General features: G+C 35.4%; 1 long non-coding RNA gene across 1 annotated transcript; it reads right to left on the bottom strand.

Annotated features, from left to right (window-relative positions):
* Positions 1-65,159: 65,159 nt before the first annotated feature.
* On the bottom strand, positions 65,160-130,367 carry LOC129143796 (uncharacterized). The gene is made up of 3 exons (XR_008547673.2): positions 130,213-130,367; positions 100,491-100,627; positions 65,160-65,605 (listed from the first exon to the last, which is right to left on the bottom strand). It is a non-coding gene; the product is annotated as an uncharacterized LOC129143796 (long non-coding RNA).
* Positions 130,368-144,179: the final 13,812 nt, after the last annotated feature.

Genomic DNA, 144,179 nt, shown 5'->3' with positions numbered 1-144,179 from the left:
CCTTGAAAAAAAATGTGTTTATATATTCAAACATTTTCGTAAAAATAATTTCTGGTGCAATTCAAATTTTAAAATACTTACTTAATGAAGTTATTTTGTGAGGACAACTTTTAAACCACTGTAAAGGAAGAATTTTCATTTTAAAAAATTATATATTTCCTACTTTAAAAAAGACTTTAAGACCCTTAAATAAGTCATTCTTTAATTATAATTAAAGTAGCAAAGCAATAGTTTTAGACAAGGTAATGTCTTTTTTAAAATGCTATCACTTTTCCTTCTTTTCCTACAATCAATTAAATAGAAGTATTATCTTTTGTAGAGATAATATCACTTCATAGTAGATAAATGCAAGAATACAATTTAGATTTAGTTAATGAGGCATGACTGCTCAACTAGCGAATGGATTCTATTTTCACTTAAATTTTTTTTAGTTTTCTAATCTACAGTTTGTAATTTGTTTTACAACTTATTTTTCGAAGTAACGTATCTATTAAACTTACTAAAAGAAGAGAAAAAAACAAGAATCGGATCTTCCGATTTAACTCTGGATAAAGTTAAATTTAGAAACAGCTTGAGAAGAAGGATTTTAAATCAGCTAAGCTAAGATATATTTAACAAGGAATATTTGTTGTTTTTGTTCACATTTAATTAAAATAAAATAAATTATTTTTCACCACCTTCATTTCCATCTGACTTTGTGTTTCTTTCAGACCTGTGGCCAAACAAGGTACTATCACATTGCACAGAACTACTACATAAGAAATATTTTCAATTCTAATATTTTTACACTCTGAATGAAACCTTCTGTTTTCACACCTCCAATTCTATTTCTTAATTTCAACCTAAGCACTAGTCACCAAAACATCCAAACCAGTATAGTAAACGCATTCCTGCTGGTTCAATTTCCTTTCTCTTCTCCTCCTGGTTCACTTTCTTATACAATGTAAATTTCAAGATTTGCCATTTCTATGATCCTTTAGTTATTCCCCATAATATCTTTAGAGAAATATCACAGTGTTGGTAGAAAATATCTTCTAGCATGAACAAACAGTGAGTCTAAGTATAATGATATCACAGTGGGGCTAAGTATAATTGTATCAATATATGGATCTGTGCTATACAGGTTCTTTACATCTATTTACTTTTTTGTTGGTTTCCCAATAGATTGGAATAATATCTAAACAGAGAATGTTGATCTTGTTTGCTATTGACATTTGAATATTTACCCAAATAACTAAAATGTAGCAGACTCTTTATAAGTTTCTCCATAAATGTATTTTTATTCTAATAAATGTTAGTGAGGCTGAATATTTTGTATGCCTATGATTCATCTTTTATTTATTAATTTTTAGATTGTCTTTTCTTGGAGCACACATGTAAAATATGATAGGACACTTGATATTTTGTCATGAATATTTTCACATTATGAAGCTTAAAATATAGACTATAATATTATTACCTTTATTTACTTATTATTTTATGTGCAGAAGTTTATTTTTATTTTTTAAATAGTCAAATATGTTCATTGTCCTTTTCCTGTGGTTTGGTGAATTAGTTATATAATGAAAAAATCTATTCTTATCTAGATACAATATGAATACTCCATATTATTTCTTGAATTATTTATAGTTTACTCTTCTTAGATGTAATAATTCAGTGAATTCAAAAAGTATTTTATGTAAACTCTGTATTAAAAATATTATTTTTACCCCAAAGGTTATATTTTCAAATAATAAATATATATATATTTTTCTCTATCTTGGAAATGCCTAATCTTAGAAATGATCAAATAATATTTATTGAGAAATAGTTTCTTTAACATCGATTCAAGTTGCTTTAGACATTATTATTTTGCCTATCATTCATCCCTCAGGTTTCTGTTTGGATGCTAATTCTTCTTTACCATCTTCCTGGACTTTTACTTCCTTCTTCCCCATGTGCAGGACGACTTGGCACAGAGACCTTTTATTGTAAAATATACCTCTAACAGTTCATTTAACCCAATGTGTAACGCTAGTGTTTTTATGTTTCTGTCTCCACTGAATATATTTTGAAAGCAGGAAGTGTGCAGATTTATCGCTTTTTCCCATTTTCTAGAATAGTGACTACCATGCAACAGATCAGTAAGTGCTTCATGAATGGAGGGCAATATGAAATCTAGCTATAATTTATCATCAATTGAATAACACATAGGCACCTCAAAATTAACTTAAAACAGAATTCATACTTCACTCAAAGACCTATTTCTTCTAAAAAATCTTCCTTGTGGGATGTAATAGCCCAAATTACAGTTACTTTTCTAAAGCTGAGGACTGTAACTCAACTTTGCTCCCCATCTTTCTTTACAACATGTGCCCATTCACTTTCCAAGTATTACCTCTCTGATCTATGTGGATATTTTTTTTTCTGTCTTATCCACCCAATTCTCTTCATCTCCATCATTATTGCTTTATTGCAACTATTGTCTTTTCTGGTCTGGATTACAGCAATGAGCCTTTAAACTAGGCTTTTTTCCTTCCTAGTACCATAACGTCCATGCTGACATAGAATTACTCTTCTAAATAATTTTCATGCCACTTGTCTCTCAATTACTACTATTTACCATGTGCATGCCTGCATCTTTATATTACTTAATGCATTGAACAGAATCCAAAGCATTAATACACTGTTACACTTTAAATTAAAACCTACTTGAGGCATAAAAAAATTTATTTATCTTTGTAATCCCAAGTCTTAGCACAATGACAAGACATGATACCTGCTTTGTATGTGCTTCTGACGTAAATTAACACGGAAGAAAATCCACCAGTTATAAATATACATATGCGTACCTTAATTATTCATCCCTATAAAATTCATTCAATTAATATTTGTTGATCTTCTTTGATATTTAAAGCAGTGTGTTAATAACGTAGTATTGACAACAGTGAATGACATTTGATGCACACCATGCACCCAGTGAGAGAGATTAAACAAAAATTCATAACTTGAATAGAGTATGAGGAGGTCTATGATTTGAACTGCAGAGAGTGCTAAGGGAGAATATCAGAAGAGTCACTAATCAGGTCTTTTTTGGGTTTCTTTGAGACAGAGTCCCGCTCTGTCACCAGGTTGGAGTGCAGTGGTGCGATCTCAGCTCACTGCAACCACCTCCTTCCAGGTTCAAGAGATTTTCCTGCCTTAGCCTCCCGAGTAGCTGGGACTACAGGCATGCACCACCATGCCCAGCTAATTTTTGTATTTTAGTAGAGATGAGGTTTCTCCATGTTGGTCTTGATCTTGGTGGTCTTGATCCTGGTGAACATCCTTGATCATTCTTGATCACCAGGATGGTCTTGATCTCTTGGCCTCATGATCCCCTCAACTCGGCCTTCCAAAGTACTGGGATTACAGGATCACCTTGATCACCAGGATGGTCTTGATCTCTTGGCCTCATGACCCCCTCAACTCGGCCTTCCAAAGTGCTGGGATTACAGGCAAGAGCCACCACTCCCAGCAGATCAGGTCTTTTAGTGTTATGCTCAAAGAAATGTAGGCATTTTAGTATGGCCAGAGAATGGAGTGCACTATGGGCACTGTGGAGATTTACTTGGAGTTCATATAGTTTACAGCCTTGTAAGCCGTGTTAAAGAGTGTGATTGTCAACTACAGTATCAATGCAGAGCCACTGAACAAGAAAGACTTCAGTAGGTGAGTAGCGGCTGACTGAATATGGGTTTTTATTAGCTGGTTTTTCCAAAAAATAGGCTCTGAGATGGAGAGATGTCTTAGAAAGTTGTGGATTATGTGAAGTCGTGAAGAAAGCAAATCAAGGAGAATAAAATTTTAGAGCCTATTAAAGCTTTAGAGATAAGATGACCCTTCAGCATTTTCTGAATGGGAGGATTTGGCCTTTGTACCTATCCAGTTGGAGGTGGACTGATGATGCCAGAGAGAAGGCATAATGTTCAGCTGGAGGCTGTTCCTGGAGAGGGACTCAGTTTCCTGCTATGAGCAAGCAACACTTCTAGAAGCTGGGAAATGATCACCTCTTTCATTGTCAGTGGAGTGTGGAAAGAGGAGATCTGGGTGGCAATTTGTGAAATAGTTTACACAACAACCTCATATTCACTCCCAGTACATGGTCAGAGTCACTTAACATAACAACAAAGGTCTCAGTTAAAACCATCAGGAGTGCTAGAGCTGGCATGGATCTTCACTCTTGTCTCAAAATGAGGCAAGGAGGTCAGAAGGACAAATAGATGCATCAACTATTCAAGTAGACATAGGCTGCTTCCAGCAAAGGGGCTTAATATTGGGAGAGGCAGTTCCTTTGAATAGTCAGAAAGCTATTTCCCAAAAAGATGGTTAGCTGCGAGGAGGCAGCAGGCAATAATCCTGGAAGCAGGAATAATGGGCTCTTTGGTTTCAGAAGGGAAATGGGGGCAGCGCACTACAGCACCCACTGCAGATTGGATGGGTCATCTACGGGGCAGGTCCATTTCAAAATGAGAAAACAAAAACTGCAGAGTGGATAGATCAAATATAGACACTTCTTTAATGAATTGTTAATATAAAATAGGATAAATACATATTTTTCAAAAATAGTAAAAAAAACGTGGATAGAATTAATGAATTTCTAAATCTATTTTTAATTGTAAGAATGGATGAGATAAGATGTGTAGGGACTGGCTGTGAATAGCTCAGAGAAGCTGAAACTATCAGTGTCTTTTGAGAGGAGCGTGGTAGTGACAATGAGTCACTCTTGGAACCCTGTGAGTCACTCTTGGAAAAAGGAGGTGATGCAAAGAATTGGTTTGCAATTTGCTTTTAGAGTACAGTTGATTTTGAAGAACAGTGTGTGCCATGGCATAAAACGTGTGCCGCTGCTGTGATTTTTTTTTTTTTTAAATGGAGTCTCACTTTGTTGCCCAGGCTAGAGTGCAATGGCGCAATCTTGGCTTACTGCAACCTCCGCCTCCTGGGTGCAAGTGATTCTCCTGCCTCAGCCTCCTGAGTAGCTGGGATTACAGGCATCCACCACCACACCCAGCTAATTTTGTATTTTTAGTAGAGTCAGGGTTTCTCCACATTGGTCAGGCTGGTCTCAAACTCCCGACCTCAGGTGATCTGCCCTCCTTGGCCTCCCAAAGTGCTAGGATTACAGGCATGAGCCACCACACTCGGCCCTGTGATTTTTTTTGTATCTTAAATAACTTTGGTTAATGTTGTTATACAAGCATAGAATCAAATGATTGGATTGACTCAGGATGAGATTTGACAAAACACATGAGAAGGTCCAATAATGAGCTACAGTAGTTGACTTACTGACAAAAATAGAGCTGGATGAAGCTTGAGTAGGGAAGGAAAGAAAAGCCAGAAGAACACTGAGAAATTCTGAGGAAATATACAGGTTAAGAGACTGAGAATTCAATGACATTTTTAAAATGTAGTAGGAGCAATAGTTCACAAAATCACAGATTGAACACCTTTGTTTTCTTCTTATTGATGGTGACAATGATAACAGGATGACCTACGTAAAAACGCTTAACCAGGCCAGGCGCGGTGGCTGACGCCTGTAATCCCAGCACTTTGGGAGGCCAAGGTGGGCAGATCATGAGGTCAGGAGTTCGAGACTAGCCTGACCAACATGGTGAAACCTTGTCTCTACTAAAAATACAAAAATTAGCCAGGCGTGGTGGCGGATGCCTGTAATCTCAACTACTCAAGAGGCTGAGTCAGGAGAATCACTTGAACCCAGGAGGCAGAGGTTGCAGTGAGCTGAGATCATGCCATTGCACTCCAGCCTGGGCAACAGAGCAAGACTGTCTCAAAAAATAAATAAATAAATAAAAAAGAATACTTAACCAAAACTATATGTAAATAAAATCTCCTCTTTACATATATGGGAGAAATTAGTCAGTTATACAAAATGTTGACTGAAAGAGAGACAAAAGTAGAACAAGAATTTTGTGTGGACATTTAATGGAAATATGCTAGAATATGCTCAAGTGAGCTGAAAGATAAACAGGACTTGGATATTACAAAGTATTCAACATGGATTATCACTTTTATCACTACATATTCTTCATTTTTATAGTTCAAGGTACAATTACTTGTCTCATAAAAGAGTATAATTTAGGATAATATTAACCTGAATTACATAAGAAACTGCAAATATAATTGCATTTTATTCTTCAATATCTACTTGATTTCTGCTCTGAAAAGATGTTAAGGATAGAAATTTTAGGTTTATAAACTCTGAAGAAGTTATTATGAATATGAATAAGTTATTACTAGCTAAATTTAAAGAAAAAATAAATTGAATTAATTTTGATACCAGTTCCTTTATGGTAAAAATATTGGTTAATGTATTGGATGCTAGTGTTGACTATGTCAAAATCCTGTTGTGTAAATGAGTTTCTATGACATTAATGGGATATAATAGAATTTGATAAATGATAAATAATAAAAATGAACAAAAATGGGGAATTTATGGTCAGGTAGATCTCTAACCAATGAGTTATAGCCATTACATATATATGGTTTGCTCCACACTGTCAATCAGTTCTGTGTTGTATGGTGATAGGAAATAATGGCTGCTTTTGGAAAGGTAACACATACATGGGGTATATGTATATCGCATTTGTAACATCACTTTGAATCTATTTATAGCTTTTCCAGAGTTTCATTAAGCATCTCTTCACAAAATAAAATAAATAATAACTGTCTTCATTTCTCACAAATGCCTTTTGGTAATTGTTTCTCTCTAGGAACTTAACAGGATCTTCTCATAGGTTTTATGAACAATGCCTTCCTTCTTTCATTGGGCTAGTTCTGTGTCATCTTTGCTCCAGCACAGGAAGCTCATATTTTTTACAAATTGCCTATACTCTGTTAAGGTCTACAAATGTATGACATGTGTAACAAGCCCACGTATGCTCTTTGTAGTTGTGCTGGGTGGGTTTGCAGAATTTCCTGGACTGATGTAAATAAATTGTAAAGTAGAATTCTACTGTTGATTATACACCATTATACTATATTGAATTTCCCATCATAGCATCCAGGATTTTGCTCCTTCTTTCATGTCATAATATTTCATTGATTAATTTATTCTCTTATTTGTTACAAATTAATTGAATATCTAAATGTCTCAGGCATGTTCTTAGGCACTTTTAAAAAACTGACAAGTGAAGACAGATATACCAGCCTTTGGGAAACTTATAAAGTAATAAATATTCTAGATAAATTCTAGATAAAAGCAAATAAAAGTGGAAATTTCCACTGCAATAAATTCCACAAAAGATAAGTATATGGTGCTATCAGATAATGCAATTAGCAAATTTCGCCAAATCATGGAGATTCAGGGAAGGATAGAAGGGGAAGAAGGAGAAGGGAAATGAGAAGGAGAAAGGATTAACCTGTAGTAGAACTCTATGATGGTAGAAACATGTCTTGTACAGAAGTAAGAAGGTGAGTGTGAAATGAACTTACAAAGTGCAGGTAGCATAATGTGATATAAGAACAAAACCCAAAAGTTCTAGTGTAGTAGTGGAGTGAAGAGTGCATATTGCCTTACAGGCCTTGATAAAAAATTTTATGACTACGTTAAGAAAAACAGGAAGCTATTAAATGTTTTTCAAAAGAGGCAGGAAGAATCTTTATGATTTTTAACGAATAGATTATTCTGGCTGCCTGTGAAGAGTGGAAGAAAATCAGAGAGAATGGAGGCAATTCAGCTAAAGTATTACTGCACCAGTTAACAACAGAAAAAAAGTACTTGGACTAAGTGGGAGTGATAGAAATGAAGTGGAAGATTTTAATAAATATTCAGGAGAAACGAAAGACAAAATTGGTGATTGAGTAGAAAAATAGAGTGACGAGAATGGAGGATTTAAGAATGAGGCCTAGGGACAGTGGTGAATTCACAAAAAGTAATCTGCAAGAGAATCACATTTGATTAAAAAGCTAATGAGTTTGATTTTTTATTTACTCTAAGGCTTCTATGGGATATTTAAGAGTGGGTATAAAATGATATAAAAGGAATTTGTAAACAACATAGAAAGTAAAGATATTGTACCATGAAAACCACAGAAACACAGAAATAATATTTTGAAAGAGGCAGGCTGGGCGCGGTGGCTCATGCCTGTAATCCCCGCACTTTGGGAGGCTGAGGCAGGTGGATCACTTGAGGTCAGGAGTTTGAGACCAGCCTGGCCAACATGGTGAAACCCTGTGTCTACAAAAAATATAAAATTTGCCAGGTGTGGTTTAGTGTGCCTGTAGTCCTAGCTACTCGGGAGGCTGAGGCACGAGAATCGTTTGAACCCAGGAGAGTTGCAGTGAGCCGAGATCATACCACTGCATTCTAGCTTGGGCGACAAGAGCAAAACTCCATCTCAAAAACAAAAAAAAATATTTTGAAAGAGGCCACAATATTGGATGCCATGGTAGCTCCAACAGCGTGATGACCCATTGCATTAAATGACATGGAGGTCATGGTTCACCTTAGCAGGGTTGCATGTTGAAATGAAAGCAGTGAAACTCAGACAAAATCGGTTAAAAGTAAATGTTTGAGGATTTCATTCCCACTAACACCAATGTTTTATTACTAATGTGTCTAATGAAATGGAAGAGCAAGTAGACATATTGTCACTAATATTATCAGCTTGTGTCATGTGTCACATTCCAAAATCATAGATAACTGGTAGGAAAATATACATATTTTGATACTACAGATGAGAAATCTGAAGTTGAGATAAATTAATTAAATTTCCTGAATTTCTTTTTGGTTTTAGCTACTTACAAAGCTAGAATTTAAATACAGATCTATCTGGTTTTAAATAGTCTGCCTTCAATATGCCTTTTGACCTCTCTGTTAATTAAATGAAATTCTGAAACATTTGAAACATTGCTGTAGTAGCAGAAGTTGATATTCTTAAGCAGAATAACTCACACATTTTTGTTATATATTAGTCTCCTTCCATTTCTTTTGTGTGTGTGTGTGTGTGTGTGCATGTTAATTACAGCCCCACTCTTCAATGCCGTCTTAAGAATTAAAGAATAATGAAATTCATATCATATACTTAGGAATAGAGAGTATGCAATAGGCCATGCATCACATAGAAAATAAATTACAGATAAAAATATTTACTAATAAGAAAAATAGCAGAAACACTCCAAGCAGTTATGAGCAAGGGTGGTAAAATCAAAGTTTTAAAGGATTTAAATTTCACTTAGCCTGAGGTTCCATGGCTTGACTTATTGAGCAGGGATTATGACTTTATCACTGACATTTTTGTGATTATGTATTAAAGGTGGCAGTAGAAGCATGAAATCATTTCTGATGACCAGTCTAGAAATATGTATTTCTTAAATTCTCAATCCTTTATAAAATCCCATTTGACAGATGCTGCTTAAGTTTAGACACTATCTTTTCATAATAACTTTGATTTTTTAAAGGTACATAGATTATACAAATGTAGCAATCTAAAGCTTTCTCTTTATACTTATAGAAGAGTAGTACTGAAAGAAAGAGGAAATGTGCTTCAGATATAATCTTTAAAATCTTCAAAGGGAAATAATTTTAAACATTATTATAATTTAAATCATGGTTACACTACCATTTTTAGTAACTTGTATTTAAAAAACTATTTCATGGAATGGATTTGTTTTTTCATCTCAATACTGCAAAAACTGCTTATTTACATTTTATCTGAGTTGTAGAGTGTGATTTTGGAAGGCATTTTAATGTAATCTTTAGGCTGTTTCTTAAATAGTTACGAAAGTTGGCATCTATCTTTATTGAGTTTATATTTCATGAATCACTGATTTATTATAAAATGGTCCAGTGCAAACCATCTCACAAATTTCATTGGTGCATTTCTAAATGGCACCATTTTGTGTTGTATTCTATAGCCTCTTCTTACAGAAAACATCATGTACTGTATTTGTGGGTGCCTACCCAATATAAATCAGCAAATTTATTGGTCCAAAATAGACTCTTGATGACTATTAATTATACCTGAATGTATCAAATATACTTATCACTTACTAGTACCGAAGTTTGTGCTTCTATTTGGAAGACTGTAAGATAGCTATCAACAAAATTATAAAGCAATTTAACATATGAAAATTAATAATAAGCCCTCCCACCATTTGAGAGACAATGTCTATACTTCTTTCTAAATGATTATAGTCTATTTTGCATTTGACTTGTGTTTTGTTGATGAGAAGAGCAAAATCTGTAAAATATTTGAAGAGATTTATTCTGAGCCAAACATAAGTGACCATGGCATGAGGCAGAGTGTCTGAGAACATGTGCGCAAGGTGGTTGGGTTGCAGTTTGGTTGTATATGTTTTAGGGAAACCTAAGACATCAATCAATACATGTGAGGTATACATTGGTTTGGTCTGGGAAGGCGGGAGAACTCGAAGTCAGGGTGGGTTGAGGAGGCTTAGAGATCATCAGTGGATTCAAAGATTTTCTTATTGGCAATTGGTTGAACAAGTTATTATTTAAAACTTCAATCAATAGAAAGGAATTTCTGGGTTAAGATAAGGGGTCTTGAAGATCAAAGTTCTTATTATGTAGATGAAATATCATAGGTGGTCACCCTTAGAAATAATAGATGGCAAATGTTTTCTATTCTCACTTTTTCAGGTGTTAGACTATCAGTCAGTTTCTTCAGGACTGCGAGGATCTGGAAGAGAAAAGACCTAGTTATGTTAAGAGATTCTTTACAAATGCAAATCTTCTCCCAATAAAAATAAAAATGGCTTTTCAGGGCCACTTCAAAATATGGCAAAGAAACATATTTTGGGGCTAAATATTTTGATTTCCTTCTTTATCTGTCATGTGATGTGATGTGATGCCAGAGTCAGCCTGGAAAGTAAGCCACTTTATATAAGGTTAGATAGAACCATCTGATGAGATTTTCTGATTTTTAGGGCATGACTCCCCAAGCCCCTTAGATGGGAATTTGGGCAAGAGAGAAAAAAGGTCAGAATTTAGTACTTGGATTTATAGTTTGCGTATTAGTTATCTCATCTGATTCTCAAACAACTCTGGGACACAGGGAGATGGAAATTAACTCCTTTACAGATGCGGTAAAAGAGGTTTAGAAAGTTCATATTTAAATTTGCTTATGTGTGTGTGTGTGTGGGTGTATCTGTGTGTGTATGTATGTGGGTGTAATTATGCTTCTTAAAAGTTAGAATTAAGATTTGTAGGGAACAAGACTGCTCTAGTCAGCATTTTTTCAGGAGAAATAAAAACATAAGCAAAAGTTATTAGTAAATTAGCTTTTGTTTTGTTTTGTTTTGTTTTAGCATTACTATACAAAATATTTTTTCTTATTATGTTTTATGCAACTTTAGTGACTCTCAAAGCGTTGATGTTTTTTCTCTAACCAGGTTTCTGCCACAAAATCAACTTGGGAAACTGAGTTCAGAAATATCTCAGTCCCGTGGAATTCTAAATACTAAGACTGGATGGGGGAAAATGGTGAAATGTTAGTCAAAGACGAACAAGTGAGACACGCGAGACAAGATGAATAAACTCTGGGTATCTATTGTACAGCATAAAGACAATAGCTAATAATGTATTGTATACATGAAAGTTGTTAACAGAGTAGATGTTCAATGTTCTCACCTCCAAAAATTTGTAAATATGTGAGGGGATGTATATGTTAATTATCTTGATTTAATTATTTCACAATGTGTACACATATCCAAACATCACATTTTACATACTAAATAGATATAATTTTTACTTGTCAATTTTACCATAATAAAGCTAGGAAGAATAAAAAACAAAAATAAACTAAACCCCACATAAACTAAACTGGAGTAAAAATGAAGACTACAAATGAAGAGCAATATTGACTACTTGAAATTAATCTAATAGACAGCAGAGTCAGTTATTTTCTCAATTGCTGTTTGAGCCTCCATAAACAGAAAAAGGCTTTACAGTAAGAAAACAAACTATGTTATGATCTACCAAACACTTTCTTCTTTTCTTATGAATGTCTGAAGTCCAAATATATTTACGGTGTTCTAAAAAAGAATTACTTCCTAAAGGTAAAAATGCTGATTGACAAATGTTATATTGACAGTATGTTTTAGTTTTGCAATTGCCTTGGAAATACTGCATAACTACAATAATTAATGTTTATATTTAAAAACATTTATTTCATAGACATGCACAGTGAAATTTTAACATCCTCTTTAGAAAAAAGCAGTGCAACTATGACAAGTCTCTGAAAAAGTTATTTTAAAAAGTAACAGTGTAGCATCATGTTTTATATGCTGCTTTGAAACATATCACTAGGGTCTCAACCTACTGGTCAGTTTACATGAAACTTACTTCTGAAAAGCAGTGAAGATGACTAAATGCAACAATGCTATCAATATTTTTAACTATCAATATTTTTAACTGTCAAGATTACATAAGAAACAACAAGGAAGCATTGGATATCTGTCCCTGAGTGTGTGAAGTAAAAATTTTTTGGCAGTGAAAACAAGATAATGTTATAGCTATATCATTACTCATCATACAACCTTATCTACCACTGGTTATATATTATCTACAAGACACTAAATCAATGTTCACATGTAGCTAGGAAGTAAGTATAGATGTTTTACTTTTAAGAAGAGTGAAAATTAGTACATATATAAAAAGCAAATATCATGAAATGGAGTAACACTTTATGAAAATGTTGGAAAAAATAGCATTTTTTCCCAAATATCTATTGAATCCAGACACCATTTCAAGTATTAGTAAATAAAAGTTTAAAATTTCAAAACAATTCTTAATGGAAACATATTTTTGACCAAAAAAAAATGGCTAGAAAAAACAACAAGAAGAGAGTAAAATATATTATTAAATTAATTTTGATATCTTAAAAATAGAGGAAAATTCTGCATAGCATACTCATCTACCCAAACAAAAAAAGATAAAAGTAAAAATTTTCGAATTTTGATCAGATTGCCTGTCATAACTTTCTACTGTTTTGCTTTATCTCTTTAAAATGTTAAATGGGTAAAGATATGAGTTTTCCTAAGTCTTTAGAGAATTTTCATATTGGCCATAGAAACATTTCTCAAATGTCGAATTTTTCAGGCTATTCTTGATATTCCCATTTGTGAAAATATGGGAAAACAATCAATCTCTCCTCTCAGCATAAGCATTAAAATAACCAATAGTTTTAGAATAAAGGAAGGACAAAGATTTCAGTAAAAGAATAAAACAGGAGGTAAATAAAAGAAAATGGTTTCCTAATTTCTAGCAAAAGAAATTATATATATCTAAAAAGTGAGCTGGTGCTAAATCTTGTCTATATTGTAGGATTATCACCAAGAAAACTGAGAATGAAATATTTTCATAATTGATAAATAAACTATATAAATTTATTTGGAGATTTGGATATGTTTTTTAATGTGTCTTGTATAGTTTAATTTTAGAAAATTTTCAGATGTCTCAAGACATACTAAATAAGATTATAGGCCAGGCGTGGTGGCTCACACCTATAATCTCAGCACTTTGGAACACAAAGGTGGATGGATCCCTGGAGCCCATGACTTTGAGACCAGCATGGGCAAAATATTAAGACCCCCATCTCTACAAAATAAAAATTAAAAAATTAGCCCAGCATAGTGCCACACACTTGTAGTTCCAGCTACTTGGGGGTGCTGAGGATCACTTGAGCCCAGGAGGTTGAGGCTGTAGTGGGCTTCGATTGTGCTACTGCACTCCAGCCTGGGTGACAGAGCAAGACCCTGTCTCTAAAAATAAATAAATAAATAAATAACATTATCTGAAATCATGTATTCTTGAATTATTACTGTACTTGGAATTATTCTAATGGTTTGTTTTGCCTGTGTGTTGACTGTGTATCTTCCAGTCTTACAAAACTCACTTATTAGTTCTGGAGGTATTCTGTAGATTCTTTTGGGTTTTCTACATATACAGCCATGATGTATAAATAGAGTCTGTTTTATTTTTTGTTTTGCAATCTGCAAAACTCACTTATTAGTTCTGGAGGTATTCTGTAGATTCTTTTGGGTTTTCTACATATACAGCTATGATGTATAAATAGAGTCTGTTTTATTTTTTGTTTTGCAATCTGCAATTCATTTTTATTACCTGACTGCACTGGTTAGAATTTTCAGTGACAGATCTAAAGCTGGAGAATTTAATGTCAGCAAAGGATAGTTTGATAATTTTGGAAAGAGGTTTGGCTTAAATTTTTTTTCAAGAAAACTTTTCAAGAAAAGTTTCTGCCAATCAAGAGGCACAGAATTCTCAGATGCCATTAAGAAAATCTCTGAGAAGAATGAATATCTGCCTGCATAGGTTATTAATGCAGACGTAAGTGACCTATTCTGGGGGAAAAAAATTCTACAAAGGGTATGTATTAGTAAGGAAGAGAAGTGAGCACCAGGATTTAAGGCAGAAAGGGATACGCTAACTCTACTGCTTTGTTCAAATGCAGTGAGGATTATGATTAGGACTACCCTTATCTATAAAGCTGCAAATTTTTGAGCGCTGAAAGAAAAAAGTTAAATACCAGCTGCCAGTCTTTTGGTTGTACAACAAGAAGTCCTCAACAACCAGAACACGTTTTCTGGATTGGTTCCACCGATGCTTTGTTCCTGAAGTCAGGATGTACCCTGCCGGTAAAGGACTGCCTTCTGAAGCTCTTTTGATATTGGACAATGCCCCTGGCCACCCAGAACCCCATGAGTTCAACACCAAAGTCAACAAAGTGGTCTACTTGACCTCAAACACAATGTTTCTAATTCAGCCTCTAGATCAGAAGGTAATATAGAACTTTAAGGCTCATTACGCATGATACTTTACAGTGAAGGCTTGTCAATCATATGGAAGAGAATCCTAATAGAGAGAATATTATGAAAATCTGGAAGGATTGCAACACTGAAGATGTCATCATTGTTATAGAATGTCTACGAAAGACATGAAGCCCCAAACAATAAATTCCTGCTGGAGAAAGCTGTGTCCAGATATTGTGCGTGAATTCACAGGATTTATGACAGAGTCAATCGAGGAAATAATGAAAGAGATTGTAAATGTGGCAAAAAACGACTGGGTTATAAGTTTCAAGATATGAATCATGGAGAAATTTGAAAGCTATTAGACACCACAGCACAGGAATTAACAAAAGATGACTTGATGGAGACAAGTACTTCCAAAACAGTGCCAGAAGTTGAAGAAGACATAGAGGAACCAGGGCCAGAAAACAAGTTGACATTAGACAATCTGGCAGAAGGCTTTTGATTTTCAAGACTGCTTTTGATTTATTTTACAATATGGATTCTTCTATGATATGGGCACCAAAATTAAAGCAAATGGTAAAAAGATTAGTACTCTATAGAAACATATTTAGAGAAACGAAAAGGCAAAAAAATCAGACATAATTTGCAATGTATTTTTGTAAAGTTACACCAAGTGTGCCTGACTCTCCTGCCTCCCCTTCCACCTCCTCCACCTATTCCACTTCTGCCACCCCTGAGTCAACGAGACCAACCCCTCCTCTTCCTCCTCCTCTGCCTAGTCAGTGTGAAGACTGTGAGGATGAAGACCTTTTGATGATCCACTTCCACTTAATGAATAGTAAATGTTTCATTTTCCCTGTGATTTTCTTAATAACATTTTCTTTTTTCTAGCTTACTTTATTGTAAGAATACAGTATATGATACATTTAACACAAAAAAAAGTTAATCAACTCTTTATGTTATTGGTAAAACTTCCAGTCAATAGTAGGCTACTCAGTAGTTATGTTTTGGTATAGTCAAAAATCATAAGCAGATCTTTAACTTTGTGTGGGGTCAGTTTCTTTAGCCTCTGTCTTATTCAAAAGTCCACTGTATGCATATTTTTTTCTCTTTCTTTATTCTTAATATTCAAGTTTCCTGCTGGTATCATGTCTATTCTGTATGAAGAACTTCCGTTAATTTTTTAAAATTTTTAATTTTTTTAAATTTTACTTTAAGTTCTGGGATACATGTGCTGAATGTGGTGGTTTGTTATATAGGTTTACATGTGCCATGGTGGTTTGCTGCACCTATCAACCCGTCATCTAGGCTTTAAGCCCCACATGTTTTAGGCATTTGTCCTAATGCTTTCCCTCCCCTTGCCCTCACCCATGACAGGCCCAGTGTGTGATGTTCCCCTCCCTGTGTCCATGTGTTCTCATTGTTCAGCTCCCACTTATTAGTGAGAACATGTGGTGTTTGGTTTTCTGTTCCTGTGTTAGTTTGCTGAGAATGATGGCTTCCAGCTTCATCCATGTCCCTGCAAAGGACATGAACTCATTCTTTTTTAAGGCTGTATTGTATTCCTTGGTGTATATGTGCCATATTTTCTTTATCCAGTCTATCAATGATGGGCATTTGGGTTGATTCCAAGTCTTTGCGATAGTGCTGCAATAAACATATGTGTGCATGTGTCTTTATAGCAGAATGATTTATAATACTTTGTGTATATACCCAGTAATGGGATTGCTGGGTAATAATTCTTTAAAACAAGTCTGCTCACTAAAGATTCTCTGAGTTTTCTTCTATCAGAGAATGTTTTAATTACCTTTACTCCTGAAAAATATTTTGTGCTGGATATAGAGTTATGGGTTGAGAGTTCTATTTTGTTTTTCTTTGAGTACTTTAAAATACTATGCTAATTCCTTCTGGCCTACATACTTTTAAATTATGAGTCCACAGAAATTCAAATAATTGGAACCCTACAGCAAATATGTCATTTTCCTTTGGCTGTCTTTAAAACTGTCTTATTGTTAAATTTTCGCCCGTTTGATTGTGATGTGTCTGCATGTACAGTTTTGGGCCCCTTCAGCTTCTGGAGTATGTGAGATTATGCCTTTTGCCAAACTTAGAAATATTTCCTCATACTTAACTTTTTTCAGTCCTACATTGTTTTCCTCTCCTTCTGGGACTCTGAGACACAAATTTCACAGCATTTGCTATGGTTCCATAGCTCATTTTTATTCAATATGTTTTGTCTGTCTTGTTAAATTGAATACTTTCTGTTGACTTCTCTTCAATTTGACTGGCTCATTCCTCCTACTTTCTGTTACTGAGTTTATTTAGTGAGTTATTTTTTAATTTAGTTGTATTTTTTCAGTTCTAAATTTTTTTTCCTCTTTATACCTATTTTAATTACTTTTTCTATTTTGACATTTGTTTTCAGGATTGGTCAAACATTTTTGTAAAAAATTGAAGTCTGTGTAAGATATTGCCAACATCTCTGTCTATTTGTGGGTATCCATTATCTTTTCCCATGCAAGTGGAGACTGTCATGGTTCTATTCTATGGCTGTGATTCCAACGGCAATTCAGTTTTTAGGCTGTGCTGTTATCTCTCTTCCACCATGCATGCTACCCAGTGGTCAGCCTTATCTCTGTGTGGAGGTCTATCTGCTACCACAGTTTTCAGTGTCTATTGTATTCTAAGTATTGACATAGTCACACATGGGCAGCTTGTGTTGAGCCTAAGAATTCATAAACAGCCTCGCTTTCCCAAGCTCTTCTCTCTGCTGCCTCCTAGCACTGTCTAGTTGGCTGGAAGCTAATGAAAAAGTTAAATATGCTAAAATCACCACTGCCTTTTTTTTTTTTTTTTTTTTTTTTGAGACAGAGTCTTGCTCTGTTGCCCAGGCTGGAGTGCAATGGCATGATGTCAGCTCACTGCAACCTTCACCTCCCAGGTTCAAGCAATTCTCCTGCCTCAGCCTCTCAAGTAGCTGGGATTATAGGCGTCTACCACCATCCCCAGCTAATTTTTGTATTCTTAGTAGAGACGGGGTTTCACCATGTTGGCCAGGCTGGCTAAAACCATCAGTTCTCTGATTGTCCCGTAATTTTTGAAGACAAAAACAAAGGAAGAAAAAGAATCAATGGGTTTGACCCCACTCTGAGAGCCACGGCTCCATCTAACAGAGGAAATTTCAACTCCTATGCCATTGCTGCCTCTACAGTTGGCTACTTTTGTTGCCATCTTGCTCCCAGCTTAAGGTGGCCTGGGGCATGGAATGTAAGTGAGTGAAAACGTGAAAAATTTTCCCAAATCTTTCTGAGCCTAGAAGTCTCCATTTTTAACTCCTCAAGCCAGAACTAGAGAGTTTCTCTCTCTGTGTGTATCACAGTGCTCACTTCTCAGTTCCAGGGTAGTGAATACCCAAGGAACAACAACAATAAAAAGTCAAATTAGCTGCTATTTCTTTAGTATTTTGAATTTTGGTGCTTCTCCTGAGTCTACCTACTTATATTTATGTTAGCAAGACCTCAAATAGTTATTCCACATATTTTATCTAGGTTTTCTAGATGTAGTGTTTTCTAGATTAGTGGGAGAGAACTGTCGATGCATGTTTGCTTTATTTTACCCAGAATGGGTACTTCTGGTTCAATAATTTCTTTAAGAAAAAACTTTTTTAAAGGTTTTATGAAATCCAATCTGTATGTTTAAAATTGATATCATTCTTCTAAGTCACAATATAAACAAGTTCTTGATCCTATATAATAGTTCTTGGCATTCCCATGTTCTTATGGGAGAAGATATTTCAAATCACAACTACGAAAGACACAAGAGGCTTGTTTTAGTCACCAAACTGTAAATTTCTCTCAGATATTTTACAACTCTTCTCAACTTTAGTTTCTCTTTGCAACACTTCTCATTTGCAATAGATGACCTAGCTTAATGAGAGGCACAATTTCACCAACTGTGAGTTTATGTTTTGTTTCGTTTTTAATCATTCTCTTGAGGTAACTTTATTTTTCTCTACATTTCCACCTCTTTCAGAGAAAGTTTCTTAAACTTAATCTGCCTAAGATTTTGATTCCTTCCCTGATGCCTACCTTGGTCCCCTGATATGTGATTATTACCGTTTCACCATATCTTCCTTGTTACCCATGTCACAGAATCCTTGGACTGTCACTTCACGAGCTAGAAACCTCTGTGGCCAGCAGCATGTCTGCCTGAGTAATTGATTGTGCCCCCGGGCTTGTTATGTCCACTCATCCCAGCAGGCTGTGCTCAGCTTGTGCTACCAGCCAGAATCACACACCTGCCAAGGGTGCACCAGGCACGTAGTGGAGAGGAGTGTGTTGGCAAGCAAGCGCATGGTCTGGCTACTGTGCACAGCGAGGTGGGAAGCTACAGGTGCTGGCACAGGTACCAGTTCTGTGCCAAGCTGTGTCTAGACCAGATGTATTGCACGTGGCTTCCACCTTGGGCACCCATGTCTGGATGAGGAGAATGTGGTGGCACCTGGAAGTTTGGAGATGCCAGGAACTGCAGAGCCCAAAGAGAGTGTCACAGGTCTAGCTTGGGGAGCTCCTAGGTCTAGGCACCCTGAAGGGCTAAAGCTCTTCTCTCCTTCTCCTCATCTACAATGTGGCAAGCAGGGGGCATGTTTCAGGCCTGTTTGTGTTACAGCTCTTTTAGTCCTGCCATTTAGGAGTTCCCAAGTTCTTGTCCCACATCCAGGAAGAATGAGGTACACAGACAACTGGAGTGAAGGGTGAGCAAGGTGTAGAGGAGCTTCATTGAGTGGCAGAGCAGTTTTCAGGAGACCCAAAGTGGGTAGCTCCTTTCCACAGGCAGGTCATCCTGATGAGCGTCCAGCTCTCAGCAGACAGAAGACCCACAGTGGGTAGCTCCTTTCTGCAGGCAGGTCGTTCTGACTGGCTGAGGAGATGCCAAATGGGTAGCTCCTTCCCACAGTTGGTAGTCCCCTCTGTGTAAGTCTGGCTGGGTCTGGGGGTTTTTATGGGCTCAGAAGGTAGGAAGTGCCTTCTGATTGGTCCATGGGCAGCCAAGACTGGGCACAGAAAAAGCACCATAAGTGGCTGACTTCCCCAGAACTGACAACTTGCCCCTGGGCTTCAGGCCATCCCTGGCTTGAAGGTGGAGCTTCACCAAGGATCCATGCCTTTCCATCCAGGAACGTTTCTGCCTCCTGCTGCCATTAATCATGTCATTCATGGGGCCCAGGCTGTTTGCATCAAGGGAGTCCAGAAGTCCTGTGCAGAGCCATCCTCAGCACCCCCTTGACTGCCCTCTTGTGCTCGTCAGTGCCCAAATTCCAGAGAAAGCCAAGGCAGCCGGGGGCTGGCATGTCAGTGCCTCCTCAAGCACACACCTGGCCAGGTTGGGGCAGCACCCATGCTTGGCTTTAACTTTGCTACGAAATCACAGTGGGTGCTGGGAGTTGGGGAGAGACAAGGCAGTGGCAGCAGACACTTCTGAGCCTGTGAGGGAAGCGGGGCTTCCCAGGCCCTTCAGAGCACAGGAATGCTTGGGTCCTTAAGTTGGCAGCCATAGCTAGGGGGCTGCAGCTGTACCCAGGAGTGCAGCGCTCCACCTGCCAACTTGGAAAGGGTCAGGGCTCCCACCTGCTCCGGGCTCCCTCCAACTCCACGGAGCATGCAGCCCCAGCCACACCTCCCCAGCTGCAGCAGGAATCCCCACAGAGGCTGCTCCAGATGGGCCACCACTGCCATCCATCATATATATTTAAGTTTCTATCTATCTATCTATCTATCTATCTATCTATCTATCTATCTATCTGACTGTCTGTTTCTCTACCTGATGTATCTTGAGGTAGACATAGAGAGATCTTAATCTCTACATCTCTACTGTCATTTAGCTAATTTTCTATGCAGAACATTCTAACAAAACCTTTATTTATTCAACGATCTCAGCTGCCACCTACCAGCTAAGAACTTTTCTAACCTTGATCCTCCAAATTCCATGATATTAAAACCAAATATAAATTACTTAGCTCCCAAATTTCATTTTCAGAGAAAGAGAAACTCTTACTTTTTTTTTTTTTCTTTCTTTCTTTTTTTTTTTTTTTTTTTTTTTTTGGAGGGGGGGCCAAGTCTGGCTCTGTCGCCCAGGCTGGAGTGCAGTGGCGCAATCTCGGCTCACTGCAAGCTCAGCCTCGTGGGTTCACACCATTCTCCTGCCTCAGCCTCCCGAGTAGCTGGGACTACAGGCACCCGCCACCACGCCCGGCTAATTTTTTTGTATTTTTAGTAGAGACGGAGTTTCACCGTGTTAGCCAGGATAGTCTCGATCTCCTGACGTCGTGATCCGCCCGCCTCAGCCTCCCAAAGTGCTGGGATTACAGGCTTGAGCCACTGCACCCGGCCAACTCTTACCTCTTGGTGTTTAATTTTATGTCATATATGTTCCATGTTATTGCTCTTACACCTCTTCTGGGTAAAATTTTCTTAGAATATTTATGTTTTCTTGACTTTTACCAGTTTATCATTCATATTTAAGAAGTCTCTTTGTGTATAAAGTTATATAGGAATCTGTGAAACTATGAAAATAACTATGAAAATAAAAGCAGACAGGTATGGTGGCTCAGGCGTGGAAGCTGGCGCCTGTAATTCAGCTACGTGAGAGGCTGAGGCAGGAGAATTACTTGAAGCCGGGAGGTGGAGGTTGCAGTGAGCCGAGATCGCACCACTGCACTCTAGCCTGGGCTAGAGAGCGGGACTCTGTCTTAAAAAGAAAAAGAGAAGAGAGGAGAGGAGAGGAGGGGAGGAGAGGGGAGGGGAAGGGAGGGGAGGGGAGGGGAGGGGAGCATACAAGCATCCAGTTCTTTCTTATGCCCCTTCCCTCACAGGTTCGGAAGTGCCTTCTGTATGACTATAAATTTTAAAGGAGATTACTTCTTTCCTTTTTTCTTAGTTGAAGCCAAATCTTTATTTTTTAGTACCCCATTCCTTCTTATTCTACTAATCATGAAGTCTAGTCTAGCTATTTGATTTATTTCTTTATTATAGATAAGAAGATTTCTAAAAAATATTCTTACTGCATGTTTAGGACATCATATTTTAAGTTCTAATTTGTAATTAGCTTTCACATTAGATCCCGTTACATACACAAACATATAGTAATTAGAGATAAGTAGTTAAACTGTTAAATGAATTGTTGAAAACTACATGCTCCTACTTACAAGTTCAGTAGTATTCGTAAATAAATAATGTGGACAATAAAGTCCTATAAACAAATAAATAAATATATACATATATATTTTTTCCTATTCAAACAGATTTGGGAAAGTATCTGTTCCTGAGGGAGACACTAAGGCTCAAACAAATAGTGTCTTCATATTTTGCCATTATAAATATTTTGGTATCAAAAATTATTTAAACTTATTATTACTTTATAAAGAAAAAAAGTTGCTCTTAAAGTTTATCTCTTCAAACTATATGAGATGAAAACTGCAGTATTTGCATTTCTGCAAATCTGGTCAGAATCAGCACATTAATTTTGCTAGTTTTGCTGGCTGTGCATAATTTTTGTGCCACTATTAATTTTGTAGGTATATGCGATGAGGTTGTTCTTTGCTTGGCTTTGAAAACTACATTCATTTGGTATACATTTTTAAAAGATGTATTGTGAAAGAGAATACATTTAAAGGAAACAGAAATATAAGTTAAAAAAATAGAAATTTATGTACAATTACCCTAAGTCAACCTTGACTGTAATAAGAGTAATACAATACAAAAAATGTACTAATCATTAAATATTTAAAACTTCATAGGAAAAATATGAAAGTAGCAAGGCTTATCTTGTTTACTGCTATTACCTCTATACAGAGAAAATATAACTGGTACATTATAAGTGGTCAATAAATATTTGGTAAATGAAAGAAAAAATGAGTTAATGATATTTATAAAAATAATGTATTTTAAATGTAAAAATAGGTATCAAGATATTCATACATACATTAAAAACTAACTCAGTGACTATTATTTAATCACAATATCAAATAGAGCAAAATATTTGAGGTTCAGAACATTATTCCCAATTGAAAATAAATCTATTTTATTTTATAATTTAAGAACTAATTCAATTTTAATTTTTGGAACTTAGGAATTGAATATAATAAAATAAATAATTCTAGATCTGAGCCTTCTTTAGAGATGAGTGCCCATAATAATCAGACTTTTGATGTTTTCTAAGATATACTTTGTGTAAATACAAGAGTAGAAAATATTGAATTCTTAAATAATATACTTGGCTGGCAAGTGAAATGAGTTCTCTGGACTATATTGAAATCAATATTTTCAGAAATGTGTTCAGGAGAAAGTGTCAAATATTTTAAAAACTATATGCAATATAAACTATTTCTATACAATCTATGGACCTAATTAGTGTTAAAAAAAATGGTCAACAATGAAGATTGAAGAGAATTGACAGAAATGAAATAAGACAAATAATTAAAATCCCAAAAGGGCACATGTTTTAGGAAACAAATCTATTTCTTAATAAAGTTGAACTTATTGATAGAGAAAGATGAGAAATTGATTGACAAGAAGGGAACCAAAGCCCTATATTAATCCCTAGAATTCATAGAGGGATGGAGAGACATCCACGTTGACTTGTCAAAACCAGCACTGACAATAGTAGTAGTATCTTTAAACTTTTTCTACTACAAGTCCCTACAGAAATCACCTAAATACTGCAAATTAACAACACAATTATAATTTCTCATACTTAGTACAATTATAATATAAATACAAAGTCAAGCTTTTTAATTTTTGAATATGTGGTTAAATGTTTTAGTTGAAAATTACTTTTTAATTCTTAATGTATAAATGCTTTTTGTGAAAGTCTTATACAAACAGAAATTTTCTGATTTTCTTAGTAATTACTTATTGTTTGATGAATTTTGGTAAATGAATTTGCATTGTAAGGTTTAGGTGACTTCTAGCCATATTTTATAGCCATAATACATTATAAAGTATGTGTGTGTGTGTGTATGCACGTTGGGGTGTGTGTGTGTGTGTGGGTGGGTGGGTGTGTGAATGGTTCAGCATCAGTACATGGGAAACAAACCAAATAGAATTTTAAGTTGTGGCAATATTTGAAGGAATACCTGAGTTAATAGAATATCTTAATTCTTAGATTCTATGTTTATAATTTTATAAACATCTGGTAACAAATTTCAAAACTAATCGGTCTTTCCGTTGCTTTCTGTCTTAGTATGTTTAGTGCTGCTATAAAAAAAATACCTGAGGCTAGTTAATTTACAAAGAAAAGTTTATTTGGCTTTTCTGTATTCTGTAGGCTAGAAGATTGGACATCAGGTGAAAGCCTCAGGTTGCTCTCACTCATGGCAGGATGTTTAAGCCAGCATGTGCAGAGATCATATGGTGAGAGAGAAAGCAAGAGAGAGAGACAGCAGGGAGGTGCCAGGCTCTCTTTAACAACCTGTTCTCAAGGGAAGTAATAGAATGAGAACACACCTCTTACTGTGAGAAAGGCATCAAGCTATTCATGGGGGATCTGTCACAAACCTCCCACAAGGTTCCACCTCCAACACCGGGGATCAAATTTCAACCTAAGGTTTTGGGAACAAATATCCAAACTGTAGAATTTTCAATTGGTAAAGCATTCTCTCCCAAAACCTAAAAAATGCCTCATCAACATTTTCACCAGTCATGTTTTTAGTAGCCACACAATTTTAGGGATCTCACACTAAATTAAAAAGTATTGTTATAAATTCATTTTCATTAACGGTAATCCTCTTTTCATTATCCTTGCATGTTTTTCCGATTTTTCTCTCACTAAGAAATGTGCTAAAACTGTATTTTCATAACTGTACTTTCCATTGCTTCAAATAATAATTTGGTGAATGCTACATCAAATCACTAGCCTTTATTTTATTATGTAATTAGGAAAGAAATCCAGTTATAACGAAATGGGCTTGATCTTTTCTTCAGTGTTTAGAAATGTGTGTGTATGTATATTATTATGTGTGTGTATGTATGTTACTAAGAAAATCACAAGAAAGAGAAAATACATTGAATATTCATTCGATGGAAGTGGATTATCATAAAGGTGTTCACCCTCATCATCTTCACACTGAGTAGGATGAGGGAAAAGAGGAAGTGGGGTTGGTCTTGCTGTCTCAGGGGTGGCAGAGGCAGAAGAAAACTCATGTATAAGTGAATGTGCACAGTTCAAATTCATGTTGTTCAAGGGGCAACTGTATACTCTCTATATACATATTTCTGCATAGATAACATTCTATATATTTCTAGACATTATTTATATTTATTTCTAGCATACGTTTTCTAACATAAAATCTTTCTAATTGGAATTTTACAATGGTGAATAGTTATAGTTTTATCAGCAGAAATTATATTTTAGTAGAAATACCAAAATATTATGGCCAATTCTATCAGCTCTCTATAAAAAGAATGATAGTAGATTAATGCTCCAATGTTATTACTTATAGTTTTGTCCCTGAAACTCATGCTTAGTGATAAGCTTTTGCACAAAATGGAAAAATCAATTTTACGGCCACATACACTACAGGGTAGGCCACTTATTCTCACTCAGCCGATGTTTAGTGTCGTTGTCCAAGGCATTCCATTTTCTTAGTTTAAAATTTATGTACTTCAGCTCACTATATAATATAATGCATAGTATCCATCCCTTTCAAAATTACATGACGCGTTTCTGTATCATATCACTTTACTTAGATTTTCTTTGTTCTAATATCACTGTTACTCTCTCAATGATCATCATGGTGCAAAGGAAGCCATGGTAAACCCATGTGACTCTCAATTCCCAATTACAGTCAAAACTTCCTGGATTTTAAAAAATATTAATTAATTTAATGGGAGAATAAGTAATCCAATACAGTCCCCAGTATATAGCAGTGTTTAACAAATATCAGTTTTATTATTTAACTATTTAATGTAATTAATGAGGTTTGCTACCCCTTACAAATTAAGATGTGTGAAATATATTCAAAAGATAGTAGCTACCAGTGTAATAAAAAAGTTGACAAAATAAAGAAAGACAATAGGAGGAAAAATATTTAAACAAAACAAAAATAGACCATGTGTGTTCATTTCTTATACACAATCCATGGTCTCTGTTAATGTCAAAAGACATTTATTTGCAGTGAGTTACAAGCAAAAGAGTTAAACTACTGAGCTCTGTGATAAATCAAATATGAGACTTAATTGGAAGGTTCAGTGTACATAATGCATAGATTACTTGTGTTCAAAGAATAAGAATTTAATAACATATTAAACTCTACTGATTTATATTTTCTGTGATGAGTATAAACAAATGTTAGTTTTTTACAGCATCTCCTTTGATTGATAGAACATTAGCTTTACTTTGAATTGAAACTGCTATAATACTGTTATACCGCAGAAGCACTGGTTGATGGTAATAGTTGGTAACATCTAAGGTAATGGATGTTATTATTCAAGGAAAATAGCAGTGAAAATTAAAATATTAATATATCTTAAACTTTAAAATACTAATGTTTAGCTATAAAAACTAAACATTATGTGTCAAATCCAAATATATTATTGTTAAAAACAATTATAAGCTGACTTCATCAGATATAATTGTTATACAGAATATTTTGTTTTGGTTATGCATTTAAAAAAATATTATATAATGGAAAATATCTAATTGCAAAAATGAGAAAATGAATATGTGCCAATATACTCTACATGAAGAGTTAGTACTTAGTAGATATGTAATATTTTAATTAAGATGTTGTAATTTCTTATAATTAATATACAAATGAGGAAGAAATAAATAATGGCAAAATAAATTTTCAATCTTTTCTTAATTATTTTAAAATGACAAGCTTAGGGTATTTAAAAGAAATTTAAACAGTATAATTTTGGCAAATATCAAAATGTCCTTTATATTGTTTCTTACAGGTAGCTTTATATTACAACATTAATCAAACATGGATCATTCCTCCTTATTTTATAGGAATTACAAACACTTGTGAATATGAAGTTGTCACTTCAACAGCTGTATTGTACAAAAGATTTTCCAGCATGATGGTAAGAATTTCAAATAATGATTTTCTCAGTAAAACAAAAACAGAAGTTTAATAAAGTAAGTTGTTTATGAAAATATGTATGAGAACATATGTTCTTTTGAAAAACAGCAAGTGGAATATTTCCTTACAGGAGTATTAATGATGATAATGCCATTAAAATAAAAAAGAAATTCTGTAACTACAGAACTATAAATTCAGAATATCAACTGGAGGATACAGATGTCTTGACAGATGTGAAACGCAATACAACAAACTTCAAAAAGACAATAAACTGAAAAGAATCTTGCTAACAGACATACACACATCATGGTCTCTCATATGGGTCCACGCTACACAATGAGGTCCACTTGAAGGCTGTGTGGAAAAACTGAAATCTATGTGTATATAGTTTACTTATAAAAGTAATTATTATCAAGATATTTTAAAATTACTATTTTTTAAGTTTTACACATTATTAACTATAATCTGTTTTTACTTTATATTTTTATTTAGGTAAATTTTTCATGAACAAAAGAGAATATGTATCTTCTATGTTAATAAGGAATGAATATATACTTAAATTATATCATAATATTTTAAATAAGTTTTTATCATTAACCATGGAAATTTTGTAATTTTGAAGGACTACATATTTATTTATATACATGTACATGTGCACTTTCCTACATGTGTATTGTACTTTAATAATAAGTCTAAAATATATAAAGTTGAAAATCTGTAATTACTTAGGATTATAGCATTTATTAATCTGTCATTACTTAGGAGTATAGTCTTTATAACAGAACATTTATTTAATATATTTGTGCATATTTCAATGATTTTCTTATAGGGTCATGTATAACTAGTAAGAAGGCCAATATCTCATTTTTCTAATTAACACTAGTGGCTAATACCATGTAACCCTGAAAATTTCCTGCATACTTTTTAAAATACATTTTTAGATTTAATTTTTCAAGCATAACTCGTAAGTCTTAGAATAGCTAAAATTAATCCATATACAACCTGGCACTTTGCAAAATTTTAATAACTTGATGTAGTGATCCCTTAATGCTAATCAAATCTATTTCTTTATTTTAGGTTAGTCCTGTGATTTATGATTCAGACAGTGGAAAATGGCTTTACATAGCATCTTATGTAAAAATGTTTTCTTCTCCCTTCCTGTAGGCTCTTAAACTGGCAGTGAATACATTTTCCTTTTGACACAATGTACTAATTTTGATATTGGCATATCACACTTACTGCAAAGTACAAGTTATTAACATGATTGTATTTTTATACTTAAAATTAAGGTAAATGGTAATTTCACACAGTGCTTCCTTCCCAAGTGCTATAAATGTTTTATTAATGTAGTTTCAATAAGTAAAAGTGTTAAGCTCAGACAAGTTGTTATATTTATAAATTCAACAATAAAACAAAGGCTCTAATTCAAAAAATAAAACAGAGACTCAAATTCCTAGGATTTGGATGTATGGTAATTGTAACATGAAAGTCACAATATGGGATAATGATCATGTTTACTGCTTATGTTAAAGCATCTTCCATAATGTTGTAATGTGTCTTGGGGTCACATCCTGTTTCTAATATGTTCCAATGAGAAGTGACCTTGAGCAAATTGTTTAATCTGTGTTTCAGTTATTAGTTCACTTACCTGTTAAATGATTATAATAATATGTTCAGGTAGGTTTTTGAAATTTAAATCAGAGGTTGAACTAAAACCTTTACAATAAAGCCCAAACATGTAAATATCAATTAAAATATTATTTTTTATTATCATTGTCATTCTTGGTTATTATTTTTATATTGTGCTATGGCAGAAGTTCTGGAAAGCATCCGCAAATTACAATATGGGTGAATATGAAATAAAATATTTTAAATGTCACATTTGAATGTAAACAGCATTCACACCCCTTCAAAATTAAAAATTTCCAAGTCAAATATTCCTATATTCATTAAAATATCAACAAAATTCTGCTCCTTGAGATGAATTTACTGATTTTGTTGTTAAAAAACAGCAGTAAGTGATAACATCAGATAAATCCAGTCCAAAATGTAAAGATATATTTAGGCAATTCTAGATTAAATTGAGCTTCACTGAGGTTAGGATCTGAAAAGAATGAGGTCTTCTAGTAATCAGAAAAGCCCTATGTACAGAAAAGATTAATAAGTCATCCATACTATTTGATTAAAAGTCCATGACGTTGCCTTTAAAGTTCTTGGAAAAGTTGATGGGGCCAAATGTGTAGCAACTTCACTGATAGCTGCTATATTTTAATTATTTTGAATAACTTGATAATCGGCAGAGACATATGAAAATATTTTTTCAGATAGGGATTGAGATAACCCAGTACCAATTTTACCATAGTTCTTCAAGTTTTTCATTATTATTTTAAAATAAGAGTAATAATGACTTCTTTTCTCTTTCTAAAAAAAAGCTATTTGAAGAGAATTAAGTCAGCTTTACTCACATGGAGAGTAAATTAAAAAATTATATAAATAAATGAATTTGGTCTAGTTAATCAAGGTTTGGGGATTTTAGTTGCAATCCTCAAATGATAGAGTTTTGCATACTGCACACATTTTTAAAAAAATAAACTTAGTAGCTTATAAAACTTAATATTTACAAGATGCAAAGATTTATGGAGAAGGATGGTGGTGATGATTGTGCAACACTGTGAATGCATTTAATGCCACTAAACTAAACACTTGAAATGGTTAAAATGGTAAATTTTATGTTATGTACATTTCTCACAATTCAAAAGTTAAGCTTACTGTTTGAAAATTAAGCTCTTATTGAATCATGCCATTCACATATCCTATTGAAGTTGCCTATCTATAATTTACCTTTGTTTATTATCTAGCATGTGTTTTATCACCTCATATAGGTCAGTCTATAGTTAAATTTGCTGGTAAAATTATTTCAAATGTACTGTGCAAATTACTTATGAATTCATTTGCTATACCTAATTATGCTTTCATTTGGATTTTTGAATATATTCCCTTCACTTTTGCCATCTTTTAGAATTCCAGCTACATCACTTTTCCCTTACCTTTCCTTTCCTTTTTTTCTTCTCTCTCTCTTTTTTGTTTTGTTTTTTTCTTTTTTTGAGATGGAGTCTCATTTTGTTGCCAGGTTGGAGTACAGTGGTGCGATCTCGGCTCACTGCAACCTCCGCCTCCCGAGTTCAAGCGATTCTCCTGCCTCAGCCTCCCGAGTAGCTGGGACTACAGGCACCCGCCACCACACTCAGCTAATTTTTGTATGTTTAATAGAGACAGGGTTTCACCATGTTAGACAGGATGGTCTTGATCCCTTGACCTCGTGATCAACCAGCCTCGGCCTCCCAAAGTGCTGGGATTACAGGCATGAGCCACCGCGCCTGGCCTACCTTTCCTTTCTTTTTCAATTCACATCAGGTAATGTCTAATTTTTCTGTCTTCTTATTCTCTCTCTTCTACAAGGGAACACAGGCTCTCTTCTCTGCCCACAGGCTTCTCTCCACTTCCCCCTGTCTGATGTTCTGCCTTTTTGTCTCCTAGGACGTTATTTCCCTTCTGGCAGTCAAGCATCTCAATTCTCAGTTTGTGTGTGTGTGTGTGTGTGTGTGCGCGTGTGTGTGTGTGTGTGTTTTGTCAATTTTTTTTAACTCTATTTACCCCATTTCTGCCAACATATAATGTTCCATTTGGTTATTGTTTTCATTTTTAGAAAAAAAAATGTTTTCTGCTATCCCTTCTTTTTTCAACTGACATGAAAATTGGACCAGATTTAAGAACATTTTTGAAAGAGAGAAAGATAACGGTCAGTAGACGTCTTCTTGGACTCATCCCCCAACTAAGCTTTGATTTTATCGGATCTACTGATTTGATATGATGTTCCTTCTTGACACGACTATGGTGACTACCCTGGGAACTACACATTCCGTTCTCCTCATTCCTCTTCTTTTCCTGCTTCAACAAGTCTTGTCTATTCCTCTTTAGCAGAAACATCGTGGTAGCTAAGATAGTTATGAAGGTAGGTTGCATATTAGTGAGATCTGAGAGACAAAAACAGATGCCCTTTTATCAACCAAGGTGGACTCTGAAGTTAAAGAAACTAAAGTTCTCTACAGTTTGAGGGCTCAGGTGTCTGCTGGCATGGCAACTCTCTAAGTTCCTACAGCTACAAGACAAAAACACTCTCTTGCTAAACACCCTAATGATAAGAGCTGTCATGCAACTTAGTAGACGCCTCCCAGTTCTGACTTACAACCTGGACCACTACAACTCTGACTGGAGAGAGGACCAGCCTTACAGACATTCTTTCCTGAGAAGCAACTGCAGGTCTTAAGCCCATTCCAGCAGCTTACAGAGGCTGTGCACAAACTGTCTTTGTGTGCTCCACTTCACCCTTTGGTTTAAATAGCCAAAGTCCACCATATTAATACTAAAACCTGCCCCAAAGTAAACATGGGATATATGTTACATATATGTTCATCCATTCCACGTGTGCTTGGCTCACCTCATAAATATCTATAGCTTTTACCTCAAACCTGCTGAATATGTATGACTCTACTGTGTGCTACAGGTTCTGTGAGGCATGAAACCAACCCGTTTTGAAGAGACAGCACCCAGCAAACTCACACAGGAACAGAAAACCAAACACCACATGTTCTCACTTGTAAACGGGAACTGAATTATGAGAACATACGGACACATTTGGGAGAATAACACACACTGGGACCTGTTGGAGGGTTGAGGGTGGAAGGAGGGAGAGTATTAGGAAGAATAGCTAGTGGATGCTGGGCTTAATACCTAGGTGATGGGATGATCTACTCAGTAAACCACAATGGCACACATTTACTTATGTAACAAACCTCCACATCCTGCACATGTACCCCTGAACTTAAAATAAAAGTTGGAAATAAAAAAAAAAAATACAGAGCACCTTTAACCCATGATAGAGGCTTTCACTTCCCAGTGTGCAAACTGATGTCACCAATAAAGTTCTCTTTTCTACTATTTAGAGAACATAGTTGTCTTTTGGGCAATGTTAGTTAAGAGAAGAGGTGTTGGAGAAAGGCTGGTTGGGGTAACACCCTCTTTCTAATATGTTCCAATTAAGTGAACTTAGGCAAATTGTTTAATCTCTTTGTTTCAGTTATTAGTTCACCTACCTGTTAAATGATTATAATAATATGTTCATGTAGGTCTTTTGAAGTTTAAATGAGAGGTTGAACTAAAACCCTTACAATAATGCCCAAAAGAGTAAATATCAATTAAAATATTATATTTTATTATTGTTGTTATTTTTGGTTATTATTGTTATATTGTGCTATGGTAAACATGAAATAAAATATTTTAAATGTCACATTTGTTCATTGTTTCTATGACCCCATGATGTTTTACACCATACAACATTTTGAAAAATAAAGGATTTATATTTCAATTCCATCAGCATTTCAATTAAAAGCTATGTAATTGATCATAAAAAATATTTTTAAACTACCGAAAAACTGGAAAACAGTTTAAAAATAATGACAATATTTTGGAGCCAAAGCTCAAACTATTTGAGAAAAGGCAAAAACGTTTCACGTTTTAGGATAGCATGAGATCGTGATATTATACAACATATAAAACATTCATAAATATAACATCACTTTAATATTAAAATGAAGTTAAATATGGGAAAGATAAAGGAGAATTTATGATTAAATAAAGATGTATAAAATATATATCCATGGGTGAGGAAAAAAGTTGAAAAAAGAGAGATTACAGGTAGTGGAGTGCCATTAGACATTTGCATATAAAGGGAACTTGTAGCAATGTTGGTACGAAAGTTACTTAGTGTACTGGACCCAGCTGCAGGAAAATATATTGATTTTTCCACTTACAGACCATGTTGTAGAAATTGTTACAACCTGACATTTACTGGAATGTAGGATCGTGTATCCAATAAGTACTCAAGGGACAGAGGACAGTCTGAGGAGAGACAAACCTGGATGTTCCCAGAGGCTAATTTTTTCTCCTCTTGTCTAATTTGATAGATCTGCAGAATTATCACAGCAGAAGAACCAGAGACCTCTAGCTGGTACCTGAACTCTAGATTAACAAGCCCATATCTCTGTCCAGAGATGTTCCTTTGTTATACAATGAACTACTCAAGGGATGTGCCATGGGCTCTTCTCACCTTGCTATAGATTTATATAGTGGTAGGAAGGTTGGATCCTTCCCTTGGAGCAATTTCCACAGTGGTATCTGGTATGTCACTTTCAAGGAAAGCTGAGACATCAGAGAGCTGTGGACTACACTGATGTTTCTGCCTATGAATACTTCCATAAAAGGTACATTTCATCTTCCCCTGAATCTGGTGTGATTCTTTGTCACTATTTGCCATGTATACCTTTTTTCTAATACAACATAGAGTAGATATAAAATAATTAATTTAAACACGGCCTGTTGATGAACATTTAGGGTTGTAGACATCTCTTGATTTTCATTCATTTTCCATGCCTAGTATTGATTCTTGGCAACATTATTACCATCACAGATAACTTAGGGGGCTGATCTACCATGCACCTGTTAGAAGATTCTGTTAGTACTGCCAATTATACTAGCCCTCCCCTACCCAGTGGGAAATTGGAACTGCAAATGTAATTGCCCCAAATTGTGAGCAACCAATCAGGTCAGGTTCTTCTTCCTAGATTTTCACACCTGAGCTGAAGCACTGAGCGATGCTCAGCACTGGAGTGTAGTGCAGTAAACTTTATGAAAATCTATGAAATCCTTAAGTTGAAAACATAATTTTTAATATTAAAATAAACCTTTATTTCAGAAAAATACAGAAATTATAAAAATGCAGCTCTATATATTCCACAATATGAACACACCTATGTGTTCATGCCACAGGATCACACAAAGTTCTCAGTTTGCTGCAGGCTGTGCAGAATGTAGCCATGAGTTCCCACTGGTAGATTAAATAATTTGCCCAGGTTCACTGACTCAGAACATAGTAGAATGAGGATTTGATCTCCAAGGAACTTCGCTATGAGGCTTTTTCTCTTAACTAATAGGCATGCTGCCTCACTATCTTAGCTAGAACAGTTTTTCTGATAAATCTCCAACATGAAAATAAGGTCTGTTTTCTGATTTGTTGTATTTAGCATAAGATGTTGATTATGTATTTGTTTATTTATTTTTGTGGAGACAGGGACTGTCTATGTTGCCCAGGCTGGTCTCAAATGATCCTTTTGGTTGAGCCTCCCAAAGTGTTTGATTATAACCTTGAGCCACCACCCCCTGCCAGTAATGAGAATTTATGACAAATATTTCCAACCTGTCTTAAAACATTTTATGTAAGAATATTAGAAGAGTATTTGAAAGCAAGCAAGAGTTACTTATTAAGAGTAAAGAAACAAGAGGAAGGACCATGTGTGGTTCCTAGGGCACAGCCACTGTGTGCAAGCACAGGTGAGTCATCCCAGTGAAATCAATGGGTACAATAAAGCTGGTAAGGGATGGCTGGGGATATGCACGTTCAATTCACTAAATACTGTCAAAAATCCTCCAAATTGATACTCCCCTCAGCAGTGTATAAGAGCTCTGCTTACTTCAGGTCCTCACTTAAAACTGGTGTTTCAGTCTTTGAAAAAAGAATGTATTACCTGCACTGATGTATGTGTTCGTACTTCACTGTTGTTTTATTTTGCATTTTCCTGATGACCAGGTGGTGCAGCTTTTCGTATGTCTTTGTTAATCTACAAAGCGTTTTAGCTGAAGTCCTTTTTCCAATGTCTCTCCATTTGCTCTACCACATTTCTATTTCTTGGTTATTTAAAGGGGTTTTTATATGCTAGAAACAAGTCCTTTGCTAGGTATGGTACTATACATATATTCTGTTCTTTTGTGTAGATAGTTTTTTTATGAAAAGTTGTTTTAAATTTTAAAGGCTAAATTTACCAATCTTTTTCTTTATTTTTATAGCTCTCTATTTTTTTTCTTTTAAATTTTTCTTTATTTTTATTGCTCTTTGTGTTTTTTTCTTCTTTATTTTTATTGCTCCTGGTGTTTAGTCTTGGCAAAGGCATAAACATATTTTTCTATATTATATTCCAAAATATTTATATAATTTTATCTTCTACAATGATATCTGTAATCTAAGTGTTTGAAGGTGTACAGTTAGGCAAACTACATACCTTGTTCTCTTTTGCTTTGTTTTCCCAATATGGCTAACCAGTTTACTCAGCAAGGTTTATTGGAAAGTCTAATCTTTCCTGAGTGTCCTGTTGTGCCGCCTTAATTATAAATCAAGACTCTGTACATGTGTGGTTCTGTTTGGGGGCTTGTCATTCAATTTTGGTGGCTTAAATGTTTATGCTTACACTAGTATCACACTGTCACTTTACTGATCCTTCTAATAAGTATTAAAGTCTGGAAGTGAAAGTTCTTTATTCTGTTCTTTCTTTTAGATTTTCTTAGCTATTCTTAGCACTGTATTTCCATACAAATCATCTTGTTAATTTACACACACACGCACACACACACACACACACGTTGAAATGTTGATTGGGATTTCATGAAATCTGAAGAACAACATGGGTAAAATTCTGTCCTTTGGGATACTGAGTCTTTCAATAATGAACATAGTCTTTACATTGATTTGGTTCTTTAATTTTACTCCCTTATTTTTATTATTTTTGGCATAGAGATTTTGTAGCTCTTTCATTCAACTTATTCCTAGGAATGGGATGTTTTTGATGTTATTGGAAGTAATAGTCATATTTTTTTCTTAAACTGTTGTTGGTACGGTGTTTAGAAACACAGTTTTTAAAAATATTTACTTGCATCCAGTAAGTCTGCTAAATTTAGAAATTCTAATAGCCTATCTGTAGATTTTTAATATCCTATTTTATATTTATGTAACTTTCAAGTAATACTATTTATATATTTCTATTTGATATTTATTTATCATTTATTTATTTGCTTTATTAAACTAGCTGAGGCTTCACTACAATATTACATAGGAGAATAGAAGTAGTAACAGTGGACAGCAATGTGTTATTTCTGATCTTGCAAGGAAAGTTTTTAAGTTGTTTTAATTTAATCTGATATTTACCGTAGGATTTTTTTTTTTTTTTTTGCCTCTTTTTTTCCTCACCTTGGCTCTAATAAAAACTGAAGCTCTGGCGGGGCGCGGTGGCTCACGCCTGTAATCCCAGCACTTTGGGAGGCTGAGGCGGGCGGATCACAAGGTCAGGAGATCCAGACCATCCTGGCTAACAGGGTGAAACCCCGTCTCTACTAAAAAATACAAAAGATTAGCCAGGTGTGGTGGCGGGTGCCTATAGTCCCAGCTACTCAGGAGGCCGAGGCAGGAGAATGACGTGAACCCGGGAAGCGGAGGTTGAAGTGAGCCGAGATCGCGCCACTGCACTCCAGCCTGGGCGACAGAGCGAGACTCCGTTAAAACAAAAAACAAAAAACAAAAAAAACTGAAGCTCTTAAATAGGAAGTTTCTTCAATCTTTAGGTGGATAAGAAATGTTATGATATTATGAATTTTATGAAATGGATTGTTTCTGCCTTTACTGAAAATATAACAGAAGTTTTCTATTTGTCTTAGCTTCTATTCTGCTATTGTTTACTTACCTTTTGTGAATATGGCATATTATATTGGTTGATATATGAATGCTAAATCCTTCTTGCATTTCTAGAATAATCCCAGCTTGATCAAGATGCAGCATTTTGTCATTTCTGTCACTGCGTTCATTTTTATATGAGGATTAATTTCATTTTATTATTATTATTTCTGATAGAGTCTCACTCTGTCACCCAGGCTGGAGTGCAGTGGGGCAATCTTGGCTCACTGCAACCTCTGCCTCCCGGGTTCAAGCGATTCTCCTGCCTCGGCCTCCCTAGTAGCTGAGACTACAGTTGTGCACCACCGTGCATTGCTAATTTTTGTATTTTTAGTAGAGTCAGGGTTTCGCCATGTTGGCCAGACTGGTCTCGAACTCCTGGCCTCATGTGCTCCACCTATCTGGGCCTCCCACAGTGTTGAGATTATAGGTGTGAACCATGTACCCGGCCTCATTTCACTAATTTTTAGCATACATGTGTTTATTCCATTCTCTTATTGTTCTTTTGATGACCATAAATTTTAAAGTGATATTCTCTGTTTTTATTACTGGTACTGATAAATTATGCCTCTAGACTACTTTAGGGCAGGGAGTGTTGTGCATTTATTTTTCATTTTATTAACCCACACTGTCAGCATTTTGACGAGTATGTATTAGTCTTTTCAAAAGACCCACCTTTGATTTAATTATCCATACTATATTTTATATTTCATTATCTGTTATTTTCTTTAAGATTACAACTCTCTTCTTTGAACAAAATGCTTGAATCACTGATTTTCAGCTTTTCTTTTATCATAGATGCATGAATGTCTGCAAATGTTTCTCTTTTGGATGTGTTCAGTGACTTTCACATCCTTAAGTATCTATTTTTTGTGTGCATGTACTCAGTGGAATATATATCCTACCTTAATCATTCCTTTATGAAACATGTTTTATGTTTAAATGCATTGCTAATTACTAAACATTTTCGAATTTTAAAAGTTATTGTTTTGTACTTAATTTCTGGATTAATTCCACAATGGTAAGAAAACCTACTCATTATGATTTCAGTTCTTCAACATTACTAAGTTTGCTTTATAGCCTGCTGTTCAGCATAAAAGTTTGCTAAGTGCTCCTTGTGCAGTTGACAAGCGTGAATGCTGGAGTCATATGTTCACTTTTGACATTATTGTCTTACATTTCTTAATGACATTCCAATTTTCTATTTCCTTAGTGACATTTTTAGTCTGCTTTTCTTACTATTTTGTGTTAGCTATTTTGAATTTCTTTAAGATTTTAAGGCTATGAAGCTATGTTATGCACATAGCAGTATAAAATTGTAATATTTCCACAATGAATTGATTCATTATTGTGAAATGTCCTACCTTAACTCTAGCTGTGCTTCTTGGTTTCAAGAAGACGTTAGTTTGCTTTAGTATAAAGGCACCCATTTCCTTAGGTTACTAATCATAAATACCTTTTTATATACTTTTTACTTACAACATCCTTATTTTGAAAGTCGAACAGAAATGATTTATGTATATGTGTATATATGTAAATCTTTGCCTTTTAATTTCAGCATGTGATACATTTGTTTTTAATATCATGATTAATACCAACTTACTATTCTTTTTCCACTGAGGCCACTTTTCTATGTTACTTTTTTCTACTTTCTTGTCTCTTTTCGATTAATCTATTACTTTCATTTTTATATTGTTATTAACTATAGTCCCCATGTTGAATAATATATCTCTTGAATTTATTCCTCCTAATCAATTATTTATCATTTCCTTTGCAATTTTATTAATGTGATAATTAGACTATTGCTATTTCTTTATTATTTTAGTAGACATAAAGTTTATCCTAACTTACCTTAGTCTAAAACAAATTAGGACTTTTTCTTCCTTCCAAAAAATAAAAGACTCTTGGAATATTTTAATTGTATTACTTTCACTTTTGCCACACTAGATATTAAGTATATGTATATATACACATATATACATGTATATATAAACACATGTATATACACATGTATATATATATACATAAGTATACATATATATACACACACATATACATAAGTATATATGTACACACACAAACACTCCACCAGACATTAGTATTCTTATTTTAATACAGTCAGTATTTATTTAGATGTATCTGTAGCTTTATCTTTTATATTACATTTAATTCTTTCTTTATCCTTGATTTTGAATCATTTTTCTTCTACCTGATGGATGTTCTTTTTAGTAATTTCAGGGCAGACCCAATGAAGACAGTGCTCCCAAAGTTTTTTGTCTGTCTGAGAATGTCTTCAGCCTTCTTTAATTTTGAAAGATACTTTCATTAGTTTGGAATACTGGATTTCCAGTTTTTGTTTCTTCACACTTTGAAGGTGACACTCAATTACTTTACAATTTTCAAAAGCAGTGGTGGCATCTGGAACTGGTCTGCACTTACTGTTAGACTCAGTGTCGTTTAAGGCTGGCCTGGCAAGGAAGCAACTAGGCTTTGCTGTCTTCCTGTTAGATGCACGCACTCTCACCCCACACCACCACCAGCAAAGCCCACTCGGCAGCCATGGGAAGGTGAGACACAAGAGCTCACTTTATAATTTTGTGTCTGAGCGTGGGCAAAACCAAAGTCACTGTGCAACCCACAAAATACCAAACACAATCCTCTCCTGGCTAATATGACTGCTCTGCTTTGCAAATTGAAGCTCTATTTTCATTCTAGGTGTTCCTCTTCCTAGGTAAGATTTACTGAAATAACCAGTCATAGAATGGTCCTTACTTCCTAAGAGCACCCAATGCATAGTGAGTGCCTGCTTCCTTGGATGGTCTCCAAAATCATCCCATCAAAGTCCTCCCTAATACTCACTACTGAAAAGCCAGCTGACTTCCCATGATGAGTGTCCTTGCTCACTGAAAAGAACAATAAACCCAATTTGTTCAACTACAGGTGTGTTCCTGGTGATATATGACTGAGTGGCATTGAAATCATAATTTCTTGTAATAAAGTCATGGTTCATTTGATTGTTTATCTTTTCATTGTAATCTGCCTTTTATCTCAGGCTTTTAGATGTTTTTCTTTGTACTTATTTTATGCATTCTTACCACATTGGACCTAAATGTGTTTTTCTGTTTATTTACCCTGCTTGAAGTTTGCAGAATTCTTCAGTATGTGAGTTTCTGACTTTAATGAGTTTTAGAACATTCTTATTCATTATCTTTTCAAACATTGCTTTTGCTCCGTAGTCCCTGTCCTCTCCTCTTAAATAGCAAATACACATGAGTCAGATTTATTCAGCATGCTCCTCATGCCTCTTGCAATGTTTCTGAATTGTTCTCATATTTTTTTCTTGGCACTTTAGTTTGTATGTGTACTACTGACCTGTGTTCCAGTAAACTGGTCCTATTTCCTTCTGTGTGTTGGGGGGTGTCCAGTGTCACTGGACTCAGACAAGTTGGTAATTGATGCACGGTGAACATGTTTCATGAGCCTCTTCAGCAATTTGTTTTTCATTTTTTTATTTCACTCAATCCTTTTTAGGTGATCTTTCTCTTCTGGAGCAAGTTATGCCTTCTTAATTTTTCCCCTCCAATGCATATTAATTGTTAGTTTACACATGTTAATCATTTCTTCTAAAAATAAAACTTTTTATAGTTTTGCTATTTTACTATAATCTTATTCATCCATATGTTCTACTACCTCTTTCATTTTCTTTCCTATAGCTTATGTCACTGTTTCTTTTTTGAGTGTTTACTGGAGTCAGACATTCCATTAATCTAATTTTCTTATACAAGGCTTATATTCTTGTAGAACATGTATTTTATGCTCTGTTTTCATTTGTATACTACTTTAGCTCTGTTCCAAGATTCTAAAAGATGATGATTTCTTTATTGTTATTTTTCACATGGTCTAGTCACATTCCTATTTGGCCCACAGTTACGAAATGTTCCAAAATGCCCCAAATCTCTCTTTCTTTAGGAACCAAATACACTGGGGCTTCCACTGTCATATTGAAATTTACAATAGATTTTTGGATCTCTGGAGTGAGAGAGTACCTTAGTTTACTTTTGTTCTTTATATTTGTATATGTCTTACTTTTTTCCATTAAATATAACACTCTTTGATAGAGTATTCTTTAATCATCATAATAGAACATTAAGCATAATTTTTATAGAAAGATTAATTGTTTAATAATTGTATTAGTTAGCCAGGATGGTCATAAGAAAATGCCACAGATTGCTTGGCTAAAACAACAAAAAACACTAGAAATTTATTTCTTAAAGTTCTGGAGACTGAAAGTCCAAGACCAAGGGATTGATTTGTCTGGTTTCTCCCGAGGCCACTGTCTTTGGTTAGCAGATGGCTACCTTCTTGCTGTATATTCACATGGTATTCAGTGTGTGCACATTTCTGGTGTCTCTTCGTGTATCCAAGTTTCCTTTTCTCATAAGGACACCAGTTATATTGGATTAGGTCCCAACCTAAGGGCCTTATTTTAACTTAACCACTTCTGCAACTACCCTATTGTCATGGGTGCAATGGCCAGGGCCAGCATTGCTGTTGGTAAAGGAATCTAACAACACAGTTGTTGGGGAAGAAAGGCAGATTTATTAGAGGAAAAGTACATTGCAAAAAAGCAATGGGCAGTATGGCAGAGAAGGGGCTGTCTGGAAAGTGGCAGGGGCTGGAGGGAAGTTTTATAAGGTGGTGCTGAAGAGACTATGTGGGGAACCAGGTATTTGGGAATAGAATGTTGTGCCAATGGGTCGTGATTAGCTGTCTCTCAGAACAATTGTTTGTCCCAACCTGGGGCCCCTTCCTCCTTCTTGCTTACTTACCTATCTCAACTCCACACCTGTCTCCACATACAGGCACATTCTGAGATACTGGAGGTTCAACATAGAAATGTTTTTGAGGAGGGGGACAAGACAGGAACAATTCAGCCAGTTACAATGATATTTTACTTAAATTTTTGCTTAAACATGTTTATATGCATGTGAGTAATAACATAAAATATACAAAGAAATAAATGAATATAGTTAACTTAGAAAATTAAAGATTATAAATTATTTTGTGTACCTGTTTTTAATTTTCATGTTTAAAATAGGAACAGTGAACTCACCAATTTCTTTGTGATTTCTAATAAAATATTTTGATATCTTCTTTTAGTGGAAGAGAAGTTCAATCTTCACTGACTATTTTCCATTCTCATTTTATTTAGTTATAGGAAATAAGAAGGCCTAGGAATATGTACCATAGAAAAATATTTCTCTTCTTTATTGAATACATTCTAATTAAATATATGGATTAAAATGTTTTTGAAAGTAAAATTAAGAGGTAAATAGAAATTTGTAGGTGTTAAGAATGTTTTTGTTAATTTTGATTTTTTCCAAAGTGTTAAACTTTAAATAAATTTCAATAATAAGTATGAACAGATTTGAGGCTGAGAAATCCTACTCTACTACAAACTTATAATTCTCCACACCTACTCCTTTATTTTCATTTACATTTTTACAGTTTGTTCAAATGAATGGAATTCACAGATGTAAATAGCAAAGAAAAACCCTCACAACTTTGAACAAAAGGAAGAAAAAATCATGATTTGTTGAGAAGAAAACCATATAGTTGCAGTAATTTAGAGGACAAAATCAATGGGTCTATAAAAGAAATGAAATAGTTCTTTCACCAAAATGACAAATTGTTAAATCATATTTAAGTTTTCTAAATGAAGCACAGTGGAACCTTTAAAAAGTTTTACCTATGAAAAATTTGTAAACTTTTTTCTTTAGGTGATTAATTTTTAGTTTCTTTACTAACTACAAATTGAATTTCTTTTCCATTTCTTATCAGATCATAAAAGACTTAAGAAATTAACCTGAGTGGGTGGGAAGAAAAGGCCATTTTTTTCCCTTTTTGTATTTTGTTTCTGCATAGAGAATCCTGTGGAAATTACATTTTTTATTCTTTTTTACTAGGCATATTCCACTAATAGATAGTTTGTGATATGTAAAGCTTATTTCCAAAGCTCTCCAACATCCTTGTTTATTGAATCTTCTTCCCTTCAGAGGTAATTACTGCTACCTTTTCTCCTGAGGCAGCCACTTACCACTGTTCAATTTCTATACTTAACCCCTTCCAGAATTGACCATGAAATATTCATTCCCAAGTATAATAGAGTAGCACTTGAGTGTAAGTCTTTATCACTTGCTATTGCCCTTCTTTACATCTGATACTTGCATTAATTGAAATCAAACTCCTAGCAGGGAAGAAAGCCCTGATATTACACCTTCAGATAATCTGCTATACAAAAAAAAAAAAATTCCTTAAGGGGGATCAGTTCTCTCCAATAGCTTTAATATATATTCTTCACACAAAGTCTATTTATTTGGTAAAATGCAAATGATATTAGAATATTATTTTAATTTGTTTCCTTTTTTATTCTATGTTTTGAATGGATATTAAAGATAGAAATTTTATTTCATACTTTGTGGTATTTCTACAACCTAAAATAAGACTGATACATAGAAGGCACTCGATAATAATTTATTAATGAATGAATAAATGTAAAACCCCATTCCTTTAAAAGTAATTAAAATTTTCAACTGTGTAGAAGAAAAAAATTAAAATTGCATAGGGTGTCAGGGATTCTCAATACAACACGAAGGCTCACTGACTCACTAGAAGGACTCACAGGCTTCAGAAAAGCTATTAAATTCAAATTAATTCTCCCAGCAATTGATATGGACAGGAGACAGTGAAATACTGGGTTGAAGAGGGTAGTTCCCTGGCAAAGGCCCCGCCTTCAATCCTGGAAACCTGTGGCCCTAAGTGAGAACAGACATTCCTGTTTTTGTTCCCAAAAGTTACCTTTTGGCTTGTCGTGACCCCCATCCTATACTCATATAAACCCCAGACCCCAAGCTCTAGAAGCAGATGAGAAGGAGACAAACAGAAGAGCCGGAGAACAGCAGAGCGGCGCAGCAGAAAGAAGAGAAAGAGCATCTGAATGCTGAGAGGAGTTTGGCTGTTGGCGGTCAGAGAGGACAGCCAAATTCCTAGGGAAGATCATCTTCCCAGCTCCATCCCCTTCCAGCTCCCCATCCATCCTGCTGAGCGCCACCTCCACCACTCAGTAAAACCCCTGCATTCACAATCTCCACGTTCATGTGTGACCTGATTCTTCCTGGATATCGGACAAAGACCTGGCTACCAAGAGGGCACTGAGCTGGTGAACACTTAAGCCGTCTGTGGATGGCAAAGCTAAAAGAGCACACGGTAAGACAGGCCACACCCACGTGGGCTTTGGGAGTCACAGGCACTCACCTCTAGATGCTACCATGGGGCTGGAGCCCCAAAGCACTTGTCTCAGCTCATGTACCTGCCAGTCTGCACGCTCCCCCTCCTGTAAGGGGTTTGAGTGTGCAAAGGGGTCATTAGGTTACGGTATTTAAACATATGGCTCGTTGCCTATTGTATTCAGAAAACACAACTGCTAAAATGAAGAACCCTAGTGTATCTGTAATAGTTTTCCTCTCTTTATCTCTGTAATTAATGTCAAAGCTGAAAACAAAACAAAACAAAACAAAAAATGCTATGCTACCGCCCCTATTAAGCAGTCTGGAGAACACAGGTTTACTTTGCTCCAGTTTCCTTGATTTTTCTGTCTCTGTCCACAGCTTCTCATGAATGAGGAGGTAACATGCCATCAAGTGATAAGTTGCAAGCCCCTTGGACATACTCCACTGAGTTGCCTTGACCATAACACTTAAAAGAGTTACTAGAGTTAAACAATTCATTGCCTGCGCTATAGCAACAGTTTTTGAAAGATGGCTAGGTTGCCACTAACAGACATTACCTTGCTTGACATAAAATTTATGTTTCATAGCTGAAGGTAGTTACATATCTATCAAAACAGCTGTAATAACGGAAAGTTAGCAGAGTGATAGCAGTTATCAGTTTTGTATTTTTAAAGCTACTGTCAGGACCTTTTATCAGAGAAAATTTCATCCTAGCTATAGACTTTTTCCCTTAATGGCCACTCCCTTCTTTGCTAAATTATTGTGTATACATAACCTAAGATAACTATATTGGGGTAGAAAACTAACTCATTTGGTGACAGAGATAGAATGTGTGGTCTATGTCCATGGCCTGTCTTTCACCTGAATTGTTATCTTTTATAGAGTTATTTAAAGGATTACTATTACCATTGACCCCTTTTAAGCTGTGAATTTTGTATAAATCTTTCTTCAGGGTTTCTCTTTCATTGGCTCACATAGTTGAAGAAAATATTGATGTTCAGGACTGCAAATGTTTTCTTGTTTTTGGCTTATGTCATAAATCTCATAGTGTACATTTGGCTTTTCACTTAGTGACACAAAACAATATTCATTCTGTGTCTTATAACTTGCACTTGCCCCCTCACTACTTTAGATTCCCTTCCATATCTGAAACATATTAAACTTTGCCCACTATGTGTCAAGTTTCTTGATAGATGGGTGATATTTCAGTGAAGTTGAGCACTGAAGGTGCCTAGCTATACTCTGGTTAAGTCAAGAACTGTATTACTTTCTCCAAAATGTCTAGCATATTATGTGTCAAATACATCTTGGCCTAACTGTTTAGAGAATATTAGTTGCTGAATTACTTTCATCTCATGATATAATATTTTTATTACGCTGATGATTTTGAGGGGAAGCTAGTTTCTCACTTTAAGGAAGAACTTAAACATTTTCAGTTCAATTTATGTGAGTGCAGCATTTCTCATGTCAGAGAACAATAGGTGCATTAACAGAAAAGTTAGCAGGTTGTTTTAGAAACTGTATTGTTAAAGTACTTTCAGAATGGAAACTTTGGGGATCTTGGATGCTGTCATCTTTATTGAAACAAATAGCTTTAAAGATCACAAATATATACTACACGCACACGTACACAGTCACCCACCCAATACTGTTGCTACTAATTGCCACATTTAGTCACTAGGGATAGACTAATGAAACTTTTTGTTAACACAATAGAAGCACTATGTACAAAACAATCTGTTTAATTCAAAGTAAAAGCTCATTTGCCTAATGTGTCTCAGAAGGGAAACAAGAAACTTGGAAATTGTAACTTGCCAAATACTAAATGGATGGACACATTCTGTCACGAGATTTCTGAAGCTCTCAAGATTGGAAATGTTTAAACAAAGTCAAATTTATTTCATTGGTAAAGTTACTTTGAAAAGATCAGGTAGGATAATTCTTATTTGCAGGCACATAAAAAAGTATCTTGGGAATTCAACTGATATTTAGTATTAATACAAGATTTGTGGAATAAAAGAAAAGATGTAGTGTAAAATAAAAACATGTGTTGCATTCAGAGTGTCTATACATAAAAACACACATATATCATGTATATATTTTGATATAGGTTTATATTTTTAAAGAAAATAAGCAAAAAGTATTATTTATAATATTTCAACCCACAGTTTATAATTTTCAAAGTTGAGCTTAAAATTTTAAATGAAATGAATTCTGTGAAACAAACTATAGGTGAAGCATTTAATCAATTAATATACACATGTGCAAGAGATTAGTACAAATTAATTTTAACATATTTGCAACACAGTTTTCTAAAATCCATACATTATCATAAACTGCAGACTTCCTCAGTTACGATGGTTCAATTTATTTTTTTTGACTTTACAATAGTATGAATGTCATCTGCATGCAGTGATCCACATTTAAAAACATACTTAGAGTACCCATACAATCATTCTGTTGTTTACTTTCAGTTCACTATTCAATAAATTGCATGAGATATACAGCACTTTATTATAAAATAGGCTTTGTGTTAGATAATTTTGCCCAAATATTAATGCAAGTGTTCCGAGGATGTTTATGATAGGCTATGCAAAGGTGTGATGTTTGTAAGTTAGGTGTATGAAGTGCATTTTTGACTTACAGTATTTTCAACTTACGATGGGTTTCTGCGATGTAACTCCACCATAAGTCAAGGAGTATCTGTATTCATGTAACAGAAATAACAGATTCATTTTAAAAACAACCACCATTATAAAAGGAAAGACTATACCTCTTAAAATTCTTAAGCACTAATGTATATTTTATGAGAAAAGAAATGATCATGCCAAACAAATTAAATGTCTCAAACAAATTAAACTTTTTATTTTAACAAATAAGCATATATTTCAAGTTTTAAGCATCATTCAGTCATATGGTACCAAAGTTAGTTTTTAACAAATTGTCTAAAGACAACATATATTTTAATTTCATTACGTGTTTTTACAACTTACAAATCAAAACCTAGTGAACATATTTGCTTCCGGTCAATATGGAATATAGAGACCAAATATAGTCAACTGTTAAAAACAACTAAAATCTGGGCAACATATTTCAAACAGTGTTGTTTTAAGATGCTGAATATCAGTAAATGAAGGACAGTGATTCTTGACAGACAAGAAACAAATGAAGCAAGTTCTCTGTTTGTCTCAGCTTATTGCCTTGAGAGAATTTTCATGCTGTATGACAGGGAGAAGAAACCCAAATTGAACCCCTATAGTTTTTTTCACAGAATTCATTTCATTTAAAATTTTAAGCTCAACTTTGAAAATTGTAAACTGTGGATTGAAATATTATAAAGTATAAAGAATACTTTTTGCTTATTTTTTTCTTTAAAAATATAAACCTATATCAAAATATATAAATGACATGTGTGTGTTTTTATGTATAGACACTCTGAATGCAACACATTTTTTGTACACTACGTCTTTTCTTTTATTCCACAAATCTTGTATTAACACTAAATATCAGTTGAATTCCCAAGATACTTTTTTATGTGCCTGCAAATAAGGATTATCCTACCTGATCTTTTCAAAGTAATTTTAATAATGAAATAAATTTGACTTTGTTTAAACATTTCCAATATTGAGAGCTTCAGAAATCTCATGACAGAATGTGTCCATCTATTTAGTATTTGGCAAGTTACAATTTCCAAGCTTGGAATATAGTAGTTGGAATTGAGACCTTAGGGAGTTCAGGAAAGCTTGAGGTCATAGGACAAATCACCAGAGAGGAGTGAGAACTGCATAGCTCTGAGAAGGGTCTCTATCAAAAATTCAGCAGTGTATACATAGGAGAAAACAACCCAAATATGGAGAAGTGAACACATCTGAATTGAATTACAGGTAACAGTACCAGTGACATAGGGGTCCAGGAAGAGTTTCTTTTTCTAGACTGAAAAACTTCATGATGCACAAAGCATGGGCTCAGTAATTAGCTCTAAACTAAATGGTATTCTGGTCAACTCTTAATAAATCTTAACAATACTGTCAGAAAGAATCAAGTGGTTCCAAAGAACTTAAATGAGTCCCAAAATAAAACTATTCAGTACCTAAAAAAATTAAATACAATGCCTCAAATCCAATGAAAAAATATTAGACATGGCGAGAAGCAGAAAAATAAGTTCTATGATGAGAAAAAACAACCAATCAAAATACTGAAACTGAAGTTAGAGTTAGAAGACAAGGATCTTATACCAAATATGCAACTGCATTATATATGTTTGATATGTTGAAAACAGAAAATGAAGACTACAGAAGATCCAAATTAAAATTCGAGAAATGAAAACTACGAAATATGTGATGAAAACTTTTCTACCCATTAGACATTGCAGAAGAAAATATTAGTAAAATTATTGAAATACAGTAGTTGACACTATTCTAATAATAGAAATGATTCAGAAAGAAAAAAATACAATACAAAGGATGAAAAGAACATAAGAAAGCTGTGAGATGACCTCAAACAGAAAAATATGTATGTAATTTTAGTCCCCAGAAGATAGTGATAGTGGCAGGAGGCAGACAAATTCCTAGGCAGAAAGGAGCAGGTCCCCAGTGAAGCCCAACCTTCAAGCCAAAAGACAGCCTGAAGCCTGAAATCCAGGCTGCTAGTTCTGGGTGGAGTCCACATGCTGAAGTGGGAACTTCCTTGACGTCTTTTAGCCAATCAAATGGTGCTTTTTCCAGGCCTGCCCATGGACCAATCAGCACACACTCTCCCATTCTCAGCCCATAATAACCCGGGACTCAGCCACATGATGGGACCACCCACCTTCATTCAGGACGGGGCTACCCACACTTTGGGTCACCTCTCCGCTGAAAGCTGCTTTGTAGCTCAATAAAACTCTTCTCCACCTTGCTCACTCTGGTTATCCACATAACCTCATTCTTTTTGGATGCAGAACAAGAACCTGGGATCTGCCAAACAGTGGGTGCCAAAGAAGCTGTAACAACGTAGCCCTCCTTCCCTCCACCGGTGCTGTGCGGCTGCCCCACATGTGATGGGAAGTGGCAGCAGGGCCAGGCCAGCCCAGGAGCCACGAGACAGAACTGGGTGGCAGGATCAAACGAGATATAACATGAGCGAGCTGAAACATACCCGCCTTGTTTGCCGTTCCGCAAACAGCAGTAACGAACGAGCTGTGACACACTGTAACACACCCTTGGGGCTCCATAGTTGCTGGTGTCTCCAAGATTTCAGGCTCTACTGCGTTCCCCTCATCCAGACTCTGGCACTCAAGGTGGAAGCCACTTGAAGTATGAGTGGTCCAGCCGCAGTCTCACAGGGAGCCGGCGCCTGTGCCAGCACCTGGAGCTGCCCGCCCCGCTTTGCCTGGCTGTACACTCTGGCTGGCTGGACCCTGTGCTCACTCACTCACACAACCCTTGCCACTCTTTTGCCTAGCTCACCCTCAGCAGGCATGGGATCTGCGCCAGTAGTGCAAGCCGAGTGCTGCCTGCCAGGCCAAGAGTTCAGCAGTAGCGAGTAAAACTCAAGCAGAAGCACTGCCAGCCACAGAGCTTTCAGGCAGGTGAAGTGGCACCTAAAGAATCCTGTGTCAATAGGAGAAGGGCACAGATAAAAACAATTTTTAATAAAAAACGACTTTAAGTTTCCAATCTGATAACATCTTCTTGGGAAGAAAATGCTCATGAGCATTAATTTTTCATTGTGTCTCCTCTTGTAATTGTCAGGTTATTTTAGGCCTGGTGAACTCCCAGCATCTTTTGTTTAATTAAAGTAAACAATTCCTATTATGTCAATTTACCCTCATCTTCTATTCATCAGCTAAAATCTGCTGTCAGAGAACATTGAAATTGACATAATTTGTTTTTAAATCTATCAAAAATTAATATTTTGACTTAGATCTGTGCATTTTTCTGTCAAGGCAGAATATACATAGGTCAATATTTTATTTTAACCTAAAATGAGTTAGACAATTTTTAATCCGGACTGATTCAGGCCTTCAATTTAGTGAATAAGAAATGGTTTCTTCATAACTATCAAATTGTTGTGAATTTAAATACTCTGAAAGCGAATTATTTTGTCCTGCATAAGTGACGTACAGGTATCTCTGTCTTAAAAACGTATTTAAACAAAATTGGTTCCCAACCTTCCAAATATAGTGAAAATACACGGATTTGAGAACATCGGTAAACTCAAAGCTCAAGAAACATGAACATTACAGTAATTTCATAATAATCAAGTAGCCCCAAACTATTGATTAAAATATATAATGGAGGCAACCAGAGTTCCAAATTCACATATGTTATAGAAGAAAAATGTCAAAGATTACATCAGGTTTCTCATCAGAAAAAATGAAAGTTAAATGACAGTGGAGGAATGACATAAAAAGACTGTCAATGTACAATGTTATAGCAGTGAAAATATCTTGCAGAAATAAAAGCAAATAAAGCTTTTTTTTCAGATGTACAAAATCAGAAAGTATCCATCACTAGTAAACACACTACAATGCTAAAGAACTACATCAAGTAAAAGGGAAATGATATCAGATGACAATATGTATCTATACAGAGAAATAAGAAGCATCAAAAATGGTAACTGCAGGTGTAAATAACAATGTAATCAGTGTTCTAAAACAAATGCAAAAGGAACTGTATGAAAAATACCCAGTGGCTGGGAGGAAGCAGATGGAAGTGAACCATTTTAAGGTATTTATACCACATGAGAAATGATAATATCATTTGCAGGGTAGACTGCCACAAATTAAAGGCCTATACTATGAACATTAAATAAACCTATCATTAAATTAAAAAAAAAACAAAAATTATAACTAGTAAACCTACAAAAAATAAAATAAAATGCAATTATAAAAATTACCCAATTCCCCAAAAAAGGCAGAAAAAGAGTAAAAGGAGAATGAAAAGCAGATAGGACAAATAGAAAGCAAATAGCAAGATAATATAATTGAAATTAAATAAATAATCAAATTGTAATTTAACAAACTTAACACCTCCATCAAAAGGAAAAGACTGTAATATTGGATTAAAAATAACCAACTCTATGTTGCCTACCAGAAACACACTATAAATATATAGAAAAATAGTTTAAAAGTAAAGAGATGGAGAAAGATTTACTATGCTATATTAGTTTTCCATTGATGTTTAACATATTACCACAAATTTAGCAGCCTAAAACATCAGTAATTCATCTCTGGAGCTCAGAAGTCCAGGTATGAAGTGGCTTAGTACTCTTCTCAGTATCTCATAAGCCTAAAATTAAGATGTTGGCCTGCTATGTCCTTATCTGGAGGCTAAAAGAATAGATTCATCTATAAGCTACCGGAGGGTTTTGGCAGAGTTCAGTTCTTTGCAGCTAAAGGACTAAGTTCTTGTTGTCCTGTGGACAGAGATTGTACTCAGATCCTAGGGCCACCCACACTTTCTTCCTATATTGTCCCTATTTATAGATCCTCTCCTGCCTCCCATATCTCTGACTTCAGGAAGGCCCCAGTGCCTTTTAAGGCAAGGCTCACTCATGATGAAGTCAAAGTCAATTTGTTCATAACCTAATCACAGGAATGATATCCCATCTGGTTCACAGGTTCATTCATACTCAAGAGGAGGGGATTACACAGGGCATGCCCATGAAGGGAACCAAATCATCTTATCATTTTGCCTACCATAGCCCACTGTCTGGCTCCCAAGCATTCATATTCCTCCAAAATGAAAAATAAGTCCATTCAATTCCAGTGTTCTCAAGTTTCATCTCATCACAGTGTCAGCTCTTATGTGAAATCTGTTATCTAAATCTAATCACATCTCATCACCACAAAATAGAAAATCTCATCTAAATTGTCAGTTCAAATTTCAAAAACCTTGTTATAGAAGTCATCCAAATCCACTAACTACCACTGCTGGTACACAGTTATTCTCCATCTGTGGACATATGAAATTAGAGAGCCAAGTTATCTGTCCTCAAAACTTGCAACATATAGTGCTGGCAATGCATGTGTTAAAACCCACAGTCATTTTAGTTCAAAAGGGGGAGAACAGAAGAAAAAACACACTTAATGTGCAAAGCAGTTGTGAAATCCAACCAGAAAAAAAAAAAAATGGAGTTTCTTAATTAGGTTTCAAGACCTAGGGATAATTTTCTATGGCTCTTGGCTGCATCATCTAGGTTCACCCCTTTTAGTAACCCTTCCATTGTTCATGAAGGTTAACTCAGTCATAGTTGAGTAGCTTTATTAGCCTTCTTCCTGATCAGCCAGTTGGGGGTCCATCAGCTTATTTTCCTTATTTACTCTCTCTTCCTTTTAGGATACTTCATTCGATGAAAGCCATGTCCAGAGATCTTTTCGTGATAACTCCTTCTCTATCTCTGGCTCCTGCAGAGATGGCTGAGAGATAATGTCCTTAATACTCCTATAGGCTCTCTGGTTTGATTGAAGGAATCTCAACAGAACAGCTTCAATCTCTTGAATGAGCCCTTTTTTGTGATTGAATACTTTGACCTTTTGGTATTTCTAAGGTTTTTGCAAAAGGCTGCTCAAAGAGAACTCAACTTTTTCTTTAAAACACACTGTTTTAATTTCAGTAACTTTTACTATTTGGAGAGGCTGTGATTTTTTTCAGAATCATTCAGTTCTGGTTGCTTGTGTTAAACAATTATTTTCTCAATTTACCTCCTTTTACTATGAGCATCAAGAAGGAAACAGGGAACACTTTAACACTTTGTTTGTGAAACTCCTTAGCAAGATAACCAAGTTCATAAAGTATCTTAAAAATTCTGCTTTCTACATAACTAGAAGTCATTTTGTAAAGCTTTCTGTGACTACATAGTGGGGATTTCTCTTTCTCCAGTTTCAAAAAAATTGAACATAGATTTTTGTAATTTCTATTTCAAATATTTTCTTGAAATGGAAAATTTTAAAATGCACATTTTTTAAACCAACATTTATTGAAGGATAGTGTGAAAAACTTTCAGGGAATTACTTTTCATTAGTAGTTTGAGCAATTTGGGTAGAATTGGTGAGAGACTGGTGGATGTCCCATCATTTATGATAATTGTTTGTATAATTGTGTTAGTTGTGGATATAGTGTATTCTTCTCATCTGCCATTCACCACACATGCAGCAGCTGATTTAATCATCATATTAGGCAAATGGCAGTGTGGACATTTATCCCAAACCCATATATTTTTGTGGCTAAACTTCTGTCAATGTTAACTATTTTATTTTGTGTTAGTAGCAAGAGCAGTAAAATCTCAGTAGCATTTTTTTTTTTTTTTTTTTTTTTGATAAGGTTTCTAGGTCTGTTGCCCAGGCTGGAGTGCAGTGGCGTGATCTCCACTCACTGCAAGCTCCACCTCCCGGGTTCACACAATTCTCCTGCCTCAGCCTCCTGAGTAGCTGGGACTGCAGGTGCCCGCCACCACACCTGGCTAATTTTTTGTATTTTTAGTAGAGATGGGGTTTCACCATGTTAGCCAGGATGGTCTTGATCTCCTGACCTCTTGATCCACCCGCCTCAGCCTCCCAAAGTGCTGGGATTACAGGCATGAGCCACCGTGCCCGGCCTTCAATTTTATTATTATTATTATTATTATACTTTAAGTTCTAGGGTACATGTGCACAACATGCAGCTTTGTTACATACGTATACATGTGCCATGTTAGTTTGCTGCACCCATCAATTCATCATTTACATTAGGTATTTCTCCTAATGCTATCACTCTCCCAGCCCCCTACCCCATGAAAGGCCCTGGTGTGTGATGTTCCCCACCCTGTGTCCATGTGTTCTTGTTGTCCAACTTCCACCTATGAGTGAGAACATGCGGTGTTTGGTTTTCTGTCCTTGTGATAGTTTGGTTAGAATGACGGTTTCCAGCTTCATCCACATCTGTGCAAAGGACATGAACTCGTCGATTTTTATGGCTTCATAGTATTCCATGGTGTATATGTGCCACATTTTCTTAATCCAGTCTATCATTGATGGACATTTGGATTGGTTCCAAGTCTTTGCTATTGTGAATAGTGCCGCAATAAGCATACATGTGCATGTGTCTTTATAGTAGCATGATTTATAATCCTTTGAGTATATAGCCAGTAATGGGATCGCTAGGTCAAATGGTATTTCTAGTTCTAGATCCTTGAGGAATTGCCACACTGTATTCTACAATGGTTGAAATAATTTACACTCCCACCAGCAGTGTAAAAGTGTTCCTATTTCTCCATATCCTCTCTAGCATCTGTTGTTTCTTGACTTTTTAATGATCGCCATTCTAACTTGTGTGAGATGATATCTCATTGTGGTTTTGATTTGCATTTCTCTGATGACCAGTGATGAAGAGCATTTTTTCATATGTCTGTTGGCTGCATAAATGTCTTCTCTTGAGAAGTGTCTGTTCATATCCTTGACCACTTTTTGATGGGGTTGTTTGCATTTGTCTTGTATATTTGTTTAAGTCTTTTTAGATTCTGGATATTAGCCCTTTGTCACATGGTTAGATTGCAAAGATTTTCTCCCATTCTGTAGGTCGCCTGTTCACTCTGATGGTAGTTTCTTTTGCTGTGCGGAAGCTCTTTAGTTTAGTTAGATCCTTTTTGTCCATTTTGGCTTTTGTTGCCATTGCTTTTGGTGTTTTAGTCATGAAGTCTTTGCCCATGCCTATGTCCTGAATGGTATTGCCTAAGTTTTCTTCTAGGGTTTTTATGCTGTTAGGTCTTACATTTAAGTCTTTAATCCATCTTGAGTTAATTTTTGTATATGGTGTAAGGAAGGGATCTAGTTTCAGCTTTCTACATGTGGGTAGCCAGTTTTCCCAGCACCATTTATTAAATAAGGAATCCTTTCCCCATTGCTTGCTTTTATCAGGTTTGTCAAAGATCAGATGGTTGTAGGTGTGTGGTGTTATTTCTGAGGCCTCTGTTCTGTTCCATTGGTCTATATATCTGTTTTGGTACAAGTACCATGCTGTTTTGGTTACTGTAGCCATGTAGTAGAGTTTGAAGTCAGGTAGAGTGATGCCTCCACCTTTGTTCTTTTTACTTAGGATTGTCTTGGCAATGTGGGCTCTTTTTTGGTTCCATATGAACTTTAAAGTAGTTTTTTTCCAATTATGTGAAGAAAATCAGTGGTAGTTTGATGGGAACAGCATTGAATCTACAAATTACCTTGGGCAGTGTGGCCATTTTCACAATATTGATTCTTCCTACCCACGAACATGGAATGTTCTTCCATTTGATTGTGTCCTCTTTTATTTCGTTGGCAGTGGTTTGTAGCTCTCCTTGAAGAGGTCCTTCACATCCCTTGTAAGTTGGATTCCTAGGTATTTTATTCTCTTTGTGTAATTGTGAATGTGAGTTCACTCATGATTTGGCTCTCTGTTTGTCTGTTATTGGTGTATACAAATGCTTGTGACTTTTGCACATTGATTTTGTATCCTGAGATTTTGCTGAAGTTGCTTATCAGCTTAAGGAGATTTTGGGCTGAGATAATGGGGTTTTCTAAATATATAATCATGTCATCTGCAAACAGAGACAACTTTACTTCCTCTTTTCCTAATTGAATTCCCTTTATTTCCTTCTCTTGCCTGATTGCCCTAGCCAGAAATTCCAACACTATGTTGAATAGGAGTGGTGAGAGAGGGCATCCCTGTCTTGTGCCAGTTTTCAAAGGGAATGCTTCCAGTTTTTGCCCATTCAGTATGATATTGGCTGTGGGTTTGTCATAAATAGCTCTTGTTATTTTGAGATACATTGCATGAATACCTAGTTTATTGAGAGTTTTTAGCATGAAGCCTGTAGAATTTTGTTGAAGACCTTTTCTGCATTTATTGAAATAATCATGTGGTTTTTGTTATTGGTTCTGTTTATGTGATGGATTACATTTATTGATTTGCATATATTGAACCAGCCTTGCATCGGGGGGATTAAGCTGACTTGAGTGTGGTGGATAAGCTTTTTGATGTGCTGCTGGATTCAATTTGCTAGTATTTTATTGAGGATTTTCGCATGATGTTCTTCAGGGATATTGGTCTAAATTTTTCTTTTTATTGTGTCTCTACCAGGCTTTGTTATCAGGATGATGCTAGCCTCATAAAATGAGTTAGGAGGATTCCCTCTTTTTCTATTGATTGAAATAGTTTCAGAAGGAATGGTACCAGCTCCTCTTTGTACCTCTGGTAGAATTCAGCTGTGAATCTGTCTGATCCTCGAACTTTTTTGGTTGGTAGGCTATTAATTATTGTCTCAATTTCAGATCCTGTTATTGGTCTATTCAGAGATTCAACTTCTTCCTGGTTTAGTCTTGGGAGGGTGTATGTGTCCAGGAATTTATCCATTTCTTCTAGATGTTCTAGTTTGTTTTTGTAGAGTTGTTTATAGTATTCTCTGATGGTAGTTCATATTTCTGTGGGATCAGTGGTGATATCCCCTCCATCATTTTTTATTGCATCTATTTGATTCTTCTTTCTTTTCTTCTTTATTAGTCTTGCTAGTGGTCTATTAATTTTGTTGATCTTTTCAAAAAACCAGCTCCTGGATTCATTGATTTTTTTGAAGTTTTTTTTGTGTCTCTATCTCCTTTAGTTTTTCTGTGATCTTAGTTATTTCTTGCCTTCTGCTAGCTTTTGAAGGTGTTTGCTCTTGCTTCTCCAGTTCTTTTAATTGTGATGTTAGGGTGTCAATTTTAGATCTTTCCTGCTTTCTCTCGTGGGCATTTAGTGCTATAAATTTCCCTCTACACACTGCTTTAAATGTGTCCCAGAGATTATGGTATGTTGTGTCTTTGTTCTCATCGGTTTCAAAGAACATCTTTATGTCTGCCTTCATTTCATTATTTACCCAGTAGTCATTCAGGAGCAGGTTGTTCAGTTTCCATGCAGTTGTGTGGTTTTGAGTGAGTTTCTTAATCCTGAGTTCTAATTTAATTGCACTGTGGTCTCAGAGAGTTTGTTGTGATTTCTGTTCTTTTACATTTGCTGAGGATTGTTTTACTATCAGTTATGTGGTCAATTTTAGAATAAGTGTGATGTGGTGCTGAGAAGAATGTATATTCTGTTGATTTGGGGTGTAGAGTTCTGTAGGTGTCTATTAGGTCTGCTTGGTCCAGAACTGAGTTCAAGTCCTGAATATCCTTGTTAATATTCTGTCTCATTGATCTGTCTAATGTTGACAGTGGGGTGTTAAAGTCTCCCATTATTATTGTTTGGGAGTCTAAGTCTCTTTGTAGGTCTCTAAGGACTTGCTTTATGAATCTGGGTACTCCTGTATTGGGTGCATATATATTTAGGATAGTTAGCTCTTCTTGTTGAATTGATCCCTTTACCATTACGTAGTAGCCTACTTTGTCTCTTTTGATCTTTGTTGGTTTAAAGTCTGTTTTATCACAGACAAGGATTGCAACCCCTGTTTTTTTTTGTTTTTGTTTTTGTTTTGTTTTCCATTTGCTTGGTAGGTCTTCCTCCATCCCTTTATTTTGAGCCTGTGTGCGTCTTTGCATGTCAGATGGGTCTCCTGAATATAGCATACCAATGGGTCTTGACTCTTCACCCAATTTGCCAGTCTTTGTCTGTTAATTGGGGCATTTGCCCATTTACATTTAAGGTTAATATTTTTATGTTTGAATTTGATCCTGTCATTATGATTTTAGCTGGTTATTTTGCCTGTTAATTGATGCAGTTTCTTCATAGCATCAATGGTCTTTATCATTTGGCATGCTTTTGCAGTGGCTGTTACTGGTTTTTCCTTTCCATGTTTAGTGCTTCCTTCAGGAGCTCTTGTAAGGCAGGGCTGGTGATGACAAAATCTCTCCGCATGTGCTTGTCTGTAAAGGATTTCATTTCTCCTTCACTTATGAAGCTTATTTGGCTGGATATAAGATTCTGGGTTGAAAATTCTTGTCTTTAAGAATGTTGAATATTGGGCCCCACTATCTTCTGGCTTGTAGAGTTTCTGCTGAGATATCTGCTGTTAGTCTGATGGGTTTCCCTTTGCGGGTAACCTGACCTTTCTCTCTGGCTGCTCTTAACATTTTTTCCTTCATTTCAACCTTAGTGAATCTGAAAATTATGTGTCTTGGGGTTGCTGTTTTCAAGGAGTATCTTTGTGGTGTCCTCTTTATTTCCTGAATATGAATGTTGGCCTGCCTTGCTAGGTTAGGGAAGTTCTCCTGGATAATATCCTGAAAAGTGTTTTCTAACTTGGTTCCATTCTCCCCGTCACTTTCCAGTATACCAATGAAACGTATATTTGGTCTTTTCACATTGTCCCATATTTCTTGGAGGCTTTGTTTGTTTTTTTCACTCTTTTTTCTTTAATCTTGTCTTCTTGCTTCACTTCATTAATTTGATCTTCAATCACTGATACCCTTTCTTCCACTTGATTGAATCAGCTATTGAAGCTTGTGCATGCATCACCAAGCTCGTGTGCTATGGTTTTCAGAGCCATCAGGTCATTTAAGGTCTTCTCTACATGGTTTATTCTAGACAGCCATTCATCTAACATTTTTTCAAGGTTTTTAGCTTCCTTGCGATGGGTTAGAACATGCTCCTTTAGCTCAAAATAGTTTGTTATTACTGACCTTCTGAAGCCTACTTCTGTCAACTCATCAAATTCATTCTCCATCCAGTTTTGTTCCCTTGCTGGCAAGGAGCTGTGACCCTTTGGAGGAGAAGAGGCGCTCTGTTTTTTGGAATTTTTGGCTTTTCTTCTCTGGTTTCTCCCCACCTTTGTGGTTTTATCTACCTTTGGTCTCTGATGTTGGTGACCTACAGATGGGGTTTTGGTGTGGTTGTCCTTTTTGTTGATGTTGATGCTATTCTTTTCTGTTTGTTAGTTTTTCTTCTTATAGTCAGACCTGTCAGCTGCAGGTCTGTTGGAGTTTGCTGGAGGTCCACTCCAGACCCTCTTTGCCTGGGTATCACCAGTGGAGGCTGCAGAACAGCAAATATTGCTGCCTAATCCCTCCTCTGGAAGCATTGTCCCGTAGGGGTACCCACTTGTTTGAGGTGTCCATCAGCCCCTACTGGTAGGTGTTTCCCAGTCAGGCTACACAGGGGTCAGGGACCCACTTGAGGAGGCAGTCTGTCCATTCTCAGAGCTCAAACACTGGCTGAGAGAACCACTGCTCTCTTCAGAGCTGTTAGACAGGGACGTTTAAGTCTGCAGAAGCTGTCTGCTGCCTTTTGTTCTACTATGCCTTGCTCCCAGAGGTGGAATCTATAGAGGCACTAGGCCTTGCTGAGCTATGGTGGGCTCTGCCCAGTTTGTGCTTCTGGGCCACTTTGTTTACACTGTAAGCTTCTCAAGCCTCAGCAATGGCGGACACCTCAACCCCCATCAAGCTGCAGTGTTGCAGGTCAATCTCAGACTACTGCACTGCAATGAGCAAGGCTCCGTGGGTGTGGAACCCACTGAGGCAGGCATGGGAGGGTATCTCCTGGTGTGCCAGTTGCTAAGAATGTGGGAAAAGCACAGTGTTTGGTCAGGGGTATACATTTTCTCCAGGTACAGTCTGTCACTGCTTCCCTTGGCTAGGAAAGGGAAATCCCCCAATGCCTTGCACTTCCGGGGTGAAGTGATGCCCCGCCCTGCTTCAGCTCACCCTCCATGGTTTGCACCCACTGTCCAACCAGCCCCAGTTAGATGAAACAGATATCTCAGTTGGAAATGCAGAAATCACCCATCTCTTTCATTGATCTTGCTGGGAGCTGCAGACTGGAGCTGTTACTATTTGGCTATCTTGGAAGCAAGGGCTCATCTTCTATTTTTATTGTATTCCCTTAACTTATACTCTATAAGGATAATCACTCAGATTATTTAAGTTAGAGAGAAGTTTACAGTGTGGTCAGCACAGCAAGAACCCATCACTACAAAAACTAAAAAAAAAAAAAAAAAAAAAAAAAATTAGCTGGGTGTGACATCGTGTGCCTATAACCCCATGTACTCAGGAGGTTGAAGCAGGGGTGTTGCCTGAGCCCAGGGAGTTCAAGGCTGTAGTGAGCTATGATCATGCCACTGTACTTTAGCCTGGGTGACAGAGCAAGAATCCATATCAAAACAAACAACAAAAAACTCAGAAATCTACATATGGTTGAATGTTTATTTATTTATTATGCTTCTTTAAAAACAATTTTTCAATATATACATATTTATGACCTCTTTTAATAATTCTCTGTGAGGATTTATAGAAATCAATATGTAACATTATATTAGTCTGTTCTCACATTGCTATAAAAAATTACCTGAGACTGGGTAATTTATAAATAAAAGAGTTTTAATTGGCTCACAATTCCACAGGCTGTACAGAAAGCATGGCTAGGAGGCCTCAGGAAACTCACAATCATGGCAGAAGACAAAGGGGAAGCAGGCGTGTCTTACATGGTAGGAGCAGAAAAAAGAGAGTGAACAGTGAGGTCCTACACACTTTTAAACAATGAGATCTCATGAGAACTCACTATCACAGGAAGAGCAAGGGGGAAGCCCAGCCCCATGACCCAATCTCCTTGACCATACCCCTCCCTCAATATTGGGGATTACAGTTCTACGTGAGATTTTGGCAGGGACACAAATCTAAACCGTATGTTTCCACCCCTGACCCATCCAAAATCTCATGTCCTTCTCACATTGCAAAATACAATTATCCCTTCTCAACAGTCCCCCAAGTCTTAATTCACTTCAGCAGTAACTCAAAAGTTTACCTCCAAAGTCTTGTCTGGGACAATGAAAGTCCCTTCTGCCTATGAGCCTGTAAAATAAAAAAAATCAAGTTGGCTACTTTAAGATAAAATGGGGGTACAGGCACTGGGCAAATACAATCCATTCCAAAAGGGACAAATCAGCCAAAACAAAGGGGCTACAAGTCCCATGCAAATCTGAAACCCAGCAGGACACTCATTAAGTCTCAAAACTCCAAAATAATCTTTTTTGACTCCTTGTTTTACACCCAGGCCACACTGATGCAAGGCATGGGTTCCTAAAGCCTTGGGCATCTTCACTCTTTGTCTCTGCAAGATACAGATGCCCTCATCTGCTTTCATGGGCTGGCATTGAGTGCCTGCAGCTTTTCCAGAAGCATGGTTCAAGCTGTTGGTGGATCTAACATTCTGGGGTCTGGCAGACAGTGGCCCTCTTCTTACATCTCCACTAGGCAGTGCCCTAGTGGGGAATATGTGTTGGGGACTCCAACCCCACATTTTCCCTCTGCACTGCACTAGTAGAGGTTCTCTGTGAGGGCTCTGCCCCTGCAGCACACTTCTGCCTGGACATCCAGGCATTTCCATACCTCCTCTGAAATCTAGGCTGAGGCTCTCAAGCCTCAACTCTTGTCCTCTATGCACCTGCAGGCTTAACAGCACATGGAAGCAAACAAGATTGCAACTTTTACCCTCTGGAGCAGTGGACTGAGATATATCTGGGGCCCTTTTAGCCACAGCAGGAGCTGGAGCAGCTGGGATGCAGGGAGCAATGTCCTAAGGTTGTGCAGAGCAGCAGGGCTCTGATCGTGGTCCTGGCCCACTAAATCATTCTTCTCTCCTATGTGTCTGGGTCTGTGATAGGAGTGATTGCAGCAAAGGTCTCTGAAATGCCTTCAAGGTATTTTCCCCATTATCTTGACTATTTACATTTAGCACCTCTTTGCTTATGCAAATTTCTGCAGCCAGCTTGAATTCCTCCCCCAAGAATGGGATTTCCTTTTCTACTACATGTCCAGGATGCAAATTTTTCAAACTTTATGTTTTGCTTCCCTTTTAAATGTAAGTTTCTGCTCCAGGTAATTTATTTGCTTATGAATATAAACATACACTCTTAGAAGCAGCCAGGCCATATCTTGAAAACTTTGCTGCTTTGAAATTTCTTCTGCTAGATACTTTAAATCATTTCTCTCAAGTTCAAAGTTCCACAGATATCTAAGGCAGGGGCACAATGCCTCCAACCTCTTTGCTAATGTATAACAAAAGTGACCTTTGCTTCTGTTCCCAATAAGTTCCTCATCTTCATCTGAGACCACCTCAGCCCGGACTTCATTGTCTATATCACTATCAACATTTTGTTCACAAGAATTTAACACATCTCTAGGACATTCCAAATTTTTCGTCATCTTCCTTTCTTCTTCTACACCCTCCAAGCTGTTCCAACCTCTTCCCATTACCCAGTTTCAAAGTCTTTTCCACATTTTCAGGTGTCTTTATGGCAATGCCCCACTTCCAATACCAAATTTCTGTATTAGTTCATTCTTGCATTGCTATAACGAACTACCTCAAGCTAGGTAATTTATAAAGAAAAGAGGTTTAATTGGCTGACAGTTCCACAGGCTGTACAGGAAGCATGGCTGGGGAGACCTCAGGAAACTTACAATTATGGCAGAAAGCAAAGGGGAAGCAGGTACATCTTACATGACTGGAGAAGGAACAAAAGAAAGCAAATGCGGTGGTGCTATACACTTTTAAACAACTAGATCTTGTGAGAACTCACTTACTATCATGAGAACAGCAAGGGGACAGTACACCCCCATGATCCAATCACCTTGACCAGGCCACTCACCCAACATTGGGGATTACAATTCTACATAAGATTTGGGCAGGGACACAAATTCAAACCTTATCAAACATTATTCAACTTTCTTTTTTCAGAACTATTTCACATAAGCTTACATAATTTCTGAGTTATTTATTTCTCATGTTCTTCAGTTTTGTGTCATGTACATTCCTACAGTGATGTATTTTGATTCTTGCTTTATGCTTCAGTATTTGGCATATGTTTTGTTTTATTATTCCAAAATTAATTTTTATTCTTATCAATTAATTATAAAGACATATACACACACATAATATAAAAACTGTATTTTTTTATTTAATAAAATCAATATAAATGCTGTAAATATGCCTATCATTAATATATATATGGATTATGTAATGTTCGTAAAAGTAAAGCTGAAACATTAAAATACATTAGGCTACCTTCTGACTGATAATAATATGGCTGTAATTTCTTGTAATGTAGAAATTCCTTTTGCTTTATATCTTGCTACCCGTAGGAGATATCATGAGATTCTACTTATTTTCATTTTCTAGAATTTACTAACTTTGTTCCTCTGTACTTTGAACATGAAACACAAAGTCTGAATGAGATCTATCATACTTAAGACTTATTTTACTATATTCTGTTTCAAAGTGTTTTTTTAAGTTTTAAAATTTCTAAATAACTATACAAATAATATGTTAATCAGTGTTTTGGGGAAAATACTTTTATAAATAACTGAAAAGTTAAACTACTTTTTGAGTTATTACAGCTATTTTTCTTTAATAGTTTCAACTAAGATGACAAAATAATCATTAACAAAAACAATGACACTTCAATGAAGAAGATGACCATTCATATTTAGCTCAGTTTTGTTGGATAAAATTAAAAGAGCTTATGACAAGATGCCAATCAAGGGCATCAGTTCTCAACTGCAGTGATTCTAGTTTGGTGATATTATTGAGAAAAGTTTCCAATAAGCTTTTACTTAAAGAATAAAAGTACATTCACTATTATTTCCATACAATTCAACAGTCACTCATGAATATTGCAAGACGTTTTAATATGTGAAAGTGGAAGGGGTGAGGTTACAATTACTCAACAAAATATAATATTCTATTTCAAGTTTGTTGAAGCCAATGATGACCAAAGGTTACATGTATGCCTTAAATAGAAAGGACATTGATTATCTTTGGGCTTTTGAGTTATAGTTATTCTCATATTTTAAACTGACAATCGTGATTATGTGTTAGTAAGAAGAGGATAGCTGAAGGAAACAGTGAAATTATACATGTATGCAAAACTACCAAGAAGCATGGATATGCATATTTCTTTTAGTAACAATAAAAAGCTGTTACAAGCAAATCAAATGCACACCATAGTGCAAGTGAAAGCTTCAGATACAAGATTTATGTCAAATTTTATAGAGCTGTTAATAATACTTATTATAGCATTTAATATTATTTACCTGTGTGATTATTCTTTAACAACTAACACACTTCATTGGGCACATAAATATTACTTTTAGAGTAGTTCTAGAAAACACACATGGAAATCATTTTAACTTTATTTTTTCTTGCGCTGACAAATTTAAGTATTTAAGATTTACTCAAGTGATAATGAAATCCATAAAATGCTGTTCCTCCATTAGGAAAAGTTGCCTGAGATGTTCTTAGACTAATTTCTTCATGTATTTTGCAGGAGCATATTGTCAAATATAGGCATATTTTTGGAAGTGTCTTGCAATTGAGAATATCTTTGAAAGGTGTCCTCACCAGAAGAGATTATGAACCATAGGTTATAAAGCACAGATATATAGCTGAAAGGTGATGTCAGGGTAGTAGGTAAAATATGTTGAATTCATAAAATTTTCAACAATTTTGATGAGTGTCATATGCCTCCTAAAGTAAATTATACTTAAGGATTCAACTAGAATCATTTGTTATCTCTTCCATATATGTATTTTTACTGATGCTCACATGATTTAAATCACTAGGTCTTGACTAGGCTGGTAGTAATTTGAGATTCATTCCTGCCTACAAAAACATAGGTCTTATTTTTCAATTAAAAAAAAAAGCCCTAAACCTACATTTTAATGTAAAAATATAATAAAATATTTATTTGTTTACTTAAAATATTTGAACAAGCTGACGTCTTATAGACTTCAATCTTCCCTTTTTATGATTTGCTTCTAAAATAGAGGGTTAGGTAATTTCTTATCTAAGTTTCACTTTTTTGTATTAAATCTCAGCTGCCATATTCTTTGTAAGATTCTCTCATACTTTGTGGATCAGCTTACATTTTAGCAACCTTTTATTGATTTCTGCAAATAAATAACAAGAAAGAACAGAATGGAGGTAGTAAAATGTTTTGCAAATTTGTTCTCATCTGACTCTAATCAGGTATTCTAATACTAAAGCTGTGATATAGTTTTCCCTGATTTGAGCCATTTCTTTCCCTTTGAATGTACCTACTCAAAGATTGGCCAGGAACCTATTTGTTAGGCCACGAGAGATTATAGTCATTAATAAAGATTACTTCAGGAAAACTATTTCTTTTAAAAATGTACTGCTTTTTAAAATTTATTTATTGAGCCATTCTATAGCTGCTATGATTTGGTTATTTATTGGTTTGGGCAGATAGTAAGTTCATCTCTCCACTGGCCAGGGTTAAGTAAAGAATGGTGAGTCTTATCATTGATTGAGGTTATATTCTTACTCAAAACCAGGCAGGCATTCGGAGAATAGAATGAGGAAAAATACAGCATTTTAGATCTATTATTGACTGTAAAGAGTCACATGTAACAGATTACAGTTACTAGGTAGCAGGGGTACCCATAACACTTAGGTAAGTTCACACAGCAAGATAACACAAAACAGAACACACAAAGACCAGGGTCCTTTATTTTAATGCTAGTGTGCATGTGTTTCTAAGTTAGAAGGGATCAAAACTTGTATACCCAGTTCATGAGGGATGTAGGTTTACAGAAAGATGTTTATGATTCCTTACAACATTAGAGTTGAAACATATGTCAAGATTAGGTTTAAATTTAATTATAAAAAATAATTTCAGCCAGGCGCTGTGGTTCACTCCTGTAATCCCAGCACTTTGGGAGGCTGAGGTGGGAGAATCATGAAGTCAGGAGTTCAAGACTAGCCTGGCCAACATAGTGAAGCCCTGTCTCTACTAAAAATACAAAAATTAGCTGGGTTGTGGTGATGTGCAGCTGTAGTCTCAGCTACTCAGGAGGCTGAGGCAGAAGAATCATTTGAACTCTGGAGTCTGAGGTTGCAGTGAGTCGAGACGGCGCCATTGCACTCTAGCCTGGGTGATAGAACAAGACTGTCTGACTGTCTCAATAATAATAATAATAATAATTTATAAGTATCAAATTTATCTTTACAAATCCTGAATATTTCCCATAAATTAATAAAGAATATTATTTTGTGTATATGATGCTGTATCGGTTTTTCTTAGTTTGATTGGTATTTTATGTTTCTCAAATTTGTTCTTCAAATTTTTCTTCAAGGTTATTGATGGAGCCAAAATATTCTAATTAACTGGGAACTTGAACAACGCATTCAGTGTTTCTCATGATTAGAAAAGTATTTATAATTATTTATATATTGCCTAAATGTAATCAATATGCAATAAACATATAACCTATGTTTTATTACATCTGTTCAATTAATGCAAGTGGAGCATTACTAAGGCCATATAGTTGAGATATCAAAAATTAAGTGCACATATGTGCTGAATAAAAATTACATCCTAATTTTAAAAACACATAAGATCTATCATTTCTGATATACTCATTCCAATAACTAGAATATAGGTATCAGTATATTTTTATCATAAAAGAGAAGATAATAAGTTTCAAAGAGGATAAGTAAATTTACCCTAATCATATAATCGCTATAACATTGTTGAATAAGCATTTCTTTAATGTTTCCCATGGGGAAGACATTACACTAGTCTTTGGGATCATTTCATTAAAAGAAAAAAAATGAATAATTAATAGTTCTTATTCTCAAAGATTTCATATTTTGTTATTTGAATTCATATCTAGTCTTTTCCAGTACACTATACTTCATTGAAGAATATCAGAAACTCTTCTCTGGATTGTTTAAAACAATGGAACCTATGTATTACTCAAGAATTTTATCTTTTATAGAAAACCACTTGGATTGTAAGCAGTAGGAAAGGCTTCATCAAATTTGAATATTTATACAATGTCATTGCAAATTACAATACTCCTCTGGTATATCTACATCAATGTAAATAACTACATAAGTATTATACCATGTGAATTTTGATATTTTTGTATCTCATTTCCTCAGCTAGCAAATGGGAATTGTACCTGTGCCATTTGATTATTGAGGGGATTAAGTGTGTTAAGCAATGTAAAGCATTTCAAATAGAACCTACCTCATTGTAAGCATGGACAAAAAAATCATAGAACTTATTTCCACTCCAAGTAATAACAAACTTCAAAGCAATTTAACCTACATTACTTAATACAATAATTTTGAGATAGGTACAAATATCATGATGTCACATGAAAATAAATAAACTAATACAGTTTTATTGACTAAAAAAAAACGTTATTTCCTATAGGAGATACTAAGATATCCTAAATAATTTGGTAGTCTGTAAGAGAAGACAACATGAAACATCTGAATCTAATGCAAAGGAGAGAGAAATATGTGCAATATTGGAGAGAAAAATCAAACTATCATGGGGAGCAAAGAAGGGGGGTTCTAATCCTGCTCATGTGGCTTTCAAAAAAAGCAGTATGTATTCATGGAGTTGATTATCAATTTTTTTCTTTCTTGTCCTGAGAAGCATCTTGAGGAACTTTTAATATGGTCCCTGCCATTCTAATACAAGCCTAGAAGCTGCTGAAGTACATTTAATCATAAGAATTTATTTTATATGAACTTATTTCCCAGTCGAAAAAGAAAATATCTATTATTCCTATCCCATAACCAGTGGACTTTAATGTTTTACAATGACTGTCTGATGGTAGGTTCTCAAGTCAGATTTCTTAATCCCACAGTCCATAATTCCTGGCTGCTTCACTCCTTTTTCTCAGAAACAGAAATTCTCCATCCGCTCAGTTACTTTTGTCTTTGGTCCAAACCCAGAACTTTATGTTAGTCATTTTTCTGACTTTGCCTCTTTCCTTGACTGATGCTCCCAGCATCTGCTACCAAAGACCTCAGGCTGGATTCCTCTTCTAGCTCAGTGTTTCACTGAAATTGCCTAGAATTGCCATACTTAATGTACGTGGTTGTTAGTTCTGCTCTTAGGCTCCTACACCCATCAGGATTTTTTTTCCCCTTATTGATTACTTCTTATAATAGACTTTCTGCAGCCACATCCTTGCTCCATTTAAGCAAGTTTTACTTCAGAAGCCATGTAACAAACCATGCTAAATTCCACTGGAAAATCCACACTAAGATTGGGAAACAGAAGACAAGGATTATACTCTCAGTTGTATTATATGTGTAAGCTCGAACAAGCTAGTCCTTCTCTAAATGTCATTTCTTATTTGAAAGACACATTATTTGAATGACATATCGTCTTTCTTAGATCTAAAATATAATGACTTTATAGATAGCAACTCAATTTTCTGTAATAACATATTCATCTATTGTCCAAGTACACAAGTATGTTACTATTATATTTCATTATCATATGTATTTCATTGTGATATATAAAAATTTTAAACTACTATCTTTGAAGATGATCTCAATACATAGAATATACTTTGCTTACAGGAGTGAACCAGGATTTAAAGGGAAACCAAAAAGATACATTTTAATGCTATGCTTTTGTGAATTATTATCTTGAATTAGGTGAAATATTTCAAAATTTTTGTTCTATAAAATGGCAATCTTACATGGCTCAATATAATAAGGTTTGAACATAAAATCTCTTTTTTGGCATCCCCAAAACATTGAAATTTTGATACAGGCATGCAATGTATAATAATAACATCAAGGTAAATAAGGTATCCATCACTTTAAGCATTTATCTTTGTGTTTCAAGCAACCCAATTATACGCTTTTAATTATTTTAAAACATACAATTAAGTTAGTTTTTACTACAGTCACCCTGTTGTGCTAGTAAATACTAGGTCTTCTTTATTCTCTATTTTTGGTGCTCATTAACCATCTCCCTTCCCCTACCCATTATCCTTTCCTCTCTCTGGTAATCATCCTTCTCTCTATCTCTATGAGTTTGTTTTAATTTTTAGGTTCTGCAGATAAACGAGAATACACAATGTTTTTTAATGTTTACAAAGTTTAACATTCATTGTAAATAGAATTTCTTTTATTTTGGTAATTTATCATAGTTAATAATTCACCTTTCTTTATCTGATTTGTTCCTTTGACCCGCACATTATTTCCATTGTTGCACATTTAAAAGTTCACTTAAAAATTACATTATCGTCTAGGTGCTGTGGGTCACGCCTGTAATCCCAGCACTTTTGCAGGCCAAGGCGGAAGGATCATGAGGTCGGGAGTTCGAGACCAACATGGCCAATATGGTGAAACCCCGTCTCTACTAAAAATACAAAAATTAGCTGGGTGTGGTGGCGTGTTCCTGTAGTCCCAGCTACTTGGGAGACTGAGGCTACTCGGGAGGCTGAGGCAGAAGACCACTTGCACCCAGGGGGCAGAGGTTGCAGTGAGCCGAGATCGTGCCACTTCACTCCAGCCTGGGTGACAGAGCGAGACTCTGTCTCAAAAAACAAAAAAATATATATTTTCATAGCATATTTTAAATAGCATATTTGAATAGAAAATAAGTTTTCAAGGGAAACATAAAACACTAGTAGTATAATATAAATTGCTATTCCATGCAATGCAAATGACACCATATTACTTATAAAGTCTATCATTTGGGCATTATTAATATTCAAAATCAGTGACATTAGAATAAATACCCTTGACACATTATTTTACTTGAAAACACAAATAAATGTAACCAAAAATGATACATAGAGGGATGCTACTACAGTATGTGCATTTTATTTAAATATTTCATTTTGAGAGTCAAATCTATGGAAGAAAAATAAAAAATAAAATGTATACCTATTTGAGAGAAATATTTATTTCTAGAATAGAGATAGAACTAAAAACTCAAAGAAATATATCTACACATACAACCAAGGTAATAATTTCTAAGACAGCTTTTTTCCCTATCTTAGGATGAAAAGAAAATTAACCTGGCTAAGCTTAGTATTTATGACAAGTTTTCACTTTGTCATTTTACTAATCCATGAATATAAGGATTAATCACTTCTTCCAGTAGCACAATTGTTCCTGTCAAGTTGAATTTTTCTTAAAAGAAAATCCACTAGCCTGAACGTTCAAGATAACAAAAAATCAACCTAACTTTGTTAAACTTTCCCATACTTGCAAGTAAATATGTCTTACACATACATTTTTAAAAATAATATAATCCCGATGCAAAAATTAAATTACATTGTAACCCCAAATTGTATATGACCTATAATATTAATAATTAACTTTTGTAATTATGTTATTTAAATCATTTAATGAACATATTGCTAAATATGCAATTAGTGCTATATACATTGATATACGATGTTATTCTGAATTACAACAAAATTAAATACCCCAGATTCTGATGCATAAAATGTTAACCTTTCAATTATTTGGATATAAAATATTCCTTATGAAAAATACTCTTTACATCAAAAGATATCCAACTCCTACCTGCCAATGACTGACAATTGTTTTTATTACTAGTAGCTGAACACAGATTAATTCTAAAGTCATATTTCAAACACTTGGAGACCAAAAACAATAACTAGTATCTTATAGTATATTAAAAATAAAATACAAAATTAAAAGTAACAACCAAAACACTATTTGCTCATGATGACAAGGACTGCATAATAATTATGAGCACTCTACACTAAACATCTGACCAACTCTCATGTTATTTATTTCAGTTTAATTTAAAAACTATACTGAATATTTGTGTGAAGAAGTGTGCTAAAGAAATACAGGGGGAACTGCATTTCGTCATTATAAATTAGGTTTGTTGAGTTCAACAATTATTATTATTTCTTTTTTTTTGAGAGAGAGACAGAGTCTCATTCTGTCACTCAGCCCAGAGTGCGGTGGTGTGATCATAGCTCACTGTAGCTTCCAACTCCTGGGCTCAAGCCATCCTCCTGCCTCAGCCTCTCAACTATCTAGGACGACAGACATCTGTCACCTACCTAATTTTAGAATTTATTTTTGTACAGACAGGGTCTCACTTTGTTGCCCAGGCTGGCCTCAAACTCCTGGCCTCAAGCGATCCTCTTCCTCCAGCCTCCCAAAGCACTGGAATTACAGGCATAAGCCACCACACCCAGCCCCCAACAACAATTTTTTGAACATCAGCTAGGTGCTAGACACACTATCTGTGGAAGAACAAAGATACGGTAAATGTGAAGGTTACCTTGGAAAAATTACAATTATGAAAATGCCCAGAAAACCATGATCCATTGAAAAAATTCAATAGCAAAAGTAAGAAAAAATAATTTTATAATTAGGAGAAAAAGCTAACATTTAGTAAGTGTGTATATGGTGGGGTTTTGTTTGTTTGTTTGTTTGTTTGTTTGTTTGAGACAGGGTCTTGCTTTGTTGCCCCAGGCTGGAGTGCAGTGGCATGATCTTGGCTCACTGCAGTCTCTGCATCCAGGTGTCAAGCAATTCTCATGCCTCAGCCTCCCAAGTAGCTGGGACCACAGGCACTCACCACCAAGCCCAGCTAATTTTTTTTCTTTTGTATTTTTTGTAGACAGGGTGTCACCATGTTGACCAGTCAGGTCGCCAATTCTGAGCTCAAGTGATTCACCCTCCTAAGTGAAGTGCTGGGATTACAGACATGAGCCACTGCTCCTGGTCAAAGTGTATATGTGTGAATAACCTCTTTACTTAAGATATTTCTCTATAATTTTACAGGTATTATCCACTTTCCCCAGATCAACTATACCAGAATATAAAAGTAATGTGATTTTCTTTTTTCTTTTTTTTTCCCCAGCAGTTTATTTATAGAAGTTCTGAATTACGTTTACTTAGTAAATGGACGAAATTCTTATCTACCAATCAGAGTCAAAACCTTGTCAGTGCCAAGTCAACTCCACTAACATCCTTTCAAAAAAATTATTAGTAGAAAGTATTCTTATGAATCTGAATAGGTCATATTGTACTAGTTAGCTATTGCTAATATCAGTGGAAAAAGTAACAAAAATCTCTAAATTTAGAAAGGAGACCTTATTTCTTTAAAAAGGTTATCACAACCTGCAGACAGGAAGCAGGGCTTCCTGATAAAACCAAAAAGCAGTTGCTTCAAAGGAGGAAAAATGAAACAGGAATGTATACTAAAAGAGTTGGCTAAGTATTCATATTCAACAGGTTATAGGAGGAGCTATGAATATTCATGAGGGGCACCATGCTCCATTTGAGGTGGAGTTTTAACATGTAACTGTACAACAATTCGGCTGTATATGTCAAAAGGTGAAGCAGGTGACACATGAGGCACTAAGGGTGCAGCTTCCAAAAGCTGATGAGAGCCAGTCCATGGTCAGGACTTTCTCATCAGGAAGGAAAGCTGGTCCTTTGCTGCATTGAAACTGCATAAAGGAAGGGGCAGCGTCACCCCACTGGAGCAAGTCTAGAAATCAGTGGTGGAGCAAGACTTTCCAAAGGGCGGGTTTCTGTTGAACTCTTAGGAAAAAAGTCCTGATGGCTGGAGGGAGTAGAACGAGGATTGTCTTGACCTCGTGTCCTGTCAGGGCTGGGAACTCAGTTTGTAAAGTTTCTCTGGGGTCTCCTTGCCCATAGAGAAAATCTGTTCAGTTGGGAGGGGGCTTAGGTTTTTATTTTAATTTCTCATTAATTATTTCTCAAAAGAAATAAACAAAAATGAATAGTATTTGGTAACTTATTGGAACCAGTTAAATGTGTCATAAAAAATGAAATCTGTAGACCTTTCTTTACTGGAGGAATCAATGTGATTTCTTAAACTATAGGAATTCCAAAATACAAGGTGAAATAGGCCATTCATTCCTCTCCATTGTACATTCCTATTTATCTAAAACAAAGTAAGGCAATTTAGGGAAAAGGGTGCGGGGGGAGAAAATTGTTTTGGCTTCCTTTTTCACAAATTTTTTAGCAAGATCATTGGCATTGAAGTGCATTCTTGTCTATAAAGTTTCAGCCTGACTCTAGTCATTTGATACACTGATGCACAATAGAAATAAATTACTTTTGCCTTTGCGATTAATATTTCTTGTTTTTCTGTACCTTCTTGATGTTCTTCAAATTGAAGGTTTAAAACCTATAAACTACATATCCCAAATTCTATTTAGCCTATGACAAAATTCTATTTTAACCTATTGCAAAATTCTATTTTAACCTATGGCATTGATATACATAACCTTTAAGGAGTTTACAATTTTATTTATACTTGCAATTAAAATATTTGAAATTATTATAACATGTAAGAAAACAATTTAAAATGAGTTACTTCAAAAATTAAAAGTGTTTGTGTGTTTGCTCTAATATAAGCCTATTATTACTAGCATATGGTAATGCTGTATGAACCACATATCTGAATTTTCAGAAGTGTGTAAGGAAAGGGTTGAAAGTAAGTACATCATAAAACTATGACAGATTTGATAAAGCGTATTTTTCTAGTAAGTAAACAATTCCCCATGAGAGCAAAACATAAACAACAGATACTGCAATTCAACTTGAAATCCTAGTTAGTTCAAATTGACAGTTTAAGCATTTAAGCAGCATTACTTCACTCAGGTCATCATTGTTGCTTGTTTGCTTGTTAAAACAACCTTTGAGATTGTATAAGTGTGTGTGTGCCTGTATGGGTGTATGTATGTGTGACTTGGCACAGTTATGGTGATTCTAATTACATTAAGCAATGGCAAGAATCTCTTCTAATATTAATACTAAATTTCTTCTAATACAAACATAACTCTTAAAACCCCTCTGTCACTCAGAATATTAGAGGAACTATCAACACGATTTTCCAAATAAATACTCACATCTGTAAGGTGTGCCATTTCAATAAAGGTATTCAATACTTTTAAGACCAAAATGTTTTCCCGTGTAATATATTTGAAGAATTGGACACACAATAATGGCAATATTCTTGAAATGCAGCAATATACTAGTTATAGTATATGCTACACTGATATGGGGCCTGTGTTCTCCTGTATATAGGGTATGCTAAACTGATATGGGGGCTTCCGTTCTCTTACTGTGAACTCTAATGATTTCATTCAGATTCCTCTCACACATATGATGAAACAATGACTTTTTAATATAATTTAGCAACATTGATATTAGCCTGAATTATTGCCTCTGATTCCAAAATAATTACTTCATGTGCTGCCTTCTCCCTTATACTGAATTACTGAATTCCACTTTTAAACTTAAATATGTTGAAATTATGAAAGCATATCTCACGACTGCAACTACAAAGTACTGACACAGAAGTGTCTGTGAAATATGGAGCATCAGTTTAGATTGTCTTGACACTCTTTAAATGAAGTTAATTCTTAATTCTAAAGTACAGGAAGTAATTATGGGGAGAAAAAACATAAACGGGCCGGGCGCGGTGGTTCACACCTGTAATTCCAGCACTTTGGGAGGCCAAGGCGGGTGACCCGATCATGAGGTCAGGAGATCAAGACAATCCTGGCCAACATGGTGAAACACCGTCTCTACTCAAAATACAAAATTAGCTGGGCAAGGTAGCACATGCCTGCAATCCTAGCTAGTCGGAAGGCTGAGGCAGGAGAATGGCCTGAACCCAGGAGGTGGAGGTTGCAGTGAGCGGAGATTGTGCCACTGCACTCCAGGCTCAGCAACAGAGCTAGACTCTGTCTCAAAAAAAAAAAAAAAAAAAAAGCATAAACAAAAGTTAATGAAATAACATAGTAGGTATGCTAAGTATAACTAAAAACTAGTTAAAATCTCACATAGAAGGAGCCAATCAAAAACTGTTTAGATGACAGTTTCTTGTACTTTACTTTTCAGTAGTGTTGCTTGCCCAGGTTATTGGTATTAGAACTTCTGTGAGGCAATGGAAAGGAAATGAAAATGAAGACAAAAAATTTTTTTAAAAAAAACCTAACACAAACTATTTCTGCAAATTTATAAGTAAAAGAACGCAGGTAACTGACATATAAAGAAATCTTAAAGAATATTAAACATAGGAAAAGGATCTCAAATTCACAAAATGTTCCAAAAATTAAAATAAAAATGAGGTATTAAGTATATTCTGTACCTATATTGTCAGCACTTAAAATAAGAATATACTAATATAAATAATTATATTTCAAGTAAAAGATATCTATATATACATACATATGAAAAATGTCAAGATATAAGGCAAATTATTTATATTATTTATCCTTAGGATATGGAATTGTAGGAAGCAATAATATAAAATAATATGTTTGTCTCTCAATTTCTACTGAATACAATGTTATTTTTGTGACCTTTTAACTTTATATAGTATTTATTACAATTTTATATACAGAGTGATTGCTACCTGGGAATATTTTTTGTTATTCTGAGAAAATACAACTTGCAAACACTGTAAATATTGAAAATCAATTTGGAAAATATTACAACGACTTTAAAATAGATTATCAATATAGGTCTTTTTCTCTTCAGATGTGAGAGATCAGTTCTGTGATGTATTACAAAGGTGTCCACTGCAATGTTATCTATAATCTTAAAATGTAGAAAGAATATATATTATTTCCAGCCATATCTATAATAGGAAATACATATTATAAAACCATTAAGTTAGACTTGCAGAGAAAGGAGCAGAAAGCCAAATATATGAAGTATAAACTCTGATTGATAAATGATTTAGGTTTTATAATTTTATTATGTTTTTCCTATGTTGTTTGAAACCTAGCTTGCATATCAGGTACCGGTAATATATTTCAATTGTATAAGAAGACAGTAAAACAAAAACAAATTTTTTCTTTGTTTTTCAATTTCCAGACTTTCAACACAAAATGTCCTAATGACAACTATTTTTTTCTGAAATAAAAGTAAATGTCAGGTTAGTTGTCTCGTTATTTATGTATGTATTGAACATATACATGAATGAAGTCATACACATTAATTTGCAGTTTATTTATTGGAAATATTTTGTTACCACATATAATTTTGCTTTTGTATTTAAATATGTATATTATTCCATTGGCTATATTTTATAGTTTATATGACAATTGTTTTATTCATGAATTTTTATAGTCTTCAGATTTTTCTTTTATTACAACTAACATTTCAATGACTAACCTCACAGATATATTTTAGTGTACTTTTCTGCATAACTAGTCAATTGACAGCCAAGTCATTTCTGGTTTTAAAAATATATACATTTTAAATTTTTTAATATGTTGTCAAATGCTCCAATTTATAATCTCAACCACAGGTATGAAAACCACAGGTATGCACCACCTTTAAACCATTAAGAGAAATGAGTGTTATCAAACCTCTTCCAATTTGATAGGTAAAAATATTTAACATGTTTTGAAATTCTCTTTTGCTTAACTTTCAGTAAGATTGAACAACTTTTACTGTATACTCTTAACAGATTTATTTTTCTATGCATAAGTTCATGTAAATTAATTTCACTTGAAAATCAATAATTTTTGTAAAGTTGTTTATTCTTCATTTTGATTTCTATTAGATCTTTGTATGTTATAGTTACATATATTATGTAATTTTTTTCAAAATATATTTTTTTTAACTTTTCTAAAGCATGGTAAAATTTATCAGCAAGGATTGCACTGATGCTGGGTCTTTTGTCCTTTATGGCAGTAATTTCTTTACATTATATAAGTGTAATTGCATTTTATTGTGTGGTTTTGTTTTTAGATTTAAAACTTTGATTGACTAGCATTTTTTTTACTGTAGAATAAGGTAAAATTTCAAATTTCTTGTTTCCCAAATAACTTATAAGTTACACTAACATCATTATTATGTTTTCTCTAGTTATGTAAAATGAGATTATTTGCTGTAGACAATCCCTAAAGTTTTTAGCATCCAAATCTGAATTCTGATATCTATTTTGAATATTTTTTCCAGAAGTATTCTGGTTAACTTCATTTGTTTTTTAAAGATGATATTTTTTCAAATTCAAACATTTTGTCAGTAATTTTTTGTGATCAGATTGTTTGATTGAAAATTATCATTTTATTACAAAATTGCCTTTCCAAACATGAACATAATATATATTTCAATGTAATTATCTTTCTTAAACCCAAGAAAAGAATTTTAAACTACTCTTTATATATATCTATCAGCTGACTATTGCTTATTACCTCATTTTTACAGATATTTATCAATGCTATAATAAATGCAATAATTTATTGCCTATTATTCCTAATCAATTGGTGGTCTGTAGGAAACTTACTGGTTTTGACCTGTTATGTACCTAGTCATCTTACTGAGTTATCTATTTCCTTACAGTAGTTTTTGGATTTTGAATTTTAGCTTCTCTGGATATAGAATATGCCATATACAAAATGGCAATTTTTACTTATTACGAATTTTATAGCCGTTATTTATTTTTATTAATTGCATCAGCCAGTTTTTTTTTAAAGGAAAGATAAATCATGTTAATACCTTTCTTGTTTCTGACTATATTGGAAATCTGTTTTTAATGTCACAGAATTGGCTTTAAATAACATATTTGGAGAAGAATTCCAATGCATAAAAAGACACAGAAAATATGAAGTCAAATCGCCTAGTTGTTACTCTTGTTTAATTTTTACTTTGTGTATAATACTGGGAAAATTATTAAAACTCTGTAGTTCAATTATCTTATCTATAATAATATCTAATTCATAGACTTACTATATTGAATATGATGTAATTACATGTAAAGCAATTAGAATGTCTGTTCTCAGTAAGTGCTTAATAAATGTGTTTGTATATATTTGTCAACATCCACATATGTACATATATTTATATAAATATATATACATGCATATGTGTTTACATAAATATATATTCTTAAGTGTATATATGAACTTTTTCAATGTAACCATTTTAACTACAGATATACATGTAGATATAAATGTAGATGTGTATTTTTTTTGGCGAATATAAGAAATGCTTTAAGCTTTAATGAAAAAAATACTGAAAGTATTTGTTTTATTTGATTACATATTTTTGTTTAAAAATACACATCTACATATGGCACATGTATACATATGTAGATGTGTATTTTTAAACAAAAATATATAATCAAATAAAACAAATACTTTTTAAATATGTTTGGAGATGATCCTGTGATAGTTTTCTTGACCTATAAATTGGAAGAATTGTATTAATTACTTATATTGTTTTGAATTATTATTTCATATCATTTTTAATAGTACTATAGAACTTTATTCACTAAGGTTTAATTTAAAAAGCTATATACTTGTTTATCAATTAGATTTCCTGATTTTATATTCCAATAGACTTTTAGAGAAGTGTATCATAGGTAGAGACAAGGACACAATTTATAATTGCAATAATGGTGATATAATTACACAGAGAGCAGGCACATGTAGTACCATCCAGATCAAGAATCAGAAAGTAATCAGAACTACAGAACACATTTTCCTTCCTATTAGTATCCCACTCCAATGACAAATATTTCCAGACTTTTGAAAATATAGATTAGTTTTGCCTGCATTGGAAATTTATTCAAATGGATTCACAAAGTGTTACAATTTAAACTGTATTCTAATGATGTTTTGTCATTAATATTAGACTGGCTTTATATAAAGTGCTTTGAGAGTTTGAGGGTATTCTTGAAGTCTGACACACAATCAATTTTCCATTTATAGCCTCTTTTTCCAGTTAGAAGAGTCAGTTTATATCCACTGGTAAAAAATAATTTTCTAATCTTCTTCATACTTGCTTTAGTTCTACTTAATTTGACATAGGTTGACAAAGGATAGTTAACAATTCCTGTTTCTATTGTGTTTCCATCAATTCTGTTTTAAACCTTTCCTCTGCCATGCATGCATTATGAGTACAAAGGCTGTGCTATTTAGTTCATAAATATTTGTATTTCTTTCTCATTGTAGATTGCAAATGTCATCTTGTTAAAATTACTTTAGTTACCCCTTTAAAACCACTTTTCTAATTCTGGAGACAATATTGGTGATATTTCTATTAAAACTTTTTTTTTAGTTATCAAATTATACCTTTAAATCAAACACAGATTATACAAACCAAAAAAAAAATCTATATTTTAATAATCGAAAAACAGTCAAATTGCTTTTTATGTTGGGTGCTCACTGTTTGGGATCTGGGGATGACCTCACCATACCATGTATGTTGTAAATGATTAATTGAAGTCGTTACAATAGCGGCAGGAGGGGCTGGTCCCTGATGAAACCTCACCTTCAAACTAAAGACAGTTTAAAACTGAAAACCAAGCTACAAGTCTCAGATAAATCCACGGACCAGATTGTGAACCTCCCTTCTTGTTTGGTGCACTTTCCTCTAATTGATACTCACTCTTCACCTATTTTACACATAACTACCCTTCCCTAATTGTTTTTTTAACACTGCTGTGCTTATCTTTGAGTGGCATCTTTGTTTTAGCTTTTTTTTTTTTTTTTTGCATACTTACAATCCAATCAGCATGTACTCTACCATTCTGAGCCCGTAAAAGCCCCGGACCCAGTCATCAGTCATACTCAGTGAGACCACCTGACTTGAGGTGGGGGACCACCCCCACATCCCCTCTCAGCTGAGAGCTGTTCCCTCACTCAATAAAGTTCTTCTCTGCTCTCCACACCCTTCAATTTTTTTTTCTTTTTTTTTGAGACGGAGTCTCACTCTGTTGCCCAGGCTGGAGTGCAGTGGAGCAATCTTGGCTCATTGCAAGCTCTGCCTCCCGGGATCACGCCGTTCTCCTGCCTCAGCCTCCCAAGTAGCTGGGACTACAGGCGCCCGCCACCAGACCCGGCTAATTTTTTATATTTTTAGTAGAGACAGGGTTTCACCATGTTAGCCAGGACAGTCTCTATCTCCTGACCTCATGATCCGCCCGCCTCAGCCTCCCAAAGTGCTGGGATTACAGGCGTGAGCCACCGTGCCCAGCCCTCACCCTTCAATTTTTAGCATAAACTCATTCTTCTTGGATGCGGGAGAATTCAGAAACTGCAGAACATGGGTACAAGTTTTAACACAGGTAGGCTCCGGTACACAACAGCCAGTGTGGGACCCAGGCTGGTGCGCAAACCAGGCGTGGCCCAGCAGGCAGAGTGGACAGGGCGCCTCTCGCAGCAGGTGTGGGGGCCAAGGGAGGCCCAAACAGGGACATCACCAGCTGTGGAGGTCCCTGGCCCGCAAAGTGACCAAGAAAAATCCTGCATCATTTTGATGAACTGAATAACTTGCCAGGAGTCTCCTTTTTTCATAGTTTTGTCGGAGATGATGGCATTTGCATATTTGGGAGGACTTCTGTTTTTACAGAAGTGTACAGGCAGTAATAACATTTTTACAATACTACCACTCACATTTCATGACGTCTTTGTAGTAATAATTAGAAACTGGTTAGTCATTGGGTAGACTTTGGATACAAAGATGAACTGTAAAGTAATATTATCAGCTACATGATGCAATCTGTCAACATTATTAAAACACATAAAATGATTTTAAATTCTGAGATCCGTAAACAAAATTCCTTATGGAAGAGTTATTTGGGTAGGGTGCAGTGGCTAATGCTTGTAATCCCAGCACTTTGGGAGACCAAGATGGGTGGGCTTGAGTCTAGGAGTTCAAGACCAGCCTGGGCAACATGGGAAAATCTGGTCTCTATGAAAAATACAAAAATTAGCCTGGCGTGGTGGTGCAAACCTATAGTCCCAGCTACTTGGGAGGCTGAGGTGGGAGGATCCATTGAGCCCAGAACGCAGCGGTTGCAGTGAGCCATGATTGCCCAACTGCCCTCCAGCCTGGGTGACAAAGCAAGAATCTGTCCCTTAAAAAAATAAAAAGAAAAATAAATAAAAGTTATTTGTATAGTCAAACACTTTGGAGAATTAATCTTCAAAATTTTTCTTCCAAAATAAAGATGACTTGTATTATTTTATTACATCAATTAGTATATTTTGGAATAGATATGGTGATATTTTTTAAAAGATACTTCTATAAGCATAAAGTAAGCTTTTAATTTTTATCATATAAAAATATGCTACTTCTTGACCTATTCATAGTTTTTTCTACACTTTCATAAATCTGCTTAAAATAAAAAAGTGAAAACACCTTAAAGAGCTCCTGAAGGAAGCGCTAAACATGGAAAGGAACAAGCGGTACCAGCCGCTGCCAAATCATGCCAAAATGTAAAGACCGTCGAGACTAGGAAGAAACTGCATCAACTAACCAGCAAAATCACCAGCTAACATCATAATGACAGGATCAAATTCACACATAACAATATTAACTTTAAATGTAAATGGACTAAATGCTCCAATTAAAAGATACAGACTGGCAAATTGGATAAAGAGTCAAGACCCATCAGTGTGCTGTATTCAGGAAACCCATCTCACATGCAGAGACACACATAGGCTCAAAATAAAAGGATGGAGGAAGATCTACCAAGCAAATGGAAAACAAAAAAAGGCAGGGGTTGCAATCCTAGTCTCTGATAAAACAGACTTTAAACCAACAAAGATCAAAAGAGACAAAGAAGGCCATTACATAATGGTAAAGGGATCAATTCAACAAGAAGAGCTAACTATCCTAAATATATATGCACCCAATACAGGAGCACCCAGATTCATAAAGCAAGTCCTGAGTGACCTACAAAGAGACTTAGACTCCCACACATTAATAATGGGAGACTTTAACACTCCACTGTCAACATTAGACAGATCAATGAGACAGAAAATCAACAAGGATACCTAGGAATTGAACTCAGCTCTGCACCAAGTGGACCTAATAGACATCTACAGAACTCTCCACCCCAAATCAACAGAATATACATTTTTTTCAGCACCACACCACACCTATTCCAAAATTGACCACATACTTGGAAGTAAAGCTCTCCTCAGCAAATGTAAAAGAACAGAGATTATAACAAACTATCTCTCAGACCACAGTGCAATCAAACTAGAACTCAGGATTAAGAATCTCACTCAAAACCGCTCAACTACATGGAAACTGAACAACCTGCTCCTGAGTGACTACTGGATACATAAAAAATGAAGGCAGAAATAAAGATGTTCTTTGAAACCAACGAGAACAAACACACAACATACCAGAATCTCTGGGATGCGTTCAAAGCAGTGTGTAGAGGGAAATTTATAGCACTAAATGCCCACAAGAGAAAGCAGGAAAGATCCAAAATTGACACCCTAACATCACAATTAAAAGAACTAGAAAAGCAAGAGCAAACACATTCAAAAGCTAGCAGAAGGCAAGAAGTAACTAAAATCAGAGCAGAACTGAAGGAAATAGAGACATAAAAAACCCTTCAAAAAATTAATGAATCCAGGAGCTGGTTTTTTGAAAGCATCAACAAAATTGATAGACTGCTAGCAAGACTAATAAAGAAAAAAAGAGAGAAGAATCAAATAGACACAATAAAAAATGATAAAGGGGATATCACCACCGATCCCACAGAAATACAAACTACCATCAGAGAATACTACAAACACCTCTATGCAAATAAACTAGAAAATCTAGAAGAAATGGATAAATTCCTCGACACATACACTCTCCCAAGACTAAACCAGGAAGAAGTTGAATCTCTGAATAGACCAATAACAGGAGCTGAAATTGTGGCAATAATCAATAGTTTACCAACCAAAAAGAGTCCAGGACCAGATGGATTCACAGCCGAATTCTACCAGAGGTACAAGGAGGAACTGGTACCATTCCTTCTGAAACTATTCCAATCAATAGAAAAAGAGGGAATCCTCCCTAACTCATTTTATGAGGCCAGCATCATTCTGATACCAAAGCCGGGCAGAGACACAACCAAAAAAGAGAATTTTAGACCAATATCCTTGATGAACATTGATGCAAAAATCCTCAATAAAATACTGGCAAACCGAATCCAGCAGCACATCAAAAAGCTTATCCACCATGATCAAGTGGGCTTCATTCCTGGGATGCAAGGCTGGTTCAATATATGCAAATCAATAAATGTAATCCAGCATATAAACAGAGGCAAAGACAAAAACCACATGATTATCTCAATAGATGCAGAAAAAGCCTTTGACAAAATTCAACAACCCTTCATGCTAAAAACTCTCAATAAATTAGGTATTGATGGGACATATTTCAAAATAATAAGAGCTATCTATGACAAACCCACAGCCAATATCATACTGAATGGGCAAAAACTGGAAGCATTCCCTTTGAAAACGGGCACAAGACAGGGATGCCCTCTCTCACCACTCCTATTCAACATAGTGTTGGAAGTTCTGGCCAGGGCAATTAGGCAGTAGAAGGAAATAAAGGGTATTCAATTAGGAAAAGAGGAAGTCAAATTGTCCCTGTTTGCAGACGACATGATTGTATAACTAGAAAACCCCATTGTCTCAGCCCAAAATCTCCTTAAGCTGATAAGCAACTTCAGCAAAGTCTCAGGATACAAAATCAATGTATGAAAATCACAAGCATTCTTATACACCAACAACAGACAGACAGAGAGCCAAATCATGAGTGAACTCACATTCACAATTGCTTCAAAGGGAATAAAATACCTAGGAATCCAACTTACAAGGGATGTGAAGCACCTCTTCAAGGAGAACTACAAACCACTGCTCAAGGAAATAAAAGAGGATACAAACCAATGGAAGAACATTCCATGCTCATGGGTAGGAAGAATCAATATCGTGAAAATGGCCATACTGCCCAAGGTAATTTACAGATTCAATGCCATCCCCATCAAGCTACCAATGACTTTCTTCACAGAATTGGAAAAAACTACTTTAAAGTTCATATGGAACCAAAAAAGAGCCTGCATTGCCAAGGCAATCCTAAGCCAAAAGAACAAAGCTGGAGGCATCACACTACCTGACTTCAAACTATACTACAAGGCTACAGTAACCAAAACAGCATGGTACTGGTACCAAAACAGAGATATAGATCAATGGAACAGAACAGAGCCCTCAGAAATAACGCTGCATATCTACAACTATCTGATCTTTGACAAACCTGACAAAAACAAGCAATGGGGAAAGGATTCCCTATTTAATAAATGGTGCTGGGAAAACTGGCTAGCCATACGTAGAAAGCTGAAACTGGATCCCTTCCTTACACCTTATACAAAAATCAATTCAAGACGGATTAAAGACTTAAACGTTAGACCTAAAACCATAAAAACCCTAGAAGAAAACCTAGGCATTACCATTCAGGACATAGGCATGGGCAAGGACTTCATGTCCAAAACACCAAAAGCAATGGCAACAAAAGCCAAAATTGACAAATGGGATCTAATTAAACTAAAGAGCTTCTGCACAGCAAAAGAAACTACCATCAGAGTGAACAGGCAACCTACAACATGGGAGAAAATTTTCACAACCTACTCATCTGACAAAGGGCTAATATCCAGAATCTACAATGAACCCAAACAAATTTACAAGAAAAAAACAAACAACCCCATCAAAAAGTGGGCGAAGGACATGAACAGACACTTCTCAAAAGAAGACATTTATACAGCCAAAAAACACATAAAAAAATGCTCATCATCACTGGCCATCAGAGAAATGCAAATCAAAACCACAATGAGATACCATCTCACACCAGTTAGAATGGCAATCATTGAAAAGTCAGGAAACAACAGGTACTGGAGAGGATGTGGAGAAATAGGAACACTTTTACACTGTTGGTGGGACTGTAAACTAGTTCAACCATTGTAGAGTCAGTGTGGCGATTCCTCAGGGATCTAGAACTAGAAATACCATTTGACCCAGCCATCTCATTACTGGGTATATAGCCAAAGGACTATAAATCATGCTGCTATAAAGACACATGCACACGTATGTTTATTGCGGCATTATTCACAATAGCAAAGACTTGGAACCAACCCAAATGTCCAACAATGATAGACTGGATTAAGAAAATGTGGCACATATACACCATGGAATACTATGCAGCCATAAAAAATGATGAGTTCATGTCCTTTGTAGGGACATGGATGAAATTGGAAATCATCATTCTCAGTAAACTATCGCAAGAACAAAAAACCAAACACCGCATATTCTCACTCATAGGTGGGAATTGAACAATGAGATCACATGGACACAGGAAGGGGAATATCACACTCTGGGGACTGTGGTGGGGTAGGGGTTGCGGGGAGGGATAGCATTGGGAGATACACCTAATGCTAGATGACGAGTTAGTGGGTGCAGCACACCAGCATGGCACATGTATACATATGTAACTAACCTGCACAATGTGCACATGTACCCTAAAACTTAAAGTATAATAAAAAATAAAAAAATTAAAAATAAATAAATAAATAAATAAAAGAAAACACATTAATGAGCTTGAGAGAACCTGAGTATCAAAATATAGTTATACATTTTTTCAAATGGTATGTTTTAAAATATAATGATAGAAATCATCAGCATACTCCTTGGCACCATTGTAATACAATTACAACATTTATCATTGAAAATATTCTATTTAAGACACTGTACAATATAATGAAATAAACACTATGTTAGCATTTTTTAAAAAGCAGTGCCATTGCTCTAGGTGTGTCATTTATGACTTAGGTAATTGACTCTAATTTAGCTTCCTATTCTGTAAAATGAGAGTAATGATATTTGGTTAATATCCTCATGAATTTCTGGGGAAAATAAGTAAATAAAAGCTGAAAAATTATTTGAAATTATAAAGCACCACTCATAAAGAGAATATGAGCTTAATGATAGAACACCAATGAATTCATTAAATTACTGTGACCTGTATATTTCATTTACATTATAAAAGCAATGTAGGTTTCAACATTCATAAAATTATTTTTCTGTTGATATTTATTATATATTTTTATTCAATCATATTTCTGGTCAAAATGTAGGAAACAAAAGGGAAATTATGTGAACATAAAATTTCATGACTTATTTTTCCAGATTGTACTCTGCTTAAATTGATTTCCTCCGTCAAACTAATTTGAAGCATTATTATTATCATCATCATTTAATATATCAGTAAATCTATTGAACATTATCAAATAAATATTATATTTTATTTTAAATTATGTCAATATTTTTAATAAGGGATATATAAATTAAATCTCCAGGTTAAATATTAATATTTAATTGTAGATTTCATTTGTATATACATATATGGTTTAAAAAATATTTGTTACGCTAAAGATTAAAAAATGCATAGCATCAGGATCTCAATTAATATTTCTCTTCAATAGCAAACTTAATCCTAATTCAAAACGCAGTTGTTTAGTACACATTGATAGAAATTGGCTTGACATTTAGATATTTCCCATTAGCCTTAATAGCATCAAATAAAACTTATGTCTGTGTACTGTTCTGGGCAAGGTGGGAATGAACATTTACTCATTCTTCATGTATATGCTCAATGGTAAAGTCTAGTTACATTTCGGTCTACTGACAATCACAGGCTCACAGCTGTAGTTGCAACAGGCAATCTGGAAGAATTTTAATAGATTAGAAAAAAGTAGAAAGTGAGAAGATTGCTGATTTTCCTCCTGGCACTTTGTGACATCCACATACTAAAAAGGCTGGTTCTTTCATACCATATGGATAAAATTGTTCTGTTACACACATTAGTCAACTGTTATTTTGTATTCTGAGAAACCAAGATAATGGTTTTTGGGGACCCTTACAAGAAAGAAAATCTTCACTATGAGCAAAAAGACAACAAACCATGCATTTAACATTTGTCTGTCTAAATACACTTTATAATATATCAAGGCTATTTCTTTTATTAAAATTAACTTACTTTTATTTTGCAAATGTATTGTTTTCTATCCAAGAACAGCGATAGGTTTCAAGCAATTAGTCATGCTGTATTATATTAGACTGAATGTTATTACTATATAAAGAAAGTAGTTAAAATGGTATACAATACTGGAAAATTGGGTAAAAATCATATGTATTTTTTGGGTAAAAATCAACTGTATCCTAAAATTAAAATTTAAGTAAAATATTACTTTGCATTTAAATCCACAGCAGCATATTTTTCTAGATTGTCATTCTGGCAAAGGCGTGACTATACATTTGTAAAATATTTATTACTCACAAATTTGTTTTTTAAAAGCCTGAAATTTGAAAATTAACACATCTATTACTTCCTAGGTTTTTATCCTTTGATCATGCTTTCTACTTTATATAAATTTTTTTTAACGCCACTGTGAAATAAGTTTGGTTTAGCTTTATTTTACTTGACCTCAATGAGTTTGTAGGAGAACTAACTTGTAAAATGATAATTACAATCTAATGCTAGTGTGGAAATAAAATGCTTAAGATACAATAGGAGAACAGAAAACATATGCATTCAAACACAGAAGTTTGGTTAGGGAGAATTTCCTGGAGGATTTGCATTTTGTAGGAGTTAATTAGGAGCAAAACAGAGACAGGAGGTGAGGGAAGGTCATAATTATTGTAAAGAAAGATTTTTGGAGGGGCAGCTATTAGGTCAAATATGGCCCTCCTAGTCGATTTCCTCTCTATGTCCTCAATTAATTAGCCAGTGAATGCACATCAGAAAGCAGTTTACCCTTTCCCAAGGGTGTAAAATTAGCATTTCAATTCCATTGATAAAGGCTATTATTTGGCTTCCAGAAAATTGTCGTGATGTCATCTAGTGCCCCAGAATTCAATGACCATTATCAATAGAGCCTCCCTGTATATCAAATAATGAAATTCCACTTTTGATACCACCTTCATGATAAAAGTCAATAAAGGGACATAAAATCCAGAATATGTTTATCCCAGTTCTTTCAGAAACTAAAATATATTCAATTCTTTTCTACACACAAATTTAAAGGGATTGCACTCTTCTGCAGTGTGTACTCCTCTCCTCTTCCATATACATCCCTCTTTTACCCCATCAAATTTCCTGTTTGATTAATTTTTGCTAAATATTAAGTTTCTATTTTAATGCACCACCTGCAGAGAAGATATCTGTGAGTTTCTAATCTAAATTTAGTCCCTATGTGTTATATTCTCAATGATCATTAAACTTCTGATCTGTTCAATGCATTTCTTTTATATTTACCTTGCATATGTCCCCATTAAGCTTATTAGATCACAAACTTCATGGGGGCAGCAACCTTATTCCTTTAATCCACTTCTGTTTCTATGTACATATCTCTTAGAAGCTCAAAACATATTTGTGTACATAATGAATTAATGGGTAAATGAAGAAAGACAAAAAATACTCTGTATTTTTATTTTTATTTATTTATTTATTTTTGAGACAGAGTCTTGCTCTGTTGCCCAGGCTGGAGTGCAATGGTGCAATCTTGGCTCACTGCAACCTCCACCTCTCGGGTAGCCTAAGCCTCCCAAGTAGCTGGGATTACAGTCACCCACCAGCACTCCTGGCTAATTTTTGTATTTTTAGTAGAGAAGGGGTTTTGCAATGAGGCTGGTTTGAAACTCCTGACCTCAGGTGATCCTCTCGCCTTGGCCCCCCAAAGTGCTGGGATTACAGGCATGAGCCACTACACCTGACCAATACTCTCTATTTTAACACTACAATTCTACAAGTTAAAAATACTTTCTTTTTGTCAGCATCATCATTTTATATAGACTTGTATAGAACTGAAAGGAAATAGTTTACAGTTTCATGTTAAGCCCACTGGCTCCATCTTATACTTAATGCTATTGATTTTCAACCACTGTCAGACTTTATACTATTTGGCATTGAATTTAACCTGAGTAAAATCTAATATATTTGTTCTAGCGTCAAACTACCTTCATTTTAATTTTTGGTTCAGCCTTATTGCTCTGCAACCTTGGGCAAGTTGCATAACATCTCTAAGTTGCAGTTTTCTTATCTATAAAATTACTAATATAAGCCTGCTGTATTAGAACCCACAGAATGGATATATAGAGTGCAAGATTTATTATAAGAAATGGGTTCATGGGATTATGGACACTGACAAATTCAGAATTTGCATTGTGACCTGGCAGGCTGAAGACCAAGAAGACCCTATGTTCCAGTTCAAGTCAAAAGGCAGTCTACTGTAGAACTAGGAAGAGCTGATGCAGATGAAGTCTGAAAACAGTCTGCTGGAGAATTTTCTCTAGCTCTAAGGGTGGCCAAACTTTTCATTATAATCAACTCAACTGATTGAATGAGGACCACCCACATTGTGAAAGATAATCTGCTTTACTCAAGGTTCACTGATTTAAATATTAATCTCATCCAAAATACTCTCACAGAAACATCCAAAATAATGTTTGATGAAATATCTGGGCACCCCATGGCACAGACAAGTTGACAAACAAAATTTGTCATCACACCTACCAAAAAGGGCCTTTGAAGGACACCAAAAAATCATCTATGATAAAGTGTCTGAGACATATTGAATTCTCAAAAGATGTTAGCTATCATGATTTTTTTCTTAAGTTAGTAATGATCATCAGTGCTTTTGTCTATTTTGTTCACAGCTTATCATGAAAACTAAACGTGTCTTGTAAAGTAATGCAAATAGTTATTAGTTTTAAAGCGATATAGATAAAAAAACTTATCAATATCTTTAAAACTGCTAATCAGTTTGGTTATTTCAGCTCCTGTGCTGTCTCCCACAAACTGTAGGCTCTCAATAATGAGTACTTGTTATGTTTCCAAATACTAAGTTTTACAGTTTTTACTTAGGTACCCTTACTTGTGAATTAAAGTCCAGCTCAAATGTTGTCATCTTTTAAGTCTTTTATAATATTTATTAATGTTCTCAACTGTGCCCACAAATCACAATACCATGCTTCTAATTTTACCATAGCATATTCATCAATCAATTCATCTTCAGTGTTCGGAATTAGATTCAAAAAAGCTATTATTCTAAAAAAGTTGAACTCATAGAAGTACAGAGTAGAATAATGGTTACCAGGGGATGGGCTGATGGATGTTAGAAATGTTGGCAAAATGACACAAAATTTAAAATAAAAGAAATAAGTTTAAGAGACCTATAGCACAACATGAAGACTATAGTTAATAACAACGTATTTTATTCTTGAAAATTGCCAATAGAGATTTTAAGCATTCTCACCACAAAAAAGTGAGGTAATGCATACGTTAATTAGCTTGATTTAGCCATTCCACAATGTATGTATATTTTAAGACAGCATATTGTACACAATACATGTGTAGAATTTTATTTGACAATTAAAAAATAAAGCGAATGCACCATTTAAAAAAGTTATGATACTGAGCATTTCTTTTGATTCACTGAGAAGTAAAATCAAGATTAGGTACTATTCAAAAAAGTGATCCTAAGATGACATTTTGGCTACATAGCAGTGCTAGAAATTTGCCTTGGCATGGTTATCCTTCAACCCTGAGAGATCCCTGAAGGCAGGAAATAAGCATATGAAATAGTGTAACATTTTATTATAAACTTGGATGTTGTTCATCTCAAAATAAAATTCACTAGCATGTGGGGTTAGACCATGAGTTACTTATCTGTCCAAATTGGAAACAGTCAACCGTTGAACCAAAGAAAGACCCGCCATTCACCAGAATGTAAGTCTGTATCACTAGAATTTTCCATTCTAATAAGAAAAACGTTTATTTGTGGAAAAACATAGAGACTACACTAATATTAGCCAAATATTTTTAATTTGAAAATAATAATTTAATTCCCTAGACTACCAATGTTTAGATATGTAAGAAGGTTTTGCCCTCTCTGCCCTCCCAGGTTTTCCTTACAGCATGTGTTATAGGGCTGGGCTCATGACTCAGAGGTGAAAAAGTGTAGACCTTAAAGCCAGGAGGCTATTCTCACTTCCAGGTCCTGAACTAGCAGAGAAATGTAAAAGAAAGTAACTCAGGTTACGAAGTATCAATCTAAAAAAGTTGGATTTTGAACTGCTTTGGACATGGTGTCAAACTGAACTTCTTTCTCTCCTTGGTCTGGGGCTGCACAGTTGGGAGATTTCAGTGTACAAGGCAGACCCTGATCTTGTCATCCATGCTGGGATCACGCATTGCCTAACACCATCAATGCAGACATCTCCAGAAAAGCCCCATGTAGTTGGTAACATTTAACTGAAGAATCGTGACCAACAGAGAGCACCAGAATAGGGCATGTCTCTAGCTTTAATAGGGTGTCCAAAGTGGATGAAAGTTTACTTTTTATAAATTGAAGAAAGACATATGAATAGAGACAGAGTGGAAAGTTACCCTTCATCTTTCTTTAGTAGATTGAAAGGTATGTCTATATGGTAAGTATATACAAATAAAAAAGAATAAATATTTTATGATAATTTTTTACAAAATATGTAATCTTTTATCAAAAAGCTAATTAAAATGATTCCCAACTAGAACATATTCAACAGAAAACTATGTGTGAATAAGCAATTCTATTAGAAGTGCCTTTTAAAAAGCTTTGAACAAGCTTTGATCCAGATAATTCAAATCATTTTGGCTTATAGAAATATAATTTTAAATACTTAAAAGCAATATATGCTCTGTATCTGGCTAAAGCAGAGTTGACCAGTCACACTGTGTCATATTTTCCATGAAATTAAATGTTATCATTCAAGTCACATTGTATTAAAATATGACTTATCACTCTAACAATTTAAACTCAAGTTCTTTGAAGGGTAATTTTCAAGTTGATTAAAATACCCATCCTTGTGAAAAGATATTAAATGGACATCAAATATCTATACAGTTATGTTTGGCCTTCTTATCTATCTCACATTTATTTTCAATTGGAATACCAAGTTGGAATACAAAATGCTCTATCCTTGCTGATATACTTGAGGAAATATTTCAGTTGACATTATTTATATATCAACTAAATTTTATGAGCATTTTCACATACCTATGATTGGCATAAAAGTATCATCCCAGTGTTGAGCAAATATTACATTATCCAGACATTTTTGTTGTTACACAGCCAAAGTTCGCTAAATTATTGACACATAAATAAATAGACCGTGATGTGTTAAAGCAAAAGCCCAAATGCCAAGAATTGAACACTTGGAAGATGGAAAGATATTTGAGAATACATATGACCATTCAGAGCAGACTTTGCTCTGAATCACCAGAACAGACTTTGGACATAGGGTTGTAGATAAAAGAGAACTACACTGAAAATCACCATTGTCTGGATAAGGAATTCTGGTAAATATCATTAAAGAGTTCAATCTTGAAGGAAAGTTAAAAATTCAGAAATTATTTTAAAGCATAGATTTAGTGATAATTAAAGGGTAATGCTAATATTTTGGAATTTTAGAGTTGGAAGGCAGATGAAAAAATTACCTCCTTTTCCCTTACATACAAAAAAAGCTTTGTGAGAAAAGAGAAAAAATTGAAATGCTCCATATTCTTCACTCATTCCCCCAGTTATTCTGAAAATAAAGAACTGACTTTCTCTCACGGTCTTTGGCGCCTAGCTGCTGTGGCTGTGCAGCTTCAGGTCAAGGACAGGCCTGCAGTCAGGGTCAGAATAGAAAAAGGAAAACAAAAAATGAGGAACTTCTAGCATACTTTACAAAACAACACCCCTTTTCCTGGCTCTTCTATATGGAAGAGATTTTTCTTCTCTGAGTCTCAGGTATCTGTATCACCACAGGCTGCATTGCTGAGGCAGTTCAGCTCTATGACTGGGGCTGACCTCAGGACAAGATGGGGAGAGGGAAAAAAAAGATAGGAACAAAAGAAAGTTTTCCTCTATCAGCTGCAGATGACAGAGAGGGGAAAACAGGGAACTGCTATCAGGATAATCATTTTTCTAGTTTTGACCTACCTCCTCCATCCATGTGCTAGTGTTTGCTTTTCAGATTTTCAGCTAGTTGTTTTTGATATTTTGTACGCATGTTTTATTTTACATTTTATGGATGCATAATAGTTGTGCATATTTATGGAGTGCATGTGATATTTTAATACAAGCATACAATGTGTAATAATCATGTCAGGGTAACTGGGTTCTAACAACTTCAAGCACTTATCATTTCTTTGTGTTGGGAATATTCCAATTCCATTCTTCTGGCTATTTTGAAATAGACAATGAATTAATTATTGTTAACTATAGTTGCCTCATTATGCCACCCCAAACGAGATCTTATTCCCTCTAACTGCATTCCCTCTAACTGCATTTTCTGTAAAAGGAGGCGGTTGCCTCCTTTTAATTCCTCTCTCCTCACTACCTTTCTTGGTGTCTGGCAACTGTCATTCTACTCTCTATCTCCATGAGACCAACTTTTTTATCTCCCACATATGAATTAGAACAGGTGATATTTGTCTTTCTGTGCCAGGCTTATTTCACTTGACAAAATGTCCTCTAGTTCCATCTACATTGTTGCAAATGACAGGATTTTATTCTTTTTTATGGCAGAATAGTATTCCCTTGTGTAAATATACCACATTTTCTTTATCCATTCATTCATCGGTGGATACTTAGGTTGATTCCATATCTTTGCTATCATGAATAGTGCTGCAATAAACATGGAAATGCAGATATCTCTTCGATATACTGATTTCCTTTCTTTTGGAGATATATCCCATAGTGGGGTTGCAGGGTCATACAGTAGTTCTGGTTTTTAGAGTTCTAATCAATGGGAAGTACACATCACAGTGGGATTACTCAATTTTACCAGTAGACTCTAAAGGTCCAATATTTATTAATGAAACAAGTTATTTAAAAGGATAAAGAATAAATCTACAATCAGAGCATATTGACAAAAACAGGAGGTATAATTCTAAAAATTTTAGTCAATATATAGATGTCATTAAAAGATTTAATGTTACTTTTTTCAGCATTTTCCTTTACATAAGAAAATAATGAAACATTGATGCTGCATCAAAATTGGTTCATTCAGAAATTACTGAGTTTCTTTAGATGTTTCCTCAATTATGTGTGATTAAAGATGGGAATATTTTAAGCTCAAGGAACATAGCCAACGTAACTAGGAGCTTAACATAGAATATCTTAAAGCCCTGATGGGCTTAATATCCTGGCTTTTTGAATGGCTATAGCAGCCAACAAATGTGGGTAGAAATGCTGAAAAAGAAAGAAAATATAATGACATGAAGAACCTGGTCTGAATTTAAAAGGGATCAGAGTGTTTCAGGAAAATTTAGTCAATTTCAATACACAACACAATTTGCTCTAGTCAAATTACTACAATTCAAGTGTAAAGAATATTACAAACATCCAGGTGAAAACACAGTTTTTTTTTTAGTATGCAAACAAATAAAAGCAGGCTGAATCAAAATAATATTTGTGGAATAAATATTTAAACGAAGTATTCTTTACCTGGCAAAGTCACCATTTATACTTGAAGGCAACAGAAGAAAATATTAAAAATTTAAAGACACCTGTATATTCTCTAGCAAATATTGATTTGAAGTTGCATGACAGCCAGATGTCATGGTCTAAAATGCCTAGCAGTGAATAACTAAGCCATTAAGAAGAAACTTGAAATAGCAGTTATAATGAGGTCTACACTGTGGTGGAGATGTTATTATTGTTCGATATTTTTTCCTCTCCCTTTTATCTGGGCACACTCCAGGATTATCAGGCCAATCCCTTGGAGTTAGACATGACCATGTGCATTGTTTTGATCAATGAAATATGAACAGAAGAATTAATGATCTGGCATATAGTTCTTCATCCTCCCTTCCTCTCCTACATCAAAACATGAATACATTATAAGATAGTGGCATGTTAAGATAGTGGAATTACGGTCAAATTAGATCATCTCCAAGTGACCACAATAAAACCAATCTGTCATGATCACGCTAAATGATGAAGAAATAAGTCTTGTTATTAGTAACTGAGAGTTAGAGCTGCCTGTTACTTCAGAATAGCCTAGTAAATACTGACTGAGAAGCACAATACAGATGTCTAAATTCTAGTGAAAAATAAACTTAGTAAATAAAATATTTAATTTCTCATTATATCAGGCAGAATATAAATGCCAAACTTACCAACAAAAAACTAAGATAAAGAAAGACTTGTTAGGTGTTTTGGTTGCTAACTCTGTTGTAGACATTATGATTTATTAGGATTGAACATATAGTGTTTTATTTTTGAAATTTTGATGTATTCAAAAATTGTGGCTCAAATTAAAAATACATCTCTATTATATTTTTAAATTACAAAATCCCAAAGGGGGTAAATAAAATAACACATCAAATATATATAGTTATTGATGTATATAGTCTAATATATACAATAATAAATGTATTTGCATAACTTTTGCAACCGAAATTCAAAAAAAATTCAAAATGGCTGATTAAAGAAAGTGAGTAGGATAATTATAAATTAGATTAATCTGTCTATTTAAAGAAATACGTGCCCATATAGAATCCAGGGTCTTTTACCTTAAAATTATGATCTCTGTGCTTGTGTTTCAGAATGGGCATGCTCTTTCATTTGTCTACTCTCTTTCCTTACATTAGTAGCAGCATCTCAAAATGCCTAAGGAAGAATTCTCATAAGCAGATTTTCAAAAAGCCATATGTGCTTATTTTCAACAGCTAATTGCACTGGGCTGTTGCCAGTAAGACAACTGATCCTTCATGTAGTTTTCCTGTCCATAGAGTTTGAGATACTGCTTCATTATCCTCCCCTTTCTTTATTAGACTCAGTAGTTCGGAGATTTTCTGAGGTGGCTTGAGTTCACCCATGCTGATGCTTCAATGAAGTGTGCCTCTCAATTTTATCTCTGCATATACCTGCTCTAAATAGGATAGAACCATACTTCCTCAGTCCAAATCTTCCATGTCCATTGACCTGAGTTCCAAAATCTCTAACATATGAATACCAACACTGTATTATTAATCCAAAATAATTATTTGTAAAGTTCATCAACTCTGTTTCTAGAATGCATAAATATACGTTCCAAAGGTTCTCAATTTTTAAAGCATGTAACATATCACCTTGAAATTTTATTAAATGAAGAATATAATTTAGTAGGCATGAGATAAGCCTCAAGATTTTTTTATTTTGAGGAGAGGTTGTACTAAAAATATTCAATAACTTAATTTGTATTTATTTCGGAAGTCACCCACCCTCAAAAGCCAAAGTTTTAGGGATTAATCAGGAGTTTCCTCTTTGCTGTAATACATCCATATATGCATCCTGCTAACAAAAATTCATACATTCATTCAATAAATTTTTATCGTAACCCAGCTCTGTTCCTGTGCCAGTCACTTTTCTAGGTGCTGGATATCTATCATTCACAATACAGAATATATTCCAAATGTGTGTGTGCATGTGTGTGTCAAATCAAATGCAAGAGTTTCATGCTCAGGAAATTCACTATTTCTGGCAGGTCATAACTTAGAATATCATATAAAACTCTTTCCTGCTATCAAAAAATTCTTAGGCAGCAACTCTAGTCTTGGAGTATAGTATTGTAACTGTACTCCCAGCGCTGTCGCAACATTGGGTATTGTATCCCTCCATCTCTAATAAGATATCAGGCCGGGTGTGGTGGTTCACACTTGTAATCCTAGCACTTAGGGAGACCAAGAAGGGTGGATCACTTGAGGTCAGGAGTTCAAGACCAGCCTGGCCAAGATGGTAAAACCCCCTCTCTACTAAAAATACAAAAATTAGCCAAGTGTGGTGGTGCATACCTGTAATCCCAGCTACTCAAGAGGCTGAGGCAGGAGAATCGCTTGAACCTAGGGGGCAGAGTTTGCAGTGAGCTTAGATGGTGCCACTGCACTCCAGCCTGGGCAAAAGAGCGAAACTCCATCTCAAAAAAAAAAAAAAAGATATCAGACAGGCACAAGTACACACAGACACACACACACACACACACAAACACACACACACAGGAGATAGGATAAATTTATATATACACATATAGGTATTTTTAATTTTTCAAACACGTACACTCACTTTTCTTGTTATACACTATAATTTCTTACTTTATTTGCCTCCTTATTCTTCTTATAAATTAATTTACTTCAGTTTCATTGCCATTTTTCTGCAAAAACCAATATTCATTGAGCACCATTTTCGAGCTTTCTATTTTAGTTACATAATCTGTTAACATTGTACTTACAAAATATTAAGATTAAATTCTGTAAACTACAATTTTTGTAAACCACTCCCTTTTCAAAATACCATTCCCTTTGCTCATGAACCAAGTCCTCCACCACCATTCTTATCATATGTGTGTCATTTCCTTGACCTTATCCCAAGTTAATCCATAACACTTGCCTGAAACTCCTACTAATGAATTTAATGAATTTATAATACATCTATGGCAATTTTTCTTTTCTTTCTTATTTTTGAGACAGGGCCTCGCTCTGTTGCCCAGGCTGGAGTGCAGTGGCACAATCTCAGCTCACTGCAACCTCCGCCTCTTGGGCTCAAGCCATCCTCCCACCTCAGCCCCCTGAGTAGCAGGGACTACAGGCATGCACTACTATGCCCTGCTAATTTTGGTATTTTTTGTAGAGACAGGGTTTTGCTGTGTCACCCAGGCTGGTCTCAAACTTCTGGACTCATGCAATCTGCCCGCCTTGGCCTCCCAAAGTGCTGGGATTACAAGCACGAGCCACCACGCCCAGCCCTATAATTTTTCTAATGCACAATTCCTACTATTACAACCTGACTGCTTAAATAATACCACTGAATGTTGTCTAAAATCACATTGGATTTCCAATTCGTAACTTGCTTTATTATTCCTTTATTAATTGACATCCTCTTTCCTTACCCAATTTCCCTATGAACTCAGATTTTATAATGCTTCATTCCACTCTACTCAAAGAAAAGAATTTCAACCCCATTGCTCCTTGCCTATCTTGCATGATATAACATTTTTCATTCTTTTACTTTCAAAGTCTTTTTGCCTTTAAATCTAAAGTGTGTCTCTTATAAAAAGCATATAAATGGATTATTCTTTTTAGCTAGTCTATCAATCTCTGCCTTTTGATCAGTATGTTTAAATAAATTTTATTTAATGTAATTATTGATAAGGTAAGATTAACGTCTTACATTTTGTTACTGTTTCCTATGTGTCTTGTCTTTTTCTGTTCCTCTGTTCCTCTGTTGCTGCCTTCTCTTTTGTTAGATATTTTCTATTGTATTCTCGTAATTCCTTTGTTTTTTTCTTTTACTATATTGTTATTTTTTCAGTGATTGCCCTAGAGATTACAGCTAATCTTTTAAAAATAAAAGACAAGTTTAGATTAATATCAACTTAACTTCAAGAGTTCATGAAAAATTCATTCTGTATATTTCATTTCCTCCTTACTCCTTTGTGCTATTATTGTGTGCAAACTCCAAACTCCATCTTTTTATGTTATATGCCCCTCAACACAGCTTTGTAATTATTCTTTTATTTTGCTGTCCTTTAAATAAGATAAAAAAGAGTAAAAAGCATGCTTATATTACTCTTTAAAATTGTTTTTGTAGATACTTTATGAGTTTTTTAAAAAATTTGTAACATCAATTCAATTTATTCTCTAAGGTCTTTTTATTTAAAGCTAAAAATTGCAGTATTTATTGTATGGCAGATGTGCTAATGATGATTCTCTCAGTTTTTGTTTATCTAGCAATGTCTTAATTTCTTACCTTTTGAATGATATTTTCACTGGAAATAGAATTCTGGTTGCCAGTGTTTTACTTTTAGCATTTTGAGTATGCTGTCCCACTGCCTTCTGGCCTCCATGGTAGTAGATGAGAAATCACATGTTGACCTGATTGTGGATTCCTTGTACTTGATGTGTTGTTCTTCTCTTGCTTCTTTCAATATTTTCTGTTTGTCTTTGGTGTCCAACAGTTTGCTTATGAAATGTTTAGGTATGAATCCTTTTAAGTTTATGCTACTTGGATTCATTGAACTTCTTAGATGTATAATTGGTCTTTTCTTCACATTTTGGAATTTTTTAACCATTGTTTATTTGAATACTCTTTCTGACCCTTTCTTTCTCTCCTCTTCTCTGTGACTCCCATTATGTATATGTTGGTAGATTTGAAGGTGTCCAGAGGTCCTTGGGGTTCTATTATGTTTCCTTCTTTTTTTCTTCTGTATCCCTAAATTTTATTGCTTCTTCTTTTTTTTTTTGGCAGTTCAATTCTGTTATTCATTCTGTCAAATACGTTTTCTTAGTTTAATTTTTACATTTTTTAAATCCTGAATTTTTATTTGTTTTGAATTTTTGTAACATTGGTATTCTAGCTTTGGAGAGACATGGTTCTCATACTTTGCTTTAATTTTTTAGACACTAGTTGTTTGAATATATTTAAAATAGCTAATTTGAAGCATTGTCTAGTACGTCTAACATCTGGGCTCCCTCATAATTTCTAATGATGTTTCTTTTCCTGCATAGGCCCATACTTTTTTTAATGTCTTGATTTTTTCCCTTAAGTGCTGGATATTTTAGTAATACAACATGGCAACTATGGAAAACAGATTCTACAACTCTCCTCAGGTTTGTTCTTGCTGTTTTTTCCCAGATTATATCCTTGAGAAACTTATGATTTTTTGACATATAAGAAGCTGTACACATTTAATGTGTACAATGAAATGAACTTTGAGTTAAATATGTATAGCCATGAAACAATCAGAACATCAAAGCTATAAATATATTTATCACCTCTTAAAGTTTCTCACCACCCTTTTATCATTATCATCATTGTTTTTCTCCATGTGTTGTTAGAACACTTAAAATCTACCCTCCTAGCAAATTTTAGGTATACAATGCAGTATTGTTAGCTATAGGCCATATGATGTACAGTAGACCTCCAGCACTTATTTATCTTGCATAACTGAAACTATCCATCCTTTGGCCATCACCTCCCCATTTCTCCCTAGTCCTTGGCAATCAGCTTTCTATTATCTGCTTCTGTAAATTTTACTATTTTAGATTCCATGTGTATGAGAGATTGTACAATATTTATCTTTCACTGCTGGCTTATTTTATTTAGCATAAATTCCTCCAGGAGAAGCCATCTTGTTGCAAATAGCAGGATTTCCTTTTTTAAGCCTGAATAGTATTCCATTATATATATTCACATTTTCTTTATCTAGTCATCTGTTAATGGATATTTGGGTTGATTCTGTATCTTGATTATTGTGAATGATCCTGCAGTGAATATGGGAATGTTGGTATCTCTTTGAGATCGTGATTTAACTTCTTTTGGATAAATACCCAGAAGTAGGATTGCTAGATCATACAGTAGTACCATATATAACTTTTTGAGGAAAGTCCATACCATTTTTGATAATGGCTATACAAATTAACATTTCCACCAACAATGTATAAGGATACCTTTTTCTCTACATTCTTGCCACACTTGATATTTATTTTTTATCAATAGTTATTCTAACAGACGTAAAGTTATATCTTATTTTAGTTTTGATCTGCATTTCCTTGATGATTAATGGTATTCAGCACCTTTCCATATACCTGCTGGTATATGGTTACAAAGGATCATAAGAAACTACTATGAACAATTACATGCCAATCAATCTGATAACCTAGAATAAATGGATAAATTTTTAGAAACATATAACCTACTAACACTGAATCATTAAAAAATACAAAATCTGAACAGACAAAGAACAAGTAAGGAGATTTAATCAATAATCAACAATCTCCCACAAAGAAATGCCCAGGACCTGATGGTTTCACTGGTGAATTCTAACAAACAAAGAAGAATTAATACCAACCCTTTTTGAATTCTTTCAAAAAATTAAAGAGAAGCAACACTTCCAAATTCATTCTGCAAGGCTATCATACCCTATAATTATCCAAAGCCAGAGAAGGACACTATAAGAAAAGATAATTATAGACCAATATCCTTGATAAACAGAGATGTAAAAATCCTCATCAAAGTAATAACAAGCCAAATTCAACAGTGCATTAAAATGATCATACATAGGGATCAAGTGGGATTTAACCCTGGGATTCTAGAATGGTTCAACAAATGCAAATCAATAAACGTGACAAACAATATTAACAGAATGAAAGATAAATACCATATGATTCTTCCAATAGGTTCACAAAGACAGACGTGCTGGTGTGTACCTGCAATCTCAACCTGGGAGGCTGAGGTGGGGGGATAACTTGAGGCCGAGTATTTGAGATCAGCTTGGGGAACATCACAACTTGTCTCCTTAAAAAAAAATGCAGAAAAAGCATTTGATAAGATTCAATGTAATTTCATGTTAAAAAAAAAAGCTTTCAACAAACTAGGTATAGAAGGAATGTACCTCAATATAATAAAGGCCATATAAGACAAGCCTGCGGGTAACATCAGACTCAGCAGTGAAAAGTTGTTGCTGTTTTTTTGTTGGTTTTCTTGTTTGTTTAGGACTTTCTAAAACAGTTTTGTAGAATACTTTGTTTGCCATGTGTGGTTAATGAAGCCCCTCCACATGGTAGTTTAGTTGTCAGCTAACCATTGGACAAAGATTTTCTTAAATGTCTGGAATAAGTAAGTCCCCCAGTCTTTGGCAAGCGAATCTGTGTTTGGGGGCATTCATTCAGAGATCTGGAAGGCTGTTTACAGCTATGCCTTAGCCTTCACTTCTTGCCTGCACAGAATCACTAGAAGAAACAAAAGTGAGTGCTTAGAGCCATCTCAAATTATTCCTTATCATGCTCTTAGCCCTGGGCATGCACACAGCCCTACATCTTCCTATAACCATCTATACTCCCTGAAACATGTCAGAACGTTTCAAAGTCTCCTATGCTCATTTAATTTCCAAGCTTTTCCTTTTAAGGTTTTTGATCATTTTGTTATTTGTTGCAACAACTGTTATTGTCACCTAAGGCAGCCACAGAGTTAAACAATTTCCATCGGTTGTTTTTGATAGTGATGGTGGAATGTACAATTAGAGGAGCTCAGGACTCCAACCTCTTTCTTCCCTCCCCAGTGCCTTCAGAATTGAAGGATTTCAAGGCTACTATGGAGGTAGGTGGGAGCTAATGGAAATTGTACAAATGAAAACAACACAAAGTTCACTGTTCTTCCCAACATTTACCTCTTTTTCTAAAATAAACATCCCTCAGATAGTTGCAATTCTTCCATTAATTTCCATAATTTTGACTTTTTTTTTTCTTTGCCAGTGTTGTTCTCATTGCTTTTATGGAAAACAAGATTTTCAGAGGTCCTTTTTTGGCTACTTCTAACATTGCTCTTCATTTTCTATTTCTTATCAAACATGTAATGTTTATATTTACTGTAATGTTTTATTTCTTGTCTTTTAAAGGCCTTAGCCATATTACTATATTCCTTGAGCAAAATTTGTGTCTAGTCTAAACATACTTAATCTTAAAAGTTTTTTATGTTCCTCTTAATATGATATAATCCTGTTATAGATTACCACAGAATCTTATGTTTTAAATTAAAATTATAACTTTCAAAATTTTTAAGTTAAATATCTGTCATCTTTAAAAGGTTGTAAGGTCTGAGATGGCATGAATCAATTCTGGCTTGTTTTATGGATTATTCTTAGGAACTAGTACAAACTTGAGTGACTATCATCCATTAAAATAATTGCAAATATAATAATATTTATTGAAAAATATACATATAGAGAGAGTCAGGTTTTTACACCCAATCATTTATTGGTTGCATGGTTAAAATTGCCATTTCATGATTTTTAATTGATAATTTTTGGGGGAGAAGCATAGTATTTGTAGGGACTCCATTCCTATTCTTCGTATAAACGTTAATGAGAAGAATCACTACACATTAGTTTGTTACCCAGACACACAAGTTCAAAATGATGATTAACTAGAAGTTGTGCCTTTTTTATTCTTAGAACATCATGTGTTTCTCCTGAAAATTCTGAAAAGGGAGATGCTATTCTCACATTTTTCCTTTCCACATCCTAACATTTACCAGTAGAAAATTAAGACAGAATTCTTAATGGGATCAATAATGTCTCAGAATATATATTTTCTGAAACGGTTTGTAGCAAGCAAAGAGTACATTCTTTAGAAACTAGTACATTCTTTATGAGGGAACAAAATTAGCAATGAATATGTAATGTTGCATTTAGGTCATATTGCTACAGTAAAATAATAGAAGGTAATGAAGATCTTTGCTGCTTAGTGCTAAGTGATTTTATTACCAAGTCAAATTTAGCAAGGCTTTATAGTAGAATTTTGCTACTTTATTTCAGGTAGGCAGTTTTTGGGCACTCATTCAAAGAGTCACAGTCAGCTTCTCATTAATGCTATATTATACATGTGGATCATGGGCAAATTATAATTTATAATAAATTAAAAGGGCTATTATAATTGGAGATGATAATTGCTGTTTCTTTGATTTCTGACTGAAATTTCTTAATTGAGCAAACATATTATGCTGCCCTAAAATCAAGAGGTTAGTTACCTTGGACTAAATAATTCTATTACTACACATTATGGGAGACTCTTCTCCTTTTGTTCATAATAGGATATGATTTGAAGAAGCATTAAAATGAATCACTAAAAATATTAGGAAGAAATTATGCCCCAAACCGTGAAGGATCTAATTTTCTTTCATTTTCCAGTTGCCAGAGGTACTCATCAGGAGCAACTTGTCAGGTTCTTTCAAATTAAAATAATTTACTAAAGTTGATTGCATACTGAAGAAGTCATAAAACAAATGGGTTTACAGGTAAAAAGAAAATGTTGATCTAATCCAATTTGGGGTCAAAAATATTATACCTCATGCCTGTAATCCCAGTACTTTGGGAGGCCGGGGCGGGCAGATCATGAGGTCAAGAGATCGAGACCATCCTGGCTAACACGGTGAAACCCCATCTGTACTAAAAATACAAAAAAATTAGCCAGGCGTGGTGGCGGGTGCCTGTAGTCCCAGCTACTTGGGAGGCTGAGGCAGGAGAATGGCATGAATCCGGGAGGTGGAGTTTGCAGTGAGCCGAGATGGGGCCACTGCATTACAGCCTGGGTGACAGAGTGAGACTCCTTCTCAAAAAAAAAAAAAAAAAAAAAAAAAAAAAAAAATATATATATATATATATATATATATATATATATATATATATAAAAAATACCACAATAAGACCAAAGATATAAAACATAATATTGGAAGAATAGATCTAGTAGATAACTATTTAGTATTCATGTGAGACTTTATGTAAGTCAGTCAAACAATGTCAGAATGCCTGTGTTAGTAGCCATAATTAACAAAGAGGATTATTGATAGAAATACTAAAATCTGTAGGGAGGCAGCCCAGATTAGGAATAAGGCTTCCTTGCTTATTCTCTGTTATATTAACGAGGACTCCAGCACCTTCACCTTCATTTCAGTTAATTGAGCCACACTTACAGCCTTATCTTACACCTCACTCTTCTAGAATGATACAAGAGTATAGGGTGTTAGAGGACATTTATTACAGTTATTTTTCTATAGTTAAGCAGAGGACAAGTAATTCATATGAAGTCAAAAACTAATTATTAAAAGATTAACTAAGACTAAAACTTCATTTTCTTTACTTCATATCCGGTGTTTTTTCACCACATTCAGATGTCTTTTATCTCAGTGGTCTTGAATTGTTCCTACACCTTATTTTAGTTCAGGAACTAAAATGTAGTTAGGTTTAATCCCACACTAAGATAAGACACTATAAGTTCCAGAAAAAGACACTAATTTGGTGTCTTGAATCGTTCCTTTATTTCCGGAACATGTAAGTGTGGAGATTATATATATATATATACACACACACACACACACATACACACACACACACATATATATAATTCTTATATATTTTTTCTTATTTATTTATTTATTTACTTTTACTTCCCTAAGTACTACCTTCAGGCTTGCCTAAGAGCATGCAATTTTCCGTAGGAAGAAAATACACAAACGACCTCACGCTCTTTTCATCATGATGGGGTGTGCAGAGTTCTAAAAGGCTGCACTCTGCCAATCTACAACCCCTCACTGAACCATTACTACTGTTCTACCCAGGCACGCCATGAGATGACAGGCTTCCCTGATGCTGTCACAGGGGGGTGACACACAGACCCTCTCTCCCTGAGACTCTCTGGCCTAGCCCCAGCAAGAGGTCTCTGCTCACAGACACTAAAAAATAGAACTCAGTTGCTCTCTGAGCATTCCTATTGCCCTCAGCTGATTAAATATATCTCTACTTTGAGAGAAAGCTAGTTCTTAAGTTGTTGCCTTTTATTTCCAATTCTAGAGTTTAATCTAAAAAATCCTTCAGGCCATTTTTTTCTTCAACGCTAAGGTTTTGCAACACTTTCATGAGTTTGAAAAAGCTTTATTGAGGTACAAAGTGTACAGAATAAATTCAACATTTTTAAGAATATAATTCAATGAATTTTAGTAAATTTATAGAATGTGTGACCTTCAGTTTTAGAACATTTTCCATTAACTCAAAATCATCTGTCATGCCAGTTAAGTCAATCCCATCTCCTACCTTCCGGACTCAGGCAAGTTCTAATCTACATTCTCCCTGTACATATTTACCTTTTCTAGATATTTCACACAATATGTAGTATTTTTATCTGACTTCTTTCACTTTCACACTGTTTTTGAGGTTATGGAATTTTGACAGCAACTGTACAGCATCTCCAGATCAATTTAGGAACAATTGCCACCTTAGTTTTCAGTCATCCAATTCAATAATTTAGAATTTCTCGTCATTTATTTAGATCTTCTTTAACTTTTTGCAATAACGTTTTCTAGTTTTCGTGTAAAACTTGTGCACTATATTTTATTTATGTGTTATATAAATATATATAATAGAGATATATATTGTTCATACATATGTTTATAATGTTCTTATATGTAGAATTGTTTTCTTAATTTTATTTCCAAATTATTCATTACTGATGGATGGAAAAACACGAGTTATTTTAAAAATATTTGGTGTATTTTACCTGTGAAGACTTTTGTGCCTGAACTTTGATTTCTGGAAAAATTTAAATTTCTAATTCAATCTTGGTCTGAAAGAGTTAAGCATTGAAAGAGAACGAAATAAATCTAGCAGAGAGTTTTTATTTTTTCCTTTCTAAATATTTATCACATTCACTTTCAGGGAAGCTCTAAATGGTTATTGATAAGTCATTGATATCCAATATTATCTTTATTTTTACCACCTCAATAGCCTGGGTAAAACCGTTTTTTTCATTGTCTTGCAGTTTCAAGGTCCTCTTTTCCCCCTGCTCAGCTTGTACATGACTATCTTCATTCATTTGTTTAACATATGGTTATTAAAATCCCTACAATATGCTAAACTCTGTACTAAGTTCCCAGCATGTAAAAGTAAATATGACATTTTAGTTTTTTCAAGTCACGTAAAACTTTCAGGTAAAGCTACTAATTCTACCATCATATCTCACACAATATGCTAAGTGTTATGATACAGACATTGTAGGCACTTATGAAATAAAATGAAGGAATGTCCAATAATGGGAAGGTTAGTTCAGAGAAAGTTCTTCCAGCAAGTATGTGAGGAGTGTCTTGGTGCTTAAATTAATATGATGGTATTTTCAGAAAGAAATCAGCATTTTTCATTAAAACAACACAAACAATTTGATGTATTTGCATCATAGAATTATCTGCAACTTTGAATATTGCTTGAACATCTCAATGAACTCAGATGACTCCAGAGCCACTTCTTTAAAAGGAGTTAATTCTGATCTGTATAAGCCAAATTGACATTAGCTGCTCAGGTACATTTTTAAATTACGTTCAGAAATATACATATATAAACATACACACACATAAATAGACATATGCACACATACTATACACACACACAAATATAAATATATCTGTATATTTGTCCCAGGCATTTTACTTTTAAGAAGTTACTCCAATACAAATAATAACCATGGATTATAGAAATTTCTGCTTACAACAGCAAATATTTTCCAAAAAGTTAAAATCCAAACACATTGGATGAACTGCATGTATTATACACACAAACATAATATTTTCCTAAATAATTCCACTATATAATATTATTTACATTTACTCAAATGTTTTATACAATTTTCATAAGTAAAAAACAATCAGATTACTTGAGTGCTTCTAGAACAAGATCCTGATTGATGAGATGCAGTATAACAACATTTTAGAAGTGTGAACTCTGTGTCCAGGTTATATGGATCTAAATACCAGTCCTAACAGTGAGTTCATGTTCCCTTGGTCAATAAAATTAATTTCTCATGTATGATTTTCCTCACAAGCAAATATGGATAATAATAACATCTACTAGATACTATTAGACAGAGGTTTAGTCTTCATACCACACAGTATAAATTGTAAGGAATTATTCATGCATTGCATATTCTTATGCTGTAAACTTTCTAGTAGCCAGTTTAAGACAACAAAGAAAATCCATTTCATAAATTGTTTTGTAGCCAACAAATGGATTTTTATATAATTCATTGAAACATATACTAGATCACAGCTTTGTTAGTTATTTTTAGTAAGTTGTATAACTGTTCTTTATATAATCAATGTCTCATTCAACACAAAAATATACATGAGCAAGTACAGAATACCATTAACAACATGGGCATGGAGTCACTGAGCCCTACACAGTCAAAAATGTACATAGAACGTTTGACTTCCTCAAAACCTAACTACAAATAGCCTATTGTTGACGAAAAGCCTGACCAATAACATTAACAGTTGACTGGCACATATTTTATATGTGTTACATGCTGTATTTTTATAATAAAGCAAACTGGAAAAAATAAAATATTATTAAAAAAATCATCCCTGGGCACAGTGGCTCATGCCTGTAATCCCAGCACTTTGGGCGGCTGAGGCAGGCAAATTACTTGACGTCAGGCGTTTGAGACCAGCCTGACCAACATGGTGAAACCCCATCTCTACTAAAAATACAAAAATTAGTTGGGTGTGGTGGCACATGCCTATAATCCCAGCTACTCGGGTGGCTGAAGCATGAGAATCGCTTGAACCCGAACCTGAGAGGTGGAGGTTGCAGTGAGCTGAGATCATGCCATTGCACTGCAGCCTGGGTGACAGAGCCAGACTGCCTCAAAAAAAAAAAATCGTAAGAAAAAATATATATTTATTATTGATTATGTATAAGTGGATCATCACATAGATCTTCCTCCTTGTCATCTTCACATTGAGCAGGCTGAGGAGTTGGAGGAAAAGGAGGGGTTGGTCTTTCTGTCTCAGGGATAGCAAAGGCAGAGAAAAATCTACATATAAGTTGACCCAAGCAGTTCGAAGCCATGTTGTTAAGGGTGAACTGTATTTAACTGTATCTTAGATCAATTCTTGAGAGAGAAAGAGTAGTATAGTTCAAGTTAGTATTTTCTTGGTGATATGTCTCAGAAATTCTAAAAAAAATAAGTAAGCAACAAACATTCAACTGGATCTTGACACTTGTTAATTCTTGGAGCTTTAAACAATGCAGCACCCAAGAACTATTTTTTCTAAGGTACAACTCTCATTATTCCATTCTCCTACTTATATTTTGTAAAAATGCGTTATTTATCACAGAATTAAGGCCAAAATCATAAGGATAACATTCAGTAATCTGTAATGGAGCTCTAAATTGGTATTCACATGGAATACGTTTTTGTTTTTTTTGTGTGTGTGTGTGTGACGAAGTCTTGCTCTGTCACCAGGCTGGAGTACAGTGGCACAATCTCAGCTCACTGCAACCTCCACTTCCAGGGTTCAAGTGATTCTCCTGCCTCAGCCTCCCAAGCACCTGGGACTACAGGTGCCCACCACCATGATCGGCTAATTTTTGTATTTTTATTAGAGACAGAGTTTCACCATGTTGGCCAGGATGGTCTCCATCTCTTGACCTCATGATTCACCCACCTCAGCCTCCCAAAGTGCTGGGATTACAGGCCACATTGAATAACCTTTGACCTAGACTTTGTTTTCTGTCTTCTGTCATTGCCCACATTTAGCTTTTTCTTCTAAAATTCACTCTTCATAATTACTTCTTATCCATCTGTACCAGGACCTCCCTTCTCAAAGCATCAACCTACTTTCCCATACCTGTGTTTGGCCAACTTTAAACTCTCCTTTTTTGCTCCTTAAGTGTGCTCCCATAGTAACAATTATAGATAGATAGATGATAGATAGATAGATAGATAGATAGATAGATAGATAGACAAACAGACAATATATAAATACATAGATTCTTCTCTGTGTCCTTTACTGAGTCCGAAATCATTTTCTGCAGATTGATAAATTTCATCATCTGTGATGTTATTATATTTATCTCCTGACACAACAAAGCTGCTAATGTGTAGTTCTTAAAACAACTAATAAACAGAAGTGTTATGTATCAATGAAGCAAGACTCTAGATTAATTTTAAACTTAAAATTTCAGTGGCATTGTATTGAAGGAATCTAAATGTCAAAGGAAATTTATATTACATATAATCAATCATATGCCTTTATATAGACTAACAATAAAGGGTATGCTATTGCATTTAGAAATATCTTTCTCTTTTTCTACCTTCTAGCTCTATCTCTCATTTCCTCATTCTTCCTTTTCTGTCTCAATCCTACTACCATTCATTCAAATTCATTTTTTTATTATATGTGTGCTGGCTTTTGAAAAGTTTATAGTTGAAAATTAATTTTGAGTAATGTAGTATTTATATTGCTGCTCTGCAACTCTGTGAGATTTCCTGCTTGCTATGGATCATTCTCTATTTATTCTAGACAGAAACTCAACTTAAAAAATGGAGATGTAATTTGTTTTAATCGATAGATTCTTTTGCCAGGCACATATGCAAATCTTCCTTTATTTCAAGTTCAAATGTTTGTTTCCTTCTAGTGATTGCTGTGCTTTGCTGCTATTTATTCAGTGGCCCATAGCTTAGTTATATTATTTGTGGCGAGTAGCAAAAGAAAATTGTCTGTGATTTCAATTTAATTTTGTTTTATTCTCAAATATTTATTTATTTTGTGGAGTATAACCAAATAAAGTTTCTTACATTACACAATCACAAATAATTTATATTTTTCTATATTCATAATGCTTGAACTATTAGATTTTTCATTTTGCAATTGATAATTTTTTTCTAATAGCTAAAATAGGTATATTAATTTTCTAGTAGTAATTGCAATTATTCCATTTCAACCTGGTGTTAATAATAAGCCTTTATCATTCTCAACTTGTAGAAAATCAAACTGTGAATGCAATAGAATGACTTTGGTTAGCCACTGCTCTAGATAATTGGATAACTGCTTTTGGTTCTTAGATTTGTATGTATCAGTACAGGTTATAATATGCAATTCAAATATTTTTTAAAATTATGTTATTAGTTCTCATGGTTTTTACATTATGTTTATTTCTGTATTGCTTTTATCAATATAAAACTAAAAATAACATTATTATAATAAATTAAGCCTGTTGTGAAATAAGAATCACCGAGACATTTTTTTGCCTAAAGAGAAAATAACAAAAGAGATACTTGGCAATCCAGCAATGTGTACCTTGGTATTTACTCAAGGGAATTGAGAAAAGCTGCACATAGATGCTCAGAATAGCTTTATCTACAATTGCCAAAACTGGGACAAAATCAAGATGTCTTTCAGCAGGTGAGTAGATAAGTAAGTTGCAGTTCACCCAGACAATGGGATATTACTCAGCACTAAAAATAAATGTCAAGCCATGAACAAACATGGAGGAAACTTAAACGCATATTACCAAGTAAAAGAAGCCAATCTGCAAAGGCTACATACTTTATGATTCCAACTACATGATATTCTGGAAAAGGTAAAACTAAGGAGAGAGTGAAAAAAAAAGTGGTTTTAGGGGCTTAGGGGGGAGGGAGGGATGAATAGGAAGAGCAAAAGAGCAAAGAGGATTTTTAGGAAAGTGGGTGTTCTGTCTAATACTGTAATAGTGGATACACACCGCCATTATGCATTTGGTTAAGCCCACAGAATATACAACACCAAGAGTAAGACCTAACAAACAATAGAGTTTGGGTAGTAATAATGTATCAGTGAAGTTTCACTGATTGCAACAAGCATACCACTCTGGGGGGATGTTGGTAATGGAAGAAGCTATGTACCTGTTGCGGGGAGGAGGCACATGGGAAATTTCTGGACCTTCTGCTCAATTTTGCCGTGAAACTAAAACTGCTCTAAAAATGAAAGTCCATTTCTAAAAAGGGATACTTGGTGGAAAATTATTTAGAAATACAAATATTTAGAAATACAAATATACCCAAAATGTATCTTTTCTGGAATATGTAATTTATTTCAAGTGGTTCAGTTAGACTGTGGCATGTTTATCCTATTTCTTTATTAATCAGTATTGAAAAGTACACACAAGAAAAAGATATGTTGGACCTAGAAGTTGTCATTATGAATGAAAAGTATTTTCTACACTTAAGAAGCTTGCCGTCAATTGTTTGGGAAAAACAAAATATAAATTATTGAAAAATCCCAGGAAAATATAATATCAGATATATAAAAAGTGCTTTGGAACCAAGAAAAAAAAAAGAAACACTGTCTGTTATTGTACATTGGGTAATTCATTTTTTATTTTTATTTTTTTGAGGTGGAGTCTCACTCTGTTGCCTAGGCTGGAGTGCAGTGGCACAATCTCAGCTCACTGCATCCTCAGCCTTCTTGTTCAAGTGATTTCCCACTAATTTTTGTATTTTTATTAGAGACAAGCTTTCACCATGTTGGCCAGGCTGGTCTCAAACTCCTGACCTCAAGTGATCAGCCCACCTTGGTCTCCCAAAGTGCTAGGATTACAGGCATGAGCCACAGTGCCAGGCAGTAATTCAAATTTATAGGCATTTCAATTGAGTGGAAATAATTACATGGCCAATTAATCTCTAGTAAGGCCTTCATGCATATCTTTATTTTCACAGAAAGATCTCTTACATAGACTGTATTTTCAATTATGAGTGAACTTTTACTATACACCACAGAGAACACAGACAAAAGATTAGAAAATTCTCCTGTAAATGGGGTGGGTTGATAGTAGAGGGAAGTAGATAACAAGAAAATAACAAATCTTTACTACTAATGTTCAATACTATTCTTTAATTATTGTGAGGATTAATTTTATGTGTCTGTTTAACTAGGTTGAGGGATTCCCAAATACTTGGTAAAACATTATTTTTGCATGTGTTCTTGAGAGTATGTCTGGAAGAGGTTAGTATTTGAATCAGGAGACTGAGTAGAGACGATTCATTCTCATGGATATGGGTGGGTATCACCCAATTCATTAGGGGCCCAATAGAACAAAATATTAGAGAAAGGGTGAATTCACTCCCTCTTCTTGAGCTGGGAGATCCGTCTTCTCCTAGTCTTGAATATCACTGCCAGTGCTCCCATATATTGGGTCTTTGGACTCTGGGGACCAAGAAGAACACCTTCCTCGCCGCTGCCCGCCCCACCACCCTCCTACTCAGGCCTTTAGCTTGGGACTGAAAGTTGCATCACTGGCCCCCTGACTCTCAGACCTTTGGACTCTAACTGAATCACACAATCGGCTTTCCTGGTTCTCCAGTTTGCAGGCCAAATATCGTGAGACTTCTCAATCTAATTATATAAGCTAATTCCTACAATGTATCCCATCATATACATGTATTCTATTGGCTCTGCTTCTCTGGAGAACACTGACTACTAACAATTATCTTTCTCCCCTCCCCCAATATATAGGCATAGAAGTAGTGTTTAAAACTTACTGTCATGTGCAAATAAGTACCTCTTTTCTGATTAGTTTATATTTTCAAATTTTTCTAAGCACATAAGTAAAGATGACACGAATCTTCCAATAAAAGCTCTTAATACAGTTTTTACTAGATTCTAGAGGTTTTAGAACCAGGAATACTTATGGTAAGTGTTTGAAATCAAGTTACAAAGTCTAAAAATGTATGTTCTTTTAAAATGAGGCTAAAATCTTTAGTTAAACAATGGTAGGAAATAGGTTCATATTAATAACAAAAGCATTTAGTTATATTGAAGTTTTTTATTGCTTTCATGTACTTGTTTTTTTGTTGTTGTTTTTGTTGTGGTTTGTTTTGTTTGTTTTTTTGTTTTGAGACAGAGTCTCACTCTGTCACCTAGGCTGGAGTGCAGTGGTGCAATCTCAGCTCACTGCTTCTGCCTCCCAGATTAAAACGATTCTCTTGTCTCAGCCTCCTGATTAGCTGGGACTACAGGCATGCAACACTACAGGCCTGGCTAATTTTTGTATTTTTAGTAGAGACAGAGTTTTGCCATGTTGGCCAGGCTGGTCTCAAACTTCTGGCCTCAAATGATCTACCTGGCTCAGCCTCCCAACGTGCTGGGATTACAAGAGTGAACCACCATGTCTGACCTTCATGTGCTTTTAAATAATTATATACAACAATAAATGTTAATGTTAACCTTTTCAGTTATATTTTTATAAAATTAGTAGACATGTTTTTCTTTAAAAAATCATGATTCATTCACTAAAATATCAATGTTCTCCTTGCAGAACTGTGTTATAAATGCAGAAATTGTACCTAGATTGAGAAGCCGTAACTTGGCACATAAAAAGCACAAAATAAATGTAAATTATTTGATTTTGTTTTGAAGAATATAATACATAAATAAGTGTGAAAAAAGAGAAGTACACAAATAAAACATGTACAGATCTCAGTATACATTCACAATTGAACACTACAAACTTCCCAGAAACGAATTTCTACCTATTTCTAGGTACTACACCTTCCAAGAATGACTTCTATTCTAACTTCTTATTTATTTATTCTCACTTCTTTGCTCATTTTTGAACTTTTTGATATGAATGAAATCATACAGTACTTTAACTCTTTTGTCTGGCTTTCTTTGCTCAGCATTATGTATAAGAGATTCAACTGTGTTAATATTATTATGTATAATTATAGTTGATTATTATCACTGCATTGTAGACCATATTGTGAATATGCCACAATTTACTTACCCTTTCAGCTGAAAGGCATTTGCGTAATTTCCACTTTAGGCCCACAGTAAATAGCCCTGCTATGAGCATTTTTTACATGACTTTAGTAAAAATATACACACATTTCTTTTGAGTGTATACCCAGAAGAGGAATTTTTGAGTCACATAGTAGACATATGTTTGCTTTATGAGAAACTGCAAAACTGCTTTTCAAAATGATTCTACCAGTGAACAGAACTACCAGCGAACAGAACTACCAGCCTTGTACAAAAGACGTTATTACTCCCCAATCTATACAACACTTGGTAACATCTATCATTTACATAGTGGTTAGTGTGAAGTTGTGTAACACTGTGCTTTTATGTCTTATTTGCTTGATGGCTAATGAAATATTTTTTCCTATGTTTACTAGACCTATTGGTGTCTCCTTTTGCTTCATGCCTAGTTAACTCTCTGGCATCATTATTTTTATTTTTATTATTATTGTTACTAGAGTTTAGTCATGCAAACTCCTACATTGAAAGTAGCCAAGATCATCAGTTAATATTATGGTAATGATAATGCTGATATACAAAGTATATATTCTTTTTTTGAGAAGGAGTCTTGCTCTGTCGCCCAGGTTGGAGTGCAATGGTGCGATCTCGGCTCATGGCAACCTCTGCCTCCCGGGTTCCTGCCACTAAGCACAGCTATTTTTTGTATTTTTTTAGTAGAGTTGGGGTTTCACTATGCTGGTCAGGCTGGTCTCGAACTCCTGACCTCAGGTGATCCACCCTCCTCGGCCTCCCAAAGTGCTGAGATTACAGGTGTGAGCCACTGCACCTGGCTACAATGTAAATATTCTTATAAAGTTTAAACAATATTTACATATTCAGGTTCAGCTTGGTGTTTTGACACACAGTTATACATTTCCAGTATGCATTGCCTGCAAAGTCCTTTTGCTACATACAAAAAAAAAAAAAAGACATTTTTTCCAGTCCACTGGGTTTAAATACCATTTCTATACCGGCACCTGATTCTATTTATCCAGTCTGACTTCTCTTCTAAATAGATTTTAACTCCACTTACCTACTTGACATCTTTGAGTGAATGCCTAATAGACATCTTTAACTTAACACGAAACAAACAGAATTATTGGTTTCTTCCACAGATCTACTCCTTCCCAAATCTCCTCACAACTGCAGATGAGGGCCACTATTCAGTTAATTACACAAGCCAAAAAGCTAAGTGTCTTTCCTAATTCCTCTCTATTATCCATGAGCAAGCTCTGTCAGTTCTATCCTCAAAATAAATCTGAAATCGGGTGATGCCTCACCTACTTCACTACTGCCAACCTCATTCAAATGACCTACTTTTCCTAGATTGAGATATAGCTTCTTTATTGCTCTTTCTGATTCCACTGTTACGTCTACAACTGTCTGCCCCACAGAGAAACCAGGGTGTGTAAACCTCCTAGCCTTACATGAACTTCTACAGGTGTCCAAGCCTGAAGGTCTACAAGGGAGAAAAACAAGAGAGAGAACAGATTATTGGGTACTCTTTTCAGATTGAAATCACAGTATTGACTTGGCTATGATTCTTTCTGGAGCTAGGGGCACTCTTTCAAATACGTGTGCTTTTGATAGAGTTTAGTTCCTTATGATTGTGGCACTGAGGCCTCTGTTTTCTTCCTGGCTGAAGTCTAGGTGTCACTTTAGGCTCCCAGAAGCCGCCCACAGTTTCTTGCCATGTATGTTCTTCCAAACACATTCTCACACATTGAATCTCTTCAACTTCCCTTTTAAGGGCTCACCTAATTGGGCCAGGATGCTCTTTTGGTTCATTCAAATCAACTCATCACAGGAGTGATGCCCTATCATAGTCACAGGCTCTGCCCACACGCAGAGAGGGAAATTACATGAGTGGTACACAGTGGAGGGCAGGTTTTTTGGGCCATCTTGTAATGCTGTCTGTTAAACTTACATATATTCTACTGATTATAGAGGGGGAAAGGAATCTATCTCTGGGAACCCTGAAAATGTGGATTTGATTTCTCTCACACAGGCAAACACCTAAAACAAGACAGGTCTGCTTCGTGTTGCCTCTTTCATTTTATCTATTCTAAAACAAATTATCCTAAATACATATCTAACTAAAGAAGCCTAGATTATTAAAACATTAGAGCTGCAAATGAAATTGAGGCATTGCATCCTGGCTTCCCTATTTTAGGTAGGCAGAATTCAGAACAGGTAGAAATTTCAAATTATAGGAAAGGCATTAAAAAGATTCTGGGTAGCCATAAAAAGACAAAAATCTATTATATCTCACAAAGTGCCACTTTCTCATTTCTGTGATGCTTGGGGGAGGCGATTTTCTCAAGGCAACTATGGGAAAAGCAAGATCAGACACAGCTATCTTCCATCCTCTGTTGCTTCTATGAAGTCTTTTAAGTTCAAAAGAAACTTGGACTTCCAAAGGCATTTCTCAAGTTCTATGTTAGTTTCACATTTTTTCTGAGGTTTGTCTTTTGCTAGTTCTTAATATTTCCTGAAATGAAGCTGAGGCTTGCTTCTTCTTTTGGGGTGGGGTGGGGGGAGGGTATGAACATAGTTCTTATTGGTAAATATTTTATGTGTTCCAAAAAAATATGTTACCTAAATTATTAAGTTCAGGGTTGTGTGTGTCTCCTTTCAATTAGGTTGTTAATTTTGTGTTCAGACACTGTAATTTTATTTTTTCTTATTGACTAGTGGAATCTGTTAAAAAATCTCTCTTATGTTAATGTGTTTGTCAATCCCACTTGTACTTCTAACAATTTTGTTTTCAGTCTTTTATGATCATTTTATTTTTTATATGGATGTTTGAAATTGTCACAATTTCTTACACAGTTAGATATATCTGACATTAATAATCTTGGATGTGGCTTAAAGTCTACATGGTCAGATATAGATATATCTACTCTGAAGTTTTTAACTGTCATTTTCCACCTTTTATTTTCATTCTTTACAAACATCCTTTTAAGCAGAATATGGTAGTATTAAAAAATAAACCTATCTAAGTTGTCAATATTTTCAATAGTGTATTTAGTTCAAAAACACTTATTTTGATTATTAATATACTTAGGCCAATTTTGTGTTTTATATTTGTCCCGTTTCAATATTTTGTTTTTAAATTTTAAACATTTGTGTTTCTAGGAATTATTTTTTATTTCTCACTACAATTTTCTTCACCTAATCTTTTGAAACTTATATTTCTTTTATTCTGTTAACTATTTTTATTTAAAATTAACATAATTTATAACACATTAGAAAAGTCTAATGGAAATCAATGTCTCAGTTGTTTTCTTGAAAAGTTTACCAAAATATACACTTTTTCTTTTTCTTTTTCTTTTTTTTGAAACAGCATCTTGCTTTGTTGCCCAGGCTGGAGTACAGTGGCGTCATCTTGGCTCACTGCAACCTCCGCCTCCCGGGTTCAAGCAATTCTCCTGCCTCAGCCTCCCAAGTAGCTGGAACTACAGGTGCAGACCACCATGCCTGACTAATTTTTTTGTATATTTAGTAGAGACAAGGTTTCATCATGTTGGCCAGGCTGGTCTCCAACTCCTGACCTCAAATGATCTGCCTGCCTCGGTCTCCCAAAGTTCTGGGATTACAGGTGTGAGCCACTGCGCCTGGCCAAATATACACATCCTTTAGAGGATTTCAGTCTCCCTCATATTTCCTGGACTTACATGCAGTTGATGTTCTCAATTTTAGTCTTTTTAAAAAATTCACAAACTAGACATTATTACAGAGACCATGTATTTACATTAATTTACAGCTTTTCTTATTCCCTTGTTCATCTTTCCTCTTGTATCACAGATTTTTCACGCAGGGTCCTTTGTTGTTGCTGTTGCTTTCTTTCTCTTCCTCCTCCTCCTTGTTCATGAAGTGTGGCCTTCAGAACTAGGAGGTTAATGGCTGGTAAACTCTATAAGTTTTTGTCATTCTGAAATGTTCTTATTTTATCCTCATTCCTTTAATCTCAACAAATAGTTTGATTATAAACACATTTTTTAGTTCACAAATATTTTCTCTCAACATAGATATTTAGATTACTCAAAATAAACATGCATGTTTTGTACCTTTTCCATTGGTGATGTTAACATCTTAATGACCCCTATTTAAAATTCTCTGCTTGTTGGTTTTGACACCTGTGTTACTTACGCTCTTCTCTCAATATTTTTCTACTGTGGATCATCCTCTTGGTATTATAGGTAAGCTATTCTTTGCCTAACTCAATATCTCAAAATATTTATTTGTAGAACTTTCAGAATTTTGGATTATCTATGCAGGTGTTTTGTCTGTTTTGAGTTAAATTCCGTATATCTTGTGAGGTATAAATCAAATTTTACTCTTTCTTTTTGCTTATGAATATCTAATTTTCCTGGCACTATTCTTGAAAATAATAAACTTTCTTCATTGAATGACGCTCACATCTTTGTCAAAACTTAGTTGACTCAATTTGTGAGTTTGTTTCTGGGTTCTCTAATCTGTTCGATTGACTTGTATTTCTATTATTTGGTAAATACATTTTGCATTCACACCAGCAATGAATGAGAATTGCTCTGCATGTTCGCCAGCATTTGGTATTTGTCAGCGTTTTGGATTTAAGCCATTCTAATAGATGTGTTTTAGTTTCACATTGTGTTTGTTTTGACTTGCAATTCTCTAATGACATATAATGTTGAATACCTATGCATATGCTTATTTTCCAAGTATAAAATTTTAAGTAAAGTTTCTCGTCAGAACTTTTACCCATTTTTAGTTGTGTTGTTTATTTTCTGATTATCATGTTTTAAGAGTTCTTTGTATATTTTTTATAGAAATCATTTATTAGATATATCAAAAATGTATCACCTTTGTCAAAAATTATTTGATTCTATTACTGAGTCTGTTTTCTGAGCTCCTGGTTCTTTGAGTCTTTTCTCTATTTATTTTACCAATAGCATACTGTCTTAATTACTGTAGCTTTATAATAAGTCTGGAATTCAGGTAATGTCAGCCCTCCAACTTTGTTTTCCCTTTCAGTATTGTGTTGGCTGTTTGAGGTCTTTTGCTTTTCTATTTAAACTTCAGAATCAGTTGGTTGATATCCACAAGAAAACGTGTGATTTTGTTGGTATTGCACTGAGTTTACAGATCAAGTCTCCCTCTTAATGAACATGGAATACCACTTCACGTATTTAGGTCTTTTGAAAAATTTTTTATCAAAGTTTTATAGTTTTCCTAGTGTAGATGTTTAACATACTTTGTTAGATTTATACCAAAATATTTCTTTTTTGTGTGCTAATTTTATCCACTATGTGGGCATAGAGTTGTTCATAATACTTCTTTATTATGTTTTTAATGTCTCAGGATGAGTTGTAACAGCCCCTCTTTCATTTCTAATATTAATAATTTGTTTTTAAAAATTTTCTTGGTTAGACTTACTAGATATTTTTTAATGTTATTGATCTTTTCAAAGATCCAGTTTGGGATTTTATTGATTATCTTTGTGCCTTGTTTTTAATTACATTGATTTCTGTTCTAATTTTTATTATTTCTTTCCTTCTGTTTATTGAGACTTAATTTGTTCTTCTTATACTAGTTTCCTAAGTTGGAAATTTATGGTATTGATTTTAGATCTCTCTTCTTATCTAATATACACATTCAATGCCATATATTTCCCTCAAGCACGGCTTCCACTGCAACCCACAAATTATGAGTAGTTATAATTTCATTTTTATTTCCAAATGAATTTTTAAAATTTCAGAGAGATTGGAAGTGAACCAAGCACTTGGTACTACATTAGTTATCTCTTCTATCATAACAAATCACTTAAAACTTAGCAGCTTGAATAATAAACATTTAGTATTGTATGGTTTCTGAGGGTCATGAAACTAGGAGCAACTCAGCCAGATGGTTCGGTGTCAGAATCTCTCAAAATATTTCAGTTTAGCTGTCAGCCTGGAATACAGTCATCTCAAGGTTCAATTTGGGCTACAAAATCCTTTTCCAAGTTTAGTCAGATGGTTTTTGATAGTTAAGAAGATATTTTCTTTGATCAGAAAACAACCTCATCTGACTCATGATCACACTAGAGACTATGCAGTTCATAGGGGAAGGGAAAAAAGAGACAATCTGAACACAGGAGTAATCAGTCAAAGAGTTAAGTCACTTTGTGGGCTGACATCAACAGTTTCCTGGTGAGTCACTACTGAAATGTACTTTATGCATTTATGAAAATGTATTTATGCATTCGTGACAGAGAGATCTATTTCCCTAGCAATCAAAGACTGCTGAGCATGGTGGGTCTTATTCAGTTTCTTAATTATCTTCAACCCTTACAGAAATGGGTATGAACATCAAAACTCCAAATCTGCACAGCTATTGGAAAGTAGAAGTGCATAGAACATAACTGGATAAAGGAATTTATCCAATTCCATCCATAGACGTTAAATAGAGTAGAATCTTGAGAATATTCACAACTTTAGATTGGTTATAAAAAATAATAAATTATCTCCAAATGTTATGCTTTTGGCCCAAGTGATAACTGCTACAAAAGGAGGGTCTCCCCCCAACTTCTCATGCTCCTTATAAGCCCCTGTTATTCACAAGACAGGCTGATGTGGAGATGTTCTATACACAAAACATAAGAATTAAACCAATGGGGAAAACGTTTGAATAAATTAAGCTATGTGTAAGTATTCAGATGATTAATTAAAAATGGCAAAAAAGAAAGAGGTTACCATTAAAATGGTAGTGTTTTAATATAAGAGATTAGGTGGTGTGATTGTTCTACTAACTCCTCAGATATTAAAGGATTGTGACAAATTTATTCAATTTATCCCAGCCCTAATGAATTTACCAAAAAAAAAAAAAAAAAAAAATCTTAGGAGGATGATGCAAGAGAGCTAGCTATAGATCCTCTATAACCAGTGCCAATTAATACAATATGAGGTTAAAAGTGGATTCTGATTCTGATTATAGGATTGTACACATTCTCTTGGCACAACCCCAAGAAAGGGATCTGAAATTGTTTGTTCTATAAGTAAAATGCCTTTGACATAGTGGAGGAATTTTATGGGTATTACTGGATACTGGTGTACAATGTAATACCACACAAAAACCTGTTTATTGAAAGGTAAAGGCAATATAACTGTTAAGTGGATCAGATGATAATATAACTGTAGAAGGAATAAACAGCAAAATAAACAGTAAAACTATGCTTCAAAATAGGAGCTAATAAATAAACGTTATAATGGTTTTTATATACTGATATAGTTTGGATGTGCGTCCTTGCTGAAATCTCATAATGAAATGTAATCTCCAGTGTTGGAGGTGGGGTCTGGTGGGAGACGATTGGATCATGGAGGCGGAGGAATTCTCATGAATGGTTTAGCACCATCCCACTTGGTACTGTACTCAAGATAGTGAGTTCTCTGGCTTCATACCTTGTCTACGCCATCCCTGCACAGAGTTCCTAACCTGTGGTCAGTAAAGAATGTCACTTTCTAACAGGTCTGGGAGCTCCAAGTTTATCCTGGGACCTTACAAGCAAAGAATCTCCCAACTCACAAGTATTTGAGGATACAAACACATGGCCGGGCACGGCTTTTTTTTTTTTTTTTTTTTTTTTCCCCAAAGTGCTAGGATTACAGGCGTGAGCCACCGCCCTCAGCCCTGGGCTCAGCTTTAAAGGTCTTATCTGAAATTCCTTGTGGAACAGAGTTCCATCAAAGCCAATTGAAAAGGCCTATGTAGAAATAACCATTCTTGCTGCACTTTATGCAAATAATCAGGCCAAGTATAATAATAAAGTTTATTCTACAAATAATACACACGGTCCTATCATAATTTATTCTTACCAAAAAAATAAGGACTGCAGAAAGGAATTGTGCTCCAAAGCTTATCATACTTTTGTCATTAAATCCTAGTCTCATTAACTGTTTTTAAGCTTTTTGCCTACGTTTTAGATGAACCCCGCCTATTCCTGTGAAGCAAGTGGTGAGCTCCTGAAGCTTGGAAGAATCAAAAAGGGATGGGTAATGGAAAAATCTGGATCAATATGCTAGTTCTGGGCAGTTATCCTGCAAATTCTGCCAGGTAATGAAAATGAGTAGGGTGCCCATAACCTGGAGGTTTCTTTGTTTGGGAAAATGAAACCAAGAAACTTCATAGACACCCCAAAGCGCAGTTCTATATCTTGGCAAGTAAAATTTTAGATGGAAATTATCTACTACACCACACTTGTGGGAATTGCTATACTCACTCTACTATTTGCAACAGGGTTATTATACATGGTAGCACCTCCTAAGTGAAATATTGGACAGAGAGCTTATGTCTTGTGTTAGTATTTGGACGCTGTATACTCAGTACTATAACTCAAATTGTTTCCTCTCACCTAGAAGCAATCAAACTCCAAGCCATGCTGCAAACTGAATCACCCATGGACACACCATTCTTCCGAGGACTCTTAGATCCAGCCCAGAGGGAGCCCTAGCTGCTGTTCCCCATTCAACGCCCCTTTTCAGCAGGAAGTAGCCAGAAAGAGTTGTCGCCCAAAACCCCCTAACAGCAGTTAAGGTGACATCTCCACAGGAGGAATATTATAGGAGTTACTAGAAATTATTTTAGGTAGATAGAGAGGAAAAGGGGTCCTTGGGAAGTTTTTGTTTCTTTTAAAGCAGCTCCAGAAGCATTTCTTGTCTAGCAGGAAAGCCCCAGCTTTTAGAGCCAGGTGGCAAGTTTTGATATGCAAATGCAGGCCATGAAAAACTGGGTCCACCCAAACATGGCCATTCCTCCGTCTTCTTCCTTGCCCCAACATGTGCCTGGAAACATGGCTGCTTGTACATATCCCCACGTGTGTAGAACATCATGGTGCCCTGTATTTGCATATTAAAAGGTGGGAGGGCCATTTTTTTTCACAAGCTACATGAGTAACATGTCTGGTCAAACCAATCCCCTGAGCCCTGTGCAAATCAGACACCACCTCCTCCAGCCTCCTCATATAACTGGCTGATTTCCTTGCACTCAGGATTTCCTCTCTCAGCTTTGGAGACCCCCTCCCTCTGTCTCTGTATGGGGGGGCTTCTTTATTCTTTCTTGCTTATTAAACTCTCCACTCTTTAAAACTAACAAACAAACAAAAAAATAAAAAAGATAGTTCTCATGAGCTTTGGTCATTTAAAAGTGTGTAGCGACAGGGCACGGTGACTCACGCCTGTAATCCCAGCACTTTGGGAGGCTGAGGCTGGTGGATTGCTTGAGGTCAGGAGTTCAAGACCAGTCAGGCCAACATGGTGAAACCCCACTTCTAATAAAAATACAAAAAAATTAGCCAGGCATGTTGACGTGTGCCTGTAATCCCAGCTACTCAGGAGGCTGAGGCAGGGGAATTGCTTGAACCGGGGAGGTGGAAGTTGCAGTGAGCCGCGATTGTACCACTGCACTCCAGCCTGGGAGACAGAGCAAGACTCAGTCTCAAAAAAAAAAAAAAAAAGGTGTGTAGCACGCTGCCCCCAACATCGCTCTCTTGCTCCCGCTTTTGCCATGTCTAGTGACTGCTCCTATTTTGCCTTCGACCATGAGTAAAAGCTCCTTGAAGCCTCCCCAGAAGCCCAGCAATGCTTGTACAGCCTGCAGAATCATGAGCCAATAAAACCTCTTTCTTTATAAATTACCCAGCCTCAGTTATTTCTCTACAGCAATGTAAGAATGGACTCTTACACATACCCATACACAAATATATTACTGGGATAAATGTGATGTCTGTACGAAGTGTGATGGATATGGGTTTACAGGTGAAAATATTATCTTTGTCTTGTTTTAACTGGGTATTTTAGGTGGAACCTTTAGGTCTATTTATAAGCACTCACATGGTAATTTTTAAAACAATAAAAAATACCCAGAGACAGACTATCAAGAATTTTTGTCTTAACTTTAAAATCATGTTAAATGCAATTATAATAATAGCCACAAATCCCTTCTTTTGTGGTTTGTCAGAAAGAAGACCTCTAGGAAAAACTTATAGATCCTCAAGTCTAACTCTAGACTACAAAGGATTAAATACATTTGTACCTACAAAAGTATCAGCTGGGTTCAATACAGTATTAACAATTCAGCAAGGCGCAGTGACTCATGTCTATAATCCCAGCACTTTGGGAGGCCGAGGTGGGTGGATCACGAGGTCAGGAGTTCAAGACCAGCCAGACCTACATAGTGAAACCCGGTCTCTACTAAAAAAAAAAAAAAAAAATACAAAAATTAGCTGGGCATTGGTGACGGGTACCTGTAGTCCCAGCTACTTGGGAGGCTGAGGGAGGAGAATCGCTTGAATCTTGGAGTTGGAGGTTGCAGTGAGCCAAGATGCCACTACACTCCAGCCTGGGCAACACAGCGAGACTTTGTCAAAAAACAACAACAACAACAAAAAACAAAAACAAAACAAACAAAAAAAAACAAAACCTGGGCAACAAGATAAAGGCGATTGGTATTCTGTGATCAGTTGGACTAACATTTTCTTCTTAATTTCTATCTTGCAAGAAAATCAAAGCCAATTTGAATTCATGTGTGATAGACTCCAGTATTTATTTACTGTGCTTTCTCAAGCATATTTAAATTTTTTTGCTTACTTCTGCAACCTGGTGAGATGAAACTTAAGTTTTATCCAGGTTAGAAGTATAATTTGCTATCTTTGTTATATAGTACTCATATCTCAATCTGAATATTAAGCTAAAACAGAATCTCTAGTGCCAATTAATCATATGACCAAAGGAAGTACCTGTACCAAATAAATGTTAAAATGAAGAGAATTACTTATTCCTCAAGCAATTAAAAATAGGTTATTTTCTTGAAATCAAAACAAGGAGGATAAAGTTTGAATGTATTGTTTGATTTGTGAAGATATCGTCTGTCACATCTGGAAATTTCAGTAACCCTGATTTACAAAGATATGAGGAAAAAAACTGAATTTTCTTGATGTTCTGGACAACTGCAGGCTCTCTTGAAGCCTCAAAGAACTAACACACCATAGATTCCTTTGGGACAACACTACCGTGATGTTCAAATGACATTGTGTCAGCAACTCACACACAAACAGAAGCCTTTGGCAAAAGCCCATGATTGCCAACCATTGGCTATTGTGGGGATTTGGGATTAGAAATTATCTGGGTTTACCTCCAGGCATAACTTTTTAAAAGACAATTGCTAGTCTATTATTGAACTTCAGTTGAAATTGTTAATGTTACATAAAGACATAAAATTATTTTAACACCTGAAAACTCCGTAATGTCATGGGTTATATCAGAACAACATTCTGAAAGGAAGGGAAATGCATCCTAAAATAGAAAGGGTATGTACAACAATCTATGTCAGGGCACCTTTGAGGACAACTATCATAATTAAAGAAGAAGCTCTTAGCCTTTGAGCTCTACATTAGGCCTTCCTGGTTATTCATCTAATTAATATCTGAAGGCACCACTTTCTATAACTGTTTACCAGAATATGATAGAGTGGCATGGTTTACAGAGGGTAGTAAGGAATAGAGGGCTGAAATTCAAACTGAAGGCAGCTGTATTGCAACTGTTCAAGGTTGTATATTGAATGGAGAAGGAAAAGAAAATCTCAACAGACAAGATAAAAAGTGGTAATCTTCATAACATCATAGAGAATAAATAATAGTAGTCACTATATTAAGAGATGTCAGGCCGGGCACAGTGGCTCATGCCTATAATCCCAGCACGTTGGAAGGTTGAGGCTGGTGGATCATTTGAGGTCAGGAGTTGAAGACCAGCCAGGCCAACATGGTGAAACCTCATCTCTACTAAAAATACAAAAAGTTAACCAGACATGGTGATGGGCACCTGTAATCCCAGCTACTTGGGAGACTGAGACGAGAATCGCTTGAACACCGGAGGCAGAGGTTGCAGTGAGCTGAGATCATGCCACTGCACTCCAGTCTGGGCAACAGAGTGAGAGACTCTGTCTCAAAAATAAATAAATAAATAAATGTCAATAAATGCAAACCTAGCAGACCATTCTCCCTTGTCTAAAGTTAATGGTCTAAATTGGTATGGCGAAGATTTAAGAAGTATTCAATTCAGAGTAACCAACGTTTCTGATATATTTTGATGATACTGGATGAACAATTACAATGATTCTAATGTCACCCTCTCTTTTGGTTTCCATTTTGCAGGTTTTATCTATTACACAGGGTGCATTCTTAGGGAGTAAGTAGGATGTGTTGCTTCCCAAAACAGAGGATTTTGTTCAATAGCAGGGATGTGGAAAATATGTAACTTTTAAACTAATAAATGCCCTTTTCAAAAAGGTGTCCATACATAGTGGTTAGACTATCTCCTGCTTTTACAACTCCTTATAATATCATGTGCCCCAATGCTTATAAATCATGTATGCATTTGTGAACGGAGGGCAATGATGAAGGTATAGTGTCATTTAGGGCATAACTTGGAGCCCCGTGAGTCCTTTCAGTTATTCAACACCATGTGATTGTCACATGCACTGCCTCTCTAGCAATCCCCAGCTTCAGATTACATCCACTCTATTCCCAAAGCATGTGAACTTTTACTAATAAATGTCTCTACAGGTGAAGGCACTACATAAAAATTTATTTCTTGTAATTTTCAAAAAGGGAGGGGGAATTCACATAACATAAAATTAACCATTTTAAAGTGAACCATTCAGTGACATTCTGTAGATTCACAATGTTGTACAATCACCACCTCTCTAGAAATCCCATGTGTATCAAGCATTTATTCCACAATCTCCGTTTCCCCAGCCCCTGTCAAGCATCAATTTTCTATCTTTATAGATTTCCTCTATGCTGGATATTTTATATAAATGGAATCACACAACATGTGACCATTTTTTGTCCAGCTTCTTTTACTTAGCAAAATGTTTTCAAGGTTCCTCCACTGTGTAGTCCAGCACTGTCACTGATGCTTGGAAAAAATCTGTGAATAAAGTAGATGCATATTCACTCTCAGGAGTTTGTAATTTAGCAGCTAAGGAAAGTCAATGGCAATAAATGCAACATAAAAACAATTTAAATTTTATAGTATGGCGGAAGATGATTGATATGAGGAAAAGAAAAAGTAAGGCAGGGTAGGTGGGATTTTGAGAGACGAGGGAGGAGTGGGTGCAATAATATATGATTGACCAAGTTAGGACTCAAAGAATGTGGAATTATACTAAAGAAGACAAAGAGGTGCGAGCATTGGTTAAATTGAGGTGATGGGGCACATCCAGTGCAGAAAAAAATAAGGCTGTGGAATGCTCTGATGTGGAAGTGCTCTTGGTGTGGTCAAAAAACAGCAAAGGAAGCTGATGTGCTGGATCCCAGAGATTAGGTGAGAGTGATAGAAGGCTAGAGAGATAAGGGTTGGGAGGTGGCACAGATCACATACAGCAGGGTCATGTATACCATTGACAGGACCTTGACGTTTTTACTCTGATCTGAGGACTCCTGGGAGAATTTTGATATTATATTTATGCTTTAAAATTACCTAATTGCTCCATTGAAAATAGATTGGGTGATATGGTAGATTTAATAATTCAGAGAAGAGATAATGTTGACTCAAACTATTAGGTAGCAAAGGATAGTGAGGCATGCATGTATTCTCAAGTACTATTAACAATTCCCTGATGAACTGGACGTAAAGGGAAAGAGTGAAAAGTGACTCTGGTGTTTTGGGGCTAAGCAATTGAGAAGCGAGATGTGATAGAAGTGTTTGGATGGCCAATCACTGGAGACAGAATTTAGGACCAGCATGCTAGTCTCTTGGAAGATTTGTGGGAAAGTTGAGTTTTAGCTCCTGATTTTGAAAAATGAAAAGTCTACCAGGAGGAAACCGGCAGAGGATCTGATGCTGAGATGGGAGATTATGATACACATCAGCCAGGCTGCACAAGGAAAATGCCTGCTGTTGATGCTGAAGCACAGCACATAGAGGAAACATGGCATCTTTCTGATTTGGAATTTAATTATCTTCTTGAGGAAAATTAGTCCCTCGGAGAATCTCAGCAGTGGAAAAATTTCAGAGAATGTGGGAAAGCAGGAAGTTCAGCACATATTGGCAGGTCTTGGCACTCCTTATTCTAGAACAGGCACTGGGAAATTATGGCCCACAGGCAACATCCAGCCTGCTGCATGTGTTTGTAATAAAGTTTTATTGGAACACAGAAACATGCATTTGCTTACATTTTGGCTGTGGCTGCTTTAGTGCTACAGTGCTGCAGTTGACTGGCTGCAGTAGAGACCATATGGCATGCCAAGCCAAAAATATCTGCTACCTACTGTTTTCCAGAAAATGTTTGCTGACCTCTGTCCTTGAATATGTTTGAGGGGGAAAAAAATCAGCTCACCCTCCTGATTAGATGCTGTAGTGCAGCTTCTATAAATGCTTCTATTTTCATGGTTTCATTTTTTGTTTACATATTTCTTGTCTTATGATCACTGTCCAAACAAATTCAAGATTTAATTAGAGTTTATGTCAGAAATCAGTGCTAATAACACCTCTACAAATAATGGTTGTGACCAGGCTTGAAGATTCTGAGGCTCTGTTAATGACTGATTATTGGTTATTGAGGGAAATAATCTCTGTCAAGGTATTCCAGGCTCATGGAGGAATTTATAAGATTCCCCAAACAAAATTATTTAGTAACTGAAGTTGGTACAAAAGTTATGAAATAATACTTTTTGGTATTTTATTTCCCCTATTCAGACCTGCAGAAGAAATATGTGAGTATTTACATAAATGACTCATACCTCTGATAGCAATGTTTATTTATTTGTTTGTTTGTTTTTATTATTATTATTTATGAGACAGGTTTTGCTTAGTCACACAGGCTGGAGTGGAGTGGTATGATCATAGTTCACTGCACCCTTGATCTCCCAGGCTCAAGCAATCCTCACAACTCAGCTTCCCAAGTATCTGGGACTGCAAGTGTGTGTCACCATGACCAGCTAATTTTTTTTTTTTTTTTGATAGAGACAGGTTCGCACTATATTGCCCAAGCTGGTCCTGAACGCCTGGGCTCAAGCAATCCTCCTGCCTCAGCCTCCCAAAGTGCTGGAATTACAGGTGTGAGCCACCACACCCAGCCATAATATTTAAAGAAATAAGATAATGATATATTAGAATCATATACAACCATCTATTACTGTTTTCTGCTCAGGCAATATCTCATACAGCTTCATAAAAAAACAAGTATTCCAGGACTCGGGAGGCATGTAAAACCTTTAAAAACATATAAAAGTTTCAAATAAATCCTGGAAAATGTTAGTCAAAGGCAAAGAAAGTGTTTTAATTACTTTATTCTAGAATTTCAAATGCCTTTACACAGAAGATATCGGCCAGCTGTTCTTCATTTCCACAGAGAGGAGAGCAACCGATGCAGACTTAACTAGCAGTAATAAAGCGAGCAATAAGGAGATTCTACTAAAAGCGAGAATGAAAACATTTTAGGGTACGTTAAGACATCTTCTCTGGAGATTTTTTTTAGTCATGGATAGATTCTCATTTGTCTGGAATGGTGAGCATGTGGCCCAGGAAAAAGTTAGGGAGAGGACTAGATTTGCTTTTCTGTCCTTGAGGTTTTGTAGGTGACTTTAAAATTTGCAATGTATTTCTCAACACTTCCAACATATGGGAGCTAATTCATGCAAGACATTTCATAAATTGTGGGTTTTAGTTTAGAATCATAAGATCTACTTTCCACCCTTGAACAATGAATGGAAAATTGAAAATATTTTAAAGACAATGTTTAGCAGATAGCTCCAAAATTTAATTTCATATGTTTTCTATTAAAGATTTAAAATCTTAGGAAGAGATACTGAAGGCTACCTTTAAGTTTTCACAATAATTTAGAAAATAGGACCAAGTATTTTCAGGTCTCATTTCAAATCAAGAAAAAAAAAATTTGGAAGAAAAATAAAATGTATAAGCAATTCTCTAGATGTTCAGTATATGTGGTACATTTATTTTTTAATATGAAAGTATTTAATTACATGTGGAATAAAATTTTTTATTATTCTTTTAGCTGTTTAGGTGAGCTATTAAAATAGGCCCCTAAGAAGAAAAAATAAATATAATAGCAAAGTAAAAAAATAAAATATTAAAGGAAGCACTTTCAAAAAATTGTGGCAAAATATTTAAATTAAAGAAGAGAAAAGCAAAAAAAGGAAAACAAAATTCATTTGGATTATTAGCCTCGTTTGTAAGGCTTTTCTGTCAGGGAGGCATTTCAGGAGTCATGGATAAAGTATACTTTGAAGTGGAAATATCAGATTTCATATTCTGGTTCTAACACATAAAGATTTGTGATTAGGAAAGATATTTCAATTTCCTGAACCTCTGAGACTCCATTTTTAAAAGAAAAACGAGTTTCATGGTGTTATTAATAGCAGCAGGAGACAGTCAAATTCCTAAGCAGATAGGAGCGCGTCCCTGGTAAAACCTGACCAAGCCAAAGACAGTTTTGCCTGAAAACCAAGCTTCTGGACCAGAGTGAGAAGTTCTATTCCGGTTTGCCCACTCTCTCTCTATTGATTCCTTCTGGATGAAGCTTTTTAACCAATCAAATGTTGCCTTTTCCAAGGCTACCTTACAGCACACACCTCCTCATTGCAAACCTATAAAAACCCTGGAGTCAGCCTTTCAGACATTTATCTGCTTTGGGCCTCCTTCTCACACAGAGGGCTACCCACTTCAGGTCCCCTCTCATTGTGGAGAGCTTTTCTGTCACTCAATCAAATTCTTCTCTGTCTTGCTCTCTTACCGGTGTCCACGTACCTCATTCTTCTGGTCACAGAACAAGAACCTGGAACCTGCCGCATAGTGGGAGTGAAAAGGGCAGCAGCACGCTTCTGGTTGGCTCGCCCATCTAGGCAGCGGGACCGAATGAGTTGTGACACGCCCTCGTTCGCTCGGCTGTAAATGGCGGGAATGAGAGAGAACTGTAACACTTCCTGGGGGCCCACACCTCAGAACTCCCCGAGCAGAATCTGTGACCACCTCCTTGGAGTTCCGTGGTCACTGTTGTCTCCGAGTTTTGGAGCGCCACAGCGCTCCCCTTGTCTAAATGCTGGCTCCCAGACATGGAAGCCCCTTGTGGCACTTCTGGTCCTGCCACGGGCTGGACCATGGTGACCACACAGCCATGGTGGTCACGGGATCCAGGCCAGGGTGAGAGTCGAGTGCAGCCTGCCAGGTTGAGCGGGCTGGAGTGAAACCCGGGCAGAGGGGCCTCCAGCCACAGAAGTTTCTGGCTGGCAAAGCGGCACTGAAGGTATCCTGTGTCATTAATATAATTAAAATAGTTAAGAAATATAAAGCACTTACAAACGGTACTGATGACATGGGCAACATTCAGCAAATATGGACTAGTCAGTGTCTCAGTGGAAGTAATGTAGTAATAATAGGCATGACAGTGGTACTAATTACTATTATAAAGTATTTTATTGATAATGTAACATTAAGATATATGGTTTTATGTAGTTTACTAAAATTACTAACTTTGAAGTATCTAATATAATGAAATAGTACATTAAACATAAAATAGTGTATATATGGTAAAGTGGAATGGCACTAAATAACTTAAAAAATATGAATTAGGCATGGCTATATTCTGGACAATGTTAACAGCAGAACCGTTCAGGACTTGACCAATCTGTTTTGACTAATATAACTTTAAGGAATATCATTATAACATTCTTTCAGCTCATCTGCAAAAGGTAAAATAAAAAAAAAACTTAAAGAAATGTAACAAATTAAAAGTTTTAATACATATTTTGAAAATAAAGCACATAAAGGAAATTAAATGCCACTGATATAAAAAAATTTTATGTAGTCAGAAAAATCTAGCCAATGATAACCACTTAGTAAGTGATAGAGCCTGGATTTGAACCGAGGAAGTATAAATTCAGAGTAGATATTTTTAACTACGAAACTATAGACTCCTACCTGCAAGTCTAGTAGAGAGGAATTGCATAAATCATCCCTAAAGTCTTATTACATATCCCAGAAGAATACTGGATTTGCAAGAAGATAAAACATATTTTTGAATATATATAAAATGAAATTTTCTGGTCTTATAAAATTATTTTATGTTAATATTAAATTATGCTATTATTTGGAATTGTAAAATATTCTCTTTTTATAAAGCATTCATCTTTTCCTCACAAAACTGAAACAAGATCGTGTAGATTACTGATTAGATATACATGACTTTGTAACACCATCTGTCACCATGAAAAGGTCTTTAGAGTTTTCATCAAAAATAATTTCATTTAAATTTGCCATAGGAAATACTATATTTGAAGTTGTCATAGACACAGAGATTACAGGAGAGGTAGTCTTTGTGGTTTCTTATCAGTCTTAAATGCCTAACTGTGTCTCTGAATTCATTTTTCTTCCTCTAAGAGTTATTCATTATAACCCCCACATTATTATCTGCTGCAGCAATACATTGAGTGTTAGGCCAAACAACTTCACAAATGCCTTTATTCCAGATTAATTTATTTTTAGCCTTTTTCTTTCTTCATCTTTTTTGGTTGACTCTTGAGGGTAACTCTAAGTAAATTATTCAACTTCTGAATCATTGTGATTCCAATTTCCAATTATGATTCTGATTTCTTTAAAACTGTGCATAACATGTTTCCTACTATATTGTGAGGGTCTTTTCCCCAGATTACTTGAAATCTGATAAATGTCAAACGATGGGAATTTTTCTATTATATATTCAGACATTCTACCTTGAAGTTTACTTCTTCTTCCTGTCTTATCTAATTACAAAAATAAATTTATATATTATTCTAGGGTACCTGATGATTTTGGCAGTAATCATAATGTAGTTGGTAGTGGCATTGGTAGCAAACATATCCTATTTTTACTATTTGATTTAAAATGTTTCACCTACATCTTCAGGTAAAGAATGGAAAGATACATTACCTCCTAAGTTGATAAATTGCCTGCCCCACTCCATCTGCCCAGTCTCCTCTAACAGTTCTTTTTAGCCTGTTATTATGAATGGAACATTTATTTAAAAAACAAAACAAAACAATAGCCAGACACGGTGACTCACACCGGTATTCCCAGCACTTTGGGAGGCCAAGGCGGACAGATCACAAGATCAGGAGTTCGAGACCACCCTGGCCAGCATGGTGAAACCCCATCTCTACTAAAAATACAAAAATTAGCCAGGCATGGTGGCGCACGCCATCAATCCCAGCTACTCAGGAGGCTGAGGCGGGAGAATTGCTTGAACCCAGGAGGCAGAGGTTGCAGTGAGCTGAGATTGCACCACTGCACTCCAGCCTGGGCAACAGAGCGAGACTCCGTCTCAAAATAAATAAATAAATAAAATAATAATGATAATAATTAAAGAAAATGTTCTAATTTGCATCACAGCCTTGAAACAATCAATTTTCTTTTTGAAAAGTTACAAGGATCTAACTATGCACAGTATACAGTATACACTTACCGCATGCACAGTCTGCACCTTGTCTTTTAGAAATCAAAGAAGGCAGTCTCAGAGAAGGTTTCAGTGTGAAATGGAGCTAATTTTTACACATTTTGAAAAAATACATAAATTTCAGCATCAGTACTTAAGCTGTTCTTAAATTGAGAAAGCATAGTTCTATGATCATCATTAGTCTGGTCTACTCACTGCTACAATTTAATGATTGAAATACATAATTGTCTTCCATATATATTACTTTATATTATTAGGTTACAGATGGAGCTATGTGGGATCTTTAAAATTCTGAAGTAACATGCAAAGCTGTTACCATTCTCTGATTTATTGTGGGGCAGCTCCAAGCAGCAGCCACATGGGCTGCGCAAAATGCAGAAGTTGTTGAAGTCCCTGGGCCCACAGAACTGGAAAGTCAACATGAGATAGATGGGAAAACCTCTGCTTGCCCTGCCTGCAGCAACTCCTCTGGCCATTTTAGACCTGGCACTGATGGATTTCTGAGGGAGTGACATTCATCTGCCCTTGGGCAGAAACACATCATCTAGTCTGAGGAATGTAAAGACTGAATGCTTTTAAGGCAAAATCTAAGATCTTTTTTAAAAGTGGCAATTTTAAAGTTTTCTTCTTCCCCAAACTATTAATATGAATATAGAGACAACTTTTCTTTAATCTGTACTTCATGTATCAACATGAAAGACATTTTTAATCTTGACTTTATAAATTCTCTAGATATAAGCATCTGATGGAAAAGTGAACTTTCTAAAACCTCAATACAGAATATTCAATGCTTCCTTTCCCTCACATTGACTTCTACTTATTACAGCCACATAAAAAAAGTCAACAAAAGTACCACATCCCTTGTTACACAAACTCAATATGTGCTCCTCAAATATGCTACTGGGATCCTTTGATGCAATGTGAATGTATTCAGGGATTTTCCTTAACCTCCATGGCAGTTCTAGATATATGGATTCAATCAAGAATACTAGAAAATTTTGCTTTTACAAAGTAGTCTTTTTCTTTCATAAAATAGGCAATACAAATATGTAAATATAACTCAATCTCATAATCTCAATCTCAAGGTATCTTAAGTGAAATTTAAACAAAAGTAATTATTGGCGTTTTTCTATTAGTTTAGAAAGAGAAGAAAAATATCCATATTATTCCATTCTGTACAGAAATGGGCCTTTTCTATTATTATTGATATTCATAAAGAATCTCTAATTCTTTATGAATTAGAATAATTCTAATTCACAAAATTTTAGAGAATTCTAATTCTCAAAAATAATTTCATCTAAATGTGCAAATTGTTCATTAAAGCCTTGTTTGTAATAATAAATTTTTTTTAAATCAAATGATTATGTTTAGGGCACTGGATAAAGAAATTATGCTACTCCCATGGAATAAATGACTTAGGATATATTTAAAAGAAAGACATGTTTCATATATACTTTTATTAGAAATATCATTAAAGAAAATAATAGAACAGCATTGTGTTATAATCGTGGTTACTGCATATTTTACACACACACACACACACACACACACACACATGCTCTTTTGAAAAATTACGTCCCCAGATGTGAACAGTGAATATGAGTTAGAAGTAGGAGATTTTGCTTATAATTTTTTTCTATTTTTCTATTTTTTAATTAAAAATAGATATCATTGTTCTAATTGTAAGGAAATACATGTTTTAAAGTGAAGTAATAGGGACATGTCAGAATATAGCACTTTGATATTTTTCAAGCACTAAGTCTTGAGGTTTTTCAATTAAACAAGACTGTCCACATGTTATCTTGCGTACAATTTAGTAGTCAAAAGAAACACTAAGAGTGGGGTTCCATCTTAAAAGTTTCCTTGCCTTATCCATTTCATCCCTCAAAACAAACTGAGGCCCGTGAATGGTTAAAAAACAAGCAAATAAAAACTCACACTAACATTATTTGTCTAAGATTTAATCTTGCTTTTCTGAATCCAAATTCAATTTCTTCTCTCTACAATGTGTTAATGTTAGACATATATCTCTTTAAGAGTATAGGGAGAATAGCCAGCCATGGTGGCACAGGCCTGCAGTCTCAGCTACTAGGGGGGCTGAGGTGGGAAGATCCCATGAGCCTGGGAGGCAGAGACTGCAGTGAGCCGAGTTCATGCCTTTGTATTTTAACCTGAAAATCTTGCAAAACAGTTAATGGAAATGAGGAAGTAGTAATTTATTCTGCTTTAGAAACATAGTTATCTAAAATGATCTAGAAAAGTGAGGTTGAAATGGAATCTAAAGATTTATATGATGATCATAGTGGAACTTGGGGATAAAGATTTTCTATGTGCTAGAGGTTTTCAGGTCTAATATTTATTTTTCATAATTGTGAATATATTTGTTTTATACAGTGTATACCACTCATTTGTAAGTGAATTGAGAATATTAAATTCAGTCTGAGAGGATTATCTGTCTTGTCATCCTTAATATTTACATAAAGGCAATGGGACTGCTTAAGCCATGATTCTCTGTATGTTAGTGAAGAACAACCTCCCACACTTCTGCATAATAGTTTATAACTCCCAGCAACATTTCCAATTTTGTTTAGCTGGAGACTAAATATGCCTCAGATGAATAAGACTGGACAGATGGTTTCTTGGAGATGATATAGAAAAGAGAACACACCCATAAACCTAAAAGAGAAATACTTTATCTTTTTTTTTTTGTATAGGCGTACTTTAAGTTCTGGGATACATGTGCAGAAAGTGCAGGTTTGTTACATAGGCATACACATGCCATGGTGGTTTGCTGCATCCATCAACCCATCATCTACATTAGGTATTTCTCTTAATCTTATAAATTATATTCAATGATTACAGAAAACCTAGATAATTACAGAACTTTTTATAAAAGCATTGTGGGGGTTTTCCTCAAGGAAAACAAAACAGCCATTTGCATGCCCTCACTATATTTTGTGACCCTGAGAGCTTTATTTGCAGCAGAATAAAAATATTGAATGGTAGGAAGGTTTTATTGACAGATTCTATATTAAGCAGACACCAAAAGATCTATAGACATGAGGCTTAAAATCTTTAGGATTCTTTTTATTTCCACTGGTAGAAATCAAAGTTAAATGTACAAATATTTCTTAAAAATGTTATTTAAAAATACTCATTTAATTGATATTATTTGTTCTTCTCTGCTTTATTAAAAGAAACTAAATTTCCAAACTGTATTTTCTGCTTAGAATTATAAAACTACCCATAATTGTCAGACATTTGCAATGTAAAATTAAAGGGAACCCAATTCCTCCTCCCTCCCATCCCGCCACCAGTTACCATTTTGACATAAGAATTATTCTGAGCAGAAGTGAATTGAGAGATGGCAGATCAGGAAAACTTCTCTGCCTTCCCCCTGTCTGCCTAAAAGCTGTGCATAAATTTCCTTTTGTGTAGGTGTTCCCTTTATAATAATAGAAAAGAAAAAAACAATCTTCATCGATGCAGATGGAGATGACACTAGACGGGTCTGCATAAACAGAACTTTACTAGACAGGCTTTATCATTTATCAGTGTCCCCATATATTTGCCTTCCTTCCATTTACTGCCCCTCGAAGCTAAATCTCCTTTCTTTTATCTTGTGACATCTCCACAATTAATCACCCTTTGTTAAGTTGGGATACAAGTCCCCTGAGTTTAACCATTTCTTTGGGTCTTCACTTTCTACAAAGTCCTCTGTGCACATAAAAAAAATAAATTATTAATTTCAAATAAAATTTGCATGTATTTTTTCCCATTAGATGCCTTTTGTCAGTCTAATTCACAAGCCCCAGGTGCACATCTTAAGAGGATAGAGGAAAGTTTTTATTTTGCTCCATTTCGGGTGACCACAAAGAGACAGCATAGACTAGGACACCTTGTTCCTCCAGAGCCTGCAGCTGAGATCTTGGGATTCCTAATGCTATGAACTGAATGTCTGTATGTCTCATCCCGGAGTCATACGTTAAATCTTAACATGGTATTAGGAGGTGGAAGCTTCAGGAGGTAATTGCATTTGAAGGGAGGACTCTCATGAATGGGATTAATGCCCTTATAAGGAGAGACACAAATGCTCGCTTCTCTTTCTCTCTCCACCACGTGAAGATAAAGCAAGAAAGTGGCTATCTGTAAACCAGGAAGTGGGCCCTCACCAAGAACATGACTGGGCTGCCACCTTCTTGTTAGATTTCCAGCTTGGAATTGTGAAAATATTTGTTTTTTTAAGCCACCCAATCTATGATATTCTGTTGTAGCCACCCAAACTGACTAAGGCACCTAATAAAGACTGAAAAAGGTAAGAATTCTTCTTGAGTAAGCCTCTTGGATTTTCCATCAGTAGCATCTGACTGAGAGAGGGTTGTAAGTTCTGTCTTTTCTTGTTCCTTTTTAAATTTTCAATTTAGATTAACAAGGTAAAAACATTTGTATAAATTAATTCCTTAGGTATTGCCACTTTTGTTCTATTTGGCCTTTGCTGTTGATCCATTCCCCACCAGGATAGCCATCATTTTACTTTGCCTTTGCCTTTTGTGTCCTTTGTCATAAGGCAGGGAATCATAGTGTTCCTGAACCAAACTGAGGGTCGGGCTGCTATTTCTCGAGGCCCAGTAACAAGATGCAGATGAACTAGGGAAGAAGAGAGTTTTTATTTCTGTAACTGGTTACAGGGAGAAATCCTGGAAAATATCACCAGATCAACTCCAACTCACAAAGTTTTCCAAAGCTCATCTTACCTTCTAAGCTATAAGTCTACATGTAAGTGTGCATTCCAAAGACATAAGTGATTAACTTCTTTTAATCTATAACTAAGATCTGAGTCCTGAAGACCTTCCTCTGGAGCCTCAGTAGGTTTACTTAATCTAAATAGGTCCAGGTGCTGGGGTGATTACCCTTATCTTGTCTCCTGCTAAATCATGGAGGTTTGGGGAGTTTCTTCAGACCCCCAGTAAACTTGTTTGTGGAAGCCTGGGGAGTTTCTTTGGACCCCCAATAAAACTTGTTTAATCCTAAACGGTCCTGTTAAGAATTCCCTCATTATCTTGTCGTGCTTCAATGCCCAAGAAAGACCCAGGCAAAACTCTTGGTGGGCTTCTGTTACATTTCAGCCTTTGTATAAGGGCACTGGCTCTATCAGCTTTTAATATTTATCTTCACTGCTCAGTCAGTACTGAGACAGTTGTTATGGAGGCCTGCGTTAGTGAGACCTGGCCTGCCACAATAGGGCAAAATGCAGAAATGGGTTTCCAAAGCCTGTTGTTCAGCTGGCCTCACAGAGTTTATGGTTCTTACTAGATCGCTATTCATTTGGATAAATTTTGCTGTGGACACCAATAAAACTGCAGGAGATTTTTTTTAATCCATTTCATGTACTTGGAGCTTGGCTTGAATCCAGTGAGAGAGCTGTCTCTGATTTTTCTACCTGTACAGGGACCACAAGCTGTCAGGCCTGCACCTGATGGTTAAGAGTCAGGCTGGAAGTCTGGTTGCACAAGCAATATTATCTGTCTGACTGTGGCAACACTCAGGGGAGCTTGCTAAATCAAAGGTCCCTGCCCATACCAGTATCTCCTGCCTGGTATCACAGGTGAGTAGGTCTATGATTGGCGGCATCTCACTTGTATGAAAGACCAGTGATGGGAGTTTTCACATAAACAACATCCTTACCAACTGTGGCAACAATTGTCTTTACTTTCTTTTGTTATCCTTGGGAGTGACATTCTGCGTCATGGAAGTTGTATCTTCTGCACCTGCTCCAGGGATGTATCTTGCCTCTGTGGTAAAAAATCACTTTATGCCTAGAAAGTTGCCTCCAGGTCTTTCCAGAAAAAGGCTTTTTTCTTTGTGCTGCATTTGATGGCTCAGTCCTTGACGATTCTACCCATTGATGACCAGATGATGGATCTTTTGATTTGGAAAAACGTTTATATTTTAAAGCAATGTTTTGAGAGTTCTCATTCTAAACAAATGTCCTATTAGGACCTCTGGGAAGATCAGATTGTAGGAAGAACACAAAAAAAGCATTTTGGCTAGTCTGAGGGATTCCCTCAACAAAAATCAAAAAACAAAAATCAGACTTGGAACAAAAGTTAAAATCCATAACCCATTACAAATTCTCCTTTCCAGCCTGACTCCCTATCTCTGAAACCTGCCATAAATCCCCTCCCCAAATTTTGGCCCCAGCCTTTTCAACAAATTTCTTTCGTTCACAATACTCCTCCAAATTCCCTAGAAAATTTTTTAAACACCCAGCAGTCCAATTTAACTTCCATTTCCTTATAAGAATTACCCAAAGCACTGCTGCCTGACCTCCAGGCATGGGCCAAACAAGTTACTTATGCAAATGCTTATAGCCAGGAAAAACTTTGGCAGAGGCCCCAGGTACACACCACAAGGATGATTTTGCCGTCCCTTGTAACTACACCTACATTTCAGGACTCTAATCAAACTCCATCCATACCAAGCCTTCCCAGGCAATGCTCTCTGCCAATGTATCCTGGACGCTGACTGCAAAGAATTTATATCCTCTGGATTGTAGTATATCTTTTAAATTACAAAACGTTTTTACCTCTATTTCCAGAAGATCATCTACCGTATTTAGAGAGGAGCTAGAAAGATTAGTGGCCATTCACTAATGCCACACACAGGGACCTCAGTTGGCTACTAAAAAGTTTGCTTCCCGCCCATGATAATACTATATTTATATCCCAAGATAGATGGCTTCTGTGAACCCCTTCCCAGGGGAAGCCAGTGGCCAGATCCCCTTCCAGGCACTCCAGCAGAGAGCCAGAAAATGCTCAGCTTAGGGCCGCTATTCAAGGCCTGATAGCAGTTATTACAGAAGCCTTTCCCCCTCAGGTAAATTGTTCTAAGGTTAAACTTTGCACTCAGAAAGAAAGCTAACATCCCAAACCATTTGTGGAAGGCTTTATACAAGCTTTCCAAAAGTACTGTATCAAATCCAGAGGTCTAAAGCATAGAAATCTTTGAATTTCTTCAGTAGTCCGAAATCTTCCCCAAAATATAAAGGAACAAATCTAACCAAGTGTGGTTAGATGGGCAGGATAACCTCTCGGCTTTATTATTGAGGCTTTTACCCAATTCTTTGAGAATAGCGTGTAGGAAAGCAAGAAAAAGAAAGAAGCAAAATAGCAGTCCTTGCCTTGCAAACTGTGTTCTCACAAAAACAAAAATGTGGCTGAGAATAATTGAAAGTGCTTCCAACCACAGAACCTCTCTTATTCTTCTCAAGATATTTGCAGATAATAAAAAGCCAGGATATTGGAAGCATAAATGCCTGAAATTAAGAGAGGGAAAGTTTAAATTGCACTTTTCTTGGGCTTCAGCACCCTCAGAAGGTCCATTTTTCCTCTTCTGTAAGACAATTTCCTTATAAACCCTACTGATTGACATGGTCAGCCAATCCTTAGTAGCAACCCAGACACGTCATTAAAATTAAAACAGAGGATCAAGAATGCAATTTTTAAATTGACACAGTGCAACTTTTCTACTATTCCCTCAGAGGATTTCTCTCTCCCCATCACCTCTAATTCCGTTTAAGCTATCAGAGTCTCTGGGCAACCTGTTTCACTACCGACACCTCAGCACACCTCAATATCCTAAGGCCTTATTAACAGCCGCTATGCCTTTCTACTTTCTCATACCTCACCAATAAACCTTATAGGTAGAAAGTAGCTGTGCAAATTTCATGTCAACACCCCATATAATAAGAAGTGGTAGGTTTACTTCCATGGCCTCACAGAAAGACTCAGACTTCTTGCTTTTCTTGATGGAGACTCATCTCTAATCAAAATCCTCTGAAGGGGACTTCACCTTAAAAGTTTTCCCAATTAGTCTTTGGACCTTGAATGCAAATAAGGTTGAACTACTACTAAGTATAGAACCTGTGCACATTTCCTGAAAAAGGAATAAACCCTTCCATTCAACAGCCCGATACCCTTTCTATGGAGGTGCAAAATGAGGAATTGAACCTAAAATAGACTCCCTTTTACAGCAGGATGTTTATATTTTTGCCTCCTCATTCTGCAATACCCCAATTGTAAAAGAAGGAAGGGGAAATATATTCAGAACTGAATCAAATCTCTTTGTGCAAGATCTAAGGGCCATAAACCCTTTAGTAATTGTATGCTATTCTGAAGTCCCTAATCCAGTTACTATTCTTACTTCAATTCCAGCTGATGCAGCCAAGTTTACAGTAATTGACCTACGCTCAGCTTCCTTTTTTATTTTATTGCCTTAGACTTGTAATTTCTTTTTGCATATAAATTTAGAGGAAGACAACTAACATGGACTCACATAAGTTGGGCTATTTGGAGGTCCCCTCAATATTTTTGCAGGTCCTTAAAGCCAGCATAGACTCTGAAGCCTTTACCAAAAGCCTTGCTCTTGTTTAATATGTGGATGACTTCTTACTTTGTAACTCTTATAGAGTTCCTCATTCTCCAAAAGGCCCTCTCTGAAAGAAGTCTTCAGGCCTCCAGAACAAAACTTCAGTGAATACAAATGACTGCTACCTACTTTTAGGACTTGAGATATTTCAAGACACTCAAAATTTATCCCCAAATGCCTTGAGTCTTTTGTCCATCTCTTTCCTCCAAATGAAGACACAGTTATGTACATTTTTAGGGGCAGCTGGATACTGCAACCAACGGACTGCTAATTTTGCTACCCTTGCTAAACCTCTATATGCTATCTTCCAGGATCCTGCCACAAAATCCATTTCTTGGCCCTCAGAAGCGTTAACTGCTCTTGAAGTTGCAAACTCAGCATTGTCTACAACCCCAGCACTCAGCTTACCCAATTTGGACAAATCTTTTCACATATACTGCCATGAAAAAAAAATGGGATGACTATAGGTATTTAAGGACAAACTTTCATCTCTCAGAAACATCCTATAGCCTATTTCTCAGATCAATCAGACCCTGTGGTATCAGGCATGCCCACATGCCTCCATGCTGTAGCCACTCTTGTAGCCTTGACAAGCTGGTGCCCTTACACTTGGTTCCTTCATTCTCCTCTGTTTTCTCTACGCTGTGTTGGCTCTTTTAGCAGTTCATAAAACACAGCAACTTTTAACCTTGTGGTAAACAACCCATGAACAGGCCTATTAACCAACCTTCCATTATCTCACATTGCTGTGGCACTCTAAATCCAGCTGTTCTAACACCCCACCATGGTGATGGAGAGGTCCCACTCCATTCCATGGGATTGACTTGTGACTATAGGAATGGTCTCAAAGCCACAAGAAGACTGCTTAGATATTGTCTTGAACAACCCAGACCTACCTCTATTTTATGCTGGCTTCTGTAAATGAAATTCCCATAGAAACATAATGACTGGTTATGACATGGCTGTCTCACATGAAACTCTTGAAGCATACTCTTTGCCCAATGTAAAGTCAGCTCACGCCACTGCACTCGTGAGTCCTGTAGAAATCTGTACATTGATAAAAGGACAAACTGCCCTGTTTACATTGACTTGAGATTTGCTTTGGCAGTCTGGCATGTAGTTAGCACAATTTGAAAATCCCACAGATTCTTAACCTCTGCCAGGTTCTCAGTGCCAAACAGACATATAATTGCTACTCTAATGCAGGTTATTCATCTCTCTCCTAAACTTGCTATTGTTCCTTTTCCAGCCTGTCCCAAGGAAATTGACACTGTATCTCCAGAAAATAAAAGTCTGACAAAGCTGCTAAGTGCAGAGCTAAAAATGTACTCCTCTATCCCTTTACTACACAATTTATACATCTGCCTCTATCCTTGACTGATATTATTAACTGTCAGACAAATGTCCCATAATATGAAGAAGACAGATGGATACAAAAGGGTGCCAAATAATTATCAAGCTGATTAAACAATGGACTAAATGGGCTTCCTATAGCCCTCTCTCTTTTGAACTTTTGGCTTGCACTTATCTCCCATCAGATAAAAATGTACCTGTTGATGGGGGATAGTTAAGGAGCTAAAAGACAATTGGCTCTACCCTGCCATCCACAAAAATTCTGACTAAATTATTTCCCAGGGTATTGCTTGCAAATCTCACCAAATTTCCAAAGAAAACCAACATAGCTGAGGAAATCTCCAAGGCCCTCACATCCCCTTGCAGTAATACAAATTGATTTCATAGCTTCATCTCCAGCTTTAGGTTCTTCTTACTGTTTGGTTGTCTGCAGGGTTTGTGGCTAGACTGGATGCCACCCAGTAGGCATGTCAATACAAAAGTGAAAAAGAAGTTAGTAACTGAGATCTCTTTTTTTTTTTTTTTTTTTCTGAGATGGAGTCTCGCTCTGTCACTCAGGCTGCAGTGCAATGGTGTGATGTTGGCTCACTGCAACCTCCACCTCCCAGGTTCTAGTGATTCTCCTGCCTCAGCATCCCGAGTAGTTGGGATTGCAGGCACCAGCCACCATGCCCGGCTAATTTTGTATTTTTAGTAGAGACAGGGTTTTGCCATGTTGGCCAGGCTGGACTCGAACACCTGATCTCAGGTGATCTGCCCGCCTCAGCCTCCCAAAATGCTGGGATTATAGGTGTGAGCCACCATGCTCGGCCTCCATAAAATATTGTTAACTACCTACATTGCCATGCCAATCTAGACCTATATCATCCCTCTCAAGACAAGTAAAAGTCTATTTCTGTAGGTGATTTTAAGCTGAAGATTTTCAGAGTCACATCCCAGGTTCTGGAAGTAAAAAACACCTCAAAGTAGGCAGCTCTTGATCATGGATTCAGAATTTCATCTTTACCTAATTTTTTCCCCCTTGATATCTTCCTCCTCCTTAAGATGGGAAAAAAACAAAACAACCTCTTTTGATCTTTGAAACAAACTCCTCCTCACTTATTTATATCTCCCATTTATTAAAAGGCTGACTAGAGATTGCTTGTCTCAATCTGTTTTATTCTCCCTCTAATCCCCCATGATGAGCTCTCTTTCAAACAGTGTCTTGCATCTATTAACTTTTCTATTCTCTCAACAAGTCAAGCACAAACGTGACACCTCTCTTTGCACCAGTTTTCCAAACCCTGGCCAAGATAACTAATCAATCTAATTGCTAGTTATGTCAACATGTGGGCAACACAGGGAATAAATTTTCCTTTGTGCAGATGCCTCCCTTTCTTGTAACAGGATGGGAAAAACAGCCTTTATCACTGGACCTGGACATGACACTGACATGAGTCTGCATAAACAAAACTTACTGATACGTATCTTCTACTAGTTTTCCTCAGAGATATTTACCTTCCCAAAA

This window comes from Pan troglodytes, chromosome 3 (assembly GCF_028858775.2).
Source record: "Pan troglodytes isolate AG18354 chromosome 3, NHGRI_mPanTro3-v2.0_pri, whole genome shotgun sequence".
In the NCBI taxonomy this organism is placed as follows: Eukaryota; Metazoa; Chordata; class Mammalia; order Primates; family Hominidae; genus Pan; species Pan troglodytes.
The sequence above is the reverse complement of the archived record's forward strand: the minus strand, read 5'-3'. Positions and strand labels throughout refer to the sequence as shown.